The sequence below is a fragment of the Pleuronectes platessa genome, chromosome 12, assembly GCF_947347685.1.
Source record: "Pleuronectes platessa chromosome 12, fPlePla1.1, whole genome shotgun sequence".
Lineage (NCBI taxonomy): Eukaryota > Metazoa > Chordata > Actinopteri > Pleuronectiformes > Pleuronectidae > Pleuronectes > Pleuronectes platessa.
In genome coordinates, this window is record NC_070637.1 from 9,876,655 (window position 1) to 9,998,550 (window position 121,896).

The window sequence follows — 121,896 nt, forward strand, 5'->3', positions numbered from 1 at the left end:
AAGTTAGCTAAAGATATTTTCCCACCACATGAAGGATTCAGGAGGCAAAAAGTTCACAGTCTTACACTGAACAAAATTGAGGGGAAATCAAGTAACTGTGTCAGCCCTGCACCCCCCTCTGTGCACAGTTTCAAAATACCAGAACAACAAAAGATGGACATGATCAAGCTCATTATAAGAGACAGAGAGCAAGGATCATAGGCGAACATTAAGTAAGTGCCATCAAAAAGTTATTGCTTCTGTGGCTCTGGAGGAGGGAATAGACCCTGAGGATGCCACGGTGATGTCATCAGGGTCACATCCTCTTGGTCTCTAAGAGTTGCAGAGGAAGAAAGATTGTGTTGTGAGTGGGATTTTGGATTTTACAGGCCAGTTTCTTCTCACGCATGGAATCGATTCTGAATGTACAGAGTAGCCACAGTAGCCTGATGGGTCGTGGTGACACAGAAAGCGATAACTACCTTTTGTTTGATTTTACAGGTTAACGAAAGTGGATATACTACTACAACTATAAAATATCTTTGTGACCCTAACGAAAAGTACAGGTGAGTAACATACATTTTTGCAGAAGTCTAGTTCTTCAGACTCTCATGCTGTGTCACCCACTCATCCCCTAACCCCTTCACTATACTGTTTGCGACTATACTATACCATACTACTATAGTATAACTTCACTATATAGTGACTTCTATTTAGAGTAAAATATTGTTAGATCATCAGCAAATTAAGAAAATCACTTATCAATATCTATTATAATTAGGACGTAATAAAACAATTTTGTCGGCTCATGGAAAATCCCTCAGTAAATTTTCAATGTTTATTTTACACTTAGTATAAGTACTTTAAGGTTAAAAAGAACGCATTGAATGACAACGTTTAAATGTAGAATAAAATATTTTGCCGCAGTTTTTGTCTGTGATGCGCTGCTCTTACTTTCATTTGATCCACAGGTCGGGCTGCTCCTGCTTACCTCTCTCCTCTCAGCCCTGTATGCAATGCATGGTGATATATATTGCTCAGTTAGTGTTTCCATGATGCATTGTGGGAAACAATGAGATTAAATAGGGTTTCAAAAATGTCACTCAACACTCCAAATGAGGATGTGGACTATATCATTTTTATAGTATCGAGGACACAGCCAATGTGTAAGTAATGTATGTGTCAATGGGTCATGGACACCTGAGTAGAGCACAAATGTACTTCCTACTTCAAAGCTCATTACCTGCACATTTTCAGTGTGCAGGTAACAATAACCCCCATATTAAGCACAGTACTAGACTATAACCACAAACAGTTAAACATATACATCTAACAGACAACACTGGAAGGGAAGAAGTAACTGAACTATGGAGCGGATTTCTGCCTCTGCTGCTTATATGGTTGCAAATGAGCTTACTTTTTATCTTGCAGCAAAAACTTTTGCAGTAGTTCATCCTAGCTGTGTTCAAATAGATGTGAAATGTTATAAAGACATTAGTAGGATTTCCTTGGACCACAGCCCCTGCTGAGTCGACTGTGACATCTCACACAATCCAACAATATAAAGAAAATTAGTAAGCAAACAACCAATTTCAGCTTCAGCAGTATTTATCATCTCATGCAAAGCAACCTATACTTTTCTACAGAAGTGAACACTGCAAAGTTTAAATTTTTGTACCCACTCCCTGCAGAGCTCCTGCATATGATAAAAATGAAGTTGTAGCCTCTCTGTGGTGGGGCTGCAGCTGCCTGAATAGTTTAAATGTTCCCTGACAGTCCTGGATAAATAATTCTCATCCTTGCCAGCTTTGGGACTCTGTTGGGGACACTGGGAACCTTCTACTGCAGCGAGGAAGTTCGGCTCGTGATGTATCATGAGGCAAACTGCAGGGCCGGTCTATGGTGGCACACTTCTACTTCCTCAGCTTTTAGGATTGTTATTCACACTGTGTAGTAGAGCAGCAAACATATTTAGGAAGAAGGAAGGTGTTCAACATAATGCCTGTGTTGAAACACCTTGTTGACGCTGCTGCTGCCAGGGGAGCTCCTCAGTGAGCAGACAATAGAGGTGGATTCACACTCACCCATTTAGAAACTGTTTCTAAGGCAGATTCATTACTGCACCCACCGAGCTGGCACCTGTAGAAACCAGGAGTCGCGCACTTGCTCAACACGCGGCCTGATGGACTGAGGCACCAGCTCGTGAGGTGGCAGTGAATAAGTGCAGGAGCTGCAGCAAATCCTCAGGAGGAGGGGTGAAGCCTGGGGCGAGGCTGTAACAGTCCATTATATCCACATACACTCCAGCACACACTCCCTGCACCGTCGCCACCTCCCATTACTTACTCTGGCTCACGTTAACCCATGATTACAGCCACAGGAAACTTGCCTGTCAGACAGATTGGTCGATTTGCTGCTCTTTGTTTGGAGATTGGAAAAGCGAAATGTGTAAAAATGGGCAATTTCCCAAATTAGTATGTGTCTTTGCAACATGGTATCTTTGAACAATAACAATCGGAGGGGATCAGTATTTTCCTTCCTTCCTCTTTCCTGAAATCTATTTAAAAGCCGTCAATGAAAAACTGTGCTATAGGTCAAAGTCAACAGGTTTGATGAGTCATCCCATTCAACTCCAATATCATCAAATAGCTTTGTAATTGTATTAATGTAGAAAATCAAATAACATTTCACTACATAAATGTATATATTAATGAAGGATTAATAAAGGTTGAACAACTGTCACAAATTCCTGTGCAGTTTAATTGATATCCAAAAATATATTGATTATAGGTCTAAAGTAATTAATGCAGTAGAGATATGCACTATAAAACTAGCTCAGCATTTTGAGAAATGCATACATGTCAAGTTCTTGCCGAGAGATGGAAGAGAAGCTATTAAAGCTCTCATGTTCTGGCTGTTCACTTTGTAATAAGAATTAAAAGATCTATTTCTGGACTCTTCCTGTCAAGCTGGTAACAGTTGCCAGGCAGTTATTGCAATTCTAGGACATAACTGTTCTTTTTAGATACTTAAAGGTGGATTCTGTTTTTGAACCAAGTGAGTCATTTCCACCTGTTTTCAGTCTTTGTGCTTTATACCAAATGGACAAATTCCATCTTCAAATAACTCTCTGTCCAAGTCCTCCAAATGACCATATTACCTGTATGTCTTCACCCTCTGTCACAACCCGTAAATGTGTCTCCTGAAATACTGCCTCTACCGCGGCCATTATGCCATTATGGACACAATAATAAACACAGGGATTGTCACAGCATGAGGGTGTTTAGGCAAGAAAAACTACTTTTAGAAAAACATTGTGGTTAAAAACAGGTACTTTCATGAGGTTCAGTGACCTTTGTCATCGAGTACAATAACAAACAGGCAGGTTGTGTTCATGGATAAAATAAATAATGGTCTCTATTTATATAGCACTTTATGTTACAGTTTTGCCATTCACATACACACACACCCGAACATTAATACTGTTCATCTATCTGCAGCACTATTTGTATCATACAGTTCAGTGGAACAGGCGACCTTCTGGCCAGATGAGCTGCTCGGACTCCTGAGCCAGGGTCGCCCAAAGCTCCTGTGTTTAATTGACCCATCTCCCATTCTAGAGCAGTGAGATGAAAATAAAACATTACCCTGGTTTATAATAAGCAGTTGGCACAGACAAGTTCTGGGCTCGTCGTGACAGCACGAACATAAATATAGTTTAATATAAAATGATTGCATCAATTCGACTAATAAAAAAAAACTGAATATAAAAATAATATTTGTTTAAGCGTCTCATCCTTTCAAGTGTCTCATCCTTCACCTGCAGTGATGAGATAAAATGGCACCTTGCAGACAAGACAGCTGCAACTCCAAACTCTTATTTTGACAAAAGGAAAATCTCGGTGTGTTCATCTTACAGTGACGAATATAACTGGGAGCACCGTGAAGTGAGCGAGGCACATGTCAACACCTGCACGTCTCACACTCTGCTGCAAACAACTGACTGGTGTTGCTAATGCTTCAGAGCTTAAGTGCAGCTGTGACCTGAACGCCATCACTCACCAGCCCACATGTGCACCGCAAACAGGTAAAAATACCTGCATGTGTGAAAAAACGGCATGATGTGTCGTAAGCTGCTGGAGAATGTTTGAAACTTTATGATATCGTGCTATTTGTTTGAGTGTAACGCTTAAAAACCACCTGAATGACTTCTGTTCCCCAAAGGAGCAGGGTGCAGCACACAAAGTATGGGATAGCATGTCCCTGCAGGGTTTCTATCCAGACAGCTGTATTCACACCTCTGGGCCGATGACTGATGCACATATACATCCTCCAACTTGGGCATCCTTCTGTTTGAGAATGATCGTCTGGGCTGAGCTGTTCAGCGAGGCAATCAGGTGTTGTACCTCGTTCTTCTCTTACACAAAACAGAAGTTACAGTCTTATCATTTTGTGCACTTGCAGTCGAGTAGCTCAAAAAGTATGGGAGGTGTCTCCCCATCTGCGGAGCATCTACTGAACTGGGGTCAAACCTAAACCACTCGAGTTCATCAGAGACCCAGCAGAAAGAATAGCATGAGCCACTAAAGGTGCTGTCACATCCAAGTGGCACAACAGTGCAAATGGCCATGAAGCCACCATGCTCATGTTCTAATGTGCTGTCCACCTTCAGGCAGTGGCAGGTTCTGCCGCTGACAGCCACAGAGAAAGCTGGATCAGGGACAGGCCTAGCTGGCACTCCTTTTCCCGATCACGCAGTATCAACACCACTGAGGGAAATGCACACAATATCTACCATGGCTGCGCTGGCGCATCCGTTCCCTGAGGTTATCAGCAGTGTCTGTTTTGAAAAGAAGCAGAGGACAACAGGGTTTTGCACCTGGAAGCAGAGAGAGTCAATACTGCCCTGAATGGAACGTGCAGCCTCCAGAAGACCCCTGAAGGCAACTGCACTCACCAACCAAGACAGCAATGACTACAAAAACACCTGCAGGGACAGTTAAGCTAACTGGCAGTAGCCAAACTACATAGGGTCGCCTAATGAAGCTATTATCACAGCAGCACTTATAGGAGCAGCTAGCAACTTGGTGGAGGTGCTGTTTGGGAGGTGAAGAGTATAAGAGTGGAATGATGACCATGTTGACTAATGCTTCTATGTGGAGGCATCAAAGGTCGGGCTGCACAGTGGGTTGACATCCCATCTATTATGTGTTGAGTAAATGGATAGACAGGAAGATTTAAAAAAACTAAAATGACTGAGAAAATCCTCAATTAATGAATAAAAAACCTGCTAATTGTAGAAAATTCTTAAATAGATTTTACAGTTTTGATTATATTTCAACCTTGAAGGCTCCTTTTATTGCAGGATATTGACCTAAGCATACAAGCAGTCCTCTTAAAGCTGAGTGCTCATAGGTTATGTTTGTGTTTTTACTGCTTGGCTTGTGAATGGAAAGATACAGTTCAAATTGCTCACTGGTGATTTAGTCACAGAATGCATGTCATTTCATTCAATGTATTATTTATAATCAGACAATATGGACAGACCTTGAAAGCCAAACAAGGTCTTGTTTGCTTATATAAAATTATCTTGAAGATGCCGTGTTCCATTGTTATCGTAAACAGTGCAGTCAGCCACTGAGGCAGACGGAAGACATCTCAGTGAATCATGGAGAACTTGGAGGTCACATCACAAAGGCAAGGAGGAACAATGTTTCAAAGGGTGACAACGTTGCATCAGAGGGCAATATATAATATGTGACATACAGCCAATGTTCCTGAAGAAGCTTCAAACCCAGAATAAGCCATGCTTGCCTTTGGAGTTATTGATGAAGAACAACTTTGGAGGGATGGATTATCATAAATATCTGCCGCCGCAAAATGAAACTGTCGACACCCAGCGAGACCCTGACACACTCTATGCTGACTGGTTATTTCTCTATTGCAGTGCTAGGTCAGAAGATGTCAGAGCCCAGATTCAACACAGCTGTTTGATCTAATGAAACAAATCCATTTCTTATCACGGAGATTTTATCTACGAGGCAGAGGATGGTTGCTCTGCGGAGCCTGGATGGGAAATCGCACTCGGCAGTTTCTAAAGAGCATTAGAGAGACATTTCGGCGTGTGAAGTCCAACTTGAAGCCTGCTGCACTTCATTGATATCTTCACTGCACAGCGTTCGCTGCTGCAGGGTGAATACGGTATAATCCCCTAACAAAGTCCAATCATCTGGTTCATAATGGAGCTGCCAGAACATGTCAACAGACAGTGGCCCAATTTTATCTCAGCACTGCCTGCGGATCATTAGCTGCCATCACTCTGCAGAAACTCTGCCGAAGTTGGAGTGCACTTTAAATGGCTGAAGGAATAGTTTTTGCATTTCTCATCTTTGACTGGAGCTCCTCTCGGTCCCTACGTTTGTCAAATTGAGGAATGAGATTCAGATTTCCTGTTTCACTTTCCCTGAGAATGGCATATCTCATTTATAAGCAGGAGGCACCGTGAGGTAGATGGGTAGAGAAAAATGTAAGCTGCTGCATGAGGGCTTGGTTGGTCTTGAGGTGAAGCTAACATAGCAGCAATAGGATTGGGAACTTGATTACTTTCAAGTTCATCAATATTTTTACATTAACACCATTTCGAATGAGTGTGTGTGTGTGTGTGTGTGTGTGTGTGTGTGTGTGTGTGTAAGGAGTCTCTCATAATGCCAGAATGATTCAAAATTCAAAACAGACTGATCTTCTGATATCCCAGTGTAAAATGACAGTCTCCAAATTTAAAAAGGAGGTAAAAAAATGCTTATGTTATGTCCATGTTCTTGTAAAAGTACAACTTTATTCTAATATTATTACCACTTTATAAAAAAAAAAAAGAAGATGGCTTGTCTTTTTCGGGATAATTAGCTTTTTCACCGACAGTTGCAGCTAAGGCTGATGTGCTAACATCTTCAGGTTGTCAAGAAACAGCCTGAAGGCACAAACTAGTGCAAGATGCCGATGTGGGTTTGGTACAAACTTTGCTGTGTGCACTGTCAGTGTGATTGTTTTATGTTACAAGACAAACTTCACAAACAACAGACAATTATCCCCCTGTAATGATCTACAAGTGGATGCAGACATGGGCGATATTTGTCTAACTGAAGACATCAAATATGTATTCACATCATTAAAAGGATGAAAGCAAATATGAGTAAGCCCCTTTCCCACTGTGCAGTTTGTCAGTCCAGGTGAGAGAGGGTTTTTTCTACATCCAGAACAAGACGCCATTATATCACTTAGCACTCACTTCAAAAGGGAATATGTCACTTAGTAAGAAGTGATGGCAGCAACAAAAAGGTGTTTTCTCTGCCTTGCACGTTATCAAGAAACAGAAAATTAACAAGCCACTTCTTCACTGACAGCAGTTATTTCACATCATTACACGCGTCACCTAATCCAGCTATTATCACAGCAAATTCAGTTTTGCCTAATGTGTAAGCACTCCGTTCAGTAAAAGTCTTACGTGGTGGAGTTTTCTGTGAGGCAGTTAGAGGGAAGAGACAAGGAAACGGCTCCTAATAAAAGGAGCGTCTGCGTATTTATAAATATGTGACAGCCGGAGTTTATGTGGCAAGAATTACTCATATAAATTGGTCCTTAAGTTCTCTGAAAATGTAAAACCCTGAAGCCTGGTGTTGGTGTTAAGAATTAAGTATTACAGTATTTGTGCTACAAGTTAATGACCATATGTATTGTTGGGGCTGCATGTGTCAAGATTTCCCTGTTTCCCCTCAAAAATACACTTCTAAATCTGCATTCCACTGTATCAGCAAATACACAGGATGTACATTTTTTTTTTTTTATTTTTTTTTTTTGAACAATGTTTTTTTATTTATTTCCAGTACAAAACACAAAACAATACATAACACATACCACACAAGTTGCACAATGAAATGCAGGTGAACTTCACTGCATACACATACATACAAAAAAATAAATAAAGAAAGAAACACACACACAAACTTACATACCTACGTAAAATAATACCAATAATATATAAAATAAAATAGAAAATAAAACAATAAAAAGTCACACTCGATATCCCTACAGATAGATATAATCTACCGTTGCCTGAGAAAGTCCATTAAGGGTGCCCATATCTCTTCAAATTCCTGTGCTTTACCCTTGATTACATAGGTTAGCTTTTCTAATGTAACATACATTGCCATCTCTCTAATCCACGATTGTGTAGACGACACTTCAGTCTCTCTCCAAGATAAAGCAACCATCCTCCTGGCCTGCAGGAGGCCAAAGTTGATCAGGGTCTTACGCTTAGAGTTGGCAGTAAAGCAATCTGGGTATATCCCTAAAATACAAAGTTTTGCTACGCAGGGTATCTGAATACTTGTGATTTTACTTAGAGTTTGAACAACCATTTTCCAAAAAGCTACCAATTTAGGACATTCCCATACACAATGGATCAAGGTACCTTTCTCAGTCGAACATTTCAAACAAGTATCTGGAAGGGATGTACATTTAATAGGAAATACAATTTCTGGCTGCATTCTCTTTAGAGACAACGTATGTTTTTAAGAATACACTTGCACATTTATTAAAGGCAGTGGATCTGCCTTTGACACGGTGGCTGTGGTGGGGGGAGCTTGAACAAGAAATAGCAAGGTTCACTTCCAGAGTGAAATAATGAGGTACATTTGTGTCTGAGTAATCCCTGTGAGTCAAAACCTCAGGATTCAGTCTGATCTGCACGCTCCATCTCCGACAGTTCTTTCTATGTGAGTTGTGTAAATGACGCCAATATGTTACAGAGTGTTGTTCCATCTCCCTCCTGTAATTCTGATCACTTCAGTTAATTTGCCTTCTCATCTTCATGAGACCTCCTGACTTCATGCTCCATTTCTCATCATAACCACCACGGCTGCAGAAGTCTCCTTCATATCCAAAGCACCTGATTCCCCCTGATTCCACCTGATTCCTATTCAATGGTGTTCTAATTCCTGCTGGTATGTGAGCAACAAAGTCTATTTTTTCATTTCACAATTAATGTCATTTCATTCTAGTTAACTCCTTTTCGTTGTCTCTCTACAGCTCCCCCTGATTGAATGCACTTGGTAATAAAGATCATGTTTTTTGTTAAACAAACACAGCCACCAACCTTAACCAAGCATGGCCAAACTAGATTTACGGTATTGCAGTTCAATGCATCCGCCACAAGGTGTAATGTCCGTGTACATACTTCTATATACTTTTTTTCAGATTCATATGAGGTTACTAGGACCTTTGAACTTCCACCACTGAAACATAATCACCAAGTGACAAAAGATGAAAAAGAAAGAAAAAAAATTCCTCAGGCGGTCTTGAGATATCATTCGACTGTAGTGAGTCGAAGTGAATTGTACCAGATGTAATGAAATTCCCTATGGTTAGTCCTGATATATCCCATTCACAGGGACCAAAACCTAACCAGTTCATTTTTGGGTCCAAGTGAGCGTTTGCACCAAATTTGTAGACATTCCCTCGAATTGATTTTAAGATATCAAGTTAAATAAAAACTAGAGCTGTGAAAAACAACGTGCTAATGCGTTTTGATAAAATTACAGGATTAATTTGTGTGTTTTTTTTAACGCATGCGCAGAAGGACCTTCCAATTCCGCCGCCTCTGCACTAGTCGCCGCTCTAATGCAGTCAGACGGCAGCTGCTATTCAAACAAACAAACAACATGGATAATTCTGATGAACCTGAGGACCTTCTGGATGGGAAGATTGTGTTCCAAAAAGACAAAGTTCAATAAAACCAAGGTGATATGCACACTCTGTGGCAAGACGTTGTCGTTTCACAGTAGTAATACCCGCCTAAAGTACCACCGAAACGCGAAGCATGCGTTGGTCGGCGAGGGGCGTTCAAGTGGAATGCGCCAAACCAGACTCACTCGCAGGACACATTGTGCAAAAGAAGCGGTCAGCTTTACTGTCAGAGAATTTGAACAAGTTAGTTTGTCTCACCAACTGGCTAAAGACCGAGTAGCTAAGAGGGCCTTTAGAGGCATTAGATTGTGTCATGGTGTGGTTAATGGTTGTTTGACAAAAAATATAAAAAATTTCAACCATCCTATGGCTAAGAAGCTCAAATAATTTCTGTTTGATTTAAAAAAAAAAAGTTTTATTCAACCACACAATGGCTAAGAAGCCCGAATTCTGTTTAGGATGAAGATTATATTAATGTTCCATATGGAATAGCAAAGATAACTGCTAAAGAACTGCTGAGTTGCAACACCGTTGTTTTGTTTATTTATGAATATAAAAAAAAAACATGTTAAATGTATATATCCGTCTTTTGTCATAAATCTTTTTTTTTCACAAAAATATACAGAGAAAATCGGTAATGTGATTAATCCATAGAAACCTGTGATTAATTATTTCACAGCCCTAATAAAAACATAAACATACTTCATAAGGTGACGTTGACCTTCGACCCTTAGTGTAGCAGGATGGGCCTTTAATTAGTGCTGCAGTACCGGCCCATCACGGTTGGTTGCGCTGTCTATAAAGGTGAGTGGTTGTGCACTGGGAGCCCTCTTGCCTTGGAGCTCCAGACTGCCCCGCCTCCTGTTATCACCGCACCTGGCCGCCTCACCTGGTCGCCTTTTTTTAGCTGGGTCGTGCAGCTCGCCGTTGTTTGGTATGTAGTAGTTGTTTGCGTCTGTGTACCTTCTAAACTTTGCACAAGTCCTCAACACTGGCTTCCATCCCTCAGGCAGTTCCGGGTCTTCCTTCTCCCGTATCGGCCCCAATTGTAGGGCATGCGAGTGTTTTCCTCCTCTGCCGGTTGCAGCGGGGAGCGATCAGCTGATCGATCGAGTTGCACGTAATTGTGCTGCTCGATGCAAGCGATCTCCTTCCTCCCCTTTGATGTTCATTCAACTCCTGACGGTATGTGGATAAGATGACGTTAACTCAAGTTACCACAGTTGTTGTTCAGCTTCTAGAACAAATGTATTTTTTCTATGGCAGGGTTGACGTGTGTGTGGGCGGTTTCTGCCAGCACGTTTTCCCCCCCCCTCTTCACGCTGCTGTTGGCCGGCTGCTGTTTTGCCCACTGGCTTATATAGCCAACACATCCATCCTACTCTGCATCTCCTACTGTGCTGTACCTACCATCGAGTATGGTGACTGCTGCCTCATCTTCAGTCTCATCTTAATCTATTCAGTTAACCGACTTCTAACTGATCTTATTGATGATATTATTTGTGTTTTGTGGTTTGCTTTGCATGTTTTTGGTTTAATCCGTTTTCTTAGTTATTTTGGTTTGGCTTAATTGCTTTACCTATTTATTTGGATTTATCAGTTTGGATAAATCTCCATTACTTTTGATTTAATTTCTTTGTTAGTTTTCTTTTGTTTGCATTTATTGAGTTTATTTGCCCTCCCTTATTTGTATTTTGTGTGTGTGTGTGTGTGTGTTCGCTTTAGTGTGGTTGGGTGAACATATTTTATTGCGAAGTCATGTTTAAAGACTGTATATATTAATTAAAAGGAATTGAAATTGTATGTTGGACCCAGTCTCAAGCTTTCATTAGTAAGGAACTTGTGTGCTTTAACTTTAAGGTTAATCTAACTCTCCAGGTGAAATTCCTGGGGTGGCGTTGCTGGCAATTTGTCACTAGTTCAAACTAAAACTTCATCTTATTAGTTCCTCGAACGTCGAATGCCACATTTGGCGTTGTTGGCAGGGTATTTACTTTTGGAAAGCAGAGACGTGTGGTCCAGTTCCTTTATATAATTTGTTTTGTTTATTTTAATAGTCCCCAGGGTACATATTTGATGTAGAGGTTTTGAATTGTGTTCAGAGGCAAAACAGCAGCTTGGCCTTTCGTGGTCCGCAGAGTCCCGGTGAGGATCCAGTTGTGGGGTTGTTGTGTTCTAGTCTGACTGTAGTGTTAGTTATGGATGTAGAGCTGCAGGAGTTGAGGGAGCTGGTGGCGCAGTTAAAGGTGGACAATGAGAGGTTGCGGCAGGAGCAGGCTGTGGCCGTGCCTGGTCCTAGTTCGGAATCCTCCACTTCTTCTGTGCCACCTGTGGCCCCTGTTACTACTAGGAACCCCATAGCAGAGAGGCTGGTTTTTGTGCCAAGGGATAGAAAGTGTCCTATGTTCAGGGGAAAATCAGGGATGGGGTTGAATGAGTGGCTTGAGGAGGTTCAAGCCTGCATGCGGGCGCGTCACTTATCCACATCTGAGCAAGCCTTTTTCTTGTTTGATCATCTTGAGGGTGAGGCTCGAGAGGAGATCAAATATCGGTCTGTTGTGGAGAGGGAAGACTCAGCTAAAATCATCTCTGTATTACAGGAACTGTATGGGTGCTCAAAATCTTATGTAGCCTTACAGGAGGCGTTCTTCTCCCGACGGCAACAAGAAGGGGAGACACTGCACGAGTTCTCCCTCGCGTTGTTGAGCTTGATGGCGTCGGTGAAAGGAAGTGCACCTGGTGGGATGACGAATGCAGACGTTTTGCTGCGCGACCAATTTGTCGAGCATGTTTTGGACGGTGCCTTGCGTCGCGAGCTGAAGCAGTTGGTCAGGAGGCAGGCTACTGCTACTTTACTTGATGTACGGGGTGAGGCGATCCGGTGGGAGCGGGAGGGGTTCCCTGGGGGCGGGAGGGGTCGGAGTCATTCCGTCCCGTCAGCTTTTGGTCTCCAGTACGGGGTACAGAGTGGCTCCCAGGGAGCAACCACTTCACCTCAGGGACAGGAAATGGTGGAGATGAGAGAGATGTTAAGGTTGCAGCAAGAACAGCTGAACCAACTTACCCAGAGCATCGCCACATTGCAGCCCTCTCATCTGCGCCGCCCTCCACCTCGTCGTGGCCCTGTTATATGCCGGCGCTGCCAACAGCCAGGTCACTACGCAAGCGATTGTGATGGCGTTCGGGTTTCTGCTCGCACACAGTCTTCTTTGCCTGGTCGTCAACCGTCTAACGGGCATTTTCATCAGGCCCAGGAGCCGGAAAACTAGCACCCGCCGAACTGCAGAGCCACAGTTCGGGGGGGGTAGCCACTGGCTCGGAGGAAGTTCTTGAGCTGATGTCGTCTTGCCCCCATGTTGCCGTGGACATGGGTGGAGCTCAGGTTCTTTGCTTGGTAGACACCGGTTCCATGGTGTCTACAGTTACAGAAAGCTTTTTCCTGCAACACTTCCAGCCTTGGGGGCATGAGAGGCTACAAGCTTGTAATTGGCTGAAGCTCAGAGCAGCCAATGGGTTAGACATCCCCTATGTTGGCTACCTGGAGTTAGATGTCGAGCTCTGTGGCACTTCGGTGCCGCGGTGTGGGGTTTTGGTGGTGAAAGATCCTCCGGGAGCGGTGTCTGCTCAGGTTCCGGGTATTCTGGGGATGAACATTATTCATCGATGTTATCAGGTGCTCTTTGGACAGCATGGTCTGGCTTTGTTCAATTCGCTCTCTGTATCAGATGCACCAGAGACAGTTACGCAGGCACTACAGAAGTGTCATCAGGCCAGCAGGCAAGCCCCTCAGCACGCAGCAGGCCAGGTCAAGGTTCGGGGTGGGAAGGCATGCCGCATCCATGGTGGTACGATGACAATAGTTACAGCAACATGCTCCGAGCAGTACTCGGGTACTAGGGTGTTGTTTGAGCCTTCGGAGTCTGGCCTACCTGCTGGGCTGCTTGCTTCACCTGCTTTGGTTCGGGTAGTACGAGGCACTGCGTACATCCCGATCGTAAATGTTGGCTCCACTAGTGTTTTGCTGTACCCTCGCACTGTGGTGGGCACCTTGGATGAAGTCCGGGTTGTCAGCATGCCTGCAGGAGTCACCGAGACGCCAACAGAAGTCGCCACCGTGGCTTCCCAGGCCACGTCTGAAGTCGTGCCAGATCGAATTGGGGCTCTGGACTTGTCAGCCTTACCAACTGAAGATCAGGGTAAGGTTCAGTCCCTTCTTAGGCAGTACAGCTCTGTCTTTTCCTCCCATGAGGGAGATCTGGGATGCACCAACCTGATCAGCCATGACATCCCGCTCTTAGACAAAGTGCCTGTCAGGCAACGCCATAGGCGCATCCCGCCGTCCGAGTACGAGGTGGTTAAGGAGCATATTAACCAACTGCTTGAAAATCAAATCATCAGAGAGAGTAGCAGTCCTTATGCTTCCCCAATTGTCCTTGTGAAAAAGAAAGACGGCAGTTTACGCATGTGCGTGGACTACCGCCAGCTTAACAACAAAACGCGGAAGGATGCTTTTCCCCTTCCACGCATCGAGGAATCTTTGGACGCCCTGACAGGTGCCCGCTGGTTCTCTACTCTTGACTTGGCCAGCGGGTACAACCAGGTCCCGGTCACAGAAGCAGACAGGCCCAAAACCGCCTTTTGCACCCCATTCGGCTTATTCGAATGGAACCGCATGCCCTTTGGGCTTTGCAACGCCCCCAGCACTTTCCAGAGGCTGATGCAGCGAATGTTCGGTGACCAACAATGTCAATCGTTGCTCCTGTATCTGGATGACATCATAGTCTTCTCTTCCACGGTGGAACAACACCTGGAGCGGCTGGAGATTGTACTGGGACGGTTGCAGGAACAAGGCCTGACGGCTAAGCTAGGCAAATGCGCGTTCTTCCAGCCGGAGGTGCGGTATTTGGGCCATGTGGTCTCTGATCAGGGAGTCTCCACCGATCCCAGCAAGCAAGAGGTAGTTGCCAACTGGCAGCCTCCCACCACCATCGCTGACCTACGCTCATTCCTTGGTTTCGCCAGCTATTACCGCCGCTTTGTGGAGGGGTTTGCCAAGTTGGCGGCCCCTCTACACAAGCTGGTAGCAGAACTAGCTGGTAGGAAGTCTAGGGGTGTGGTGCGAATAGTGGCGGAGCATTGGTCGGATGAGTGCCATCGCAATTTTGAAGCGTTGAAGACCAAACTTACCACTGCACCTGTGCTCGCCTACACCGACTTCTCCTTACCGTTCATCCTGGAGGTTGATGCGAGCTATGGTGGCCTTGGAGCTGTGCTCTCCCAGGAACAGAATGGGAAGGTCAGACCTATAGCTTATGCTAGCAGGGGGTTGAGGCCCACAGAGCGAAATATGTCGAACTACAGCTCCATGAAATTGGAGTTTTTAGCTCTCAAGTGGGCTATGTCAGAAAAATTCCGGGAGTACTTGCTTGGTTATAAATGCATTGTTTACACCGACAATAATCCCCTCAGTCACTTGTTTTCTGCCAAACTCGGTGCCACCGAACAGCGTTGGGCAGCACAATTGGCAGCTTTTGATTTTGAAATAAAGTACCGCTCTGGGAGGAGTAATAAAAATGCTGACGCTTTATCTCGGAAACATCCACCTGGGCCAAATAACCTAGAGGAGATGTTTCCTGGTACCTCAGTTCCTGAGCCCTTGCGGCAGGTCCTGCAGCGTGAAACCACTCCCGCCAATCAAGCTGCTATTGCTGCTTTGCCCCATCATGCACCTTCTGACCTCCAGGCACTTCAACAAGCTGATCCTGTCCTTCAGGAGGTTTTAGCATTCTGGGGGCGGCAGCAGACTCCCAATTATCAGGAGCGGAAACACTTGTCTCCTCCTGCACGGACCATTATAGGTCAGTGGAACCGGCTGGTTGAGCAGGAGGGTGTTCTCTTCCGGCGCATCTTCCGTCCTGATGGCGCCGAAGCGGTGCTTCAGCTTCTGCTGCCTGCCACGTTAAAGCAAGAGGTGCTGTCTCAGGTTCATCAAGGGCATGGGCATCAGGGTGTGGAGAGGACATTGGAGCTAGTGCGGCAAAGGTGCTACTGGCCAGGTATGTCCTCAGAGGTGGCACAGTGGTGCAGAGAGTGTGAGAGGTGTCAAGTTGCTAAGGACACACCCAGACCGCCTCCCAGTTTCATGGGGCATTTGTTGGCTTCGCGTCCCAATGAAATCTTGGCTATTGATTTTACCTTGCTGGAACCCAGCCACAACGGGTTGGAGAATGTATTAGTCATGACAGACGTTTTCAGTAAATACACCTTGGCTGTTCCTACCCGAGATCAACGAGCCCCAGTTGTTGCTCAGACTTTGGTCTCTGAGTGGTTCTATAAGTTTGGCGTTCCTGCCCGTATCCATTCTGATCAGGGCCGCAACTTTGAAAGTTCCCTCATTCAACAGCTCTGTGTACTTTACGGTGTTGAAAAATCTCGCACCACTCCATACCATCCCGCCGGTAACGGCCAATGCGAACGCTTTAATCGCACTCTCCACAACTTATTGCGTGCCTTTCCTGCATCTCGGAAAAGAGATTGGCACTCTTGCCTGCCACAGGTGCTCTACTCGTATAACACCACTCCCCATCAGTCCACCGGCGAGTCTCCATTCTACCTGATGTTCGGGCAAGAACCCAGGCTGCCGGTTGATTTTCTCTTGGGTAGAGTCTCAGACCCTGTGGGTGGCGAGGTCCATGAGTGGATCCAAGAACATCAAAACCGGCTCCAGCTTGCCTTTGACGGGGCCCGGGAAAGGTTGAAGGTGGCGGCAGAGCGCAGGAGGAGGAATCATGATAATCAGGTTCGGGATGACCCACTAAAGGTGGGGCAGTTGGTGTGGCTGCGCGATCATAGTGCAAGGGGGCGCCACAAGATACAAGATCTGTGGGGCTCTGTGGTGTACCGAGTCGTAAAGGCACCCCGAGAAGGTGGTCCAGTGTACACCATCGCACCGATGGACGACCAGACCAAAGTTCGGCAGGTCCATCGAACACTGTTGAAAGCCGTTGCTGGAGCTGCCCCTCAGGGTAGTGCATTGCCCCATTGTCCACCCCCTCTTGACCGGCCTCGGTCAGAGGATGAGTTGCCGTTTGACGGAGACTTGTTTATGTTGGGGCCGGAGACCCCTGTTGCTGCCCCTGCTCGCACAGCCGTGGTGACTCAAACCACCCCTCGGTTGTTGCTCCCACCACCTGACTCTGCTGGGTTAGAGTCGTCAAGCGCTCCCTCTACTGCAGTGGCAGATCCACCCTCCGTTTCCCTGGCCGTTCCATCCACCAGTTATGCTGGTGAAAGTGAAGTACGCCGGTCAGCCAGGTCGACGGCTGGCCAGCACCTAAACCCCTATCACCTTCCGCGACCTGTAGGGAACTTGGCATTTGGGGCTGCAAATCCCCCTGGTCCAGTGTCAAATGCCGTTATTGCGCTCTTTAGGCCGTGGAGTTAGTTGGGTGATCCTCTGGATCAGTTGTTCCATCGTCGGGACGACGATGAAGTCGATGGGGGTAGAATGTAGCAGGATGGGCCTTTAATTAGTGCTGCAGTACCGGCCCATCACGGTTGGTTGCGCTGTCTATAAAGGTGAGTGGTTGTGCACTGGGAGCCCTCTTGCCTTGGAGCTCCAGACTGCCCCGCCTCCTGTTATCACCGCACCTGGCCGCCTCACCTGGTCGCCTTTTTTTAGCTGGGTCGTGCAGCTCGCCGTTGTTTGGTATGTAGTAGTTGTTTGCGTCTGTGTACCTTCTAAACTTTGCACAAGTCCTCAACACTGGCTTCCATCCCTCAGGCAGTTCCGGGTCTTCCTTCTCCCGTATCGGCCCCAATTGTAGGGCATGCGAGTGTTTTCCTCCTCTGCCGGTTGCAGCGGGGAGCGATCAGCTGATCGATCGAGTTGCACGTAATTGTGCTGCTCGATGCAAGCGATCTCCTTCCTCCCCTTTGATGTTCATTCAACTCCTGACGGTATGTGGATAAGATGACGTTAACTCAAGTTACCACAGTTGTTGTTCAGCTTCTAGAACAAATGTATTTTTTCTATGGCAGGGTTGACGTGTGTGTGGGCGGTTTCTGCCAGCACGTTTTCCCCCCCCCTCTTCACGCTGCTGTTGGCCGGCTGCTGTTTTGCCCACTGGCTTATATAGCCAACACATCCATCCTACTCTGCATCTCCTACTGTGCTGTACCTACCATCGAGTATGGTGACTGCTGCCTCATCTTAATCTATTCAGTTAACCGACTTCTAACTGATCTTAGTGATGATATTATTTGTGTTTTGTGGTTTGCTTTGCATGTTTTTGGTTTAATCCGTTTTCTTAGTTATTTTGGTTTGGCTTAATTGCTTTACCTATTTATTTGGATTTATCAGTTTGGATAAATCTCCATTACTTTTGATTTAATTTCTTTGTTAGTTTTCTTTTGTTTGCATTTATTGAGTTTATTTGCCCTCCCTTATTTGTATTTTGTGTGTGTGTGTGTGTGTGTTCGCTTTAGTGTGGTTGGGTGAACATATTTTATTGCGAAGTCATGTTTAAAGACTGTATATATTAATTAAAAGGAATTGAAATTGTATGTTGGACCCAGTCTCAAGCTTTCATTAGTAAGGAACTTGTGTGCTTTAACTTTAAGGTTAATCTAACTCTCCAGGTGAAATTCCTGGGGTGGCGTTGCTGGCAATTTGTCACTAGTTCAAACTAAAACTTCATCTTATTAGTTCCTCGAACGTCGAATGCCACATTAGCTACCAAAATGAAATCCAAGTGGTTGAGCGAAGGCATAAAAAAAAAAACAAGTTTAAGAATGTTGTAACCTTATACATATCCTTAGTACATCAATAAACGTAGTCTGGTGAAAATTTCTTGCAAAACACATTTACTGCTGCAGGTTAGTTGTATATAAGTGTATACAAGCTTGGAGACAAGTTTGTCCAATGAGAAGGAAAACATCTTTGAGTGTGCTTGTTTTGTGATCGGCTATATTTCTTTTTGCACATTGAGTCTCTTTGTTGTTGTTATTTATGGGGATAACTTCAATTCTGCACTATGTACATTTCATATGGTTCATATACAAACCATATTTTCATTTATTTATGGATTCATTCAATTGGCTGCGCGCAGCACTTTCCTCTGCGATTCAGATGCATCTGATGGTGACTGTATTTTTCAGAGTGAATGCTTCTTTTTTTGTTTTGAATAATATAACAAACCGCAAAGTGGTTGCTGCACTTGCTGTTGGCTGGGTTCATTTCATGAGGTCTAATTTAGGAAGGCTTTAGCTTCAAGATCAATACTCTGTATGACCTTAAAAGCCCCAGCTTGGGTTTGTAGGGACAAAAAATCCTTATTTGCATTTTTCGTGATATTTAAAGCAGCAGAAATGTTTTTGTCTTTTTACCCGGAGGGGAAATTCAAACAATGCAGGCTGAAAGGCTTTACAGCTGTGAAGTCGATTTGGAATACATGATTAGCTGTCACATGCACTCAGACGCCGTATTAAAAAGTCAATCTGACAGTGAAAAATGCCTCTGCCTCCCGTCATTTCCATGACAGTTGTCTGGTGTCAGGATGTAGGGATTCGGATGAAGATTAAACGATCTCCCTTTAGGATTTCATTCAGGGAGGAGAGTAAACAAGCATGAGACTTGTTTGTGCCTCACTAGATGCTGAGAACTTCAACATATTTTACATAAATCCAACATCCTGCAGACTCTTCTTACAACATCAACACAGTGAGTATGAGATTAACACAACAGAAACTTGGCTCCTGTGTCTGTTCTCCTCAGTCTGAACTGGCCAAGTTACTTTTTGGACTTCGGCAAAATAACAATGATCTTGAACTTTGATCAACATCCCATCTTTCTTTTATTAAATCAGTCCTTGCAAACATATTTCATTGTCAGTGAGTCTCTCGAATTGGGATGCGTGTCCCAGGGTTGCACGCCCCTTAAACCCTTTAGGCCGAATCGGCCTTATTCAAATGTTTGTCCTTGCCCTTGGGAGCGTGCATGTCACCGGCAGCAGCTCTTTGTATTTGGTAAGGCTGACAGCGCAGCAGGAGGGGGGGGGGGAGAGTGCTCTGTTTTGGAGAATTGCACAGCTGCTTTTGTTTGTGGAAGGGATGATTGGATAATGTGGGGAATCCTCTAATGGTTTAAATGTCAACTGGTCAATAAAGGCCTGGCATCTTTTCACTTCTCATTTGTATCGAGACAGAGGAAGCCATTAAAAAATTTAAAGTAAAATTACCAACCTGACATTTCCCCATTTACTCTCCGTTGTTTCCCATGTCCATTCTGCATATCTGTCCTCGAGTGGCCATGAATCAGCTCCCTTCACATTCCCCAACACTGTTTGCATATTCATTTGCATTTCAACAATCACATTGATCATATGCACTGGAAGTCTGGGATGCTATTTACTTACTAACAATAATAAAACCCTCAATGACCATGTGGTCTAGTGGCATGACAACAACGTAATTTAGATTCTTAAATGATTGGACACAGTTCACACTTCATGTCTCAATGCACTGAACACGACATGTTAGACTGAATCCAGATCAGGTTTTTACTCAGGTTAAATTGGAATGAAAGAATTACCTGAAGAGCATATGGAGAATGTGACCTGTGAAGGTTCAGGCCCTGTATGCTTTCCTGGAAAAGTTGAACATGATGGGAAATACGTTTGAGGGTAACAGTTATTTGAAGGCATCTCCAAGACGGCATATTTTTTATATCCAGGTGACAAAGCCTTCTGGCTGCTATAATAATTGTAATGGGACCAATAAAATGTCAGGAAACCACATGAATTCACTCCATTATATTCGCAGGTTATGCTTGTGCCTGAACTTACCTAAATCTGTGTCAGCACATCAAAACATGAATTTATTTTTCAGCAGTGGTTCATTTCAAGGTGGCACGGTAATGCAGTGGTTTGCCTCAAAGCAAAAACGGCCTTGGTTTGAGTCATGGTTTTTTTCCAGGGCTCTTTCTGTGTGAGGCTTGCATGTTTCTCTGTCTGTGTGTGGGAGGGGGTTTCTCGAGATACTTCGGCTTCCTCCCACAGTCCAAAGACATGCAGATTGAGCTGAGGTCAACTGGAGGCTCTAAATAGACTGTAGGTGTGAATGCGAGTGTGAGTGGTTGTTTGTCTCTGTACGTTGACCCTGCTCACTACCGACCTGTCCAGGTTGTACCCCGGCTATTCGCCTGATGTCAGCAGGGATTGGCTTTAGATAAGGGTGTCAGATCACAAAACAGTACTATGTCTCATATCAGAGGGGAAGCAATTATCTTTTTACTGTTTGCTTTAAAGTACTTGTGAGCGTTACCGAACTGTACCCAAGTCTGTTTACTAAAATATTGCAGTACCTGTTCTCAACCTGCTTGTATGCTTGGCCTGCGGTTGCAGTTTTCTTTCTGAAACTGTAAAAGTTACCTACAGTAATTGTGCCGTGAGATATGTGAGACACATACAGACAGACAGACAGAGATTTACTGACATATTTCAATATACATATTTAATCTGTGCGTGTGTAGAAAATCGTAAGGACCTCAGTTACCTTCAACCAAACCAAGAGAAATGGCTTTAATTCTTATCATTTAAAAGGCAGGACCTGACAAGAAGTCCTGCTGAACATAAAATACCCCAATTTTTCTTTTACTGGAAAGACATGAAGGTAGAAAACTTCTGCCATTAAATTTGAATATCTATCTTATATTGGTCCAGTCGCTTATACCAGCATCTCCTATGAGTGTTCAGTAAATAAATTGCTTCCATATTTTCAGGATGTAGATTTTATCCTGAGAGATATGATTGTTCAGCATCAGGCCTTTCTATGCCATGAATTAATCATGCAGATTTCATAAAACTCGCATGGGATTCATTAATAGACACATACAAGATTAAAACTGCCATTCATCTGCGAAGAAGAGTGAAGAGTCCTTCGTTCCCTGGTCTTCTAAGGCGTTTGGTTTTTTTCAGAACAATGCCCCAAATGGTACAAATGAATATGATAGAGGATCCAGACCGGGAGAATAATCCGGGCCGCCAACATGAACACAGGCTCTCTGCTGTCAACTCTCAATATTAAATCAATGAATACAAGTAAACAAACAAACCAACAAAGAGAGCCGAGATAAGGTTTTCTACTGTGCCTCTATTGTTAATGAGCCAACTCAAGACGGGGCTGTAGATAAAACGGATACAACTGCTCGGCTGTGTAGTTACAGTGAACAAACTCATTTCATCCAATGGTCAAAAGAAGAAGAAGAAAAAAAAATAATTACTTTTAATTAACTACAAAGAATTAACCTACACAACCTTCTCTTACGAAGACTTTATTGTTCTTACCCTCCTTGACTTTAATGTAAGTAGAGTATACTTACTGCTGCTCACAATTACTGCATCATGAAAAAGAAAAGCGCTGTGAAAGGATGTTTTTCCTCTGATGTGTTTTTTCCCTTTTGGAGTTTCAACACTTCCTGCAGTGTGAAGAGTGAATTTTTCCACTGAAGCTGTGTTGCATATGACTTCTCAGCTTTACAGATACTCTATTGGAACCCATCTTAAAGAGATGCAGTGCAAAGTGAACTCAGGCTCCCCCTACAGGTGGAAAGTGTAAGTCACTGGCGTAAATACGACTTGACAAGCTAACGGACAATAAACTGACAACCTCAGAAGCCATACCCGCTCATTGTAGAATAGTTGCATATAGGCTATAAGACGCTGAGACTAGCAAGCAAGCAGCCGAGGCAGCTGTCCGAGTTTATATAAATCAAAATGTTTGGCTTACTTGTTAAACCTCGAACAAAATGGGTTTACCTGACTTCTGATTATTGAAGACGACAACTTCGCTTACACAGACCAACGACAAGGAAGCAGAATAGCACAAGACAAAGCAAACAAGCTAAAGTTATGACTTACCTGTTCATTAACGACAAGATGAGGTCAGCATCTTTCCTGCATCCTTCGGCCTCCAGCTCATGCCAATTAGTGGAATATGCTCTTTCTATGTCACATTATTTTTTCTTCTTCTTCGTTTCCTAGGATGTCTTCTTTGGCTTCTTCTGTGCCTCTGCCATGATGTCCACTCTCAGAAAAGCATGCTAGTCTTTTATAGCTAGCTGCTTGGCTCTTGTTGTTAGGGTGTGTGACGTATTCACCGGAATTACAAAGTGAAATTTCGGGCCACCAGGGAGCGCTGTGATAATGACAGACTGTAGGATTTTCTAGTTCGATGGTAAAAAAAAAGATGGTTTGCAGACTCAGCAGGCTTCTTGTTGGTTTTGAGGTGAATTGTTTTATAAACAGTGCTCACCAAACTCCATGCAACTTAAAACTCTTGGGGGGAAACGGGAAAACAATCAAACTGTGAGAGAATGAAATAGTTAAACTGATGGCAACACAGCTTCTTCTCTCCTTGCCCCCAGGCCCAACACACTGCTTATATGGGATGTTCAATTCCCACCTTCATCCTGAACCACAATGAGCAGGTCATTAGACACAGAATTCTTACTTCACAGACAATCCTTATTTTACCACAATAAAAACGTCACTAAATGAGTCCATTTAAGGAATTAAACCTAAACATCTATAACACCGCTTGAAAAATCAGCAAATTAAACTTTCTCATGGAAAAAGAAAACCCCTTCACTTGGTTTGCCCAAGGGATGTGATCCATGACATCATGAGGAATACAAAAATCAGGAGGTGCTATGTAGTGCCCTTTCAAACACTCTCCTCCATGTTGGATTAAAACAAAGGAATGAACTAATAAACAGTTTTAACCTGTAATATAATAAAATGTAAGTAAAGCTAACTTATGGTTGTGTGTTGAATACACTCCTGTGCATTGATGGGAACTGCGATCGTAACTTATCGTAAAATGAGCATTTATATAAACAAATTAGTGTAATGTCACAATGGCACTCCCCCTGCCATACGTGTGTGCACCATCTAAATGACTTTGATGCTATTATTTGAAGGTATAAAAACTTAAACTCCAAATTTATTACATTGGTCTTTAATTACGTCTGAGACCTGTTGCCAATTTTCTCATCTGAACCAGATTAATAAAAGTAGAGATCCCTCGATTAAACATCTGCTCTTCACTTCATTAAACAGAGAAGGCTGCTGGTGTGTGTTTCTACCTGTAGTATCGGCTGTGATATATACGTTAGAACTCTGGCAGCGAGAGAACCAGGCACAGTTCAGTGTACCTGTCATATTTATCTGCCGAATGTGTCCTTGCATATGTAATTCTTGCATATTTTTCCGCTCAGAGTGACAGAATAACTAACCTAAAATCACCTAACCCTGAATCAGCGCTGATGGCGGAACGTGTTTGTACAGATCCTCTCTTGTGTCAGGACAAGCACATCTGTTATGATCTCTATTCCCTGTGTTTCCTACGTTAATAATCATGCAAAGTTCAGCCCTTTAAAACTCTGGCTCCATCCAAACTTTCCCAATAAGCTGCAGTGACAATTTCCCTCGCCGATCTCTGTAGGATTTGCTTGTTTGGCTGTGTGTGACCTGTCAAAACGAAATGTCGGTTATAATTCTGCACATCTGCACTGGTTATTAGTTTGCAGCCAAAGCTATTGAGCAAAGGGGGCTCTGTTACCCTTTAAGCATTTTTGCATATCAGTTATGATAGAACCATGCCAGCACTTCAATGAGTGTGTACAGCAGTCATATGATTTAGGAATAAAGGACATCTGTATAGGATTTGTGGAGCCTGTAGAGAGGAGACAGCCTTCTATGTAAATTGGCCATAAAGGTCAACATGGATCTATAATAAGACAAAGAATGATTTTTCTCTCCCTCGCTGCCCTGTCTTATTATAGAAATCTTTTTGTTACATGTTTGATTTTTGCCTTTATCTGAGCTGTGAGCAATTGTTATCCTATTTTCTAAATGCGTTGCTCTCTCTGCTCGCTGTCCAATGCTCACGATTATTGTCAGAATTTCAAATAAGCATCTTTTAATCAACTCAGCTTGGAAGAACACTGCACAGCACAAATGTAATTCATGTTATTCCTCGCATTGCACTGTGCTGCCAGACAATGAAGAGACCGCATCCATCCATTATCCTTACCAGTACCACTTACCCTTTTAAGGGTTGCAGTAATGTCCCAGCTGACATTGGGGAACAAACAACTGTGATAGAAAACAAGTCTTGAGGCAAAGTTCTTCAATGGAAAAAAACATCTTTATTTATACACTGTTTTAAACTCTTAGTTACTATATCTAAAAAGCCTTTGTGCCCTATATAACATTCTGTTTTCACCAAGTAAGAGGTCAGTCTGTACTTGTGGCAGTTTCCAAATGGGGTTTCATAAAAGGTCTTTAGGTAATAACATGTAGTCTTATAGCAGTACACAGGTCACAGATGGGTTTAATGTCTGTTTGTGTTCGTAGACAACCTAAGAACACAAAACAATCTTAAACAAGCAGGATGATATCTGAGGTGACTATGAGTCCACCACACATTTGAATACAACATTTGTAGAGTTATTATATAAACTGTCAATTTACAGTCTCCAATTAACCTCACTGCAATCTGCATGTGTTCGGACTGTGGGAGGAAGTTAGAGAAATCCCACACAGACACAGTGGGAGAACATACACAGATTCAAACCGTCTCACTGTGAGGTGACAGCGCTAACCACTCCACCGCTGTGCCGCCCCAGTAAACAGACTGATCACATACTTCTCAGTCATACTGGAAGACAGCTAGGGAATTTAATACTAATGATATGACTAACAATCTAATGATTATTATTAGACAAATTACCCACGTCCTGGGTGCAGTAAACAACAGATGAAAAAGTATGGACATTTATTATTATTATAAATTATTTTGCTAGTGGTGGGTTGGGTAGTTAGTCAAGTAAATCATGATGTTCACACTCGGCGAAGGCTTCTGTACACACACAAACATACACACACGCACAGACACACACACACAAATGCACAGAGTAATAATAGCGATATTAGTCGTACAGGTAGTTTTCTTTTTTCAATGAAATAAAGTTGATCAGAGAAAATCTATGTATTTCTATCTTATCCACACTTCCATAAATTCCGTGTGAAGTATTCTGGTCAGTATTATTTTTTCATCTAATCGTATTCTGTCTTGATCACAGCTTCTGCCACTCTGATGTATTATAGATTTTTTTTCCTGACAGAAGAGGAGGATGATTAGCAAGCAAAAAAAAGATGACGAGATAGAGTCCCCTCTCCTCAATTCATCTTTAATTATGAGATCTGTTTATATTTGTCATAGATGGATAAAACAAGGTGTAATTATAAGGATTTCTATAAAAGGGCGAATATAAAATGTGCATGTGCTTTGATTCAGAGGGTGACAGTGTGCCGAATCATGTTTTAAAATAAATGACCTGTCATAGCAAGCTAACATGCACATCTAATGGAAAAAAATGAGACGACTCCTAAAAGGTGGATCAGGTCGCTGTAACCGAGGGAATGTAAAATGACAGGGAAATATTGCTGGCAATAATTCAAGTGAGATGCAATCTCAATGTTGACTGCACCAGGTTAATATGTTGGAGTAGTCATTGTTTACCCTAAAACCCACGAAACTGTCAGCGACTTCTTTTTTTCTATCTGCGAAGGCGAGAGGAGCTGAATTCACGGAGCTGCCTCTCCCTTCGGTGAGGACCTTGACCACAACATTTAGCATTTAGAGCAAATCCAGACGTGAAGCTGAATGAAGTCAAAGACCTCCATTTGCAAATCAACAGACAATGAATGAGATTGACTTTCAGATAAAAAGCTCAGGGAGAAGAGATGTCCTGCCTTTGTCGAACTGTTTTCCCTTCACAAGGAAATTTCCTCGCTGCCGTGGTTGTTTTTGACCCCGTTGGTGGTGCGACGCCTCCTATGTTTCATTTACAGCAGCTGCGCTTCAAAAGCTTCCACAAGCGTCATCTGTTATATCTGCACTGTGGTAAAGCCATTAGATTTGCATTTGAGGGAAACTGGGACTCAAAGCTTCATGAATTCAATTTTTAATAGACACTTTCTTTGTTGCAGTCGCTATTATGCATATCCGCTGTGTGAAGCTGGGTACAATGTGAAAAACAAAAGCGCAGCACTTTTCCCAAGAAGGCAGCAAAAGACAGAGCAGATTTCTGGGTTACGTCGCGCCCTCTGTGTTCTTTAACCAACGGGGACTTCTGATCCTCATATGAATGCTTTAATAACTGGGAATTCCTGCATTATGCTGTTTCATTAACAATGTGGGGACTGAAGAATTGAGCCGACAATAATTAAGATTCATAGGAGTGCATGTACGTTCTTACAACAACAAAACATTTTTGTAGAAGTCATAAATTAGTTTGCAAAGTTCTCATCATGAGCGATAATTATTTTTCACAGAATATATAATTTAAAATATATTTATACATATATATATGTATGTATAAATATGTATGTATATACATCTTCATATAGGGACTGCAGGAATGTTACACAACCCTCTTGAGTGTAACCAATTCAAAGCAGAGATCACTGCTCTTCATGGCACAGGATTAATATACCTGCACTTTGTAATAGGAAGCTTACGGAGGAGCCTCTGTATTAATTCCCTGCTGCAATCACCATTTTTGGTTCCATATTAATCCCCACAGCAATCGATGAGCGGCGTGCAGAGGCCGTCCTCAGAGGCTGTCAACAAAGCAGGATATGAGAGGACATTCAGAGAGCGTGAGGAGATTCATTTTCACACTTGATCCGAACACACAGGCTTTTATTTCCTGCAGTTATTGTAGCGCCTGTGCTGTGAAGTTGAGTCTAGGAAGCAACTCTGATGTGCTTTCCGCTGACTATGGAAAGAGAGGTGTCCGCCTTAGGAGGATTCTCTGCGACGCTGCTGAAATTAGCGTCAGTGTTTATTAATTTATACATAAACGACCAAAGGAACCCGGGACACAGACTTGGGAAGGATCTTCCTGGACACAAAAAAGGTGGTGTGTCTCTTGTTTTGGAAAAGCTCATGAATAAAACATATATGTTTCACGATACACAAGTGGTTTCAATTTATATTCAGCGAGTTCATTTGTACTAGATCTTTAGTCCCAGTCTGATAGGGGGAGCCCTTCCACAGGGGAGGAAGTAGAGCTGCAATATTATAAGAAATGTTATTCCATCTGAGAGAGGACATGCAAGTCTAATTTAATGGTTCTATTCCTCCTTATGAAATTGGAAACTTCTTGAAGTGAATACTGCGTATTTATCTAAGTGCAGTTCTGCAGAGTCTCAAACAGCACCGGGACATTACAGAGGGTGTTATACGCTGAATATTAAAAGAGAGCAAAGAGGGAACATTTGTATGAAACATGGCCTGCCTATCAGACACTGCAGGCAACCTAATAGGATGGATGAGTGTGTCATGCTGGTATTAAGCTGGTCCATGTCCTCTGCTATAATACTAACACTGTTAGGCTAAGAGCCCTGGTTCGCTCCCTCTGGCTGGAGCTCAAATGCTGGAGGTGAGTCCCAGCCGTCCTCCTGTGGTCAATTAGGGGAGCCATCAGAATTTGTCTTCATATTCCGATCGACTCAATGCTTCCTCTTGCCTCGCATTTCCTAAGAATGATATCTTCTGGCTGTTCTGCATATTTATAGAGCTTCTCAGAGACAGGTAAGGCATAGAATTGATAGAGAGCACAGACTTGAAATATGCACCGTGCTGCAAAGGTGATGGCTGGGACCCGTCTCTTTCATCTAAATCCCTCTCTGCTCCCCCCCCAGTCTCAGCCACCTTTCTCTAACACGTTCATACATAAACTCATTCGCTCTGTGTCGGTCTTAAAGGAGCCACACAAGCAAAGCTCATAAAAATGTAACACTTGGAATCTGCATTGTGGGCACACACCGTGTCTCCAGAGACTCGCTGTGCCTCTCAACAGTACAGGTGTGAAGTGCACGGACCCCCCCCAAAGAAAAAAACACAGCAGCTCCATTTCCATGGGAGCGTCTCCACAAGAGGAAGGTGGGAACTTCACACAGGATAATGATACTCACGGGTTGAAGGCCCATCATGGAGAGTTACTTCTGACAGCCGGACCGACTCACTCCGCTTATTAAAAGTTGGCCTGAAAAGAATGGGTCTTGTTAAAGTTGATTTAGACTTGACCTCTGAGGGAGGAAGGCAAACAAACACTCTGAGGTTTTTCTGTATAGAACTGTGACAAGTTGAGTTTTTATGTTGCATTGAACTGGCAGCAGATATTTCATGGAGATCACAATAAAACCTTTCAACCATTCAGCCTGAGGACACTGGTGTTTTTAACAACAGCCTCACAGAGCTGCTCGCATGTCTGTGAACTCAGTCTGGGCATTGGTCTTCTTACTGTGAGCAATGAAAAGAGAAGATTTCATTTTGATGACAATGATGCATCATTTAGAAACGTATTAATAGGAGACATATTAGGTTTTATGTATTTACGTTTGTTTTTTTGTTTTTTTTGCTTATGTAAAAGTTCTGCAAAATAAAAATAAAAATTGTCCTTGGTAAAGGGACGTCCTCTCCTCTACAGGAAACACTGACGCTCCTGAAACGCTGTGTCACAATGATGCACATTTGCCCCCTAACAAATCCAGGCAAGTCAAAAACAACGTGCTAGAAACGGTAGACCAATCACAACAGAGCGGTCTCAACTGGCCAATCAGAGGGTATCTGACTTTATCAAAAGGGGTGGCCTTAAAGAGACATGAGCTAAAACCACACCATTTTGAAAAGATCAGCTGTGGCAGTGGACGTTATGAGGACAGAAATTAATTTTGTGGACAATATAGAATGAAAACTTTTCAAGCAATAACCCAAGTTAGAATCATTGACCTGAATCATAATATTTCTTCTTCAATTCCACATGTCAACTGCAGCACTGTAGCTTCCAGTATATATTCTGTTCACACTGCATCATTTATTAGCTTCTGACTCCATGGTGGATTTTTTGCTCCATTTTAAAGGTCCAGCATTACACTACTATAGAGCCTGTATTTGGCTTGTCTGTTCTGGGCTGCTGTAGAAACATGGGGGTGCAACATGGCCGACTGATCAAAACACAAGTGTGAATATTGTATTTTATTTCTGCATAGATCCCAAATCCGAGCCCCTGAACCGTTAGAAAGAAGTCTTGATGAATTCATGAGTTTTTTGTTGTTTTTATTTTCACCCCATGACGTTAGCTTGTGTGTTAGCATCTCAAGTGTGTTTGGTCCAATTGCTGCGTTTATCTGTAATAGCCATGGAGAGGTACTCGAACAAGCAGTGGCTTAGTGAGTCATATGGAATATTTACAACTGATAATCATGAACATGATGCACGAGCTGTGAAAACACATGGAGGACAAAGATCTCTGGCTTTTTCACTAAAAGGCAGAAAATTGGCCACAATTAAATCTAAATAACTGTGAAATAAATTCACAAACTCCCGATGGAGAGTGACTGTTGTTACCAATCTTTATGCATGAGCGATGTGGAGCAAGTGGTAAATATAAACTAGATAAAATATACTGTCTGTGGGTAAAACTGACATAAGTCTGCGACCACAGACGTCTGAATCAGACCCGAGCCATCAGCAGGGAGGAACACGTCATCTGCTATCACAACCGCTGTATCCAGCTGCAGCCTTGGGATGCAGGGGGTCGATTCACGCATTGGAAATCTACAGTAAATCTTAAATAGTTATTGACAGCCCTTCAGTTGGTAAACCTTTCTCGCAGCCTAGAATTGATTGTCGATCTTGTGCTGATGCAAATAGCTTCGCAGCTATGAATGTTTGATAAATGTTGGGTCAGAACTGAATGCAGGGTGAAGAGTTCAGCGGTTTGATTTGCATAGAGACTCCCACGACTCCTGTTAATACGTCATCTGCAGCCGAAAGATTTGCCCATCTGCGCACATTGATTGGCAACCACATACTCATTGAAGGATTGAAGCTAAGAAATAACCAGATGATTTAAAACAGGCATAAAGAAGGAGACACTTCTTCTTCTTGTAAAGATGTGGTGTGACCATTTTGCAAATTCAGAAATGACCATTTTGTTTTTCTATAAATGCCCTTCACTCCAGTATATGATCTATATCCATCCTGGGCATATTGGCGAGGCTTCAGAGCCTATTTGATCAAGGAGATAGCCTCTTTAATATTCAAAAAGAGCTTCTGGCACTATGATAGATTGAGAGTAGCCGTCTTAAATCTGTTGCCGTCCGGATGAAGACAAATGCTTGGTGCATGACACCGGCAAGAGCTAAAGAGAAAAAGATGACCAGGATCAACCCAGGGGTTTGGTTTTCAGTCCCCTGGCTGGAAGGAAAGAGTTGGGTGGTGAAGATGTCTGTCAAATAAGGCTGAGAAACAACCCAGTTTTATCCTGAGACTTCAATGCAACATTTGAAAATAATGAATTGCCCGTAAACAAACTTTGGCGTCACTCAGTCGTTGGTGTACTCATGTGATAATAGCAGGAGGATTAAACTGCTAAGTGCAATCAGTCGTCCTCGACCTGTTTTAAAAACTGAAGACAGGAAAATTACAAGGTTATAATGTCACTATTAATTTCAGTTTCCACTGAAGCTCAGTTTTCACAGTCCTGTCCCAAAGCTGATGTGACGACACGTAATGAAGGCTCCCGTTAATTAACATTTTTTACTTAACTTTGACTTTGTTGGAATGATTGATTAGAAGTGAAAGAGAACAGAGGATGATTAACGTACAGTCTCAAATCATCGCACTCTTGGATGGAACCTGCAAATGTGCAACACAGCACACATCTCCCGCTCCTCTTTCTCAGCTCGTCTCAGGATGCCATGGAAATCAGTTAGAGACACATCGGCGCTGTGTGAGCCTCCGGAGGAGTCGCAGCAAATGAGAAAAATCTCCCCTCTGTTTCTCTCTCTCTTCCTCATGCTAAGAGGGGAAATTACAAGCCCATCTATCAATTGCTCCACGGGTAAAATGTGCTGGTGACACAAGGAAAGACCATCATTATCTCTTTATCTGCTTTTGGCAAAATCGGTGGAGGAAGAATGCCATACTAAATGTAGGGAATGAAACGGTGAGTGGCAGAGTTTCCATTGAGATGAGTGACTCGTGCACCCGGGGGTTGCTCGAGTGATCGTCGGCTAGTGCTAAGTAGGGAATGAAGTTTGCTGTGCAATGAAAGCCCTGAAGAGATTAGTGCCAGTTAAGAAACTTTGTAAGGAGTTGATACAGACACAAGACATCAGAGGCTGTTCCTGCGATCACCCACAGACCTCCGCTTCTCATTCTTCATCTGTAAATACTAACATGAGGTGGAGTCTGCAGGAGAGTGTTACTGAGGCTGGCTGTACTTAGACACTATGTTTTCTCATTTGTGTTGATGTCAGCAGGGTTATATTCCCCCAACCCCTTGTTCACAATGACAGGGCTAAAGAGGGACATGTTCTGTTCATATTCAGGTTCATCGTTTTAACTAGGGTTATTACTAAAAAGGTTTACATGCTTTTATTTTCAGAAAACACATAATTTACCTCTTACTGTTCATTGAGTCAGTCAATGTTGTGATTAGTCGTCCTCTTCAAGTGCGTGTAGGAAATATCAGCCTCTCATCTCGCTTATGGTTTTGTTAGGGGATATGCCCGACCAGCTTTAATTGTACATCATGCAAAGTTAGGTCATTGTGATGTCATGGGACTGGTGTACCGATGAGGTGTTTCAGGAGCTTCAGTATTTTTTGTGAGGGAGAGGAACACCCTTTACTAAAAGACTGGGATGTTTTACTTTGCAGAACTTTTACATACCCTGCACAAAGTCTCATGGTAATCTCTGCTGTAATTGTTGATGTATTTTAGTCCAGACCAGAGAGGGATACTGAAAAGGCGGGTAGTATCAAACTGTCAGTGGGACTATTCTATGAAATAAGCTGTCAGTAAACATCTAGCAACTTATCAAATAGTTCATTCGATTTCTTATCACGCTGGTGAAAAACTAGAGTGGTTAATTTAACTAAGTATTAAGTGGTCCTTTCATTAAGCTATTTACAGAGGACCTTGATATAGACCTTCATAGAGTCCCATCTCCCCCATGTGTTATTACGTGATCAACTGATGACACCTGAGCAAGTAACATTAGCTGAAGGAAGATCACGAAAAGGCTAAATCTCTGCAAATAGCAGAGGAAGTGGATATTGTTTTGAATATTTCCCACATATATTACTGCATGCCTCAAGGTCAAGAACCATGTTTAAATTCCACTGCAGAGCTGAGTATTTCAAAGAGATCAAAAACTCTGAATGAAAATGATAAACATGACTCTTGGGATTTTCCTTTTGATGTAATGGATCAACTACTTATGCTTGGGTCTGTATAACATTAGGAACAGACTGCATGTGTGATATCATGCTGTGTAAAAACATGTTCTATTACATACAAGGAATTGTAATGCACTGAACAAGGCTTAAGGGGTCTGATAGTCTCTTATACAGGTGGACCCAACATGTCCCTAAACGTCTTATCTAATTTGTTACCATTTAATGACATTCTGGATCAGTTCGAGTGGGTCTTATTACTCATATGAGAAACAATCCCAGTGGTGAAAGAGAACAAAGAGGGAGGCAGAGAGGTCGGCGAGGTTCAGCCGAGGGTAAAGACACAGCGATCAACTGTGCTCAACTTCCTCTGTGGGAACTGTTAACAGCCTCTCAACATCAGATTCACTGAAGGTCTTTGTCTCCTGGCTGGGATCAAGAAAAACTCCGTCTTTCTTTTTTCTTCCTGCAACCTTCACTTGTCAAAGCTGAAAACCTGCAAGGGGGGGGGGGGGGGGAGAGAGACTTACGCTGCCAAAGCAGTAAAAAGGTGGAAAACATGCATACAGTATACGTGATGTAATTGATTCTCCAGCATTTAAAGTATTGTGTATGAGCTGGTTGTTTTTCTGAAAGGTCACTGACTCTAGTGGCATTTCTGAGAGGTTTTGTAATGGGGATAGCTGAAGCATGGAGAGAACTCCAATACACGCTAAAAAAACACACACACACACACACACACACACACACAAACACAAACACACACACACACACACACCCACGCACACACACACTCACACGGCGACACGCAGAGTGGAACATGTCTGCTAATTGATGCCAACCCCCTTCTCCATCTGCACTGTTTCTGTGGTTGTTCCGTACCGCACACACTTTGTTCTTGTCACACACCTCATTTCCCCAACATTTGTAAAAGAGACACTTATTGACACATCATCAGGTCTGAACAATTACTCCAGTTAATTACTGTCTCTGCTTTTCTCCGCTGTGCAGCCAAACACTGCTGTTTGGCGTTTTATTGCCAAATTGATTAAGTTGAGCGTCATGGATCCTCTGATTGGTTGAATTTAACAAGGTCAGAGTTATGGATAGTGCACTGTAATCCATCAGCTGATACGTGACCTGATCTACACATATACAGTATTCATGCAGCATTATAATTCACACTTAAGCTGTTTTCAGACATGAACTACGGAGGATGTCCACACAGTCGGGTTTGGACTTTCTTTACAGTTTGCCTTTTACAGATAAACAATGCAGGAGTAGGTTATATTGTATTCTTGTTTCATTTTTTCATTTCTGCGTCTGTTGCCTGTTTCATGAACACACCCACACGTTCACGGTGATTCCTTCTGAAAATCTATTGATGTTTTCTGAAATCGGCTCCTCTGGACATTGTCCCATATTTGTACCTAGGGACTGGCTGAAGAAGCTCATGAGAAACTCCAGAGCCTCTCACAAGAGTCATTTGTTTTCTCATTCTCCAGAGAATGTCAGGAGATTAGAGGTCAGTGCATGTCTGAAAGAAGCTTATGAAATATCCCTGACTTGAGAAAAACAAGAGTCTGGCTCTGTCAATTTTATAGTCAGCCAGTTAACACGCTGATGTTCTGCAGCTTCATTGTTTATTGCGCTCAACATCTTTTAATAGTTCCCCAATTCACTATTTTGAACTAAATCCAAAGTACTTGTCAGGTTGATAGTAATGCCTTTTTTTTTATATATATAGCTGTGGACCAAATTAACATTTTGGCCCACATGAGTCAGTCAGTGTGGCCCATCAGTTATCATCTCAGGACGTATCAATGTCTAAGGGCAATGCCCAATATCCAGGCCAGAACTCCATCTTTCACTGTTCACAGTTAACAGCTCAACTAGTTTATTTAATCACAAGAGGTGAATATTTCTAAACACAAACAGTGATATTTTTGTTGTTGTTTTCGACATTATGGCAAATTCGATGCTTAAGGGAAAAACTTTGGGTTGAACATTGATATAACTTAAAAATAAAGCATACAGTATATTTTTCATTGGGTGTGACTGTATGATTACTGGGGGGTTACAACCTCTGCATATTCACAAGCATAATGTGAGTATAGAGGTAAACAGGAAGAACATTCAAAGCCACTAAAAAAAAAAATTATGTCATGAAAAAGGATCCTTTGTTGAATACAGGTCCTGTAGCTCTGACATGCATGTAGAGAAATAACATTTGTCTTTTGATACATTGTCTTCCCTTATATTAAATATAATATAATATAATCTCATTGAGACAACAGGGGTTTTAAAACAGCACTATTATAGTTAAATTGCTATCTTTAGTGAAGTGACAAGCGATTTATGCACCTGTCACTGCATGTTTTCACAATTACAAAATCATCCGTGTGAAATCAATACAGACGTGAGTAAAGATGAGCCAGCACTGATGAGCCAGCAATGATCATAAAGGCCGTTCTCGTCAAGCACACCTCACATTACAGCCACAGATGGGAATCCTTTGGTGGTTTTCCAATAAATAACAACTCTTTATGACCCGTGGCGCTCAATTTCACGACCCGACACTTAGAGAAGACTTTTGACACGGCCGTGTTGGCGCAGAGTCGCCGTCTCGCCCTGTGCATGAATGAACACATCATTATAATCCCACGGGCGGCTGAGCGATGCTCCTGTTGTCACCTAACTGCTCTCTCACCTCGTTTGCATTCCCTGAGCAGGAGTTTCCTATTAGACGGAGTTAATAACTTGCTAATACGCCAAAATTCCAAACTCAGCAAAAGGACCACTCAGCACTTTGAGCACACCGACACGGCCTGAATGAAGCCGGCGAGTGCTCGGGGTGCACGAGTCAAATATAGGTCCCCGCCTAAGGTCCTTTGTAATCCGCACAGCTTGATCAACTGTAATTAATATTTGATTCATGCTGCCAAGTGAAGGGGACAGAATAATTTCATCAACTTTAGTAGAAGACAGGGATTAAATTAACTCTATATTTCCCTCCTTGTAAGAGTCATTCCCATTTAACAAGTCACTGTTGGGGGTAGGGATATGTGACTGGATTTAAAGTCCATCCACTCAGTCACTGACTTGGCATAAAAAGTGCTGTAGTTGAATATATATATAGATCCAGAGCATTGCCTCGCCACAGGCTTTTATTTATGTAAGTAGCCACTAGTGTCTGTCCACAGTGACATTGGAGAAATAAAAAGAGCCTGTGACCTTTCATTGGGACAGACATGGTCTAACTGCCTCTGATCGATAGGAGTGGAAAAGACACAGAGTGGCTGAGGGCTGCTGCACGTCTTGCTTGGGGGAGCACACATATCCCTACCACCCACTAAAGCTGTCAGTCACCACCAGCTCTTCTCCAGCAAAGGCAATGTGACTGAAAGGCCACACACGGCAGGGGAGCACAGCCCAGTTTAGATACAGTATGTGATGTCTAGGATCACAGGCCCCATAAAAGGACATGTACAGAACTGTGTTACCAACATGACGATTGTAAACTCATACAGATACTGTGACTGCTTGTGATTTTGGTTTTCACTGAATCACTTCAGTACATGAGTCAAACACGAAGGATATGGTCCTATTCACACCACAGTGTTAAAAAGGTTGTTTTTTTTTAATGCCTTTTTTGCATTTTGAAGCCTCTTTGCCGTCTGTCAGACCAGACCAGCCTTTCACGATTTCTTGATATCAGCCACTTCCTGTATCTGACGTGCAGGGGGCCTCTGCATCATAGCATTGGATTTTTGATGATGTGAAAACAGGCTGAAACATCATGATTGACAGCTGAGCCCGGCTCTCGATAGGCAGAGCATCCAGGGCAGCTCCCTACCGCTGCTCCTCCACCGGATCACTGCCGTGCAGACTCTGTCCCCAGTCGTGCAGCGTTTGTATGAGGGATATTCTGGCTCCAATTCTGGACAGTGGAGGGAGGAGGCGTCATCCATCTTTATATACAGGAGCTGTTGACAGCCAGCATCTTTACCAACCATGCCAGCGTTGCTTAGCATTACCTTGTGTTGTTCTGTGTGTGTCTTGGAGACTAACAACCACAGAAGCAGCAGTATCCCATTTTGACAGGTGTTGTCTGTCTGGAGTAACGACTATTGAGGACTCATGTAATAAATAATGGAGATGACTGATAGTCAGTGAAATGCTCTGACTGAAGATGCTCAGTGGAACTTACATTTCTTTTTTGTGTCTAAATAATTCACATTTTGAATGGGGTTTACTGTATTGAGAGATTTGTGTTGTACTCCTGCTCTTTCAAATATACTCTAAAATATGCACTGTGAATATAGATCACTAGAAAAGAGATCATGATTGTGAATAATCAGTAAATAGAATCTAAACACGTGTTTTCACAATTGGCTGCAGACTGACATTGTTATTAAGACTGGGACAGAGATTTAGTTTTCACAGTTGTTTCAATGAAAGACTGCTACATCTGGCTGAGAGTGAATAAAAACAGGAAAGTCAGAATACCACTCTATTATTATGTTACTTCCAGCCAACCACTTAAACAAACATGTAATCACTTCCTCCTTTATTAATCTTCAGCGGGGTTGTGATGGCAGATTTTATATTTAGTTAAGTTGAATGAAGGAATGATAAGTATAGATGGAGAATATTATTCTGAGATGTGTTCCTGTGTGTTTTAAGACTGCAACATGTGGGGGTCAGCTTAGGAGACTCAGATGTGTATTCGTTGGAGATTCCTCTGTGCCTCTGCTGAGACAAAAGGTTTTCACACCTAGACTCTTTTATGGGTCATCCAGCAGAGGGTCTAAGAGAAACTTGGAGTCTAAGCAGATGCCTGATGGCATTGAATTGTAACTTTCAAAGGGGTCCTCATTCAGATTGAAGGTGACCAAATGTAAGCCTGATTACAACAAAGCAGAGATCTGATAGGATGAACATTCTGCATCTGTGTGAGGAGGGGTTTGACTTGTATAAAAGCATTGTGAGTTCACTGTTCATGTGCGCTTGCTTGGATCTTTGAGTGGTACAAGCAAGTTGCCCCCAGCCGCAGCTGGGTAAGAATTAAACAACCAGAATTGATAATTGTCATTGCTGTGAAATGTAATTATTATTCTATTACAGGGTCCAACAGTCTGAGACTGATGAGATAAGGACCCCACTGTAGAAATATCAATCACTGCCACTGTAAGCTCATGAAAAGGGTAATGCATTTTCCATTATTGTATTTCTTTAGTATATATTTTCAATGTATGTACTTAGTGCTTCTGAACACTGATTGAAGAATGACCGGGAGGATCACAGCTAGAGGAAATGAGAAGGAAATTATTCAAACGAGGCCATGTGTTGTGATTAGACTCGTAAATTTCAATTTACACTCTCATTTTGACAATTTCATAAAGGTTGTTTTATTCTCTCACAGCACTGAGCTGCTTTATTAGAGAACGAAGGGGGATAATCCTCAGCACAGGTTTGAGTGATTAAGCTCCAAGCTGCTTCTCTGTCTTATTCATACAGTGATGGAGACAGAGAAGCTGCTATTGTACTGACAAATGTAATATAAAGCTAACCTGAACACAAGAGTACAACGTGTATGGAGGATTTTTAATTTATTTATTGTCACATTAAAGTAATAAAATGGGCTTTGATGGACTGGAATTTATTGTTTCATTCAAATGCTTAAGTTTTGCTGTTTAACCCCCCCCACACACACACACACACACAAATACAGCTGGTGTATTAGTATTTATGTATTACCGGTGAGGGTGTAAATGTAAATATCACTGTTGGGGAAATATTTGCAGCGCTGTGACTCCTGAAAAACCTGCACAGATAAAAAAGTTGCCAGCGCAGAGATTTCTTCAGCACCGGTGTAGATTTATAATAATGTATTTTCTATCTTTATCTCTCAGTCTGTCTCAATTGACCTCCGAAGACACAGTGTTGTCACTACGTGCTGCATGTACTGAATAAACTGCTTCCTCAAAGAGAGCAAGTTGTTTATCGTGAGTATCATTCATTTTCAAATGCACATACTGATACACGCCTGAATCCTCATTTTATTTTTTAATGTTGATACTGCGGGGGGAAATATTTTTTCTAATAAAGTAGGAATGTGAAAATGGAGCCGTCTGCAGTGTTATAAGACGCTGGAAGGTAGAAATCACAATTACAGTTTTGGACTCTTTGCCCGGGACATGAAAAATGTGTGAGTGTTTTGCATACTGTCCTCATATCACTTGTAGCAGGTTTGGTGAGAGCAACTAGGGGCAAATGAAAAGAGACCGAGAACGCCACCTGGGGAATTGCAGTCCTGGAAACACCGTCTGAAAAACTGTGAATATTGTCTGACAAGACACACAAACTCGTTACCGACAAGACAGAGATGTGTTTTCTCAATAACTCAGATGCTTTGTATTCAAAATAATCGGGTTGTACCGGCGCTGGAGCTGATGGGAAGCAAATTATATTAAATCCAATTTACTGAAATCAATCATTTGGAATGAGAAGCTGCTTTATTACATTCATAGCAATTGTACAAATCTGAAAAGCGTGAATGAACCCGAAAGTGTCTAAAATGTCTGGCACAAAGCTGAGCTGGACCTCTTGTAGAGAAGCAGACTCAACTGGGCTGTACTCAGGGGTACGACCACTTACTCTCCTCAAGGCATCAACATACACACCACTCAAAAGATCCAGAAATACAGGATTAAGATACATGAAAGAGATGGGGCAGAAAATATGCTGGCTTTTACATGTACACTGATTGTTTAACTACATAACAAACACCAACACACACAACAGGGACAGTGAGCTGCTGGGTTCCTGGAGGAGTCATCTGCATTCAATAACACATGATACCATGTTAACGACATTCACCTCTTCCACCTTTAAACACTAAACTGCCTGCAAATCAATAAATGGGTTGTAACTGTCCCAATGAAACTTTACAATATGCATTATACTATAACAGCCGTGCATCTGAACTCTAATGTATATCGATTGAAAGGGTTAAACCACAGACGGTATATAAAGATGGACGACATGACTGCCCCCCCGAAAGTAAAGCCAAAGCGGTGGCTGGTATAGTTCATTAACCCTGCCTCCTCCATGTTAGTGGATGGGATATAAACCAAGGTAAAAAGTCAAAGTACATCAAATAATTATTTCTTATTTAATTCTTATCACACAGATTTTTGTTTAAAGATTATTTGGGATTATTTGAAGCTATAAAACAGGATGAGGCATCATGATTGACAGCTGAGCGTGATTGGCCAGGTGCAGCATCATGAGAACATTTTGGCTTCTTTCCTGGATAGTGGGAGGAAGTTAAGACGTATCGTCCATCTTTATATACCGTCTAGGGGTTAAACTCTTAGATCATCACATGGATTGGGCCTTAATGAAACCAAACATGTGTGATAGACTATGTGTACAACACGCTGTGCAGGTGATGACATGGGACATCAAACTAAGACATATGGGGGCAATTAAAGGAAGCTGTACGTCAAAGGAATCTCAAAGTCTGAACAATCTCATCTATTGTTCGATGTCTTACCGAGCTGATTTTCGAATTCCCTTCCTTCCTGAGTGCAGTCTGTTCACACAACCATGTGACCCTCCACCACAGAGAGACGCTTCCCTAATAACAATCATGTATCCTGACAGATCAAACAGCTTCTCTGGTGAGGAGCCGTGCACATGTTTGCAGTTGAGAATAAAACAATAGGGTAACCACCGAGCGCTCTCACGTCCTGTGGGTGCCTCATTAGGCTTGTGAGTCATCGCCAGCACACAAATCAAGTGAATGCAAATGCGGTGTGATGGAAGGCATCTTCCCCTGGATGGCACAGGCAGAGCACACCCCCAGTGACTACTGTACTATAAATCATCCTTGTGTCAATGCCTCAGCGTTCATCGTCAGAACTCCCATCAGACACCTGAACCAATGGAGTCCAAGTCATAAACCCTGAATTAGAAAAAGGACAGTGGAGTGAGTCATCTGGCGAGGATGCACTCAAAGAGAAGTCGAGAAGCTAGAGCAGCAGGAAGAGTATGTTTGCTTCTGTCTCTAAATGAGCAGGGAGCGCTACTTATTTCATGAGACTCTTTCACTACGGCTTACAGAAGACATACTATTAAATGTAATGTAAGAATTCCATTAGTTTGTTCACGATTGAGATTACCTCAGCATTGTCTTACATTATTATATGAGACACTGCATAACTGCTGCCTGAGCCCAGGTTCCCTCTGATGATGATGTTTAGTGTTGCCTCAAGAACGAAGACACAATTTTTCCTTCACCTCGTTTGTTTAAGCATTAATAGTAAAAACCAGATGAATAAAACCGTGTGAATGTACTGATCTAATTTTGATTTCACTTTGGTGCCTTGAAACTAATCCACCTCAGCTAACAACAGCACAAAAAGGAGCTTAACGTTAAGTGTCTGCACAATATATAAATAAGAATATTGTGGATATTGAATACTGCACAGAGCCAGGAAACCAGCTCTCATACCAAAAAGTTGTAGTTCTCAAACTCTCAAAAGTTCCCAGACATTTAGATGTGTAGATACATAACTGGATAGAAATAATTGGCCACCATCATAGTAGCTACATATTATATCTGCTGTAAGTTGGCTGTGTCTCCGTGGTTTGCTTGTTTGTTAGGTCGACCCATAGACTGTATCAAAAGGCTGGGAGCTGTCCTGTCCTCCATCTTTACGTATAGTCGCTGGGCAGGCCGGCTTAGCAAGCTGGCTACTATCGTTAAAATGCTAATGGCCTGATCTGCAGTTGGCTTGCAATTTGTTTAAGTAGCACGGTAACTCGCTATGTAGGTAAATTAACCTGTCATTTAATTTAAGCATTTAAGCATTGGTTTTAAGAAAGTAGGCATTCTGATACCACCTATTCAAATTGTAACGTTACTAAAAAGCTTATAGTTGCTCACATTCTTTTTTATGTCTAATGTTTATGTCTATAATTAAGAATTTTAAGTCAACAAGCAGCTCAGATATATTCTGGCTGCTCCAACGCTGAGTCAGGTTAATTCAGTATCGAATCTTCTGCTTTCGTGTCCAAAATCCAAAGAGATCATGTTTGATTATCTGTGGGAAATCAGTATTGAGTTCTTGGACGACAAAGCCATTTGTGCGTGTGAGTTCTGTATACTTGGCTTCTGGGAATGCGGATTGCACATTAAATATGTGTACAGAGGCAAATCCATGTTTATTTTACTGTTTAATTACATCTTTATTTTCCATTTGGCAGTCAGCCCGAGCTACATTATCATTCCCTTTCTTCTTCCATGTCGCAGGGACTCTTGTACAGTTGTTCCAGCAGTGTGGGAGGAGGAGGAGGTGCCTGACCTGAACACGTGACTGAGCTCCCTCCAGACCAGGGGTCAGCGGGATCACAGGCAGCACATTAATCTGAGTGTAAAATGAATAGATTAACGAGCAGGTAATGCCAAATTGTCACCCCGGCTGCACTGTCCTCCATTACAATCATTAGCGAGGGCGGGAATGAGCAAAATAGTGATCAGCAAAATGGAAAAGTCTTGTGTCCTCTTGAGTATTAAAATGGGTTTGTACATGTAACGCGGCTGAGTTATGATATGGGTATAGGATGTGGAAAGATAAGATTCCAATAAATGAAAAGGAAGGGTTCACTAATCCGAGGATATATCTCACCCTCAAGAGTATTTCACTCCGACAGAACCCTCTCGTATTATTAAGATCGCTCTCTATAATTCACACCAAACTCCATGCTAATGAAAAGTCAAGAGATGACCTTGACCGTGCAGAGGCAAAAACGTTTTTTTATTATTGCTTTTTTTTATTCTTGGCCAGGCAGTCTGCTGTATTTAAAACAGAAATGTATAATACATAAAAAGCTTGTCCGCATTCACATCTGTATTTTTTATATGCTGCACCAGATATTTAGTTTAATATAACAGTGTGTTTATTAAACCATGAACAGTCTGATATTTTTTATTCTATTGGCTGGGGCTCAGTCTGTTTACCGTTAGCTATAGTGGTCCGAGGGCCGGACCGTTTCCATGGTGATGTTCTTCAATCTTCTTTGAGCGTGAATGCTGGACCACTCGTGACTGCAGCATGAAGATGAAGTACCTCATCATGAATACATCTTTTTGTACGATGATCTTTTTATCCGGAACACTTTGTACATCTACACAGGCACTTTGAGTCTGCCCTCCACTTCTACCCAGTATGCATATTTCACACAAACAAACAAAAGGGAAAAAAGATGAAATCCCTCGAGATGACAAATGGAGGTATGAAATGGTGCTCGGCGACGGCGGAGAAACCTTTTATATGTTCATATGCAGAGGTTGAGTCTCATTGAGGTTGGCCTGGAAGCTCCCCTACCACTTATCTCCTCGTCATCCGTTTTTTGTCCTTCAATCAACGCCTCATTTACCCACACACTGACCCCAGGCTGAGTGTAATAACTCGAGTTTCGTCTTTTCCCCTGCGTCGCCCAAAGTTTTCAGCGTAGTTGATTTGAAGTTACTCAGAAAAAAAGGGAGAATATGTCCTCTATAGTGGGATAAATTCTGCTCCTGCTGTGTTAACCATCGTTCCACTTTGTCAGTGTGATACACTTCACACTAATATCTACAAAACACATCCCCAAAAAACCTCCATGTATCCCTTGGTCATCTTCTTGGCCTTACGACAAAACTCTGATTGACAGGAAAGACCATGATTATACGGCAATGCGGAAAATCTGAGCGTGCAGAGTCAAAGGAAAAGCTTGAGAGGAAATTGTATAAAGAGTGTTTGAACAATAACACTTTAAAATATTTCTCTAAAAATGAGACTGGGGTGAAACTTTGACTTGAATATTGTTTCTGCTATGCATGAGCTGAAGCCTTGTGCCCTTTGAATCAGTTGCACTTTCAGAATTATTAATGAGGGCTAAACCCGAGCTTACTGAGCGTTCAAAAGGTTCTGATGGTTCGGGATGAATGTTAAAGAACCATCCGCTCGCAAACACAGACACACACACACACACACAAACTGATTTGCACAGCTATCCTTATTAGACCTTTACATCGGCTTCAATTCATTGTGGACATCCTAACCAAAACCGTATCCCTAACCTCAACCAGGACTTCAGAAATGATGTTTTGCCTCATTAGGACCAGGCTTTGGTCCCCATGAGCTCTACTGGGACTGACAAGTCAGTGTTTATATCGAAAAAGGTCCGAAGGAGGTTGAAAAAATAAATACATACACACACACTTTGCGATAAGAAAGAAAAAGAAGATCGATATGAGTTCACACTTACTGTCAGTCAAATGCTCTTTGCTTTGAAACCATACAAACCAATTATACAGTGAAGAAATGGGACCCCCTGCAGCACAAAGTGGTTCGAAATTGATCTCCCAGAAGTCATTATTGTACACATAGCAGAAAGTGATATATAGTTGCATTAACTTTTATTAGATATTAAGGGGAAATTCCATGTATGATTTTGGCCTTTGTCTAAGAGGGTTATGCTTTTGTCTGCGTTTGTCTGTTAGTCAGTGGGTTTATGGAAAAACAACAGGAGAAATCATCGTGAAACATGTTGGAAGGACGCAGTTTAGGTCTCGAAGGAACCAATTCAATTTCAGTCGCCGAACCGAATCCAGGAATCTTTTCCACTTTCTTTAACACGTAAGATATAAGTCGTTGATTTCTCAGAAAATAATTCATGGATCTTGATCAGAGAAATCATATTTAGGGGACTGATATTCATGAGTTTGTGCAATCAAGTCCACATCCAAATAAAAACCCATATCTGGCGAAATAAAATGTGATTTCATGAGGAGTCTGCTGGGACCTGGTGGAGATACTGTGTGTGCTCAACTATCCAGTGTCATTCTAGTTTTTGACTAGTCTTCAGCGTGAGCCAATGGGCAAGCTTTTTTCATCCCAGAGTGGATAAGCAAAAATCTGACACAAGAACAATATTTCTTCCTCGGAGTGCTCAGTGTGATCACTTTACTGTCAGGCTCTGGATTTCTCAGGGTGTTGGTTTGGTGAGCACGGTGCAGTAAAGCAGAAATATCTATTGAAAGAGTTTGGAGAAACAGCCAGTGCAAAAATATGAAAGCAATATCTGTGACAGTGTGTTTATCAGCTTGATTGGAAGCGGCCGTCGTCATGTCCTGCTAACAAGCTCATTAAAATGTGGCTCATTAAATTGATTTACAAAGGCCACCATTTAATTAGGCATTAATAAAAAATTTCTAATTTAGCTTCGGCAGACATCAGTTCCTCTGTCATTTATAAATCTTACTTTACTTGATTCGATATGTTTATTAATTAATTCGCGGTGAAAGAAATAATTGCAGGTGAGCTACTTAATTTCTTTTCAGATGATTTTCTCTGCGAGTCCTTCAGGAGACACAGCGCTCCGTGTTGATTTGTATCGAGCCCTGATAGTCAGCGGAGGTGGAGATGTAAACATGTTTGTGCTGCATGCCCTGTATAGACCAGTATATAGGGTGCATCAGGGCAGTCACCAGCAATCACTGCCATTTTCATCAATTTCTTCAAACACCCACATTTATTTTGCATGAAGAAGAAGCCCCACTTAGAAAAATCTGTATCTTCCACAGATCCGCCTATGTGCTGCAGTGTATTGGGTATCCAGCACGGAGCATTGTTTTTCTGAACACTGCAGGTTGAGCTTATGGAGGGTAAATACACAATATATTGAGAGACTTTCCTCCTTAAAACCATTTGTGCTGCTTGTGCAGAAAGAGGGGGGAAAAAAAACAATTTAGGAGTAAAACCTGTGATAATCTGGTCGGGATTCCTGTAAAGCACAATATTACATCCACGCACGTTAATCCCCACTGGAAAGACTTTTATGAGAAAATGTTTTCTCCAATACACGAGAATTTTCATCTACAAAGGATATAACATGTTTATCAAAGCTCCACACGGAGGGATGCTCGTGTCTCGGCTGTGGACAGGTGCTTTGGCCTCAAGTCCTCCCGGAGAGAGAAGAGCAGAAAACAAATCACATGTAAGTAGGCTCCGCTGCTGGTGCTGCCGTTTGTGATCTGCTCCCTGGTTGGCTGGCCTTTCTCTCATGAAAACCAACAGGACGTGTTGATTCTGGGATCCTGTGTGAAATCAGAGCACTGGTTTTCATGCATGGCAACGAGGGGAACATAAGGGGTCCTAAAGGAACAGGCTGCGGTCTATTTTGGGCCCTTTTGTTTAACCCAATTGCAGAGGCAGTGTGCGCTGACTGAACCGACACCAGTCAGGTGATGCCGCCTGCTTTGAAAAGTGGGACAGCAGCGATGCAGACACGGTAATGTGATGCAGCCAAAACAATGTCTGGCTGTTTTATACTGAGAGACAGGGAGAAAAATGAATAACACGAAGGAAGGATCTCCCCGAGGAGCAGGAGAAAGGAAAAGGCAGGTTCAGGTTAACATGCAATAAAAGCTCGGGTCTCCCTCCTGGCAAGCCCACGCCGCCTCTTCGTGACATCGGACGGTCATCATCTTAAGTCATAGCTTCCATCTGCCGAAAAGAAATCCTGGAGCGAAGCAGACAAATCGCGTTCCTAGCTGGGATGGCTTTCCACATCATCTGTTTCAAAATAAATGTGTAAGCTTTCAATAGAGCCCTCAGGTCCAGCCCCAGTGAGGACAAAAGTAAAGGATTGGTGGCCGCTCACATTGCTGACGTATATATGATATTTATTTTTTCTACATTAAAAGGGTTCCTATGAAATCTAAAAACGCTGCAAACACTCATAAGTCACAGTTTTTCTGAATCAGGGGCCATCATTCAAACAGAGGGGCCAATGGCAGAGACGCACAGTTAAATCATTCCTTGTTTTCTGTTACCTCTACAGCTTTAAGTAAAGTTACACATCAGTGAATACATTTGTAAAATGTTTACTGTTTACTGTTTTGCATTTTGCATATCACTTTTTACTTCACTTTTTACATCTTTTATCTTTTATATATTTTTATTCAGAAATGTTTATGTCAAAATAAATGTTACTTTGTATAGATATTGGTAAAACGTGAGTAAATAAGAAGTAAACAGTGAGTAAATATATACTGGTTTTCTATTTTTTATTGCTTTTCCTATGTATGTTGTATTTATTGCGTTTTTATGTTATTGCGTTTTTATGTTTCTATGTTAATTGTAAGCACCAATTACCAGAGCAAATTCCTTGTAGGTGTAAACCTACTTGGCAATAAAATACTTCTGATTCTGATTCTGATTCTGAAATGGTTCCTGTTCTTCATAAAAGACTCTCAACACATTGACAGCCGTTATCTGAAGTCCCTGCTTCTGTCTGCCCAGCAATCCAAGTAGTTCTTACCTGGGATGGCTGTTCCACATCATCTCCTTCAAAATAAATGTATACCCCCAGATAGGTTTTCATCACAGGCCTCGGGCCCCGCGGCTGTAGTGTCGACAAAAGCTAAGGACCCTGCCAATAAACAACACGGCAGTGCCACCTGAGGACCTGTTGTCTGAAATCAGAGAGTGCCTCAAATTGGAGAACTTTTTTCCTCTGTGCTTAAACAGGTAATCATTTATGCGGAGCCACCTTCGAGCCAGGATATGAAACTCTAGCTGCTTGTGGGAGGCCTTGACAACAAAGCTCATCCACGAGCCACCGTGTGTTTAACTGCAGTGAAGCGCCTCTCCCTCAGCCTCCACCAGAGAAAGCCCTTCATAGAAGCTACTGAAGCAGGGCAGGTGACAGTCCTGCCGGTGTTTCTCCTTTGCAGCCCCACACCCATCCTCAGATGGAGCAGATATGAAACACAGCATCATCTGAACGCGTTTCATCATCCTCTCATTCCACTGCTGGCACACTCCCTCACCACTTCGCCATTAATTCAATCTCACATCAGATTAATTTAACATCAGGGAGACAGGGGGGGGGGGGGGGGGGGGGCGCCTGTGTAATTAAGTGATATATTAACTACAGCTATAGAGATAAAAGTGTGTTTGTATCTTCTATTGTTTGTACATCTCTTTGTCTTTATCATGGAATCTACAGATTCTTATTTCTGTTCACAGTCTTTAACATCCGTTTCCACACAAACACCCACTGATCTCCTACTATCTTGAAAATGAAGTTTTAATATTCTTCATCGATTTCTAAATGAAACTCTGCACACACACGGCCATGTCTGATGTCATCACGACCATGTAACCACAGCGACAGAGAAGTGGCAAACATCCATGTGCTGCTGTGCTGGTGTGTAACCTGCAGAGACGGGGGGGGGGATTTTCACACATGCGAAAAGGTGGATTCTCTCTCCGGCTCCTCGGTGTGGAGGAAGGCGTCGATGTCCCCGGACCCTCGGGGAAATCACCCGTGCTCCAGGTGACGCTGAGTGATGGAGGGGGCGTGGAGCAGAGCAGATGTGGGGACTGGTTCAGAACTTTATTTGCCATTGTACCCTTCAACACACATCACTCTTAATTAGGTCTCTGTGGATCGCAGCAGGCATCTGGACTGTTTGCTCATGAACACACTCAATGATGTCCTTTTGTGCTCTCATTGGCACACACACACATGCACGTCTCTCTATATTTGTGAGGACACTCGCTGGCACAACGCATTTCCTAGCCCCTTACCCAAACCCTAACCGAAACCTGATTCAATCCCTAACCCTATAACCAGTCTTAACCCTTAAAAAGCCCATTGAAAAAGCCAGGACTTCTCAAAAATGTCCTCATTCTGTAGGGTCTATGCTTAAAATTGTGCAAGAACACGTACAAGAACACACACTCTCTCTCTCTCTCTCTCTCTCTCTCTCTCTCTCTCTCTTTCTCTCTCTCTCTCTTTATAACAAACACACACTCCAATTTATTTCAAGCTTGTTGAAGTACAATCACAGGATGGACATGCAGATATCTGTGTTAGTTGGAGGCTGTTGGAGCTATCACTCCATCTAGTGGCTGTTTCAACTTGCATAAGAAAAAAAAGGGGGGGGGGGGGGTCTGCACTGCACCAGCAGCGTGACTGTAGAGCCCCCTGTGAACTTCTTGTTCCACATTCATGCACATGGACCCAGCACTTCACTGGACCTTGAATCTTTGTTTAACCGCGTTAACCCAGTCAATCCACTTCTTTGTCTAACTTTTAATTTATGCCTCTGTCCAAACACGCCATTGATTTTTCTGTGTACAGTTTATACGCACTCATTTGTCTGACCATGTAAAAATCAATAGAGCTGTGTGGAGCCCAGTGGACATTGTGCTGGGGCTGTTTATCCAGCCACCATCACATCAGGTACAGAACAACGTTTTTAAATATAAGCATTTCAATATACAGTTTATCCAAATTGTGATAAAAAGCTGTTCCTATGAAAACCTTAAAGCTGCACTAATCAACAGTTTTATATTAACGAATACTTGAGTTATTAAGTTCTGTGTGAAAAGGTCTCGTTTGTAGTCGTAAAGGCTGATAAAGAATTATCACCTTCTTCTGTAGCTTCCACGGATCTAAAGTAGATCACTTTTACTCCACTTCATACAGTATATCAGCATATATCTGTTATTTTCACCCTGGTTTTATATTTTATTTGAAAAAGTAATTTATAGTTACAGAGGAATTGATACACTGATTCAAACAGACCAGGCAGGCAACATTAGACCTGCATCACTGGGGAAGAAACAGCTGAAATGAATTCAGAAGAGGTCACGCCAAGACTCAGTGATGGACTGTTGCATTATGGAATAGGTTACACAGTCAGTACTTTTACTTTTAATCCTTTAAAGTGTGACTACACCCCCAGGTCCAAGCCACACTCCACTCATTGCAAGATTTTGAAAAAGTTCTAAAAACTGGGCAGTGGACTGGAGGGGCGAGGAAGGCGGGGCTGGATGTGAGAAAGGGCGAGGGGGGCGGGCCTGGATGTGAGAAAGGGAGAGGAAGGCGGGGCTGGAGTTGAGAAAGGGCGAGGGAGGCGGGCCTGGATGTCAGTGTCACTGTGAGTGATGTCTTCAGGCTATAAAAATGGAGAGCGACACAGAATTGAAAGGCACCTGTACCAAGGGGGCTGACGTTATGGTGGAGGACTTTTCCCCTCCTGAATCCCCTGGAGAGGACATTAGTGTTGTAGAGGTACGCCCGAAGCCACAGGTCTCTTTTTACAGAGGCAGTTCAAGTGTAACAGAGGATGGAGGCTGTCTCTGGTAGAAGGCTAATGTTGATTAACGTTAGAATAAAGCTGCATGAATATATTTGTAGATCTTACATAAAATGTCTGACAAATCAAAAGGGACACACTGACAAATGTCCTGTCTGTCCTGACCAGTGTGTGTATGTGCAGTTTTTCTTAGATAATGTGTGTTGCAGGGAGGCACCAATGGTTACTCTACGTTACTGGAATGAGACCAGCCCACAGTTTGTCCATAAACACTTTTTCTTCTGTCTGAGGTTATTCGATATTACTGCTCTCCCACAATCTGCACTGCAATCAGTGATGTTTGTATTTATAGGAGGAGGGGGGGTTGGTGTCACACATTGCCATATATGGCCTCAACATTCATCACATGCCTCCAGATCAGCCAATAGCAAAATTGCTATAGCCTTATTCGCAACAGTAGGGGGCAGTCAAAATGCTTCACCACACCTAGTGTCGAATTCAAACACTCTAAAATGTCGTGATTTTCATCTGAATTTATCAACAACACTTTATTACCTGTATATATTTGTTTTCAGCTGTAAAGACTTGTAGGGATTTAGTTACTATTTAAGTTTATTTAAATGAAAGTACCTACTCAAGGAAAATGGCTCAACTTCCTCCTCCACCAGGAGGGTGAGTGGAGACCAGCACAGATATCAGAGGAGTGTAAATATTAGACTTAGATCCTTCTGGCTGGCTGACAGTTTGTTGTGCTGCTCCCAAGTGGCCAACAAATAAATAAGTATTTTTCATTAATTAATTATTAAGTTGTAGTTTAGTTTTCATAAAAAATGATGCATTGGACACTGAACCCAATGATCATTAGTGCTTAATCTCAATCAGGCAGGTATTATTATTATTATTATTTTAAAAGAATAAAATAGCTTTTATTCCTGTAAAATCTACAAGCTCAGTAAACTAGAGGAATAAAAGTTATATGTGGTACTTGAGTTTGTTTTATGGTAATAATTCAGTGCACTTTTCAAGAAGGGAAGTCATCTATATTGTACATCTGTGATGAACTCCTGCGCAGGGAATACCCTCATTTATTTAACACAAGACTCCATGTGTTTTTCATTAGATTTATTTAAAAATGTAACATTTGGATCAAGCAGGAATAACACAAATAACATGAACATTCAGACATTTACAATTTTAGTACCATGTGGAAAACATTATGAGGAAGGAATAAAGTTTCACATTGAATACGGTTCACTCTGTCGACATGAATATAACTTATTCATAAAACTGAGATGTACCAGAGGTAGGTGTTGAATTCACACTCATCATTATTTCACTGCTCGCTGACTGAGATTGTTTTTATTATTCATATTAGCTTCGAAGTACTGAGGGCACGGGTACAAATATAATCTTGTAGCAAACTGTCTTGTCAACATGTATTAAGGCACTTATAACAAGTATTTAAAATGGCTCTTTGCTTTGATTTGATTAGTACGTTTGAATTCTAGGTCTCATCTTCTTATTTATACACCTCTGGTGGCAAAGACATGATAAAGTGCTGGATAGTAAACTGTGGTCACTTCGTATTAGAGGAAAAATATATCTCCATGTCAGCGTGTAAGTGTTGACTGTACCTGTTTCATAAAATATAGTAAAACACTAAAGAGAGTAGACAGCAGTCTGGAGGAATGAAGACAAAGCTGTAGCCCTGAAGAGAAAAGCATCTGCTTAAGATTCTTTTCTACATTCACAAATACGTCAGCAGGGGGAAACTTTCTGAACAAAGACGTCCTTTAAACGTCTTTGTTCAAGTTCTTCTTTGGATCCAGCGAAGGAAGATTGTCCTGACAATATGTCATACAACTGCTAGCACAGTAAGTCACAGACTTATTTCAGTACAGGTGTTCTTTAGCAAGTCCGTCTGAAAGGAGACAGAACACAATGTTAGTAACATTGTTTTCTGTCAATGTTACTAAATTGCAGATAATGAATGTAGTAACTGCACCGTTAATATAAATTACCTTGCTGAAGGCTAATGTGCATATTGTGGTTGAGTTGATGCAACCCAGTGTTTTGGTCAAAGCGTGCCAACTGCAAACTGAAGGGAACCATGGCAGTGAACCGCTCAGCAGGCAGCGTCTCCTCTGGGGTGGCCGTGGAGGGGCCGAGGGGCTCCTGCTCCAAATGACGGGGCCCGCTCCTGCTGCACACTAAACCCTGCTGATAGGTGTACGACACATCAGGGGGGTCGGACGTGCTGCTTTTTCTTGTGGCCGTGTCCAGGTCTTTCAGGATGCTGTCGATCACGCCGTCGTCGAGGACCAGGTCACACTTGAGAGGAAGGACAGAGGGGTGAGGTGGGTGCTGGGGCCAGTCACAGGCTGAGGGCAGGGGGCTGTGAGCCGTACGCTGAAGGGGCTTTATCGTGTGATACATGTCAAAGCTACTGGCCAGAGAGGAAATCTGCTGCGCCAGGATACTGATCTCTGCCTGCTCCCTCTCATTGTACTGGTTAGACTCTGAGGACGTAGGAGACTGGTTGGGGGTTAGAAGACTGGAGTGTGCATGCATCACATGGTGGTGGGGCACATGTTGCACTTGCAAAAGGTCGCCCCCTTCTGGCTGCTCTAGAAGGCTGTAATTGTCTTGATGCAGAGCACATTCCGCCAGGCTCCCACACATGTCGGACGCCGACAGGCAGTCTGGAACCAATCGAGCATCAGATGTACAAGACTGGAAATCATAGTTTGGAGATGAGGTGGAGAGCGGAGAGGGCGGCCTGACCTCACCCAAGGCTGCCTGGTAAAAGGAGTGTTCAGCGGCCGCGGGGAGGGGGTCGGAGGGCCTTGGGTGGCAGGTGAGCGCTGCCTCTGGGTAGGAGTAGTAGGAGGGAGAGGCCTCCGGGGAGGACAGCAGCTGATCGCTGTAGCCGTGCACATCCATCAGGAGGTCATGGCTGAGCTCTTCCTGCTGCAGAGGGGAGCCGGAGGAGGCCGGGCTGTAGGGAGGCGTGAAGAGAGAGGTGGGGACATCACCCGAGGGAACAGGTGAGCTCCCATCTCGGGAGTAGACACACGCCGCGTAGCCTTGCTCCGACTCTCTCCTCACTCTGGCACCTGCAGGCTCTTCGCTCTGGCTGTCGGAACTCCTCTGCCTTTTGAAAGATTTAGTATTATTGTAGGTCTGAGAGTGTGGCGCCTGTTGAGCTGCAATATGGCAGGAGTTCGCCGGAGATGATGGCCTGAAGGCATCGCTGCCAATTTCCTTCTGCAGGAATCTGGCCTCTGTTTCACTATGAGAGCAGATCAATGTGTTATAAGTCAAGGTTTTTAGGTTTGGAAGCTCTGAAGCCTATTTATTGGTTTGTCTGAAGCAGTTTTTCATACCTGATGATGTGGTTAGTGCAACTGATGCCCTGACACTCGGTGTCCTTGTTAGCTCGAGTGTAGACCCAGGCCCATGACAGATCCTTGCACTGGAGTCTCAGCACCATCTCCACCTGGAAGCCATCATCTGTTTCCACTGGAGTAGATAGAGAGGAGACAGTTATGATTAGAACGATACATCATCGGAAAGACATGAACACAGTGAAATCAGCGCTACACTCTGAGAATTTTTTAAATACGGCGGAAAAATCTACACATGCAAACAAATTGGCATTTTCCACCTCGCTATTTTGGAAATGAACAATGTAGTGTTTTAATGTCCCTGTGGATCAGCGTGAGCTGATTCCAAGCTTTTCAGAAACAGTGCAAGATCAAAAGATAAGGGAGAAATAAAACTAAAAAATGTAAAAGATGGTAGGAGATTTGCAGAGTGCTGAGAGAGGTCGGCAGGCCACATTTTCTATGATTAAATTGAATTTCCAAATTATGTTTTTTAATTGTTTGACAATTACATTCATCAAGGTTGCGGGCTGCTCTGTATTCAGTGAAATGCAGTGTGAGTGTTCCCTGCTGTCGACTGTGCACTTACTTATACTTCTGTGAGAATCTGCACTCAGCAAAAGGTCTTCAGGGTGGACGAGGCTGTACCACGATCGCCCGGTCATCTCATCGGCTGAATACCCCAGATAGTATAAAACACTATAAAACAAAGACACAAACGTTTGTCAGGAACAAGTATTAGGACATTCTAATGATATTAGTTTGAAGGTGGGACAGTCATTGTACCTGTCTGACAGCTGAGTGAAGCTCATGTCCAGCCTGTGGATGCTGGTGAAGCTGTGACAGAAGCTGGAGTCGGAGCTGCTCAGCCGGTTCACTGTGGGGGTGCACAGGGCCACAAACAGAGACTCGGGGGCGGCAGAGGAGGACGGACGGGGCAGAGGGACGGACTGGAAGCTGCCCCTGACCAGCATGGAGCAGTAGCTGCTGTGGTGCAGCTTGAAGGCCTTGGAGGTTTGCATACAACATGTGAAGCTTCGCTCTGAAGGAGGAAACAAGAGAGTTTAGCTTTAAAACGTTATTCAGGGGCGGATCCAGGGGCAGGCCCAGGGGGCACTGGCCCCAGCTAAAATCTGAATGGTCCTGATAGTTTAAAAAAAAAACTTTATCAACAATACCATCAACAAATATTTAAAAAAATTTAGAAATACACAATGTGCTTGAACAAGGTAAAAATACAATCAACATATATTCAATGATGTTAAGCTTTGCTCAAAGATCTAACAAGGAATGACTGAAATATACACCTTATTGAATCAGGAATTATTAATGACTGTTGGACATATACTTGACCCCTCTGTGTAAAATGTGGCCCTTTGATGGCCCCTGATTTAGAAAAAACATAATTCTGCCCCTGCTGGACTTCACTATGAGTCACTGTAGATTATATCGAACCATTTCAATTTAGGACAAAAATTACATCTGACATTTTCTGCTCTCCAGCTTCTTTATTAAATTTTACTTTACACAAGGTCAGAATTGAGGGGGAAATGAATGGATATATGGCACAAAAGGAGCCGTGGTATTCAGGAGCATGGCACTTAGTGTATTAGCAACATGAGTAGCCTCAAATTTCCATGGTTACATCTATGCTAATTATACACAGGGTTACAAACAGAGAGTTTAAAACGCTACATGGCAAATTTGAAGACTTTAACGTTACCTCCTGATAAGCTGTTTTCCATGTCAAGGTTTGATTTGACATCATCGACATCAGAGGGTTCCAGCATGTCATAGAAAGTGTCTCCTTGAAGCACGTCAATCTGTGAAAGACACATGTTCATTCAATACAACACGTTAAAGCCCAGAGTGAAATAATCAGGCAGTAATAGCAATATTTCACAGAGAGAAAATTCAATAATCAAATCTGCAGACTCACCATTGACAGACCCAGGTATTCTGCTACATTTTCCGACACATAGACCAGTTTCCCCTGGGAGGTGGTGACCAGGATGAAGCCGTGCAGAGCCTGGAGAAAGGCCTCGTACGGTAGAGAGCAGTGAGATCCGTCCCCAGGGAGGACGCCTGAGAGAGGACAGAGAGTTACAGCTTCCGTGAGCATCCCTGCAGTCACAGCTCTTTTCTCCAGAAACTCATTCCCATTTGGTTCGGCAGTGACACATGCTGACTAAAGTTTGAAAGTTATCAAAGTGTGACTGAAGTCAGTGGACTCACCCCGGAGGAGGACAGACTTCCTGATGTAGGTGCAGATGGCTGACATGGAGTGCAGGTAGGACAGACGCTCCTGGTCCTCGTGGGTGGTGGGCAGCAGAGCCCGCATTTTCCTGATCTCGTGATTGATGTGGTCCCGTCGGGCTTTGGACGCTCCTTTGGTGGATCTGTGGGAGACCATGTTGGATGAGGTCAGAGTTTGGATGAAAACTGGACCAACTAAATCTGGAGAGCCGGAGTTCAGAGTCACTCCTTCCACACTTTCATTTGAAAAAAATCTTTCTCCGCCATGGGAGAAGTGTCAAAAATAAAAATCTAATAATTGGCCTGAACAGATCTAGCCTCTTTTTCACAATTCAGCCCTGGTGTCTCCTCCCCATGAGCAGAATGGGACTTTGAATATGGAGGGTTCCTATGGAAATTGCTCTCAGTAGACGCAGTCTGTGTGATCACTATCTGTCTGGGCCCATCCACAGAGAGCCGGGGCTTTTATAGCTGCCAGGGCTTCAGCGTGGGCGTCGCACACAAAGGGGGAGGCAGGGCTTCTGCTGCTGCTCCCTTCACTGTGTCCTCACCCATACAGTGGGTGTCCTCAGAGCGGGGGGACACACGTCACAAGGACACACAAAGTGCCACAAAAGGAGAAATTACGCCAGGATGAATCCCAGTGTGTATTAATGATAATGCGCGCGTAAAAATAGATCATTGATTTTTCTTCAGGAGACTGATACAAATATGTCAAGATTAGAAGTTTATTAATGAATCGATAAAACTTTTGTTCCACTATAAATTCACACACACTATAAATCCCCAGTGGGATTATTCCATGTGAATTCAGGTGATGTTGTTGCTAGGGATGCACCGATATATCGGCCGAACATCGGTAGCGGCCGATATTCGCCTCGTTTACTGATATCGGCTTATCGGTAATAAACTTGACTTTCACCGATATCATTGGCCGATGTTCATATTTGTGGTAAAACCGCTGGGCACGTGCAGCGGCTGGGGGAGCAGTCGCTCCGTCGCCCTCCTCTCCGCGCCGCCGGAGGCTCAGTGTGCGGCACCGGGAGGTCCTCATCCGGTGGCACCTCACGGCGCCGGCGCGGAAAGCGGGGAGGGGACTGGGTACGCGGTCAGCGGCGGCCACTCTGGACGCGTGTCGGGCCCTTCTCGCGGATCACCTCAGCTAAGGCGACCGCTGGGGCACCCTCTGTTCGCGCGGGGGGGGACACCCTGCGCTGCGCCTCGGCTGGCGCCTAGCAGCTGACTGAGAACTGGTGCGGACCAGGGGAATCCGACTGTTTAATTAAAACAAGCATCGCGAAGGGCCACGGTGGGTGTTGACGCGATGTGATTTCTGCCCGACACTCAAAACAGGTAAAACTGAGGAGGGCTTGTTAAGTTATCTTGACTCACGCAGTGTAACTTGGCGTAAAAAGTATGAGCGTAGCGTCTGTTTAAGTACTTTATTCTCATGTGCACCGGCTCTACTCATCCGTCTCATGCACAGGTAACAAGGGAATTGACAACATACGTTATACACACAGAAGCCGTAACACATCTAATAAACGGGCAATACTGCTACCGTAAATCAATGAGAAGAGCGTTCTCTATAATGATACTTTAACAGGGCTGTTTTAGACAGGGTAAAAAGGTGCTGTTTTAAATTATCCTTGTGGTATTTTGACCAAAATATGTTACAGACATTTCATTAAGATCCCAAGGAACCATTTCAACTTGCGGTAAAATGGGCATAATATGTCTCTGTTAAATAAAGTTTAGTTAAATCAGAGATTGTTTCATAAATCTGATTCAATTTGTGCTCATTAAAAGATAAGAGTGATGAATAGTGCTTTTTTAATAATGATTTAATAATTTTTCTGGCACAAAAGGGTGAATGAATAACAACAAAAAGAAAATAAACAAATATCGGTATCGGCTATCGGCCAGATTGTTATTTTAAATATCGGTATCGGTATCGGCCAAGAATTTCCATATCGGTGCATCCCTAGTTGTTGCAGGAGGTTTCTGCACCAGATCAACATGACTGAAGCTAATCTTGAGTGGCTTGATATTCATTTTAATGCAGTATCACTGAAGCAGGATTTGTACCATGCATCTACTGCGCTGCAGACAGTGGATGATGTGTGAAAACTGGTGATTGTGAGCGTTCCCAGCAGGCGTGTGTTGGTTCAGCCACTAGAGGACACGTTGCAGTGAGGAAGAGGAGTTTCACTCACCTGATCTGTCTGGAGAACAAGCTGCGGTCATGCTTGTGCACCTTGTGAGGGAGCGTGCACGGAGCCCTCACATGACATTTGCAGGAGTTGCACCATATAGTCATTGTGTCGCTGGAGAAGTCACCTTTAAGATAAAACACAACATGATCAGATGTGACACAGAGGAGATGCAACAAATACAAAAAAAATGTAAATCTCAATATTATTAATTTCCTTTTTAAAAAATACTAGAAGAAACCAGTCTTCCTCTCCTACCTCTGCAAGCTCCAGTGTTGATGATGAGTGTCAAACTCTTGTGAGTGTCCCTCCTTTTATAGCCCATCATCCGACACCTCGGATCCAGCTCAGCCAGTGGGCAAGAAAGAGACAAAACATGCAGAATGGGATAAGGTTACATGTTGTGATGCTGCAATGACAAATGATGGAGGAGGGTTATATTTAGTGAAGTGAGGCCCAAAATAACCTGATGGATGTGACTCATGATCTGATTGAGCTCTAACAAATCATGGATAAGCCTTTTTTTGTGTGTTTTTTATAGAGGAAACCATCAAATTAACAACATGTTAAATGACCTATTCACATCCATGCGAGCCTAATTATCTAATTATCAAAGTCCTGTGTAACTGTCACACTGAGGGACAATTCATCCTCTGACTAAAAAAATTATTTGTATTTGTTTATGTATAATATAATTGACCCCTAACTGGACCCCTGTATTTTGTGCAAACCGGCTTTAGGGATTCACCACTGCAGTGTTGGAAGAAACACGCGGCTCCTTTACTTAAGTAAATTACTTTAAGCCAATTCAAAGTTTTCCATTTAAAATCCTTAGTACAGAGCAAATACAACTTAATTCATTTGAACCATCAAAAGTAAAAGCCCCAGGGACAGAATTTAATAAACAACATTATGTGTATAGTGTGTAACTGCCTTATGGAAATGGAGGTAGATTACGAAACTTTACTAAAATTTAAGAGGTTTCATTAACTGGTTTCCAACCTAAGGTTTGGGCCCCTCCAAAAGGTCACAGGAGAAACCTGAGGGTTCATATGATGATTAGTGACAGAGAACAAATGAACTGAAACCCAGATCACTTGCAAACTGCGAACAACACAAACATCCACAGCAGGACACACAAACACCTACACACTTGTTTTCTTTCATTATTTCTGAAGTCAAAGGGTAGGTTTCCATTTAAGAGCTTGCTGTATTTCAGAAGGTCAAGTTTGTCTAGTGATGGAGTAAAAAGTAAGATATTTTATTCCAAAATGTGGTGGAGTGGAAGAATCCCGTAGAAACAAACTGAAAGCCTCATGTGCAGGTACTTCATTGCACTCCCTTTACTTGACCTGCTGCAGCTGTACGTGTACAAATGATTATTATACAGGCAATTTCACCTCAGATATGTGAAAACTGAGCTTAAGCATTTGGTGAAGGAGGCAAAGCACAGAAATGACCATGAGGCCAAAAAGGGAAATACTTGTATATGTTTTAAACACTACACATAATTGAATATGGAATCTCTGGTACTGAATCAACAATTTTATCAACTCAAATCATGCTTATAAAGAATTAGTAATTAACTAAAATCAGGGACACACATTTATATCAAGATGCTAGAACAGTGTTAAACTTCTCTGAGTTATTAAACAGGGCCTGGGATCTACAGCTCCCCAAACTGAAAATCTTGTTCAAAATATTGGAACAAGCCATGTCTGTGAAAGTCATCTGATAATTCCTGACTTTATATGTAACTGTTACCATGAATATGCGTAGTGGTAATGATGGGGGGGGGGGGGGGGGGGGGAATACATTTTCTGATTTGTTAAATTACTATTATGTTATACTGTACATACTACTGTACTAAACAATATGTATTTTTGATTTGTGTTTGAGCCAATTGTCTTTTTGTGTGCACAGAAAAAAAATATTCTACTTGTCACACAAAGGTACATAAACTACTTAATCTAATGAAAAACACAAAAGTACCTCATGTTAATGCACCAACTGAAACCACTGAGCTCCAAGACCCTCTCCTGTCACATGGTTAAATCATTACTGGGTGAATGACGCCTCATAACGATGAAATCTTCTGGTATCATTGTCATTCAAGTCTCATCAGAAAACCCTCCTGATGCATCAGGGTTTATATTCCTGTGAGGCTGTCAGCTCTGGCCGTTTGTCTTCAAAAGGCTTTTACTGCCTGTATATTAGTCACATAATTAAACCTCTGCTGGAAGGGAATCAAGCTCCAGGTCTGCAAACGTGACGCACTGAGGCTGAGATGCTCGGCCACTAATGACTTCCTGTAGCAGATGAATAGATTACGGCCATCGCAAAACAAGACTGACGCAAACTAAAAAGATGGCATTTAGCAAAAAACGGCTGCACGCATCATAAACTGCAGATTAAAGTTTGTCAGAATCTGTTTTGTTACATGATGACCTGTTGCTTTCTTTTCCATTTTATAGCCGCAGCTTTCTATCCTCTGAGGGCTCATGCTCCTTTAATACCTTGTTTCTCAAATCCCCAATTTCATGGCCTGGCAGCGATGAGAGCAGAGAGCTAGAACTTGAGTGAAGGAGCTGGACAGGGATACTGGGGGGACAAGACAAAACAAATCACTCTGAACAAATCCTCGGTCTGATTCTCAAGGGCCAGTGGGATCGTCTGAGTCCTTGAGGGAAATTAGAGAGTCATTTGGACGAGTGTCTCCCTGCATTAGCGCCTGCGTTGCAGGGGCCACAGGCAGGCTCCAGAGCCAGACAAGGGGGACCCGGCGCAGCCCCTGCTTCCTGTGTGCGGCGGGGCCAGGCGGGACAGGGTGTCTCTGCTGCCTCACTTTGAGCTGACCCTCCGTCTGTGGCCTGCACTTAACACTGCAGATAACGCAGACTTTATAGCACGGGGCTGGTGACAGACAGGAACAAACTGCCAGGCCGCTACTGCTGGTAGAGGCAGAGATTGGGGTTCAGGGTGAAACACTTTCCAAGGATGCCCCCCCACACACACACACACTCCCCAGATCAGCCGCACGCAGCCCATTAGGGTAGTCTGAGGGCCAACGGGGGGGCTCGGTGGCACCGTGGTTTCAGAGTACCCACTGAAGTAGACGATGAGGGCTATCAGACACAGTGACCAGGCTGGTTTTCTGCAGGAAGCATGGATGGAGTGGCTGCAGGGTTCAAAGGCCCTGCTCACTTTTAGTGCCACATACAGTAGCTCCAAGACAAGACTTCTTTCCACAGATAAAGAGGTAGAAATCGCACACGTCTGGTTTTCTCACGAATCAATTTTGTCGAGGTAGCACATCGGAGTGAAAGTGATAGAAACGCTGATTAACACAGTCAGTTCAGACTGGACCAAATCCATACAGCTTTAAAAATCATCATCGGTCTGGATCTCTAAGACACACATGGCTTTTAGCAACAGAAATGCTGCAGCCAAACACTGGACTGGATATTCATCTTGTTTGCACAATGTAATGACCTTGTGAGAGCAAGTTAATGTTTGTGCAGCGAATGAAAATCTAATTTAAATAAAACTTGATTACCTGAGTTCTCTCCATCATGGAGGCTGCGTGAATTGAATTGAATTCATTTTTAGTAAATCATTTGTCATGAGCATTTCGCTTTTGCATAAAGGTTAATATCTTGTGCGCATAAGATACAAAAAATAAACTGGGCTCCGTAAATAAGGAAGTGCAGCCGTCATAACCTTTACCCTAGAAGCGTCCGGCTCATTCTGATTGGTCAGGAAATTTCTAGGCATTTTTTCTATAATGTTAAGTTCCTACAAGTGTCCCAAGTATTGCAGATCCCTAACCACAAAAGTTGGGCATTTGTAGGCATTTTTCTACTATGATAAGTGCCTAAAAGTGTCCCACGTATTGCACTTCCCGAACCACAAGTGTGGGACATTTCTAGACATTTTGCTTCAATGATAAGTGCCTAGAGGTGTCCGCCTCATTCTGATTGGTCGGGACATATCTAGGCATTTTGCTACTATGATAAGTGCCTAGAAGTGTCCGGCTCATTCTGATTGGTCGGGACTTTTCTAGTCATTTTGCTACTATGATAAGTGCCTAGAAGTGTCTGGCTCATTCTGATTGGTCGGGACTTTTCTAGTCATTTTGCTACTATGATAAGTGCCTAGAAGTGTCCGGCTCATTCTGATTGGTCGGGACATTTCTAGGCATTTTGCTATAATGTTAAGTACCTTGAAGTGTCCCAAGTATTGTACTTGTACTACAAAATTTCCGTGACTTCTCCAAAACTTTTTGGATTTAATTTTTTTCAAGCACCTTTCCAGGCCTGGAAATAGACATTTTTATAATTCCATGGCTTTTCCAGGTTTATCATGTCCGTTGGAACCCTGTCTATATTCAATTCAATCAGATGTAACCTGTGAGCCCCACCCAACAAATTCAACCAGTTCTGGACATGGAATAAGTCTGAGACGAAGTCGACTGTAAAACACATTTAAAACTGGTCCACAGGTTAACAGCTCAAATAGTTTTTTTTATTGATAGTTATAAAGCATATTGCACAGGAAGTCCTGACCCACATCAACAGATTTCAGAGTCCCCTCCAAATTAAAAAGTGAAAATATAAAGTTAAAAAAAAAAAAAGCACAGGAGGCCTGCACAGTTGTAAAATGATTCAAAACACACTCCATACTTTGTTCTGATTGTTTCCAAAGCATTAATTGTTATGAATTATTCTACAACATATTGTGAGCCCTACACAGCATACACTTCTTGGCATGACATCAGCTGGGTCACATACTACTGCTTGGCAAATAACTGTGCGCTTTAATGCTTTTATTTTGGTGAAAGAAAAATTGCCCTGGAAGGTGCCAAAGCCGCGTTTAACATCACTGCCATTAAAATGTAATGCCGATATACTGAGTGACCGTCACTGAGGAGTTTGTTTTTATGCAGGTATTTTATTTTTGACCATAGTGTCTACATTGTCATTCACTTCACATTATATTCCTGAAAGGGTCTTGACTTAAAATACCATCACCCATAGTCTTCAAGCAACAAAAAGACCAAACTCCCCAAATAAAAATGACTCCCACACCACACATCAGAAACAGCCATTTGGTGGCACATTAACAGTTTGATTTGTATACCACAAGTTATTTATATTGGAAATATATGCAAGTGTGTGTGTGTTTGTGTGTGGGCACACAGTTGGATTCCCTGTGGTTTTACTGCATTACCTGTTGTAAAGTCCAAGTGACCTGGGTACTAAGGGATTTCAAGTGTGTGATATGTCCGTGTGCATTTGCAGTGCAGAGAGCGTGAGACTCACTGAGTCACATTGGCACCACTGGTCTGTAAATAAAAAAATCAAACTTGGCAAATGTCTCAAACTGTGAAGTCTCGGTAGGCAAGAGGCAGCATCGACATGTCTCCTCTCCGTAAGGCCCGACATGCCAAGTTTTGGCTTTTAGTGCAGTTATCTGGCGACTTCCACCTGCATCTAAGATTGTTTCACACTGCTTTACATGAAATACACAGATTTGTAAACAATTAGGAAGTAGGTCAGCGTTATTCAGTCCTGATGTTTGGGACCCAAGTCAGATTCTACTGAGCCGATTGGGGACAAAACTGATAGATCAAATTTTAACATCTGGCAGGACAGAAAACAGCAGCACACACTGTCCCAGAGACCAGGACTGATGCAGCTCAAGAGTGTGTGCGTGTGGCAACACGGTTCCTGTTCTAATCCTAGTTTTGCAAAGTTCAGGGCTTTTCTACTGTTACAACGATCATCCATGGTAAATGTAAGAATGAGACGGCAGTGTTTATTCTCTTAAATGTCTCCTGCCTGTATTCGTCATCGCCAAGTTGTTCATTTCATCCTAAAGGCGAATGACTTTAAAAGAATGGTGAGGTCTGGTGATATTCGACATTTTCTTATCGTCAACAAAAACCAAAACCAACGTTTGTGAATCCACAGCATGCTATTTCCTATTCTGTAGACTTTCAACATTGTACAGAAAATATCAAAAGAAAGAAATGATTCAAAGAGTTGCAATGGGTGACAAGTTTCTTCACAATAATGAAGAAATTAAGTCAATCACTACACTTTCATTTGCCGAAATAGTTTCCAAAATTCGTCTTTACTCCTGTTAGAGTAACAATAAAAAACGACAGTGTCCAGCTGTTGTTGAGATGTTAAAAAATACTGAATATATTGATTTCCTTTTATTGTAGTTGTAATTATTTTTTAATAATAAAGTGTGGTGTTATAACATTTTAAAAAGGACCACCACCATTCCCATATTTTTTAGGATCAGTGAAATAAAAACCTGAATAAACATCAACAATTTGAGCTTTCCCATGATATTTTCAAGCTGTGAGTTTGTAATCCAATAACAAGATATGATGAAGAAAAGCCAAGCATTGAAAACCAGTCAAACAATCTTTCACAAGCGTTATACCCTGACATTGTGGTACTTGATATTCTCTCCTTGCATTTACCAGAGTAGTCAGGTTAGCTCCTCCGTATACTGCTAGCAATTACTACATTTGCCATAAATAGACGTGGTAATTTTCCATGGTTTTAGGACCGAGATACAAAAACTCTCAACCACCTCAGTCTCTTCAGAACAGAAGGTTCACATTTTTTTCTTCGCGGAGCTCTGTTGAGTGTCAACAAGAAGGTTCACTCTCAAGACCTTTGGCTGAAGTTCTCATCTCTTCCTGTGCTTAAGATTCGAAGTCTATGATTATCATAGGCTGATTGGATTTTTCTAGAGAGGCTAGAAAGAAGAGAGAAAGGATGAGCACGTGTCAGAGTTTTTGTCTCACATAGCCACCGTCTTATCAAGAGTTAAAATATCCTTGGACGTGTTGAGAGCTTGTGTTGTCCAAGGAAGTCATAGGCAGGGCAGTTTGGTCAGTAATGAGTTTCACTTGAAGAATGTGGAAAATAAATCCAACACAGATCCAAACTCTACAAAAACAGTCCCGGTCTCAAGTTGATTAGAAGGAGAACGGCCCAGCGTCTTGAAGCAGAGCTCAGGTTCAGTAGCATCAACCGTGGGAGGAGAAGATTGGCCTGCTAATGTTGCTGTTGGTGGTCATGGCTGCCAGTTCCCACCTGGAGTGAACAAGAGGGAGAATCATAAAACAGAACCATCAAACTGCAGGAAGACCAAGGCTAATAAAGTGGGGGTTTTCCCCACTGTGATCAATGTTACTCAATAGCAGGTATAATCGTGTGTTCAATAGCTTTTTCCTGATTCATAAAAAATATTTGTTATAATTTGAAACATCCAAAACGGAAAAAATTGTTGCATTGCCAATCAAGGAATTGCTTGACATTTGCTCTCACCCTGAGCTCCCCCTTGTACCCAGTGAAGGGCCACGATGTGGACCAACATGAGAGGAGGCTGTAACACGAGAACTGGGAGCAGGGGCTGACAACAAGCTCTAGTGCTGACCTGATGACAGGTCAGAGGTTGAGCTCCAGATTGTTATCACTGGCTCTGGTTTCACACTCACTCCCTCTCAATTGCTTTGTTCGTTTTCTTTTTTTTCTGTTGAGTGCGTGTGTGTTTAAGAGGGGAGATTGGCACTGGAGCTGGAGATGCCAGCGAGGGGCAAAGGGAGTCTTGTGACCCCAGAGAAAACTCTCTAAGGGTTAGGAACACTAAAGTGGGGAGCGTGCAAGGTGGCAGGGATGGTGCGAGAGGAATGAGAGGCTAAGAGGGGTAATTAGTATCGAGTTCCACGTGGAAATAACAAACATTTTAGTGTAACTTCTCTGTTTCAGACATACTTGTCTAATGAGCTCGACAAAATCTATTCATTACAGACAATTAAGAAAAGGTTGAATACTTGGAATGGATGGATTGTGCGATATATAGAGAGAAATATTCAAATTTAATGAATATATATTTACAACACGAGTCTGAACGTTTCAACATTTCATTCCTGAAAACACAGTTCTGACACATTTTTTACCTTTGGATGTTTTTTTAATTGAACCTGAACAGTTGTTAAATTTGAGGAGATGTTTGATAACACTAAAGTGGTGAGTCAAACTTCTGACTCCCTCTGAAATAAAATCATGTCAAGGTTAATTTCTAATTTGTCAGTAAGAGGAGTGAAATCTGTATTATCAGATGAGTATTCAGTAAAAAGCAGTAAAAGTATTCTTTAAGCTCCTTGAGCAACACCTCATTTATAGTATCTTTAAAAAATTCAAATATACCTACCTGTAACTGAGAGGGTTGTTTCTTAGCACTGATTATAAACTGTATGTTTTTCATGATTTCACCATCATCACTATTATTCTCTGAATGTCAATGCAGAATTTTATGTAAAAAATACTCAACTGGAACACAGACTATGAAAGCTTCATGTAGACTATGTCATGCACACAAGTCTAAAAATGTAAGTCTAACAAAAGCATGCACTGGTTAAATGACAGAAAATCACTCCTAATTGGCCTCTTTTTCAGAGATGGCAACAATGACGTGCATAATACAAACAGTGTGAATGAGAACATGTCAGTTCGAGGAAAAAACAGCACACCTGAGATCATGTGGGAGTCCCGACTGCTCCAGACTGTAGTGAAGAACAGCTATTTTGCATAATGTCTTCAAATTAGGGCCTGAAAGGAAGAGAAGAGAAAGCTTTGTGAGTAACGGACTAATCATAGACACAAGGTTAGAGCTTCTCTCCAAGATGTGAAACTCATGTTTCTAAAATAAACAGAATTCACGTATGAGGATATGAACATCATGACGAATTGAATCTTATTATAAACCTTCTTCCTAAAAATAATTACAAACGTCCTCTCAATAAATATACCCGTCATGACTGATCCACCATATGGTCAGTGATAAACAGTGCGATAGCACACGTGCACGTGGAGGCGTTTGCCACAGGAGATGCCACCGGGCACTGCCAGTCCCATACGGTCCCTGTGTAAGCCCGCCCACACAAACGCTAACTGTGACCTGACTGCATTACAGGCGGCTAACCCAGTGCAGGCAGGATGTGGCTATATTTGGTTGTCCAGGAGACGGAAGTGCCCCCAGTGATTACACAAACTAGGGCCAAGGCCAGGCTCACTAGACCAGGTGAGACATGAAGCAGGGCTGTGAGGAGAGTAATAGCTCTATGAAATGTATTGAGGAGACAATGCAATATCTTATTTAACCAGGAATGTTGGCTGTAAATACTGAGGTGACATTTGTGGATTCATGTGGAGGTTAATATCAGGGATACTTACTGAAGTCTAAGATATACAGGTCTGAATGATCCATCAGGTTAAATTCATCCCCCATTCCTTGCTCTGGACAGGGACTGTTAAAAGAACAAAGAAGATTTTTTATAGGGTTAGAGCCATCAACGTTAACTATAATGATCCTGTTTACTTGCAAGTGGCCAAGTAATGTTGAGTGTGTTTCCTCTAGTATGAGCCACACAACTTGCAGAGGCTGTAATTGAATCTTTCTTTTATCACTAAAGGTTCATAATCAGGGAGCCGCAGATTGTTCTCAAAACGAGCAGCACTGCTCATACAGTGCTCTGCTGTCCTTATCATTGGCTGGCATGATTTAAGCCGACAGGAAGTGGAGCACTGTGGTGAGACGGCAGGCTGGTCCGTGCTGATAGTCTCCCAGAGCTGTGCAGCCGCTGATATCGCTGCACATCTGTTTTCTAAAACACATCCGAGCACACACACCTGTGACACTCCTGAGCTCAGGAGGCCTCGCAGCCTCACAACTCACTTCAGTCACCTTTGTAACAATCAATTAAGACACATACGTGGTATTTAAAAACAACTGAAAGTGACAGGCTGCAGCCTTTGGAGCTGAATTTGATGCACCTCATTTCTTTACATTCATAATAACAGTGCACAAACAGAAACCTGTCCAGATTAGAAGACAGAAATGCACATTAGAGTTTTACACCACCCAGAGGACAGATTACACCAAACAGGTGCTTCCAATAAGCAGTAAAGTGTCTGAGAGTGAGGATATCTCTCATGCAGACTACCTGAGGGATTTGCCAGATGCATTTGGTCCTTAAACTAACTCCACAAAATGTTTTCTGTTGTGCATGAACTGTCCACTGACCGGATCACCTTCAGACACCACAGTGCTGACGAAGCAGTTCAGTAGAAACAACTTGTTTTTAATTGTTTTGAATTAAGACTTGGGGATAAAATAATATCAATAATTATTGCAATCAAATTTCCATTTTTCATCAATAACATTATAACAAAATCACAATGTATATATATATATCGAAATAATGCATATGCACTGTTAAAGCATGGTGAGCAGGTATAAATTGTAATTTTACATTTTACAAATTTAACTCAGATTAGTAATAATGAGACATAATTATCGATATTTGCCAACATGAATATTTCAATCTTGATATAACTTTTGGCCATATTGTCCAGCATTTCTTTGAATTTCACTCATATTTCCCTTTCCCTTCCATCTCTTCTCATTTCTTATTCTTGCCCTGCCCCATCAACTGTGCTGAGTTACTCTCTCCATCTCTGTCTCTCTACCCATCAATCTCTATTCGTCTTTTCCCGCTGTCCTCTCTATTGCGTCTCCCTTTTGCTGCGTGTTCAGGATGTTGTAAGGGTTTTACGTTGCTAATCTTCCCTAAACAAACACTGGGGTGGCTTAAAGCGGCCAGGAGAGGTGCAGAGCACGAGCGCAGTCGTCCCAGGGGGCCAGCTGGGGAAGTCATTACGTCCCCCTCCCCAGGAGGTGGTCCAATCCAGGCTTACAGCACGAGCCTTTATCAGAAATCCCACAATCACTGAAGCCCCCGCCTCATCATCATCATCATCATCAGACTGTCTACTCCTGGATCTGCAGCTCACTGCTGTAATAATACTGAGCTGATTAAATGGTTTTCAATTCTGACTCATTTCAAAATCAATAGAATGCCAACTACTGAGGACTTTAACATCTAGTAGTGGTATTACTGTTGATTACTATAAATGCCATTTATTGGATAATTAAATGAAGGTATTTATAAAAGCAATCATAAACACATCTTATTTAAACTACATTAATGCAACAATGGTTAAACAGAAACTTATCCAGAGGAGACGTTGGACACTTTCACACCTTCTCTGTTTGGTCCAGACCTATAGACTTTACTGTTAAGTCCAAACCAAAACTACAGGTGTCAAAGGTACCTCTGACAACGGTACACATCAACGCAGCAAAATGTTGTCTGGACAAAAGAGATCCTCTCGGTCCAGATCGAACGCACCATGGTTTGAATCATCTTCGGGATGATTTTTTAATTTTGTTTTAGTAGTTCAAACCTTCGGATGAAATGCAGAAGGTGGCGACAGCATTAAAGAAAAAGAAGGAAAAGAAATGCAAAGGACTCATAAGATTGCTTGTAGTCTTTAAATTATATAATGTTAGAATGAAAAAGTTCAATGTCTGAATTTAAAACACAGCGACATCAGGTTCACAACCGTCTACAAACCAATCAATATTGAGTATACAGATCATAGATGCAGCCCATGAAGTGTACAGGACGTACACTTCATACAATTGTTTACAATGTAACAAAGACATGAAGCTTGGTTCGGACCCCAGTCTGGACTTTCAGGTGTGATAGTGTCCTAAGTATGACTGAAGCGTTCATACACAGCAGCATTAGACAACAGTCGGCTGCTGGATGCCACAGTGCTGTGATAAAGCGTCTGTGGCCGACTACAGCCGGTAGTTTTTGATTCTCTGATGCGTCTGTAGTCAGTGACTCTAGTTGGCCCCGATCAACTCCTACTGAAACATTCAGCTTGTGAAAAATCATAACGGTCAATAAGAAAATGAAAATCCTAATACTCTTTATTAGCTGGTGTATGAGAAGAAAAGACACAAACTTCAACAGACTGTCTCCATAACAGAAGCAAAGAAAAGAAGCATCTCTATCTGAAGCAAACACACACTGAAGTAGCTTTCAACTACTGTGCAAGCCCAAGGGGAGAGAGGGCACAGGCCTCGGATGCTGACGTTTGAAAGGGTGGAGATAAGAGGATGCTTTACCAAGAGCAACAAGAGTGATGAAGATTGCATTCCCTGGAACAAGGCTTTCTCGCATGCTCATGGATAATGACGGGCCGGGTGTGAAATTCGACAGAACATTACAGAACGGTAATGTTTTATTGGCCTTTGCAGCAGAGGACGAGGCTGCAAAGGGACAAGGGGACGGTGCGAGGTGTCTGAAAGAGTGGCAGTATTTGGGAGCGGGGGAAGTCACGGTGTACGACTTTATGCGTTGTCCTCGTGTTTGACGGGTCACTTTGTTACTCGATCAGCAAAGTATCACTATGTGTGAAAGTGCTCCTCCCCCTACAGCAGCAGTGGTTCCCAGTCTGAGTCCTGACTGATGCCGCTCCCCCCCACTAAAACAACACTGGTTGCTATTTCAAACAACACTCAATGAGGGTGTCTAATCACCCAATTGCCAGTCCTCTCTAGAAATGCACTGCCTGCTCTACCTCATTATCTTCCTCACCAAGGTCTAGGTAGAAGAAAGAGCTGTCCTAAAACTAATGAGGGAGCACCACAGAGCCTGGGAACACTCCTGACTCTCTGAAGTAGCCAGGAATTTAACTGCCCGCAAATGACTTTCGGAAAAGGCAATACTGCAAAGAAAGTGACGAGAAAAAGATTGAGAGTTGGAGGAAACTCCCTCAGCGACACCTTTGCTTTCCAAGTCTGCTTTTTAAGTCTGCTTTCAGCAGCTTCATTGGCTGCATCCTCATTCTTGGGACTGATAGGATCTGCATCCCTTTCCTTTCTACACTTCCTACCGAACTTTGGTCCTTCACAAGCATCTCGCTCACAGGAACTCATCATGCACTACAACTTCCTTCAGGGGGCCTTATCAGGACAACCAGACATGCATCAATTTATTTCTGCAGCACTTTGATATTGAGTAAAAACACAGGGAGCCTGCTGGGAACAGCTGGTGATAATTCAGTAAAAAGTGACAGCAATTTGTAAATGTCTACATTACTGCAGAGCGCAACACAAATGATGGTTAAATGGATACAGGCATATTAGACACAGAGAGGGACAGCATTTTTAAAATAACAATTAAAAGATTTATATAAGGTTATAGTGTATCTCGTCCACCCTAAGTGTTTGAAGGAGAGGTTTCGCAGGCCGTTCCTTCCTGCAGTAGTAAGACTATTCAACCAGCTCTGCTCCGAGTAAAAAGTACTTTCACCAGCAATATGGACTGCACTTAAACATTTTAAGTCTCAACTGTGCAATATTCCCTGTGTAACATTCATCTGTCTGTGCAGTATGAACAGTTGATGTGCAATCCATTCACTGTAAATATCCTCACGGAATATATTTCTTCCTGTCTTTACACTGCATATATTAGTTTAATAACACACATTTTTCTATATTACTTACACTTAAGTATTGCATGTTACTTATTACTTTCTGATGGCTTTTTGACTCTTGCTGCTTTAACACTGCAAATTTCCCCATTGTGGAACTAATAAAGGACATCTCATCTTATCTAAACTGCCATTCTCTATTCAAGAGAAAATTAACTTGAGCTGTATGTGTGATGGCATGCACCCATGATGAAATTATTGACAATTTCAAGTAATTTACTGAAGTAGCCAATTACATCACAAAAATTCCTTTACTTTCTATGTTTACTTTCACTTTTAAGGAAAATGATTTTGGATCTAGGATCAAACAGACGATCACTGTATGTTTAAGAATACAGCAAGAGAGCAACAGCTTTGGTGCCAAACTTTCTAAAACAAATCCTTGGTTATCACAGATCGATGGGATCCCGTCCATTTCTTCTGGCTTAATCTCGAGCGTCTCACCTCATCTTACCCAGCTATCTGTGCCCCCTCCCGGGTAGTGGCTGGACAGTGGATTAAGACCTGTAGCTGCCCAGACATAAGCCCCATGTAGTGATTAAGATACAAACTACAGCTGGCTCCCCAAAAGAGACGCTTGACTTCAGATTAGGCTGAAGGGATGCTAGGCTCTAGTGAAGCATGCGTCTCAGATTGCAACCACAAAATGTAGTTGGACTTGGTGGTGGTATTGGGGAGTAAGGAAACAACCCTACAAATCTCAAGCAGATACAAATGTGGTCCCTTTCATCGTTATCAAGCTGCCCATAAAAATGAGGAAGAGGACGTCAAGCGGTGCTTCAGGGCCATGAACACAGCTGGTTTATATACAGGAGAAGGTCTCACGAGGTTGTCCTATATAGCTGGCAGATACAATTGGGAAAAATACATTACTTCCTCAACAGCTCCATCCTGCAGATCATTAGAGAAGGACTCAAGGTCAGGTACACAATAGGAACTACTGACAAAGACATAGTAGCTATGGACCATAGTTTTAGTAGAAGTACAGTTATGCTTCATGCTTTCTTTAGAAAGACAAATAACTACTTTTGCAGACCACATATTCACATTCTGCTCAATAACTGATGCTACAACTGCATAAAAGTCTCTTTTCCTGCAGATCAGTGTAGTTTAAACACAACTTGCTGAGGGTGAGCTGATAGCAACATTATCTGTTAAATCATTTTGCCGATGTGTTTAGTTTGAAATCTTCACTAGTCTACATAGTCTGATACTGTTCAGCAGAATTGACCTAAAACTACCAGGAGGTGTTTCGGTTGTGATGACAGCAGTAAATCAAAAGCTAAACTAATAAGATTAAAACATGTCTCACAAAGCGTCACCTATGCAGGCTGTTTATTTGAGCTGCCGTGTAACACTCAACCCCTATGACACCTTAAAGTATACAGCCTGTTAGTGGGTTAAGGAGGGTTAAGATGCAGATGAAATACTATAATGAGCGTGTCTTTGAAGAGTAAATCACTGTATTGCTGCGCTGCCCCGAGGTCTTGTCCCGCCACGCGCTGGATGCCCCGTATCCTGTGGGGGTCACCTCCACTGTTTGACAGGTTTTATCTCGGCCGTACGAAGCACACACACACACACACACACACACACACACACACGTTTGCAGACAATTAATAAAGGAAACTTCTGCAGCCTACCCTTTGACACCCAAGGCCAAAAGACAACATGTGTGTGGCATCAAAATCTATGGTGTGTTGATAGACATGTCTCCATGGAGCCATGTAGCACTGTGGCAGATTTGAAGTCATTATTGGCTACAGTCAGAGAAAGGGCTGATATTTACGTGCAACCATAAACAAAAATCTGAAAAGACAGCAGTTTTTTTTTGTTTTTTTATGAAATACAAAGCAAAGACAATGCTTTTGAATTGATTATCCCCGAGTCCCATGTTTAGTCTAACATTTGAACTGTCAGGTTCAACAGTGATAAGAAGCCACACTTTAACCAGCTGGACTATCACACCAGCAGCCCTTTCAGCCATTGATAAGGTGCACATTGGACTTGTAAGTGATATCGAGGCACCAGACTTTTGACCTTCCTGATCTCCTAAACAAAAGCCACTGGACTGAAATTGCTGTTTGGAAATGACCAGTGAAATTCCACACAGATTAAATATCATGTTGAGATTTAGGTGGATTAAAAAAGAGGTGCTGCACTGGGATGTTTTGGCTACCAGTGAGATTACCTGCTATGTGGTCTCCCTTCTGGTCAGAGTGTAAAGCAGCCAAACACACTCTCCATACCTGAATATTCAGTGCAGGAAAACTGTTTGAATTTCACATTAAAACATGAATAGAAGAGACATATTAAAAACTAAATATTTCTACTCATTTATTTTGTATTAATGTAGTATTTTGTACTAAACCAGGATAATGATGGAATACGTGTATCAAGGCTGGCAAAGCCACCATTCTGACGTCAGCTCAACAAGAGGAGGTGAGTCATGAAGTCATGAAGTAATTACATCCAGACCCATCCAAACACACTCAAATGGCAAACTACAGAGGGAAATCGAACATGATGGAAGGGCGGGGGTGTCTGGCCTCTGATCAGGACAGATTTTCAACAGCTTCTATAATTTGACTTCATTCTATAACAGGCAAAGTGAACCACAGGGACTGTGATATTCTATTCTAAGGTTTGTAAACATTTACATGTTAACAGCAGCTGAAATTGAATAGAAAAAGAAATAAGGACATTTAGCTTTGTTGATGCAAAGCACCCATACTCAGACCAATATCTTCTAATATCCAAAAGCTGTGTTTGTATGCCTCACATCTGTTTAGTAAGGTAAAGTCTGAAAGTCCAAGGTAAGAAAATTAAATGCATTTAAAATGAGGATCCATAACATTTTGGCATTTTTGCCTAAGAAAAATTACTTCAACAATTAAAATATTATCAATACTGCTGTCACTAATAGATACAGCTCTAATCCATTGGATGCAACATGCTGACACAACGCAATTTTTTTTTCCATTTTGGCTATGCAACACAAATGTTAAATATAAAAAGCTAAAGAGACGATGAGCAACATGCTGCCTGTAGGAGGCAGGGGTATTAAAATAGCAGCATCTATAGGTGGTGACGGCAACATGTTTACAATTGCAGGTCTGAGCTGGCTTTGCTACCGATTTTCTTTCCTACATCTTAGTTACATCTGCATGATAAAATCTAATCTGATCAATAAAAAAATGTTCACCCTTAAAGAGAAAATGTGGTTGATTCATGGTGTCCCTCTTCCACCACACACCCTATGCAGCCGTTGTCTGAGCTAGTGTGAATGCAGAAAACAACTTCTTACTCTCTGAGCACAGTGCTGACATCAGAGAGACTCATCCATCGCTTAAGGACACTTAAAATGACAGACACTGGTCCCTGCTGCTCACAGTGAAAGGCAATTAAAAGTTCTTTAGAAAACTCTCATCATATAAAAACAAAAAATAGGCACGAAATCGCTACTCTACAGGTGACTGGGATGTTTTAGATCCTAACGAAAAAATCCTCAGAAAAAAAAGAAAGGCTTCAATTAAACTAACATTTGAACACAAAGAAATGATTCATGCTTAGTTTACAGAGAAATACCTGGTAAAATATATTCATATAATGCAATCAGGATTAAGGGAATACACGTCGTCATGTCCACGTAGTTTAAGAGCCACTGCCAGATTTCCCTTCACTGTCTGCTCCCAGCATGCCAATCTGTCATGTCCTTGTTCACATCCTGCCTCTCATAAGCTGCCCAAAATACTCCCTGATTTAGCCAAAACTTATCTTTTCATAAGCAATTATACACAGAGTGATATGAATGCCAACCATGACAACTTCAGCTCAGCAGGATCAATATTCAATGAGGCGCCGTCTTCATGGATAGCTCAATTTCAGTTGAGTTCAGTTCCTCAGAAAGTGAGGGGGGGAGAAGAAGAGTAAGCAAAGTAAGATGGTGATTGCTTGTGATGCATAGGTGAAGGTCAGTGCAGGTGGGGTTAGTCATGCACGGGTCGTCCTTCGTGGGGCAATGAGCAGGTCTCAGTAAATGAGTGTAGCAGAGGTTCTGGGGGTGTATCAAATTGCACTCCGTGAGAAACAATGCCCCCTTAGATCGTAAATCACTGACGGGCCAGAATTTCGCGCCTTTCTGCAGCTCAGCAGGCCTGTTTATACTGACGTAAGTGGCACTCGATAGACTGCCACTAATGCCCAGACTGTCTCTCTCTCTCTCACACACACACACACGCACACTCAACTTCTAGATGCACACAAACTAACATCAGTCTTTTCAAACCATGGGAGACTATGTTATACTGTTGATGTTTGTTTTCCAAATATGTCACACCTCAGGGTAACATCCAGTCCAGAGTGTAACCCCTTTGAAAGCGGAGGGCTCTTGGACTTAATAGTTTTATTGTCCTTCACTTAAGTGATAAATTATTCCTGAACAAATTCCTGCGGGTAAAATAAGTATCATAAACTGGGAATAAATATCAACAGAGGGGTTCTGCTTTGGATCAATTTGAAAGGCCAACTGACCCCAGCAAAACAAGATGTGGACCATAAATTTCAACACAATTTCCTCGGCCGACCCACGAAAACGAGGAGCTGCGCAAAAAAAACACAAGCAAGGTGTCCAGCGATTAATTCACGACGGACAGGGCGAGCGTTTATCAACAGCACTGAGACAGGCACCAATAACTTTCTGCCCCGTTAACCGCCCTCATGTTGTTAGGTCATACAAAAATAAACACAGAAGAAAAGGCAATGGCTGCTTTTAAATATAATGTTCACACTTAATAAGGGTGTTTCATGAAAAAACACCTCAACTCAACCAATATAGGAAAACTTTCTTAAACTGTTGGTCACGCAATTGGAAAAATATTCGGAAAATTGGGTCAAGGAATTTCCAGAGTTTGCCTTTCACATGTTAGAAACGCAGTAGGTGATGTCAACAACAGCGACAGCACTGATCGCCAAAAGCTCTCGAATATCATTGTTTTTCCAGGTTCTTCATCAGTGTCTTCTACATTTCTTTCTCATCCTGAGATATTTGTTTTCTTTCAGTTTTTCAGGTTTGTTTCCCGCTGGCACCCTGTGATGCTCCTGGACATTTTCCTGCTATATTTTCACATTGGCTCATGGATATTTTTGGAAGATTTTACAAGGGGGCTGGCAGGAAAAGTTCCAGAAAATGCCAGGATTTGGATATTTCTTACATACATCCCCTCAAGAAAACGTCTGGAGTTCAGTGCATGTCTGAGAGCGGCTTTAGTAAAGATAAGAAAACAAACAAATGTGTTATAAGATGCTGCTTGGAGTGTGTGTGTGTGTGCACGTGCTTACGGGAGTTCCTGTGTGTAAGAGGCTTAAGTGTGCTCATGTAAACAACAAACGTACACTGCCTGTCATGAGAACCTGTGTGGCCAACTTGTTTAGAGTCTGCGAGGATCATGCTCTATTCTATACGGTAACAGGAAACAAAATCGTGTAGGACTTAAAACAACAGAGCAAACGCTGTACTACAAAACACTCTACTACCCAAAGAAAATAACATTATCTCTTAATATCAATACTCGATGAGCATCAGCTTAATGAAGAGAACTTTAATGGGTCCCAACTTTCTATAAATAAACAAAATAAAAAATATCTGCTCTAACTCTTAAACAGGATGTTGGAGATACTGTTTGGTTTTTGACTTCTTCCTCTGCTCATCCAACACCCTCCATCAATCCAATGGCCCCTGTGACACTTCCTCCACCAGCCCCATCGGCCCCCAACAGGAAGTCATGACTTTTTAAAACCCGTCCTGGACTAATCCTGGCGAGAAGCCAAACAATGCTGAAGAATCTTTAAAAATAAGCATAGTCTTAAGCTCTTCCTCTTTTTCTAAGAATATTTAACTTGACTAACCTGACAATAGTAGTTACGAATATAAATATTTTTATACCCACACACCTTTTAAAAACACCTTTTAAAAAAAGGTGTGTAGGTTGTGAGACATAATTAGTGTTTACGAACTACAGAATGCACTTAAGGATAACCCTAAAATGCTCTGTTAGATGATACTATGTTTAATTATCATTATATATAATCACAAACAGTTAAATGTTACAATAATGATCATATAAATGACTAAATGATTACCACAGCTGCTTCAGGGTCACAGCAGACATACATTAGAGACCCAGTATCCTTGTACTGTTCTGTATTACCCTGCTGCATGTCCTCCCTCCTCACTCTCCCGCTGACCTGCACTCACTTTACACATTAACAAGGAATCAGAAGTTTGTTAGGATACCAACAGTAGGTGAAGTTCACTTTGTGTTTGTTTGATCGGCTCAAGATTTTATGAGATATGTGAACTGCACACAACATTTTGTGTGCAGTTCAACTTCCACACACAATAGGAGAGGAGACAGAAGTGATGCGGACAGGACAACGTTGTTAAATTGACGGGAACGATCCGGATTCATGATCAGACATCATTGATTAATTACTAAGTAAATGTGATAGTTTTTGTTTTGGAGAAGAGCGACTGAGACAGGCACACACACACAAACACCTGCCGATTCCCAAAGGTTATGAACAAAGTGTTTTAACTTCATTGTTGCAGAAGAAGCGACGGCTTGTTTTTCCATGAACAAAATATGAATTCAGCAGGTTTTTATAAAGATCAGTGATGATAAGATCAGAGAAAAGAGCAGAGTCTCTGGTTGACCGGTGCTGCGTGATGCGCCCGGATGAGTTGGTTCTGCAAAGAGGGGCAACTTGGATACAGTAAAGGCTCAGATCAGTGTTTTTCTCCATACAAGCCTTAGTGCATTGATGTAAAATAGACAAATAATAAAATCACTATTGATTTAATTTTTTATTTTTTAAATGTAGGTGGGGGGGGGGGGGGGGGGGTAGCCGCACTGCCCCCGCTGCTATAACAATCCTTGAGGAAACACTGGACTCTGCCGCATAATGGATGAGTCAAGATCACACTTGTGTATTAGGGGGTGTTCCTTGATATGGTGGCCACTGAAGCAATTAAACTAACTAACTCAGCGGCAGCCAGATGCCTTGAGGACTTGAGGCCGTGTAGACGTAGTGGGAGTGGGAGGACTCTTATCCACAGCCTCCTGGTCTTCCCTATCAGCTTCTCCCAGCGGGGTTTGTCTGATAACAGTAGCCCAGGTCCCGCACTACTCTGCACCATGCTAATGCCATTAGCTACCTCATTACTCCACTGGCTGCTTTCCTATCATAAGCCTGTCACCAGCCCGCTTGCACCTCACCAGCTACCAGCCCCCGGTAAGCACTACTGTCTCATGGCCGGCCAGGGAGTCGCCGCAGACTGCTGTCTATAGGAGCCAGATCCTACGTTTGGCATATTGCCAAGAAAAAGAAAACAAAAACACAGAATGTTGTTTGTTTGAAATCATGTGCTTTACAAAGATTATGATGACAAACAATGAAAAGCATCAAGAATATAAGAATCTTGTGTTTGTGAGGAAAGGAGTTGTTAACAGTTCTGGTCTCCAGCAAACCTCTGAGATGATTTGGCAGTTTTTCCTTTTCATGGCAAACCGTTATTTTAACAGTAGAGGCATTGATGTGCATCTATTGTATAGGTTCATTATTCGCCCGTATCCGCGCACCTTCATTAAATAAACCTGCAATAATGATACTACAAGGGAAACTGCTCAGTGTTCATGTTTGTCTGGGCCAAACGAATCACTATAATGGTTGATTACTATAACTGAATTACATAGTTGCTGTACGACAGTCTCGGGACTTGAGTGAAAGTTAAAAAGCCTTTTTAAGATAAGGATAATATCCCATAAACACACAATCACTCTCTCTCTCGGACACAGCGAGACACACTCTAACTCAGCTGACGCCTCTGAACTGCTACAGTTTAAATAAAAAAAAAAAAATGAGCACCACAATATCAGCATTGATCACCACATCATGATTGATATTTTTCTTACATAAGTAAAATCTTTCTTTATAGCTGCATGCATTCATTCATAATTCAGCTCGTCTCTTTCTTTCACACTGACACACACACACCAACACTCACACACACACAGTGTCATTGGACACATGTTTAAACTGAGTAAAAACAACAGAATTTGTAAACTTAGGCAATGTATGGAGAGCCGCAGGAGATGGAAGGGCTCACCCGGTTTGGCACGATTCGGTTCGCAGTGTGCAGGAAGAATGATAGACACATGAAGGAGCAGTAAATTATTATTATTCTTTTTCAGCTATGCATTAGGAGTGTAAATCTACTACTTTGATGGACAGAGGTATTGTCACCAAATATGTAGTTAATAAGTCACCTTAACACACATCTTAATGCTGGATTTATCAGTAATGATCCAACAGTAACCTATGGCCGCTTTGCAAAGGTTCCACATGGTTGATATTTTTGTTTCTTGAAAGGGAAGCGGCTGCCATTCTTCAACTTATATATATCATGATTGTTAGTGTTTCTTAAATTAGGTTTGACCAACATCTGGAAGAAGCACACCCAAAAAGCTTATCATAAATCATAATTCTAAACCTAAATATAAATCTTGAAACTTTTACCTTTCTGCAAGTTTTTTTTTTAATATCCTGCAGAAATGATTCGAAACCAATGGTACCTGGATTGTATGACAACCTCAGTTTTAGCCTTAAAGCACATTTTCTGTTAAAAACCCAACATCTCTTGAAAATGTATCCAAAATTTAAATTTGAGATGTTTGAATATTTTGTAGATAAGGCTTGCACAGCCAAGACACTGAAAGCTGATAATACATGCGAGCGACACCAATAATGTTCTGCTCTGTATAAGAAAACGATGTCTGAGCGCTGGCCCATGCTGTTTTTTATCACTGTGTGATGTCAGCCTAAGCTTTTATCAAACACGCCTGTATAACAAATGGATGCAGGGACAATTAAATAAAAAAACAACTGGATAAATTAATCTTGAACATTTCAACTGGGGCTTGATGATTGTAAACCTAAATTATACTTGTTTTCACAACAGAACATTTAATTGAATGTTCTACTCCCACAAGAATGTGTGCATTTTTATGCGTTTGTTCATCTGTGTATTGAAATACACTGTAGAATTTTTTGTGTTGCATGTGTTATTTGCCATGCAGGTACAGCATACATCTGGCGACACTCAGAAGTTTCTATTTTCCTTTGGAACGAGAGGATAATAAGGGCAATTAACTGTTCTGCAGCTAGATATTACCAAAGCTTATCATTCAAGACTCAGAACATTTTAAGAGCTCATCTTAAGAGGAATTCTACCAAAAAAAATTTAGTTTCTCAGAAAGGAGAAAGGTAGTAGTAATATTTTGTGCCTTACCTTGTTCCTCCAAAGAGGATTATTCGATCTCCCACAATACAACAGCACTGTCGTCTCCGCGGGCAGGGGCCTTTCCCTATCGGCTCTACTTTCTTCCAGGAAAAGGATTCTGTTGTGTGTTTACATGAGACAAGAGATGAGTTGAAATATCAATATTTAGACACAAAATCATTAAAAAAAAAAGAAAAAAAAAAAATCACACATATACACCTGGCTAACTTCTGTCAAAGTCAGTAAAACTTCAGATTACATCCTTGTCTTAAATAGTCTAGCAGAGTGATACGTGTCACAACAGATGTAAACACAGCAGCTATACAATCTCATAGCTATAGACATAAATGATAAATAACTGGAAAAAATACCCCTTTTTGCTCTATGTACATCAAAAACTATTGAATATTAGAACAAATAATTGAAACTGGTGGACACGTGAACCTTATAATAGTTTTTATCCCAACAAACCAAAGCTCCCCCAAATATTTGTGTCCGTTTAAAAGACGGTTTTGCCTTTTCCAATAGACAAAGCTATGTCTAGGCTCCCAGCCATTTTAAGTTTCATAAACATACAAATGATTCCCAGTGTACCAAGGGAACAGGGATAGAAAAAAAGTCCTGACTTTATTTGAATACAGAATTTAGATTTCTCTAGAGCATCATGAGTGACAACATCATGAGTGACAACGTCTCAGATGTTCCATATAAGGAAGAACTGAGGAGTGCTAAACACTCAGAGCCAACCGCATCATAGCATCTCTATGGCAACAGGGCATTCAGACATACAGTGGATAATTAGCACTATGACTAAGGTGCTGCCATCTAGTGGACTGAAAAAAATAAATAAACTAGTGTAAATTGTTAAAGGCAGTGACCAGGTCTGTGTAGATAAACCCTGGGATGCAACAGTCAATGTTTTATAACTAATGCACTGGACCTCAAGCTTGTGTCAGGAGCTGTATTCAAAACTCCAATGTCTTCCATAATGCAAAGGTACTCAATATATAATGACATCAACACCATATAAGACACTATATTAAAGATGTGCTGTGTTGTGCCAGCTACATCAACACTTTACTTTGTTGTGAACACAAGGTTTCTTCAGGTAAACACATGAGCTGACTTGAGAATCAATCTGGCAACATTTGTAAGAGCAAGCAAAGACTCCAGTGACTAAATTATTTTTAATTATTTCCATCACTTTTTCCTGTGTGTGTGTGTGTGTCTCTGGCAACAGACTGGGTTTTTCATACAAAAAGGGGAGCTGCCTGCCAACATCACAAGGCAGACAATGCTACAATAAGAGAGAAGAGTATTGTCTGCATCAGTCTCCTTAGAAGAATGAGGGGAACGTGGGTCAATGCCAGCTAACACTGCCAGTTGTTCTCTATGGAGGTAAACATTGATGGTAGATCAAAAACAAAATTACTACTCTATAAATAAGTATTGAATCACCTGGGTTGAATTTCCAGAGGTCGTTGAAGTGCTGGTCCAAGCGAGCATTGTATCCTCCAAATACGTACAGCTCTCCTTTGTAGGAAACTAAATAAAAGAAATACAATTTTGATGACATCTGCAGCCCAATAAACGGATCCAGAAGGATTTGTTTAATCACAAGAGGTGGGGAAAAAATATACATTCTCGTACTAAGTAAATGCAGACTGAACACCTGAATGAAGCAGAGAGTCCACACTGTGCCACACACAAAAGACCCTTGGAAGAATGAGGCTTGCAGTGCATTGACATGACCTGAAACTGTCTTATCCTCCCACAACCATCTGACAACCTAACAGTGTTTGGCACCCGAAACAAATTTTTGTCCAGGTGGACATCTGTTCAAAGCTCACTCTCCCAGTGGTCACTCGACAGCTTGCGGAATCAATGAAGCGAGTCGATTCCTCACTCCCTCTCATTCCTCTCGTATAATTATTTTCTCTGACATTTAACGTTTTGCCGACTTTAGAGTTTTCAAGCTCTTCACCTGTGACAAACAAATGTTTGGGCTGTGGATTTTCTTGTTATAATTCTGCAGTTAAAGATGTCAAGAGACACTAAGAACTTATCTGCACTGGTCATGGATTTGTTTTTCCTCTGTGGAAGCAGAACATGCTACAGCAACTTCCAGAGACCTCTGCTGGTTAAACTGCACTAACAAAACACTTGAAATGCTGATTAACTCTTGAAGAGTGGCTACAAAAAGATTTTTAAAAACCTCTCTAGCCAAGAAACATTAAGGCTGCAGAGAATACATAATGAAACACTGCAAGACTGTAGGTACACTGGTACTCTCACCATTCCGAGATATTAGTTGTAATGAATGAGCATGTATTTATCTACCCCTGGAATACATGTCATGGTTCCTTTCTCTCTAGAGTAGTGGATAACTCTTTTCATTCAGCTTAAGTTCAGCACATGATGGCAGGGAAAACCATGGTGTGTGGGGAAATAAATGATAACAATAAGAAAACCTGAAAATACTGCCATAAAATCCTCTTATAAACATATGTCTATCTATTCAAACTAAGAGAGCCATATGTTAGTTTAGAGACAAGAGCCAAATCATTAACCTCACCAAGTAAAAAAGATCAAGTGTTTCATTACACCCAGAGTTTATTCAGAAATGTGTCCATCTGTTGTTCCCTAGCAAATAATATTCTCAGTTATTGTTACTCCTCATATATTCTCACATAGCCAGAACTATCACCACAGTGCTGCGTCACCTGCAGAACACTGGTTGCACCATCATCACTCTGTTATAAGAGGAAAAAAAGCTCTGGCTTGCTGTCCAAGACAATCACTGTCTTGGGCAGCACTGAGGTCAGGATGCAACAATATTGCAAAAACAACCCCACAGCTTAATATCAGAGAGACCAATCCCTTAAGCAATCTTCTGAGGTGATCGGCGACGCATGCAGCCACATTCTTTTGCTGTGTGAATGCAAAGGTGTCCTGGACCACTCTCTAAACTGATATCCTCTGACCCACTGCAGTTTTACAATACAGCTAAAAAATTTTTAACCTGTTCAGTGTCCATACGTTGATTTGTTTATGGCTAACGCCACAATATCTATCATGACCAACCCATAATTCATACTTTCCTCGCTCACCCCAAAAACGGACATAACAAAAACATAGACATCGGACACATCTGTAGGCACACGGACGTATAATAGAAAACAAATATTTCCCTGTGAAAAAGCGGTGACACACACAAGGATGTCAAGAGAGTTAGTGGTAATAATAGCTCACGGAGTCTGTGTGTTTTCAGGAAAATCACCTGATCTCCACAGCAGAGTTATTCCGTCACTTCCTGCCTCTGTCAGCTGCACCCGGCTGCTCCACCTATCACCTCAATAATATGGAGAATTTGTTGCTATTGTGAACCTGTCTGTGCAGAGAACCGATGCTGTGTTGTGAATGTGTGAGAGGCTGATAAACACTGTAGTCTGGATTTTACCCGCAGGTCATCACTGAGAACAGGAGAAAGATTTTAATACCAGGTGTGAACACATGTACTTAGAGCAGACCCCTTGTGATCAGACCTCTCAGAACAGATGTTAATACCAGGACTGAACAGGGCCAGAGTGCAGGTTAACAGCTTGTATGTGGCTATGTTTTTCTGTAGAGAGGGGGATTGTGAGCACAGAAACTGGTTAGAAGGGGAGGAGAATACCTCCTGAAATAAGTGCCCAATGGCAGCTTTATACAGACAGTGTACATGTGTTGAGTTAGACTACTCTCCATCAGGGTTTTTCCTGCATAGAGAATTGCGTGCCGCCTCCATCTACCAACAACATTCTAAGGTTAACCGCTTAAAGTGATCGAGTTTGTCCCGGGCCTAATTCATTACTATAAAAGGAAGTGCATAACTTCTGTATGATAGTCTCGGAACTTGAGGGAAAGGTAACGGCTCCACATACACAACACACACTGCTGCTCGGTCTCTCTTTCTCTCTCAGACTCAGCTGACGTCTCTGACTCGCTACAGTTTAAATGTTAATTTGTTTGAAATGACACCACAATATCAAACCACACACACACATTTTTAAAAGAGATAATCATACAGTTGTTCAGCATGGTAACTTAATGTGTGTTTGTATCTTACAGGCTGAATGACTCCTGCGTCCGTCTGGCGAAGGCTGTGTTGGAGGGGTGCTCATCCAGCAGTTAGCCTCTGTGTCGAACACTTTGATCTTGTTGCAGTAGATCTCGTTGTCGGAGTGGAAGGGACCATATCGGTCGGCTCGACCTCCGAACACAAACATCTTTGTCCCGATGATGGTGGCTGAGTGGAAGTCTCTCCAGCTCGCCGGAGTGCCCTGTTAGAAGACGACCGACAGATAATGTTGAGATGCCATAAAGTTTCAGTGGATAGATGGAGCAGGACCGAAAGAAAGGACAATGAATGTTACTTACATAATTTAAGAGCATACTTGAGTAACCTGAACTGCACCACATGAACTAGTTTTAGTTTAAATCTCTCCAATGTTTCAAAACTAACTCACTATTACCCTTGATATATACACTGATCAGCCTCAACATTAAAACCACTAAGCAGTTTCAGGGCTGGGACTGATGAGTGAATACGTTAAAGCTTCAACATCATACCGGCTAACATGAAGCTTAACCAGCAACTTCAGGTAAACAGCGACATCTAGTGGACATACAAGGACAGACTCAATTCAAAACTCTTCTAACCTTTCAAGAATAACCTGCTGTTTTTTGGACATTGTATACTTGGCTCTGAACGATAATGCAGCATACTCAGTCAATTATAACCATAGATAAACACATAAACAACAGTGAAATGCGAACTGTTCCCAGTGAATAAAACTATGATCAGAGGCATGGGTCTACTCTCTTTGCATTTAGCTGGTGTGCAGCCACAGCAAAGCCTCTCACATGCCTTCCTTTCCAGAATGTGCTGCCATTGTTTTCCACAAATTTTATGCATGCAAGCCGGCTCTTTATCATGCTTTATAAATAGAGCAGTGGGAGAAGTAAAACAGAAATGTTGTGTAAGCTATAAAAATAAAGTTACAATTAAAACTACTATATCACTATGATCTAGAAAACAATACCAGTGAAAAAAATAACACTTTTTTGGAAAGTTTTATCAAGGGCAGTAACAAACCAAATGTACTTAAAATAAATTTAGAACAGAGTCACCTTTACAGAAAATAGGATTTGAGTAGAAGCATAGCAACTACATTTGTTCTCCAAAAGGAATGCAAGTCTGAGAACATGCAAAAAAGAGAAATGGATTATTCTGTCACATGCACTCCTAAATCTGTAAGCGCCATACTGTAATCTCCTTGACAACAAAACGTTATCAGTGAGGAGCTAAGAATATGGGCTGGTGGTGTAAGTCCTTCCTCCACCTAGTCCACCATAGGGAAGGGAGTCTATATTTAAAATACATTTTACTAGAGTTTATCACATGAGGAGCAGGTTGACAGCATACAAACGCAAATGGCTTTTCCCAAAACAGGAGTGTAAATAATCCTCTGAGGCTTTCTGTACTTGGCCACCTACCAGGGAGCCGCGTCACACTGCGGCCCCTTTCTATCCAGCCAATCGGACCACTGGACGCTGGGGCAGCAGCACTGCCAACCACGGTAATACCCAGTGGTTGGTTGCTCTCCTACAGTGCTTTGAATCTGATTGTGTTGTAAGCCCATTCTATGTTTGTGTATCTTTGAAAACAAGTGCATTTTGTCCTTTGAACTTCTGTACAGGAAGAACTAAAACATTTTTTAAATATTAACAACTGGTGACTGCAACTCACTCTTGCATTGATTAAGGACCAGACCATGGTGTTGGTGTCCAGCTTGTGGATGTCATTGGAGAAGCAGTCAGCCTAAAAAGAAAAGCAGAGATTAATTAAATTGTGATTTATTGTTTCAGAGAGCAAGTCTCGTAGTTGACAAGTGATAAAAACTCACCAGCTGTTCATATCCTCCAAATATATACATCGCCTTCCGCAGGACGCAGGCGGAGTGGCCATCCCTTGCCCCTGGAACTGCCCCCGAAACCTTGGGCGTGAACCATCTGTGGGTGCCTGTGAAGCGGCAAAACTTTATCGTAACTCTAGACACTCTTGCAAAGGACCTAACCTCTTAGTTCACAGTACAGACGTTACATTTGAGTCCCCAGCAATCGAAAAGCCATCACACATAAGCTGGTGGTAAAGCTCCCCAAAGAAAAAAACATACATTTTTGCTATCCATTTAATTTAATATCCAACAGGTACATCTCCAGGATTGGCAGCCTGAAACTATAATTTAACAGCATGAGGTAGATGCAAGTCTACTTACTGACATCGAAGGCATAAAGCACATCGCAGGCCCCCTCTGTGTCGTTGCGCCCACCCCAGAGGTAGATAGAGTCATCCAGCAGCACAGCTGTGTGGCCGTAACGCATATACGGCACCTCATAGGCCCGCTCATGGCCTGCCATCCTCACTGGAGGCAACTTCAACCAGCGCAGAGACACTGAAGTACAAAACAGCAAAGAAAGATATTTAATTCGGTAAATAGAAAGAGTGCCACAAAACTGTGTGTCTTTGGCTCCCAATATCTCAAAAGGCGTCAGCTTCACACTTGGAATGCGTATTGTTAAGGGCCTAAAGAAGTGTAGTGTTGAAGGTTGTTGTGACTTTGGGACACATGATGAATTCAATATTAATATACAGTTGACCAGAGAGTGTGGTTACAACAATGACATGTTCACGACAACAGGCCCACAACAACTGATTCTCTAGTTTAGGGTTCTGCATACTTAGTTGAGCCTCACAAAAATCGGTGGTGCATTATCAAGTTTCTGCAGACTGAGTCGGAGTCCAGCCACCGGCACTTACCTGCCGTGGCTTAATTATTGCAGGTTACTTTTACAGTTTCAGAAAAAAAGCGGCAACCAGCATCACAACAGGCACTGCACTCGTAATGTCATCAAAGAACAAACTGCTTATATGCAAGAGTTTTTTTTGTGTCAAATCAGTAAATAGTGAAAAGTAAACACAAGTAAAGAAACAGGACAAAAAAAGCCAAAGACAGCAGGGTCTGCTGTAAAACAGACTTCAAAGAGCAGGAGCACAAAGCAGGTGACAAGAATAAGTGCTGAGACAAGAGCTAAGGTGCTCCCGTTTTTCCTCTATCAGCCGAAGGCATCTTTATCAAGGTTCGTTTCCACAGATCTTTTCATGATGCAGCACTAGCAGGTAGACACGAGCGACTTTAGGAAGTTATAAAAAAAAAAACTATGGCAGGTGGCTGACAACATGGAGGGAAAAAAATAGGTTGCAAAGAATAAAAGAGAGCAGTAAAGTCAAATGTAGAGCAAGACATTTAAACTAAACACCTGAGTTTGTGAGATAGAGATGGAAAAACAACCAACAGAGAGATTTCCACAAACCACAGTGGAACATGGGGTTTAGCCATCTGTACAGAGTAACTGTTAAAGTGGTGACGGTTCAAACAACTCTGAAACATTCTCTTATCCTCTTCCTGTTTTGAAGATAGTATTTGCCTGCTTCAATATAGATAAAACATAAGGCATTTCAGGAGAACGCCTTTTCACTTACTTGGCACATCTTTTTTTTTGTACAATATTTTTTGTATAAGCACAAAACTACAGTTGATGGGTTATTTTTAGGGCTGTGAAATGATTAAAATTTTTAATCAAATTAATCACAGGTTTCTATGGATTAATCATGATTAATCACATTACCGATTTTTTCGGAATATTTTTGTGAAAACAAGATTTATGACATTTAACTTTTCTTTTGTGCTGCAACTCAGCAGTTCTTCAGCAGTTATCATTGCTTTTCCATATGGAACATTAATATAATCTTCATCCTAAACAGAATTCGGGTTCCTTAGCCATTGTGTGGTTGAATAAAACTTTTTTTTTTTAATTAAACAGAAATTATTTGAGCTTCTTAGCCATAGGATGGTTGACATTTTTTATATTTTTTGTCACACAACCATTAACCACACCATGACACAATCTAATGCCTCTAAAGGCCCTCTTAGCTAGTCGTTTTTTAGCCAGTTGGTGAGGCAAACTAACTTGTTCAAATTCTCTGACAGTAAAGCTGACCGCTTCTTTTGCACAATGTGTCCGGCGAGTGAGTCTGGTTTGGCGCATTCCACTTGAACGCCCCTCGCCGACCAACACATGCTTCGCGTTGCGGTGGTTAGGCGGGTATTGCTACGGTGAAACGATAACGTCTTCTCGCAGAGTGTGCATATCACCTTGGTTTTACTGAATGTTCGATCTTTGTTATTTGGAACACGATCTTCCCGTCCAGAAGGTCCTCAGGTTCATCAGAATTATCCATGTTGCAGAGCTGCCAACTTTTCAAAAAACCTTGGAGTGAGATTTTGTCGGGGGTGACCAACATTTTGCCGCGCACACAGCCACACACGTTGGTGGCTAAAATATCAGGGAATTGTTGGAATTTGGCGTTGTATCCATGTTGTTCGCTGCATTCTGGTGGCCTTTGGGGCCCGAAGTCGTTGATAGGAGCGGCCGACTGGAGATGGACAACATTGGTTACATTCTGTGACGCAAAGACATAGCTGAAGGTCCACCCCCAGGAAATGTTGGTTTAAGTAGATGTTGTTTCCTGCATTCTAGTGGATTTTTGGGTGGTATGCTAAAGATGTGCAATACCTGAACTTCTTCTGATTCATGTTCCTCTGATCATGACTTGTAGGGCCTTCTAGCCTTGAGCTGAACATTCAACCAGAAAACTATTGTTGTGCCTCAATGACCACAATATAGCCTAATTAATAGACCTTTGTTTAAGATTTGACCAAGGTAGGTTGATTGACATTTTGATTACAATGGTTTTCAACTAATTCTGAACTGAAACCTAACCTATATTTTAAATAATTGTATTCTTAAGAGCAGTTAATGATTTATGTTCGCCTCCCACCACACTTTCCATCAGACAAAAAAGTGCAACAAATAAAGTGCTTAAACAGTAGCCTTTTTAAGCAACACAATGGACCCTCTTCCCCAAAATAAAATTTGTCTGGAGCCGCAAAACATATTTGATAAAAAAGCTAATAAAGTTTTATATAAAGTTATATTATACTAAACTATGGTTTGTTGCATTTATGAAATTATCGAACAACAATAAAGAAAACTGTTGACATTTGATTGATATTTTTACCTGTTACAACAAAGGAAAAACCAAACGCTTATGAAGAGAAGAAAATACACAGGCAAGTGTCAGCCTACTTTGAAATAAATTAAACACAGACCTTTGTAGGGTTATTTGAGTCCTCCCCGTATTTGTGGAAAATGTATGAAATAAGAAGTACCCTATTTTTAAATAAATAAAAACATATAGCTGCAGCCTAATAGCTTAAAAATATATATTTTAGTTGGCGAAATATTTAAACGAAAAGTGAGAGCAGGTCAGGCTGGAGGCGGACACAGAAACTGCAGCTCGGTAGAAACCAACTGCAGCTTCTGCTCTGATCAAGACGCTGAGCTCTGATCAGCTGAGACCAGAGAAACTCTGTGTTTTCACTGTTTCCACTGAGCAGCCGGTGAGTCAGTGACCAGCTCCTTCACGTGAAGGAGCTCTGGTCTTGTGTCTCTGAGCGAGTGCGCGGGGCGGGGGGCGGAGCCTCGGGACCGGTGCGCTATCTGGGGCACACACACACACACACACACACACACACACTCGCCCGCTCCTGGTACTTCATGACGGCCTGATACGATGATGTTTTAAAAAATGATCGTGACTTAGTCAACCACCAACATTTTCGTCTCGTCTCGTCAACAAGTTAAAATAGATTTAGTCATGCGCTTCACTTAAAAGATCCAGGTTTTTTTTGGCGTGAGAAATTGGATGTGTGGCGTGAGTGCGTGTGAAAACATGCAAAAGCGTGTGTCACACGGCGGAAGCGTGAGAGTTGGCAGCTCTGATGTTGTTTGTTTGTTTGAATGGCAGCTGCCGTCTGACTGCATTAGAGCGCGACTAGTGCAGAGGCGGCGGAATTGGAAGGTCCTTCTGCGCATGCATTAAAATGCGTTAAAAAAAAAAACGAATTAATCCTGTAATTTAATCATAACGCGTTAACGCGTTATTTTTCACAGCTCTAGTTATTTTAAATAATTTGACATAAATATATACTCATATACACTTCAGTTTGGTTCTAATGTAAAATTCAAACACTTCAGGGGGCTTGAGACTTTTCTTCTTATTGTGAAAAGGTTTTAACCATGATTTCAAATTCAGGCTTCCCAGTAAATCCACAACAAACTTAGATACATGTGTAAAAGTTCCCACCTACCTGTGTTAAAGATGTGGACATCAATCTGACGGAGTGTCTCGTAGTCCTCTCCGGAGCAGTAGCCTCCAAAGGAGTACACTTTGTGCCCCACAGCCACAGCAGCATGGTTGACTCGCCGCGGCCCTCCTTCTAGGTGCACTGACCAGCGCAACATTCCACGCGCTAGCACCTCTGTGACCGGCGAGTCCTTAGACCATCACTTTGTCGATCGCCCAGACCCCATCAAGCCAACGCCATCAAAACCTGTGATCATGCAACCAGAAGGAGTACCACTTTACTGAGGAGATCTGTGGGGCAATTTGGGAGGGGCAATTTGGGAGGGGCAGGCGGGGAGAACACAAAAGGGGACCTGTTTGTCCTCTTGGGCTAAAGAGTTGCACTTCTCCACTGTTGCTGACAGGCACACAAGCCCCTGTATTATCTTTGCTGGGTGGGTATTTTAAGAGCTGCTTAGACCTACACCTACCCTACGTATTTCTCTCTGCTCACTCTTATCCCTGTGCCCTCCCACTGCACAACAAAAATGTTAAATATAGTAGCCTGTAAAAACTAAAAAAGTGCTTCCCTTTTAGACATTACCAAATGAATAAATGTATTTGATCAATATTACACAAACTGCTTCAGATATAAGATAACAATAAGGCACCAGGATTATGTGACAGAGACGGGAGTGTGACTTTTAATGTTGTGAGATTGGCATTGCTCTCGAATGATTGGACGTATCTGATGAAAACTAAGAACGCCTGAGGAAAGATCTGCAGCTCTTCATTTCATGCCAGTTTCTAATGTAACCATCTTTCCTGCAAAAAGTATAAAAGTACAACGGGATATTATTGACTCAGTTCAAACTCATGAAAACCAAGTAAACCCACTTCTTGCTAAACCTCATGTGCCCCCCCCCCCCCCCCCCCCCCAGTCCCAGTGACTCACTTTTACATTGACCTCCAACCTTTGTTTGCTCTTAAAAATAAACCCCCACAAGACCATTTCACATGGACCTTTCTATTTCAAGATCAGCCTTCTGTGCAAAACAACACGGGCAACATCCAGGCATCAGGGAACGGTCTCAGTCCACACTTTATTATAGTAATCGCTGTGTTCACCACGCTCCCCCCCCCCCGGGGCATTCTGTCAGAGCTGCCGTGTAAACTCAACACCGCGCTTGGCTGCTTCAACGTGGTGTCAAAGTTGCCTGATCCTTGCTGCGGTGAATCCGTTTCCAGTAGTTTACCCTGAGCCCATTAAAGAGCGACTCTACCATTAGTCTGTATCTTCACGTGAGAACAGGGACATATTTGTGGGAGCACAGTTGGGGACAGAGCTGCTTTGACCCCCCCTGAACTGGATATTGTTGCTGTCAGATGACTCGATTACTCAACTTCAAAAAACTGATTATTTGTACATAATTTGACACGAATAACAGACATGCAAAATATTAAACATGTCCCAGTTATTGGGGATCCATGGTCGATAAAGCTGATCTAAACCCAGTGACATTGAGCAGTTACACGGTTTCTACAATAGTTGACGCCTCATACACAAGCTAGCCGACGTTAGCCTTAGCCTAACTGGGACAACACATGTCCATAAAGACACAATGGCTGACTCCAAAAGTGTATTATCTCACGGCACCAACCTTAGCAACAAACACGAGTATCGGCAGTATCCAGCTGTTTGATAGCCACCTGCCCGGCAGGAGGAGGAGGAGGAGAAGGAGGCGAAGCCGCTGCTAGCTAGGCTAAAGCTAACCTGCAGGAGCTACCTTGCTTAGCTGTTAGCTAGCTAACCCGCACCGGGAGGAGGACGACCCGGCAAACAGCTGACACTCAAACGACTGTTTCCAACCCGGCGGGTGAACACACAGTGTTAGCGACAGGGGGACGTGGTTTCAGTACCTTCGGCAGGTCGAATCGAGCTGTGGTTGCCTGGTGTTCAGACAGGGTAGTGCTACCAGGAGCTATCCCAGACCGAGCGAACTACTCTCTTCTACCGGCACTCCAGGAGTTCGATAAACATCGAGCCATCCAGGAAGTAGCCACATCCACCGCCTCCAGAAGTCCCACCCTGTGGAGGTGGCTCAGCACGTGGGGCAGCTCCCGATCATAACACATAAGACATGCACGCAGATTGTACTTCTTGATGGTGTCATTTATATTATAAATAATATTAATAGCAATATAATTTGTAGTTAAACCATTATTTCTGCTGGTGCCATTAAACAACTTCCATAAATGAGTTGTTGGAGTTTATTCACAGATATCTTGACTCATCAGCTTCAATCCGCAACGTAAAATGTTGGCAGGATAATGGAGTGTCAGTGTATTTGTTATGTCGCCTGAAAGTTGAGTAACACTAAATACTGGAAACTCGAAATACTCGATTCACCGACTTTCCTCCATCACCATGTGCTCACTCCTTGTCGCGTGTTGGGCGGAGACGTGGCCATGAGCACCCCCTGTTGGCTGTTTTCATCCTGGAGAGAAACTCCTTCTGCATTTTCACACTGAAAAACATCCCACTGTGAATCCCAAACTGAATCTGATGAATTATTCTCATAAATCTCACTGCTGGTCACATGCAGCAGTGTTAGCTGACATACAGATTACTATTCGTGTTCAGGCAATTTTTCTCTCATGGAGGGATTCTTTACATTCCTCCAGGAAAGGTTAGGTAATTGTTGTTTTTAAGCAGCGTGGCTGAATGAACCCGTTCAGAGCCTCCACATTCCACTCTGTGTTACACATTCAGGACCATACCTGCCTCCTCCAATCGACTAAAGTCCAAGCAGTCAACTTTACAAGACAGCACCTTATTTATTATTAGAAATCGTGTTTATATAGCATTATTCTTGTGTATAGTATTTATATTTTTATTCATATCTTTACTCTTACTTAATTTTACCCTTACGCTGCTACTTTGTTGTGCTGCCCTGTCCTTAAAAGATTTCCTCAACTGAGCATAAATAAACGTACATCTCAACTTATCTTATATTCAGACATATTTGTTTACTTATTATGAAATAACACCAACTGAATCCAAGTTTGTGTTTCTCTGATCTATCACTGTTGTATGCAATATAAGATTAAATTATATATGTCTTAGTACTAGATTACAATTTATGGTGCAAAGGTCCAAAAAAATTTATTCCAGACAACATCGTTGACATGTTAGAAAATAAAAACAGTGGAAAACAATCATGTATAAATTATAGTATGGGCAATGACTTGTGGCTGGTTCCGTTTCAGTCTCAGTATTGTGCTGCGTATACATACTGGCTTGATTGAGCTTTTCCTACTTGGTTATTTGTCTGTGCTGACAAGGAAAAATCCTTTGATTCAAAGTCTTTAGGGAAGGATCCCTGCATTGTTTAAGAGAGTGGTTCCCTTATGTGCTGAGCCAGAACCTTTATGGGGAGCAAATGTAAATTTGAGGTGCAATCTGAGAGAGAAAAATACATTTTGATTGCACTGATTACAGCTCAAACCCAGGCTAAGGCCCTAATACCCCCATTCGGAGGTCACACTTGAGAAAGCTTGGGAACCAGTGGATGAACAGAATAAGGTGGTGATGGAAGATGAAGGATTGACCTGAAGAAAACCCTGGCCCAATTTCCCTGTTTGCCACAGTAGATGGCGCTGTTACACATGTTTTCTATTGCCAATGAGGTCATCAAGCTGTCACGGCCCCAAATATACAGACTCACTCTTGCCCAAAATGTTTCTAAGAATATGATCCGTACCAGAGGATTACTGGTCACATGGGCGATGAACTTAATAATCTGATACTCTGTGTTGGCTGCTTGCACAACAGCCATTTCACGAGGACTGGAAAAGCACGGTCAGGGATCAAACAGCATCCCTGGAGAACTCAGTGTTTTAGTGTGAATTTGTTCAAAACAGTAAAGCTTGGTTGTAGCATTTGGACACAGGATGGTGCAAGGCCAGTGTATCAAGCCACTAAACGAGCCAAACTTACAGCTTTTTTCAGTGTAAAACAGGTATTATAGGAATTTGAGTCTGATATAAATGAAAGTCCTCCATTTTGTCGCTCCCTCCAGTGCGATGCTGTGAATGAGTGGGATCTTGGGAGGCTTTCCTGGGTTCAAGTAGAAAAATATCAAAATTAAACTTTGTATGGGCATGACAGACCTAGCCCAACTGAGGTCAAGGGGATAGGGCCAAGGAAAAATAAGGACACCCTGCTAGAGCTTGCTATTTTATATTTTGAGGCCTTTCCGAGTGAATTTGATTTAATACCAATAACCTGCCTGTTTAACGCGTCTCAGAGGTAAACACAGTGTGACGCGTCACGCAACTTAATTTCGCCACCTACGTTTTAAAAGCATCGGATTACAAAGGGCTGGCTTCAGTGTGACCAGCCTGGAATCAAATGGTCAGGCTGGAGTGAGAGTTGTAAAAAAAGGATTATGGCACCGAGGAGCCGTGTTACAGCTGCCGTAGATCTCCTCGTGTCGCTGCCCAGGTCTGGTCACTTAGGAGGGGCTTCGATTGATTCATTGTGTGTAGGCATTCCCAACCCCGTGCCAGCTGCACATCATGCACAATGGAGAGATTGTGGCCACGGCTGCCCAAACGACAGCTGCCCATGGCTGTCCCCTAGAGCTCTGAGAGGGGATTACACAGACGGACAGCGATTGACGAAATAGGTTTGCACGGATTCTAAATGCAGATCCTAAAATTTTTATCGCTCAGAAGTTATCATCTTTGTAGTTTATGGCTTCTTCTGTCGTTTGACGCACATGAGAAGTCTTAAATGAATTCTGATGTGCAGATCCCAAAAGCTGTCCGCTCAGCAGTCCCCTCTCGTACTCCAGTGACATCACGTTGTTAGATGATGTTATTGTCTGGAAGCGGACCCAGGAAATTCTGGAAATGACTTGGTTACGTTTGTTTATGATCACATGTCTGGGACACAGGATGTTATTTTGGGTAATTGTTTTGTTTTTGAGCTAGCCCATCCAAATCTCGGATTGCCTATTGGATGATAGAAATGGATTGTATTTATGCAGCCATGTTTCTAGTCTTATCAGCCACCCAAAGCGCTTTACATTACAACTCACATTCACTCATACATTCATACAGCTCTTCCTTATGCTGCGCTTTGTCCATCACAGACCTTTCACTCACTACCAGCACAGCCATCAGGGGCAATTTGGGGTTCAGTGTCTGGCTCAAGGACACTTCAGCATGCAGACAAGAGATCCAGCCACAAACCTCCTGGTTAGTGGACAACCCGCTCTACCTCCCGAGCCACAGCCGCACTGATATTACAATATGTAGGGGCAAAGTGTAATTACAGCCTACTGCTTATTCGCCAACAAAGAGAAGCGCTGACTTGTTAATTCTTAAAAAACGCCCTAACAACCGCCTTTATTTGGTTATTCCAATGGTTGATAATCTCACGACCATTCAGAGGTGTCACTCCTGTGTGACCTCTGTGCAGAGAGGTGATGTGTGTGAGGAGCAGTAGTTGTGAAAAGTGAGTGTGTAATCTCGCAGCCCAGCCCAGTGAAAGTCTTTGTGGTGTCCTGCTGCTACGCCCAGCCCGTCTGCCGTCCCACCTGTCAGCATTTGCACAGATTGCATCACCCATCTGCCCTGCTGAGCCACTCTCTTGACACATTTGCTTAGAGGTGTGTTTTATAAACTTTACAGCCAGCACATGTGCTGTCTGTCTGTTGTTATGCCTCGACAGAATGAACAGGAGTTGCCCAACTGCAGCATAGCTCCGCGAGTCAACAACAACTGCTGAGACCAACTGTTGCTCGGTATTTTTGGGCATGGCCCGGGTGATGGAAGAGCTCTGCAATGCTTTGTGGCAGAGAAAAATACAGCCTGGACTTAGAACTGGCTCATTTGGTTGACCTTTTTCTTCACCAGGGCACATAAACGTCCTCAGTGGGCTGTTGTAAAACCAGCTCCGTGCAAAGTACAGCAATAAAAGAGAGGAAAAGGAAAGAACCGTTTGTTGACGCTGACGTGAAAAAAACAAACTGCGATAGTTTAGTTCAATTGTGCCGCCCTGTGTTCGGCTGCTTCTCTATTATATTCAATTACTGTATGGCAGAGGTTCTAATTTGTTTCTCAGCCAAGGAAACCCTACAAGATACAAATATCCCCTTGGAATTATTTGACACAGCCTATTTGTATGCCTGTGTGGAATGGGCTGCTTGCAAGGCCTGTGGTGATGCTTTTCTTTCTGAAACTGTTAAAGTGACTGGCAGTCATTTAGTTGCACAAGTAAAGACTGACTGCAGGACACAATCCACAGAAATCCGCAGGCTTCCTCGGACCACACTTTAAAGAACCACTGCTGTATTGCCCAAAAAGGTCGTTATGATGTTTTGCACGAATGAAACTGTTGAGGTTCCTTCATAGTCTCCACCGTGTGTTTTCATTGCATGGGCCCAAAATAAGTAACATTTTTGCAGTAGACCACAATCATGGTGTTGTAGCCTTCAAACACTTTGTCTGTCTGAAGCTTTAAATGGACAATCCTGCTTCAGGCCTGTGCTTTAGTAGAGATATTCCATGGATGTCTAGCGCACTGATTTGACTTCCGCTATAGCTGGATTAGGTCAACAGCATTAAGCGTTCCAGAATGATGTCATAGAGCATGATCTAACTCTGCGGCCAGATGATTAAATCATACATTTTCCTTTAATTTGTGAGGGTTATTAAACGAACAGAGCTGTTCTCTGTGTGTTACTAAAGAAGACGATCGGTATGCCCCTCAGGCCATTTTCTCGCTCATGGTTCATTTGAATTGCTCTGAAATCGGAGTGAAATTAGTACTTTGTTGCAGCTTTTTATTGGTTAGGCGATGTTTCCAATTCGAAATTAACCAACCGGCTGTCGTTGATAAGCAGAGTCATATGGCCGTGCAGGGAGGCCTGTTATTGGACAAAGCTTCAAATCCTAACAGATGAGGGATTTCATAGAGGTTTATTGTTTCCACTCTCGACATAAAAACGTTCAAAATGGCAAACAGAGCTGTAAACATTGGGGAGAGCAGGTTTGACCTTTGTGGCTTTTTGTAGTTGACCTCTGACCTGAAGGAGAGATTGAGAAAAAAGGGCAAAGAATTCACTGTTTAAAGTGATAAATGTCAATGATGAGTTTACTCAGCTTGACACTGAAGTCAGTTTGGTAAAGTACAAGAAACACATCTGCCGTTTTGTGGTTTGTTCTTTGGAGCAGCTGCTTCGAGGCAGTGGTAGGATGTAACAAAGCACATTTACTTCATTACTCTACTTTATACATATTGTTGTATTATTGTATCTGTACTTAAGGTACTTGAGTTGAATAATTTGTATTACTTTTCACAATTACTCCTCTGCATTCACCCCATTTTATTTTGAGATATTGTGTTAATGACACACTTGAACTCTTAATATCACTCTATCATGTACATTTGTGGTAAAAATAATGACCATTCCAAAAGGGCTCACTCAGATTGACTGGGACAGAGGAGACAACTGGCAGCAGGACGTACTTTTCATGTGAACCACTTCAATGATGTGGCTCACTTTCTATTTTTGCCCCGAGGGAGCCCCACCTCACGAGTCCCTCCCCCACACATTTGGGACAGTTGTCTTAGATCGCACGGCACCTGTTTTTAAACCCAATTGTTATCACACGCCCCATGTGAGGACACTTTCACCTGCTCCTATCGGCCCCATGTGATGCTCGAACAGAGAGAAGCTTGTGTGATCTTTCTTGGCATCCAAATATCTTTGATCTAGAATGTGAGAAACACAGTTAAATCAGGGGTGTACAGTCTCTTTACAGCAACAGTATGGCTTAAAATATAGGTGAAATGTTTTTCACAATCCTGAGATGTGTGCAACATACATGCCAATGTGTAGCACTTGTGGGCATAGGCATGCATGCTGAATGACTCTTAGAGTACTTGTAAACAGGCCTTGTGAGCATCAGTAACACTGAGTTTCTGCAGGGAGTTAAAGGTTATTTGAAAGTAAAATGTTGATTTGTACTTTGTGCCACTGCAAATTTTACCTCAAAATGTAATAATTTCAATGCACACAATTTGTGACAGAACCAGAAAAATCCTTGATTCCAAAGTTTGTCAACATGTCGGCTTAATCTTCAATTTGCCTTTTTTCACCTCTTCTACGGAGGTTATTTGTTCACCCCTGTTTGTTTGTTTAGCAAGATTACTCAAAATCTACCGGGTTGATTACCATGAAAACCTAGTAGAAGGATGCGATAAGAAACAGGTAAGAACCGGAGAATTTTGGTGTGGATCTGCATATTTTAACATTGTGAGATAGGATGTTTTTCTAAACTTTTTCTTGATTTGTCAGAGAATAATTTGTGGATCTTGATGAAAAAAAAAACACCTGTTATGTTAAGGGGGAGGATATTTATGATTGTGGGGAAATTGGTCAAAAAATCTCAATTGAATGAATTTAAATGTGGTGGTGTCATAAGGGGACTGTTGGGCCCTGGCGGAGGTATGCGAGCCATTCTAGTCATGCGGTGAGAAGCCATGGATGGCTCAAACTGGTGTCAGCGATGAGCTCATTTATTCCATTAACAGGAGGTGACATGAGTGAGGCAAACAATAACTCACATCTCTCAGGTAGGTAGGTCCAGCTTGTTATGTAAGGCCCTCAAGGCCACCTTGTACGTCAAAGTATCAAATCCAGACTCTGAGGTGGAGTGTAATGACTTCTTCCCGGTAAGATAAAATGTGTCGACCCCACTGCTTTTCAAGAGGCTTAGAGGAACATCTGTGAAAGGTGTCACAATTTGTCTGTGTATTTATTGGTATTTATTTTTTTATTTACCTCCAATTATAAAATGACGGAGAAGCATTACTTCATCCAAAACATTAAAATAATCTGCAACGCAATAGTGGTGTTCAAACATGACTCAAGATGTTCTTTGGCTCGTCTACATATTTCCACTTGCCCAAGGCACTCTCTGATGAAACAGTTTTCTTTTTTCTTCTGCTGGTTCTTCTTGTGGAGTTCGGAAGTACATCATGATTACAGAGCATATCCATCAACTGCCGTGTGAATGTTTAAATGTAAATATGTAGGCTCACCTCTCTCTCTCTCGATTCTTTGTTTCTGCGTTCAGAACGTTAAACGAACCTCTCCGCTTTGCAACACTGGCCAATTCAGAGCCAATGTCAAACACACAAGCAACACACTCCAGACAGGCTGCAGCGTTTGATTAAAGTTCCTGTATGTGATTAATAAATCACACCGCCAGGTCAGCGCAGCCTCCAAATAAAGGCTTGACAGCACCCGAGCTGCCGCTGGAATGACATCAAGGGTCAAATGTTAAACTTCCCTCTCGGGGTGATTGATATTTTTGGAGAGGGCAGGAATAAGGTACAGCCTTTTTCTGTTATTCAACCTTTGATATGGGGAAAATTGCTTCCTGCTGCCGGAGGTTGGTTGCCATGTGAAACTATGATGTCACATCATGGAGTGACCTCATCCCGCCATTCAGCCTGACTGCCACCTGAGGGTAGCTCCAAATTGCACTCAGTGTGAGATGCAGCGTGTCCCTGCTTTTTTCTCAGGCAAGAGCATTTTTTCTAGATCCAATTTTTATGTAGCTTTTCACATTCTCTTTTAAAACTGTGGCCAGTATCCAACTCAAACGTGAACTGGTCATGGCCCTGAATTAACCTGCATGCACAGATGAACAACAAGACGTCCCATGCATGACTCTGTATACGGAAGTAAACAAAGAGAAGAAGTTGAATAGAAACATGAAGGCCACAGATGTGAGCGTTTCCGGTTCCATTTTGCTTTTGATATTCTTTCAAACACGGACCAGTCTCGATACGAGCCCTCAAGTTTTGCTTGTACAGACGTGTCACCCCAAGTACTTATGAGGTCTATAACCTCAAAGTGGCCCAAATCTGATTTCAAAAGATCAGATTCCATGAGATCTGTGCTGTTCACACTGTCATTAAACAATCAGATCGGGACACGTAGGGGCTACAAATCAGATTTGGGCCACCTGAGCTCCGCTGTGTGAACGTAGTGTTATAGTTGTGGAGAACAAATGATCCAATGGATGCCAATTTGTCATCAGTTGGCCTGAAGTCTAAACAAACTAGCTGTTAACTGGATAATTGATCATCCTTACTGTACAGTTCATTGACTTTGTGGACAAAGCCGCCTGTTGACTTTGAATTATCATCTTTTTTCAAAGCCAGTGGAGGCCTCCATTGATCTTCAACTTTTTTAACTGTTTTCCAACTTTACTGTCTGATGTATTTTTCTAACGTCGAGGCCAATTGCTAAGAAATCCATTTAGGAGGTCTGAGTCAAAACAAAGTCTCGTTTGTCTTAAATCCAGCTCTGACTTTCCTCTTTGTTCTTCAACATACTTACTAATGGAGACACTGTCTACACACGATACGACCTTGCTGCCAAAGTTGGAGCTTGGGTAGAACAAATGTTATGGGTTGCATGTTTGCATGGGGCCAGAGGAGGCTGGAGTTCGGGGCATTATGATGTCAGTTACCTTTAAAGAGTCCACCCTGCATGAAAACCACCGATAAATGTGACCTGAAGTATCCCTAGATATCAGAGGAATATGTTTTACATGAGGGCTTTGTTTTTTGGAACAATACCACCACAGTTGAACAGATTTAAAAAATATGCATGCGTCACAGCAGACAGTCTCTACTTGCCTCCTTCTTCTGTGTGAAAAACTTGGCTCTGTCTCTTTCCAAACAATGAGCACTGGCTGACTAAGATTGGCACTTGATTGCATGTGATATCATCCAAACTCACAATTTACTTGGGCTCTTCAGGGCTGTGATAAGAGGTGACATGTTCTGGAGAAATGTGCAAAACAGGTCTCCAACAGAGGTGTCTGTGTGTGTGTGTGTGTGTGTGTGTGTGTGTGTGCGTGTGTGTTTGAACGTCAGCTGATAAGTATGCAGGCTCGTTGGGTTGATTATAGCTTCAGGTGAGCGTCAAAACTTGCTGTGACAGTTGTGTTATTAAATTAATAAATAAAGCCTCTTCATTTTCAGCAGACAGCTTTTAATTATTCTTTTTTTGATTGAAGTTATAATATAAACTATTGTGTGACCCATCCCCTGCTCATGTCAGAAGAAGTTTAAGATTGGACTGGGAAGAAATAATGTGGCCTTTTTAGTAATATGTTTATATTTTCCATTTGTTCATGAGCTGCAGCTGTCATGTTGTTCTGTTCAAGCACAAATGGTTTCATTGTTATTGCTGCGTATTAATGCTGAAGTACAAAAGCCCACAGGCGACCCATCTGAGAGAGGCTAGGTCACTGTCAAGATGTGGGTTCAGATGTGTGAGCTCAGAACAAAGGAATTTAAAGCTCCATAGATTAACAGATAAGCACGAGTACAAATTTATGACTTCACAATTTAACATGTACCGTGCCTCGCTGCCTTTGAGGTTATATGTTGCATTGTCATTCACAGCTTTAACAGAGAAAAAAACGTTCTCTATAGTCTTTTGTTCTTTCTGTTTAAAGTACAAAGTAGATCAGAAGTCAAATACACTTGTGTTGCTTTAAGACTTTGCCAGAGACTTTATGTTTGGAGATGGTCTGTTTTTGCTTTGTCTGTCTTGCTTGTAAAAACTTAAAAATAGTGTTTTTGGCTCCAAAAGCACATGATGACATTTTAATGTTGATCCGGGCCTGGCAACATTAGCCCATGCAGCTTTGAAAATAACCATAAAACTAATGAACAAAGGCTTGATTCTAATGAGTCACAAGCCTAATGTGTTAAAATGAAAGTTTGTGTTGAGTTAAGTTGATCAAGGATGCTTTCTGTGCCCGTTGTTGGGATGAGAACTCAAAGCCTCAGGTCAAGCTCGCCTGATGTGACACATATGAAGTCAGTATTTTCGTTTTCCTGCTCCCTCTCATATATCAACCATTTTTAAAAGTCCAAACCTTTTCTATTGTGATCACGATCCAGAGCACCAACTTCCTCTTATCTGCACTGAAACTTGACCAGCAGTGCCGATCATGCCTTTGTGATGACATATGCACCCAGTGGAAAAGTACAGACCCCCTCGAGCTCCCAGTACTCTCTCCTCCGACGAGGCGCTCGCTATCCTTTCATGCGGGCAGCCTCGGTGACATCACCCCTTAAACAAGTCTTCCAAGTCGTATTTAACGACGCTAATTAAAAAAAATGGAAGATGTCTAACAAGGGTGATCACCAACCGGAGCCTGTGGTGAGAGAGCATCAGGTTCTTATCATCATCTTGGAAGGCTGGGGATATCAGCCATGAGGCTAGAACTTGTGCCCTCAACATCCATCCACAAAGATGCCACTAAAGAACGATGGCCCAAATAAAGAAGCGTTGAGATGAAGGCTGAGGTTTAAATAATTTGTAAAGGCTGTGGGCAGCACAGCTAAAACATTACACCCACAACGTGAATGAGAGCTGTGAGTAAAGAGGAGAGGGCTTCCAGGGTAAACAACATAAGGAAGGTGTTACAGTAGCTTAATCGGACTCGGTTGGCAGAGGTGGGCCGCCTGGTTCAAATCTAACCCGACAGTGACTCTGTAAGCAAACAACTCTGGCCTTGATAAATGTTTACTCACTAAAACAGAGCATACACAAACAGATCTTCCTGTTGGAAAGGTTTTGCAACAGGAGTTTTTAACTTAGGGGATAAAGCATAGACTGTATTTAAAGATGGACGACATGTGATGAGCGCTGACCAAAAGTGACGCCAGTGCGTCTCGATTCTAGTGGTTGTGTACAGTACAGATAAAAAATCCTACCTCCTCCATGTTCATTGAAGGGAGATATATACGTTAAATAATTATTTCTCAAGATGGTTTCTGTCATTTTAGGTAATTCTCACATTTTCAAATGTGTTAAAGTCCACATTTTTCCAGTAAGTTTAGTTTAATCATTTTTTTGATGCAAATAAAGAGTGAAATATCATGATTGACAGCTGAGGCTGACTCCTGATTGGTCTAGTGACTATGTATCAACAAGCGGCTCCATCCCCAGATCGCACGATTGATCAATTATGTATGAATGTGAATCTAATAAATGTTTATACTCAAAAAATATAACAATATTTCTCCTTGACAGTGTTCTTTTTACAGTAGATTAAATAATACAATTCATCATGGTTGCAAAAAGTGCAGATGTGTAGCGAGTTTATGTTTTTGCAAGTTTTGTATATTGTTCCAGTGTAAATGTTATAGTTAGGAGTTAGAGAAATTATTTTACTGAGGGGAATTTGCTTTGATTAGTTTCTGCTTTGACTTGACTTGTAAAAGGATGTTGAAATATATTTCTTTCCCAACACTAAAATGATCTTTAACTAAAAATAACCTCCCTCATTTCCAAATTTTCCACTTGAACGCAACCAACATTGGTGTCATAGCCACACAGTGTACTCACGGGGCACATAGACCCCACACTTCTAGAGCCAGTCGCCCAGCAATACAAACGAGGAAATGGCATTTTAAAGTTGGCCAAACCCCTGGAACTCCACCCATCTGGCCTTCCGTGAACGCCGCCCAGCCTGGGCAGAATTTATCTCTGATTTCAAGCTGCAACACATTAAAACTCTTCCTCAGATGACTTCACCATGAAACCAGAGCTCTTTTAAAAGCATCATTAACCGTGTCGACTCCGGGGCTATACCTCAGCCATATGGAGTCCTGCTGAGCTGTCCTACCGCTGGCTCTGAAGCCAGAGCAGCCACGATGGAGTCACAAGAGCTACTTAGTTAAATGTTTCTATATATAAATGTTATGTTTTCTCACTGTGTAGGTTGATATCTTTGTAAACACAAATTTCACAGCAGTAAGTGGCTGAGCTGTTGGACCAGGTGCAGGGGTCACGTCAGAGGTGAAGGTTGAGAGCTGCTTTTTTTGGGAAAAAACGTTTACCAGTGTAAGCAGATTCTCTTTTGTGCTCCCTGCAAATGATTCCACTGCTGTGTGGCCCCACTCCCCTCACGCACACCAGCCCTGCCATTCCAATCCGTCAGCCCCGACATGTGCTCTGCTGAACCTCGGCCACCAAGGAGCAATGGAGGTCATCATCTGCTTGACTCTTATTTGCCCCCCACCCTGCCCCCCCTGCACAGACACATGTCAAGGCAGCAGCTCTCGGTGGTTTAAGGAGCAGAGCAGCAGGGATGTTCTGCTCCAGTCAGCTGTAACCTGTGTGACAACTGCTCCACACTGATGAGGGAGAGAGGAGGCACATAGCTGAGGAAGGCACTCTCACTCTCACTCCAGGACAGGCAGCGCTCGCGTGAGCTCCCGAAGATTATTCTCTCCTCACTAGACTTTTCTGCTTCTGAAATAACTTTTTTGCACGCCACCTCAGGGCTGAATCGTTTCCCCTGCACTTCCACGAGGTGGAGGTAAGGCCGCGTGGGGGTGTGTGTGTGTTTCAGCTGAGGATATATTACCTCATAGAGGATAAGCTGTGATTGAAGAGGTCTCCATTCCTCCTCGCTTCTTATCTGAGAAGGTTTTCTGTTCAGAGGTTCAGAGAGGAAGTTTTGACAGCCAGGCCTCACAGCCCCCCCCTCTCTGCTCGGTCACTCCTGACAGAGAGGAGAAAGCCAGAGAGAGAGAGAGAGAGAGAAGGAGAGAGAGAGATAGAGAGAGCGTGGAGTGCAGAGGTGGTGACTTCATCCCCTCTCCGAACAACCCTCCTCCTTTTTTTGAGCTTTCTGTTTTTTTCCCAGGCAAGCAGCATGCCAGTTTTCATCCTGCTAAGGTCCCTGGTTATCAGGCTCCTCAGTAGCAAACTGGCAGGCTCATTGGCACAGTACCTCAGGAGAGGCCTCTCCGCAGGCGTTGCACACCTTGGCACAGCGCTGCGCTACGTCTGGGACCGGATCCGATCCCAGGAGTCCAAGGAAGCCGTCCTGGGCTGCGTGCTGTGTGTCCTCGGCATGGCCAAGAAGGTGGAGAAGTGAGCTCTCCCTCCCACTTTCTGTTCAGCCCTCCACTCGCCTGCATGCTGAACACAGACTGGACAACTGTTGAGTGGAGGAGAGAGCGCAAAGGGATGTGACAGACTCTCTTTTTTTAAATTTTTTAATTGGACTTTATTTTATTTGCTTTCTCACCAAGACACTGGTCATGTCTGAGAGCATCGTGAGGAAGGTGCAGCCCTTCACCATAGGGACGAGACTGTCGGTCCCCGCTGTGCCAAAATGCCAGGATTTTACGCAGAGCTATCTGCAGAGCACGAGTCTGGATAACTGCGCGCTGCAGCACAACCTGAACTCTCTGTACCTGGGCCGATCCCAGGTCTGTGCGCGGGACCCCTGCCTCGTCTCGCCCGTCGTCAAGCAAGTAGCCCCGGTGAAACGCGACCAGGAGGAGCACATGGCAGCGGAGGACCACCTGAACCAGAACGTCGCCTCCTCATCCTCCTCCGCTGTCTCCAGATCCATCAAGAAGATCACCATCTCTGGGAAAGAGAGGTCAGAGAGCACGGGGCCAGCACAGCAGCATTCTGAAACAGGGTCCACATCCGAGAACAACAATAACAACAACAACAACGTCACCAGCACCTCAGATCCACTGCTGCCCAGGATTGTGGGAGTGAGCTGTGAGAATAAGCCTCATTCTCAGTTCAAGGTACAGTACACAATTAATAATCTCACAATAAAAGAGAAAATAAATGTCTCACACAATGGTGATACGTTTGAATGTTGCATTTTTGCATTGGTTTATTGGAATCAATTTGAAAGTATTCAGTGAATAAAGACATTTTGATTTGGTCACAAACTCAATATGGAAAATATACATTTTGTACTCAGAGTCATAAAGTGCTTAACAGGGCCAAAACATGAAAATAGAATATATTAACAACATAAGGTTTGACACATTTATTTGTCATGTGCACAGTCCCTCCATAACATGATAACTTTTGGTTTTGTAGCAGTCCTGTCTATCTGCTCCTGCTTATTCACAGCTTATTTTGTAGTGGTATCTTTTATCTTTCAATTTATTTTATTTGTGTCTTTGTTGAAGGTCTTACTCAGAAAAGATGGCAGTGATGAATATCAGCCCACACACGGACAAACCGGGGTGAGACTGAACGGAGAGAAATATGAGCAACAGGTAAAAATGCCATCGGTTGTATCAAAAAAGAGAGATAGCCTAGAGCAGGCTGTTTGTTTCAGTAAGTCGACCTTTAATTGAAAAATGTAAAGTCCTATCAAATTCATTCTAAGACCATTTTCTGGAATTGAGTGTGTTGTGTTATGGAAAGAGATGCTGCTAATTCTAACTGTATCCAGTCTGCAGAAAAACAGTTGATTTGTTGCGTGTGAGACGACGGAGTCTGGTCTGAACAGCCGACAGTGGAGCTGATGAGTATCTCGGACTTTAGGAAGTGAAGTCATGTGGTTTATTTGCCAGGCTAACTTTATTATATTATCCATTTGGAGCAAAGAGGTGGAACACCGGACGAGGGAGCAGTGCATCTCTGAACCTTTCAAAAATAGAGGAAAAGTAGTTCAAGTGTATGTGTAGGATATTGTTGAAAAGTCAGGATTGGATTTGGCCTGTTACTTGTTGAAGTCATCAGTGTGTGTGGGTGTGTGTGTGTGTGTGTCGTGGATGAAGTGCTGTGTTACAGCAGCAGATCCCGCCGAGGCAGGGCTCACTGGAAAACATGAGGTCAGGGAAGATGTTAACAAAAGAAAAAACTCGGTGAAGTCTCGTCCTCATGGTGGTAACAATAACACAGTGACACGGCAGGGGCCTCAAATTCCCCCTTTTTTGGACAAAAAGAATGTCAGCTCTGTAACCACAACAATACCTTTCCTGTCCTCCGCTCATATATTATACATCCATATGACACGATATGACAGGTGGAGGTGCCTTTACTGATTCAGGGGTGGAAGAGTGTCCATAACCAAAGTCCTTTAAAGGTGATAACGATGACAGTAAAAAAAAACAACATCCGAGGGTCGGTCCGCTCCTGCTTCCTTCATGTGCCCAGATGTTTCCTGATTGGAGAACAACAGGAATGTCCATTAGTGACGTGCCAGTCGAGTTCACTTCATCTCATGTGCCGACAGGTTTGTGTTAAGAGGAACCTTGGGGCCCGTCTGACACATGTTGCTGATGTCTCCGGGTTGAAAGAAAGTGGAACCTACACGAATGGATGCGATACTGTGTTATTTACAGTGCAATCAAGCATTATTTGGTTTAATCTGATCAACAATTGTAACATTTCCCTCATGTTGTCAACACTTTGTCACCTGTGTTGTGTTCACACAGATCTCAGTCCCTGAGTCACAGAAGAAAGAGCCCCAGCGGACAGAGAGTCACCCACACACTCAGAGTGAAGCATCGGCAGCTGCTGCGTCCCACAGCGACTGCTTCACTCAGCGCAACTCGCTCTTCAACAAGGAAGTGCTGCAGGTAGAACGTGACACACTAAACCAACATGTGTCCTCATGCTAAATAAATCAAAAATCCCTGTTCATGGGAAGCTGCTGCTGCACACCCCCACCCCCTCCCTCTTTTTAAAATTAAGCTTATCAGCATTTCTCATTTCCTCTAATGAAAAGAAGCTGGAGTGGGTTTATCTCAAAGGCAACGGGTTAGGCTGCTGAGATGGAATCAGATTGGAAGCTGCCCTGTCGTCCGAGGAGAACAAAATATGAACCGGTTCCTATTTTGTCCCGAGAACTGTGTGAGCTGTGTTCGTCTGAGGGGAGAAGAGAGAGGGAGGGAGGGAGGGAGGGAGGAAACCGCCACAAGTGAAGCAATTATTTAGGGATGAGGTCATTGTTTGGCTCCATCTCTTCACGCCTATGGCCCAGAGAGACTCAGCCAGGCCGCACAACTGCTTGTGTTATCTCATCGCTGCGTCCACCCCGGCGTACGAGGACATTTTTTTCAGAGGGTTCGGCAGAGGGACATTTTGTCCGACAGTTGGCTTTTCCTTCAGCCCTTCTGTCGAGCAACTGTCCCGCTGATAGGCCACTCAGGAGATTAATTTAGTATGTGTCAGCTGAGGGAAACATAAGATGTGTGCATGTGTTGAGAACGGCTCTCTAGCACGTTGTTAATATTAACAAGCTCATAGCAGCCCCCCTTTGCTCTGAGCTCAGAGCCTGTGTTCCTCTTGGTCTTTGAGGCCTTTTGTATTTGAGCTCTATTTTGAAATTGTTTTAAAGAGCAGTCAAGTCAAATTGTATTTATTTAGCCAAAAATCCCAGGTCACAAATTTGCCTCAAGGGGCTTAGCCATCTGTTGCATCATTACAGCATCCTCTGCCCTATAGAGCCTTGAGTTTTACAGGGACAAAAAATGTGCTATTACAATATAAGAGCATTGCTGTGGAAGTGGATGCGGGGCTTTCCAGGTAGAGACTTTTCAAAACCTCTTTAGTTTTTTTCACCGAAAGCAAAACAGGTCAGCACATGGAGAAGCAGTGAGGGCCATGTGTCCGAGGCCGCTCTGCAAAACATCTCGCCTTTCACTATCCTGTTTCCGTGACAGAGAGAGTAGTGAAACGTCCACTCCCACAGTCTTCTCAGAGAAACAGTGCATGGCTAGGAGAGTAAAAATGTGTATTGTTGGTTAAATGTATTTGTTTTCACTTAACATGCAAACAAAATGTCATTTAAAAATGAGAAACTGAAAAAAAAGGAATATCTTCTACATTCGCTAAACACTAGAGTTTATTCTGTGTTGACTGATGTGGTCGTGTTTTCCTGTGTGGCCAAAGATTTTCCACCAAAAAATAACCCCATTAATCTAACAACAGCCTAAACTCCACGGCCCTGTCAACTCTGTCTACACTCGTGGCCACAGACAAAGACCCCAACAGACCATTTCGATAAACAGTCCATTGTTGTGGAGAGCGGACAGGAAGAAACAAGGGAATCATAGACTTCCTGTATGAGGTCATTATAATGCCATGGGACCCAGTGTGAGGAGATAGGGGCAGGCCTGTTTTGTCAAGTTCTTTTCCTTCTGTTCAATCCAGAAATACCTCCGCTGCCCCGGGGGCCTTGTAAAGTTAATGACCGACCTCTCCGAGGAGGATTGACATCACATTATAATCTCGTACGAAGAGTTGTTTAGAGGCCGTGTCGTGTGCGGTCCTGATGCTTTATTGATTCTAATGACAGCTAGCTGTACAGCCTATTATGAAATATCACTCACATTAAATTCCCAAGGAAATAATGGTTGGATGTAATGTTTTAACAACGTATGCGAGTGCTCAGTTGTTATTCGACATTGCGCAGAGCACCTAGAAACAACTGTGAAAACCAATATGACTCATTGGGGATCAGTCTGAGAAGTGGAAGAACCTGACTGGATGAGTCCATTAGATTATCGAGACATGGGCGAGTCGCGGCCTCTCACACTGGGCCCACTGCAGAAAACAAGCATGAACTTTCCAAACATCTCTGAATTTGGCCTCTCTTGCAGTTCTAACTCCATACAAATGCTGCCAGAGAATGTAGCCCCTGCATGACAAAGCCTTATGCAAGGGAGTCCAGGCGTTTGCCAAGATAAACTTCTGCTCTGCATAATGTAACATGGGGGAACAAAGGCTGTTCTTAATGTGTCGGAGGCTGCATATTACTCTAAGTCAGGAAGTAAATGTTTGCTCTCCTGAGCCACAGAAATAAGACTGTGTTTACCACAGTGACCACACAGTGTTGAGTGAACTGTTGACTCTTGCATTGGAAAGTTCTACATTTAAATTTCATAAAAAAACACTATATAACACTTAGCAATACCTTATAAATACATATATTTATACAGTATGCCCCTTGGTCTTACATTTGCATCCTTTGATTTATATAGTGTATATTAAAAAATGTTGTATTGAGCTTTTTTTACTTTATATAAAGTTTCCCTTACCTAATATTATCCGCCATTGCTCGTATTGCATTGCAGAGTTTATCTATAAAACTTCATTGCATTATTTCACTTTTTAGTGCAAAATCCACTTGAGTCCGCTCCAATCAGTTATTATCACTTTGCACTTTGTATAACTGCACATCCTGAGGTTGTTGTTGCTACCTCATAAAACCTCAACGTTGTTAAATTACATCTGATGAAATTGACGCATTCCCAGATGTCATTATAACAGAAATATCATTGAACAGTTAAATCATGTGTATAAACTTGCTGTGCATAGTGTAAAACATGTCATGCTGTCTGGGTCTGTGATGCAGGCTGAGGCATGGATCAGAAGCAAACTGCAGGAACTGAAGGAGGGCTGCAACATTCAGCGCTGCCCCCTGCAGGACTGGGAGGAGGCCTCGCAGACGCTCCAGAGGGACCTCAAAGACTTTGAGAACACGCTCATTCAACTCAACCAGGTAACAAGACGACTGAACGCGAGGCCGCACACAAACTGAAATGTTACCATGTCACCAGAGCAGGCACACAGGGGCAACACGTCCAAAAGTAAATAATTATTTTAACTTTTTAGCAGGGCCTGAATGGGACCATTAATCACTGTCTCTGGTGCTGAAAGAATCTGTCGGCTCACATAACACACAACATAATGGTCTCGTAGGCATTTCCAGTCGAGCGGAGAGAGAGAAGCAGACCCTCTGTGTTCCAGACGGCTCTGTCAGGCCGGTTAATAAAGTCTCCCTCCGGGCAAAATGTTTAGAAATGTTACAATGCCGATAATTAACCTTATCTGACACTCAGACAGCCGAGGAAGCAGCAACGGAACCGGGAGAGTTTGAATGGCAGTTTTTCAACATGTGAAACAATATGTCTGACAAACCTGAGGTGTCAGATGTGCTCAGCCGCTGTTGCATGTTAGTCTGGCTGCTTTACCGTATCTGAACTGTGACCTCGTGTTTCAACAGATGGGCGAGCAGCTGATCTGCAAGCTGAACCCCACGTCCGACCTGGTGAAGAAGCAGCTGGGCCAGCTCAGGGATCAGTGGCAGAGCCTGAAACTGACAGCTGCAAATCAGACGAGGGCCTTCGGAGGGGCCAAGAACCTGCAGGAGTTCAACAAGAAAGTGGACAAGCTGGAGGCATGGATTAAAGAGAAGGTAGAGAAAACAATTCCTCTCCTTTTCTGCTGTAATGCTATATGTATAAGTAGATTTAGTCACAGCAGGAAGGCTATTTGTTTTTCCGAGCCAACTTTTTGCCTTTTTTTGATATTATTGATTGCTTTTCAAGAAATTGTGCAATTTGATATTTTATTTTATTGCCAAATTTAACCCTAATGTGAAATTGGATGAGATGTGAAGCAAGTTATTTTTAGGCACCTTCACAGATGTTTCTCTCCTGAGTGGAAAGACAGCTCTCACAACTGGCAAAAAAACAAACCAGTACTTGCTAATCCAGGAAATGATCTCCTGACGTATCCTGACGACATCTCCTGTTTGTGTAGATTCACCAGTGTAAAACATCTGCCTGTTATTATCAAAAACCCAGTCGTCTTCAGGCCCGTGTTTATATCCCTGCTCTAACCCTGGCACAGGGGGAACTGATGATTGATAATGGACCAGTGGGAATGTTATGGTGGATGTTGCTATTCACCATCTAGTTCCTGTCATTCTTTCCTCTGTGCATTAGTATCAAGTTCAAAGTTTTCTCCTTACTGCTGACGGCCACTTCTGCTCAGTGTCCTCCTTGCTTGCAGGGCTTACAATCCTGCTTCCTCTGAGAGGGAATAATGGTGGCGTGCTTAATAAATGGGGGATGTAAACACAGAGTTTCATATGTGTCAGCAGGAAGAGGAGCCGTCTCTGGTGAACGTCCTGGGGGAAAATGTTGACAAAATGCAGCTGACCAGGAGAATTTTAGATCTAAAACAGGTACGAGCAAAATAACTATTAATCATTTTCAGAAACACGGTGTACCTGCAAAGCCACATTCTTGAGATAAACCCATATACATTCCCGTTTGTGACTGCTTTATATTACATATTTTTCCCCAGAGGTTTCCAAGTAATTTATCTTCGGCGTGAGAGTAATTTGTCTTTCAGGGTGTATATGGTAAAGACAGGTGAGGTCATATTTGGACTGTGTTCCTCTGTTTCCCTGCAGGATGAGCAGCTCTACAGAAACCTCCATGAGGAGATCAACCACTTGGCTCTCAAGCTGGAGAAACAGGGGAAAACAGATGGCAAGAGCATCTCCACCAGGAGGAAACACATCAATAAAATGTACACGTTGTCCCCCTCACGTCCAACTGCTGTGCAGCATGATGCATCTTAAATGTGAAGATAATTTGAGGACCGTGCTGACTTGTTTGGTCATCTGCTCTCTGTGTAGGTGGCTGAAGGTCCAGTCTCATCTGAAACACTACCATGCAAATCTTCAGCTGGCTCTGGAGGTGTCCTCCTTCTACCAGCAGGCTGATAACACACTGCTAGCCATCAACAACATGGTAAAACTGTCCCCTCGTCTTTTTATTGTTTACTGAGCTGAGATCATCTAAATACAAATGTTGCAAAAAAAATTATATTACAACTACCCACCATTACTGAACCATTACAAATTGTCCTCATTGCATATTATGGGAATGTCTGTATAACCTACACCAGTTACATTATACCCTGTATAACATGTACATGTCTTATTTTGAAAGTCCCCCAATTTATATGTATCATTTACCTACCATTTTTATATTCACATCATATCATATATTTCTATGAATGTACAAAAATATACTGTTCTTTGGCACCAAACTGTGATTTTTTACTCATGTATAGCACATACAATATTTTTACTCATATTCATATTGTATACCATATGTACCTTTATACTTATAACATATATATCTCTATTTCCATATTTCCTTATACATTATGCACTAATACAATATACACACATCCTCTTACAGTCATCCTGTGCCACTGCACTTCACTCAACTACATTTCCCTACCAATAACATTTCAGTCTGTAGTGAAAGATGTATATTATTTACATATTCTCTGTACTTTTACGTAATTTCGTTTTTTTATTTTCTGTTTTATTTTTACATGGTCTCGTGTCTAAGTTCATTTATCCTATCTTATCTTTCACATATTCTCTTGCGTTTGCTTCCTTCCAGAGGAAAAGCCTATCCGCATCTAAAGAGTGGGACGGCCTTGGCGACAGAGAGATCCGTGACATTGCCAGTCAGATCATGGTAGGAAACATCTTTTCACCTGAAGCAGCAGCACTTGGTCAGATCCCGAGTGCTGCGTGTAGCAGAAGCCTTCTCCAACTAACCGACAGGCCTGTGTGTGGTAGATGCTGGACGTGAGCGTGTCCCAGCTGTCCAATCTGCATCCTGCCCTGGCCGCCGGCGTCACGCAGAAGCAGAGTGAGGTGAAGGACTGCTGGGCACTTCTTCATAAACTTTTCAGGTAAGAGAGCAGGCCAAGGATACCACAACTTTGGTGGCCCTGTGAATACTTGAGCCATTTCTCTCAGTAATTGGTTCTCTACAGATTTCCACCGAGCTGGAACCGTATGTGGCTGTTATTACTCTTCTGGTACCAGACATAAAAAGTCTACACTGGCAGAACATGGGAGAAGTTTTCCAGCAGAAAATGAGCGTTCCCTCTTTCTCTTGATTAGGCGTGTTTGATTTGGGATTGAATCCTTGAATAATTATAAGCAAAGTGAAGGAGCGCTCTGTCTGGGTCGTCTGGAGACCGCCTGCCACACACGTCATCCCTCACCACACACTTTTTGGTTTATAGTTTTCAGTTTTCTGCAGTGCTTTGAAATTTGACATATGTTTGATTATTGCACATGGTGAATGATGTCTTGGCTGATGGAGTTAAGTTGGCAACATGGTTTGTTCTTGTCTAACGACTGAAATCCTGCATTCTCTTTGAACGATCAGCTAAATCTGTGATGAAACATATTTACAAGATAATTATAAAGTATTTGCAGCATTTATGAAACAGATTTATTGTTACCTATATAGGCTACAGTGAAAATGATGATGTTTGCATTTTCAGAAGCAATATTTACTTAACCAGTGCAGCCACATTCAGATGCTGCTGGAACTAAAGTTTGTGCACTGGGATCAATACTGATTTACTGACACATACTGACCTATTTTAGCCCTGAGATCTGATTAATAATGACATTTATCTCAGATGGCCCCAGAACATTGATACAAATGTTTAAATTTTAGTATTTGATGAGAAATGTTTTTTTAATGGCACTCTATGGAGCCAGAGTTTGTTTGGAGGCAGCCCCTGCCAGCTCTCCGTGGTATTGCACTTTTAAGCACTTCCTCATACGCTTAATGTTTTTATCAAAATCATTAGGGTCCATCTTCTGGTGACTTTTCTTCATGCATAATGTTTTTATGGATCCGGCCAATCATTTGTTGTGTTATTTTTGTACAAAGCATCGAGTTGGCCAGTGGATAACATTGATCATTCCTCCACTCAGCCTGGGCACAAAATACTGAGCATTTGTCATGTTCATAAAAGTGTATTTATTTACATTTTGTGTTTTAATTCTCTATTGGACTGTGTCTGAGCTTTAAAATGGCCTTTATTTGCAATCATCATTCCATTCATTATAATACTTTGCATAGAGTCACTGTGGTTTTGTAGGGAAAAGCTAAATATATACAATATATATCTCTGGATAGGGAACATACACCCCTACACATCAGAGAACCACTTGTCAAATCAAAAATTATTCATTTATAGAATGTCCAGAAAGGGCCTTCTGCAGACTTGCAGCATTTTCAGTTTTCATAATAATACTCTGACATCCATCACCAACATTCCTGCTCTCCAAACATTTCTCAGGCTGCAGCTTCTCATGTCAGCAGGCTATCTTTAGATCCAACTATTACATCACCTCATCTGTCTTATCAGCTATTTCAACCAAATAAGACAAACACTGGAAGAAAACCTCAGGGCCATAATTGGAATTTATCATGCTGCTGTCAGCGGCGCTGTAAAACCCCTACTCTGCTCGTCCTGCAGGAGCGACAGGACCACGCTCTCTCCCACTGGTTCCACTTTCACCAGGGAAGAGGCTGACCCCCTGACACTGGCGAGTGAACCCCAGGGCAATGTGGGAACGGAGGCACAAAGGATCATGGGAAAGGAGGTGAAGGAGGAGCAGAATCGGCTGAAAGGCTGTGTGGTGAGTAGCTTGGTTTTTGTTTTTTTGGGATCAGCTGCTGGGGAAACCACTCTGTGGCTCTTGACGCCATCGATGCGGGCGAAGGATGAGGTCAGCTTCCTCCAGAACTACGACATGTGCAGAAAGTGACGCACTTTGTGCTTTGGTTTGGAAAATGCCTGAATTAACATTTTAAGCAGGTTTTTCCTTAATAACAGTATTTCTGCCGAATGCACTGTGGAGAGGTGGTTTCTTCTACCAACAGCTGGTTTTCCATCCTACCAGCTAGTTAGTTGCTCTTAATACTGTCATCTGGTGTCGTAGTTGTGAGGGAACCTTATGAAAAGAAAGTTAGGATGAATACCAGTGGCTCTAAAACTCAGCAATATGTATGTTGGCTCTGTTTTCTTCCCAAGCTTCTTTATCTATCTCCTGAGAAGAACCCCAGTCTTCTCATGTTCTGAATGTCACCCAGCAGGAGTCACAGGAAGAACTTTTAGAGGTGTTATTGACCCTGGCACAACGATTCCATATGTCTCCATGAAATATGTCAAACTGTGACTGTACACCATGTTTGAACGATGGGCCAGAGCAAATATACGCTTTTCCCTGCCGACCCCAAAATTTAACTTCATGGTAGAGTAATAACTTGGCCACTCCAAGAAAAGTACACAGTCATTGGATTAATGCGATATTAAAAGATGGTTGGTGGGTCAGCGCAGGGTGAGTGGTCTATCAGCCGCGCCTGTGGATTACTCAGACACCATATTCTTCATATTAGAGGCCTAAACCAGCACTTTATGGAACACTGCAGTACACCAGCCTTACGTATTTAGAAGAGAAACACAAGTGTGAGGTGTAAAAAAGAGCAAATTATGTGTATATCATAGTCTTTATTGTAAGCACATCAAATGGCATAAGTGAGTGCACAGTAGCTATTAGTGCTCAGTCCAGTTGTATCGCACAATGCAGTGCTCCTCTTCTCTCGTCGACCCCGAGTTCCTTGTCAAGTCCTGCTGAGCCTCTGGCCTCCTTTTGCCCGATGAGAAAGTGTCCAGATGTCGGAGGAGAGAGAATCTTCCCTCTTCGCCCTCTGCCTGTTCTCCTGTGTCGGTTTCTTTCCCTGCTCATGTTTTCAGGTTCTTACTCCCCACCTGTGACAGGGAGCCCATCAGGCCGGAGGAGCCTCGTGGCTCAGCGGGGGTTTCTCTCAACAGGCGCCGAGCTCGTTGGCATGGCAATCCTGAGCCCTTTTCTTTCTACAGCAGTTAATAGTTCTTTATTGCACTGAACCGGGACTTACCTGAGCGCGCTGTCTTTGGAAGCCTCGTTACTCTTTATGGAAGGATTAATGAGACGCTCCAAACAAAACCCTGGAGCCCAAAAGGCCCCGAGTTAGAACTACCAGTCGAACAGTGAAAGTAATTTGTCACATACCTTCGCAGCTCCCAAGTATACTGAATTGATTACAGTAGTTTTAACAATAGTAGATGCAGCTGCACAGGTCTGCGGGCCGGTAGTGAATCTGAGACTATTACAGACACACTTTCCTTATTATAGGTGTATATATATATATATAGAAGTAAATCTGTTGATGTCTTTTAAGGTTTTAGTGTCCGTGTGGGTACATGGATTATCAAGCAAACGTCTGTGTCCACACGGAGTGCATTCGCTTCTTGTTTCTGGACGTAAACATGGCCATCGTCTGTCTCTCAGGCTGATTGTGACCAGATGCAGGGGCTGCACACCAGATGGGCTCGGTGCTAAGTGATAGTTCTTGGCTGACATCACCTCATAGCACGTTGCAAAGGAAGACGCACAGGGGAAGAGCCGCTCAGTAGAAAACAGATAAAGATCGACAGATCAGGGAGATGTCTGCTGAAATAGGAGATGATTGTCTGAGTCTAAAAGTAAGAATACCATTGAATATGACATTGAAAATCAATAAACAACAGTTTTGTTTGTTTTTTGGACAGAATATCTGAGGAGTAGACATCCATGATGTTCATCAATCTGTTAAATCGGACCCACTAGAATGTTGGTGTTTTGCAGCTTTAACACATAAATGAGCCAATAACCCTATTGGCCTTCAAATTAACTGACATGTTCGTAAATCATATTCGACTCCTTCAAATTTCTCCATCCCCAGTGTAATGTTGAAATTGAAACTTTCCATTCTTACTCACTTAACTCAGTCGAATAATAACATGATGGAAATAAATCTACTCCATATTATTATATTATCATTATTAATGATTCATGTTTTGTGCTTTTTGGCTGCCGTTTGAAATCAATCCTGATTTGTAAAATGAAATCACTGACAGACGCATGTTTATCTTGCTGATTGTTGAAGAAACTTTACCTGTGCCAGAGCAGTTGTAGTGGCAGTCAGAATTATACATGCAGTTAGACAGAGAAATGTCAGCATAAGAAAATGTTTTACTAAATCCAAACTTTATTTACTTCTGTCACATTCATGCCAACCAGACTTGGTAAGTAAAGCAAATAAAGTTTAATATTTCTTGGTACTTCAGAGTGAGAAACCAATACTAAGAAGGGCAAGAAGAGGAAAAGGTGCACACACTATTTAATTTGTCCGTTGGAATACAAAACAATGTTTTACACAGCATTGCAGTCTTTTACAGTGATGTGCAGTTGTTTAAAAGGCCAATTATCAGAATATGCCACTCTGTATTAGTGCAACCATGTATTTCTCATTTGAGGTCCTTTGTCCAATCTATAAAATACTCACATCTACCTACAACTCCACAAACATCTCTAACCGTGGAATACATACAAAAACTTTCAATCTTATTAGCTTCACACTTGGGATGTGTGTTGTTTGCTCAGGGAAGTGCAGTGTTGAGTTAGGTGTGATGTGGACATGAGGTATATTCAGTATTAATAACATTAGAATAAAGAGTCAAACAGTGCTTTGTAGCAGACAGTGGGGACAGGGCTTTGTACCTCTGACCTGAATATTCATCTACGTCCTCAGATAACCTGAAGCAGTGGTCGGCAACTGGCCAATATCTGTCGTCCCCCCCCCAGATCCTTTTGAGAATTTGATTATTTTTAGTTGCTCATATTGGACTGACACAGAAATTCACGGGTAATGAATCTGCCTACAAATTAAAAGCACATGCTCATTTTGTTGCTACAATGCTTTACATCCAGCTGAATTACAGAGCTTCATCTTTTGAAAAGTTATAAACTTGGTTCTTGGAGATTGTCAATTGCTCAGCAGACCTCTGAGATAACTGACATGCAACGTATACAAAAATAACACCAGTTTGGAAAACCATTCAAACGTTTATATAAACCCTACACGCGAACAGAAATAAAGCAAATTTGACTTTATGAAACACAGACCATAAAATCTGTATAAAACGCTGAATTGGATTGATCATGGGTCACTTTAACAGCTGCAACCAGCCTTAACACAGGCCAAGCAAACAGTCATGTTCAGAAGGTTGTAAAAAGAGGCTTGACGTCTTTAATACGTTTCTGCACATAGACAAGGTCTGTGGCTCTGACCTTTGTAAAAACTCCACTGCACGGTTCTAAACAGAGGCAGAGAGGACGACAACGGAAATCAGGATCTAATGCTGCTGCTATTTAATGAGAGCTGGGGCTTGGGGAGTTTAAAAAGAGTCACATTTCCAACTGCAATGGCGCTTTCGGTGATTTTCGTCATCCGAGTGGTACAGCACATGTTGGCAGCCTTGTTAGGCTTAATGTGCTCTTTCATGAAGCAATTATGATTTATTCAAACTCTCGCCTCCATCTGTGGTATTTTATTTCAAACGTTGATGCTGTCAAACAGAAAAGGGCAGCGTGTAGCGTCAGCCCGACTCTGGATTATTTCGAGCTTTGTAAGAAAGTGGAGTTTGGGTTGGGTGGTTTACAGGAGAGGCTTTACTCCGCTGTGGGCAGCCGGCCATGTTGTCCAGCCTCCAGCCACGTTGTAACAGTGGCTGCAGAAATTCCTCATTGTCTGTGAAATCCACCATATGAGATGTTTATGCATCAGAAAAAAAGAAAACACTGCTCACCTGTAACGTTGCTGATCTATTAGACTTGTGCTGCTTTTGTCGACAGAGTACCGTTGAATGTGAAAATGGCAGGAGAACGCTGTGCAGCCAGAGCCAGGAGCAGCCGTCAGTGAACCACACCTCTCCGCCCGTGGGAGACAGTGATGTCATCGTCAGACATCGACTGAAGGCAGAAAGGTGACATTTCAGCCTGGCTTCTCCCTCTGTCTCTCACTGCGACTTACATAAGTCTTTATGTAAGTCATAAGTGGAGTCACATGTCTGTGTTTGCTTTGCAGCAGGAAGCCCGGGACGGAGCCCAAACTCGCCGCTGCCCCTCCAGGCCACCCACAGCTCCACACGCAGCTTCAGAAGTTTACCATATCTGCTGACAAGGTGACTCGACCGATGCCAGGCACACTCGCTTTTTAATTCTTACGCCAGAAGTCCCCTTCCCAAACTGCCTGTACTGTCTGGACAGAGCAAGTGCTGACAGGGAAACGGTTCATGTTGCGTCAGAAATCATAAGAATTAGTTGACAAGTCAGCGCTGCAGTTTCACTCATCAGTTATTACACCGATTTCTTCTAAAAACCCACAGGCATTAGGTCACACTTTAAATTAGACCTATTTTTCGCTTTTTTTCATCATTTCCATTAATTGACTTGTTTTATTTTCTTTTACAAACGCTGAAAATGTGCTTAAAGGTCCGACTGGGCAGCATCATCCATAGCCTGGTCACTGTGGCAGCTAAATAGCACGTTTGTTTTGCTGAATTTAGATGATTATACGTTTAACTCTTCTTTTTCTAACCATAATGCTTTCCGGCTGTGGCTCAGGCGGGTCATCCACTAACTAAAAGGTCGGTGGTTTGATCCCCAGATGCTCCAGTCCACATGCTGAAGTGTCATTGGCAGGAGATGTTGAACCCCCAAGAGCGCAGCAACTAGAAGCGCTGTCTGAGTCTTGTACTGTAACAAACTTTGAGTGGCCCATAAAAGTGCTATATAACTCCGGTCCATTTACCATCTCCCTGTTTGTCTCCCTGTCAGACTCTGTCCTGGCTGAAGGACAACGTGTCCATGGCCACGCAGGTGTGTTCCATCGCAAGCTTCGAGGGCCTGGAGGCAGCCAGGAGGTGTCAGCGCACCCTGGAACAAGACATCCTCACCAACAGAGCCAGGATAGAGGTGGTCAAAAGGGTGAGTAGATGCTGCCCTAAATATATGTCTGTTGTCGACAACAACTCAACAAAATCCTAATGGGCACTTTATATCTCGTGTTTGCTCGGATCAGCTGAAGAGCTACCTGGTGATCTTTCTCTAACACATTCTCTTCTATGCAGTTTTTAAATGCATCTTGGTCTCAAAGATCCCACTCTGGAGCGGTGGCTGAATGCCGTGACAAATATCATCTCTTTTTTAAGCTTCTTTGAAAGATAAGCCCTTTTTATTCCACCAGATGTGGGAACATTGCTTTTAACACCTAAAGGCCACAAAAGCCCCTTATCCCCTGGTCAACCCACAAACACCCACTGACATAACATCTGGCTGTTGTTTGGGAATGGATACAATCAAGAGTTTACCCACATTTAAAA

The 121,896-nt window shown here is 42.5% G+C and overlaps 3 protein-coding genes and 1 long non-coding RNA gene across 7 annotated transcripts; 2 read left to right on the top strand and 2 right to left on the bottom strand.

Annotated features, from left to right (window-relative positions):
• Window positions 1-51,710: 51,710 nt before the first annotated feature.
• On the bottom strand, window positions 51,711-56,006 carry npas4l (neuronal PAS domain protein 4 like). Its single transcript, XM_053436836.1, has 8 exons — window positions 55,829-56,006; window positions 55,533-55,678; window positions 55,317-55,416; window positions 54,380-54,635; window positions 54,183-54,292; window positions 53,594-53,729; window positions 52,229-53,499; window positions 51,711-52,128 (listed from the first exon to the last, which is right to left on the bottom strand). The coding sequence occupies exons 1-8, from the start codon at window positions 56,004-56,006 to the stop codon at window positions 52,100-52,102; spliced, it is 2,226 nt and encodes a 741-aa protein (XP_053292811.1). The 3' UTR covers window positions 51,711-52,099.
• Window positions 56,007-62,564: 6,558 nt separating this feature from the next.
• Window positions 62,565-93,202, bottom strand: klhdc3 (kelch domain containing 3). 4 transcript variants are annotated; one of them, XM_053436207.1, is made up of 12 exons: window positions 93,050-93,202; window positions 91,155-91,397; window positions 87,159-87,335; window positions 86,787-86,902; window positions 86,630-86,701; window positions 84,947-85,160; window positions 84,119-84,190; window positions 82,297-82,383; window positions 80,848-80,956; window positions 67,323-67,396; window positions 66,620-66,698; window positions 62,565-65,180 (listed from the first exon to the last, which is right to left on the bottom strand). In XM_053436207.1, exons 2-12 carry the CDS (start codon window positions 91,306-91,308, stop codon window positions 65,114-65,116), a joined length of 1,221 nt encoding a protein of 406 aa, XP_053292182.1. In that variant the 5' UTR covers window positions 91,309-91,397; window positions 93,050-93,202; the 3' UTR covers window positions 62,565-65,113. The 4 variants fall into 4 exon arrangements, 3 of the variants coding, with proteins under 3 accessions (XP_053292182.1, XP_053292183.1, XP_053292184.1); XM_053436208.1 differs by lacking the exon at window positions 93,050-93,202 and adding an exon at window positions 92,791-93,025; XM_053436209.1 differs by lacking the exon at window positions 84,119-84,190.
• LOC128453361 (uncharacterized) lies at window positions 67,067-76,914 on the top strand. The gene is made up of 3 exons (XR_008341499.1): window positions 67,067-67,170; window positions 73,873-73,940; window positions 76,560-76,914. It is a non-coding gene; the product is annotated as an uncharacterized LOC128453361 (long non-coding RNA).
• Window positions 93,203-106,125: 12,923 nt separating the features above from the next.
• Window positions 106,126-121,625, top strand: LOC128453818 (spectrin beta chain, non-erythrocytic 2). Its single transcript, XM_053436909.1, has 15 exons — window positions 106,126-106,799; window positions 107,196-107,285; window positions 108,453-108,596; window positions 111,377-111,523; window positions 112,028-112,219; window positions 112,910-112,993; window positions 113,225-113,343; window positions 113,453-113,567; window positions 114,234-114,311; window positions 114,416-114,531; window positions 116,125-116,287; window positions 120,368-120,498; window positions 120,600-120,696; window positions 121,352-121,501; window positions 121,596-121,625. The coding sequence occupies exons 1-15, from the start codon at window positions 106,296-106,298 to the stop codon at window positions 121,623-121,625; spliced, it is 2,160 nt and encodes a 719-aa protein (XP_053292884.1). The 5' UTR covers window positions 106,126-106,295.
• Window positions 121,626-121,896: the final 271 nt, after the last annotated feature.

What these genes read in the sequence shown, in the direction of transcription:
- npas4l (XM_053436836.1), bottom strand. Translation starts at nt 56,006, where the DNA reads ATGGTCTCCCACAGATCCACCAAAGGAGCGTCCAAAGCCCGACGGGAC. An exon ending in GAAGTCTGTCCTCCTCCGGG is followed by an intron (nt 55,679 to 55,828) that starts GTGAGTCCACTG and finishes GTCCTCTCTCAG; the next exon opens with GCGTCCTCCCTGGGGACGGA. An exon ending in TTCACTCAGCTGTCAGACAG is followed by an intron (nt 54,293 to 54,379) that starts GTACAATGACTG and finishes TTTGTTTTATAG; the next exon opens with TGTTTTATACTATCTGGGGT.
- klhdc3 (XM_053436207.1), bottom strand. Translation starts at nt 91,308, where the DNA reads ATGTTGCGCTGGTCAGTGCACCTAGAAGGAGGGCCGCGGCGAGTCAAC. An exon ending in GCTTTATGCCTTCGATGTCA is followed by an intron (nt 86,903 to 87,158) that starts GTAAGTAGACTT and finishes GCCGCTTCACAG; the next exon opens with GCACCCACAGATGGTTCACG. An exon ending in AACTCTGCTGTGGAGATCAG is followed by an intron (nt 82,384 to 84,118) that starts GTGATTTTCCTG and finishes TCTTTTATTTAG; the next exon opens with TTTCCTACAAAGGAGAGCTG.
- LOC128453818 (XM_053436909.1), top strand. Translation starts at nt 106,296, where the DNA reads ATGTCTGAGAGCATCGTGAGGAAGGTGCAGCCCTTCACCATAGGGACG. An exon ending in AGGCATGGATTAAAGAGAAG is followed by an intron (nt 112,220 to 112,909) that starts GTAGAGAAAACA and finishes ATGTGTCAGCAG; the next exon opens with GAAGAGGAGCCGTCTCTGGT. An exon ending in TTACCATATCTGCTGACAAG is followed by an intron (nt 120,697 to 121,351) that starts GTGACTCGACCG and finishes TCTCCCTGTCAG; the next exon opens with ACTCTGTCCTGGCTGAAGGA.